This window comes from Crotalus tigris, unplaced genomic scaffold (assembly GCF_016545835.1).
Source record: "Crotalus tigris isolate CLP2741 ecotype Arizona unplaced genomic scaffold, ASM1654583v1 scf7180000024117.2648584, whole genome shotgun sequence".
Taxonomy (NCBI): Eukaryota; Metazoa; Chordata; class Lepidosauria; order Squamata; family Viperidae; genus Crotalus; species Crotalus tigris.
In genome coordinates this window covers 33,816-177,994 of record NW_024100394.1, presented here as the reverse complement: position 1 = coordinate 177,994, position 144,179 = coordinate 33,816, and the positions used below count along the sequence as shown (strand labels likewise).

The 144,179-nt window shown below is 37.3% G+C and overlaps 3 protein-coding genes across 4 annotated transcripts; 1 reads left to right on the top strand and 2 right to left on the bottom strand.

Annotated features, from left to right (window-relative positions):
- Positions 1 to 63,484: 63,484 nt before the first annotated feature.
- On the bottom strand, positions 63,485 to 98,544 carry SH3YL1 (SH3 and SYLF domain containing 1). The gene is made up of 10 exons (XM_039322592.1): positions 98,379 to 98,544; positions 86,013 to 86,123; positions 83,370 to 83,483; positions 82,846 to 82,910; positions 80,190 to 80,302; positions 77,935 to 78,063; positions 76,987 to 77,152; positions 75,723 to 75,774; positions 73,009 to 73,065; positions 63,485 to 64,422 (listed from the first exon to the last, which is right to left on the bottom strand). Coding segments are annotated over exons 1-10 (1,002 nt in total). The 5' UTR covers positions 98,380 to 98,544; the 3' UTR covers positions 63,485 to 64,228.
- Positions 98,545 to 98,741: 197 nt separating this feature from the next.
- Positions 98,742 to 111,838, top strand: ACP1 (acid phosphatase 1). Of its 2 annotated transcripts, none has more exons than XM_039322594.1 (6): positions 98,742 to 98,893; positions 106,947 to 107,020; positions 107,268 to 107,381; positions 109,108 to 109,169; positions 111,362 to 111,467; positions 111,570 to 111,838. In XM_039322594.1, the coding sequence occupies exons 1-6, from the start codon at positions 98,851 to 98,853 to the stop codon at positions 111,645 to 111,647; spliced, it is 477 nt and encodes a 158-aa protein (XP_039178528.1). In that variant the 5' UTR covers positions 98,742 to 98,850; the 3' UTR covers positions 111,648 to 111,838. The 2 variants fall into 2 exon arrangements, with proteins under 2 accessions (XP_039178528.1, XP_039178527.1); XM_039322593.1 differs by lacking the exon at positions 107,268 to 107,381 and adding an exon at positions 107,096 to 107,209 and having other exon boundaries at positions 98,745 to 98,893.
- A 1,593-nt stretch (positions 111,839 to 113,431) lies between these two features.
- Positions 113,432 to 130,036, bottom strand: ALKAL2 (ALK and LTK ligand 2). Its single transcript, XM_039322580.1, has 6 exons — positions 129,671 to 130,036; positions 127,698 to 128,016; positions 121,133 to 121,186; positions 120,957 to 121,037; positions 118,493 to 118,558; positions 113,432 to 117,518 (listed from the first exon to the last, which is right to left on the bottom strand). The coding sequence occupies exons 2-5, from the start codon at positions 127,963 to 127,965 to the stop codon at positions 118,494 to 118,496; spliced, it is 468 nt and encodes a 155-aa protein (XP_039178514.1). The 5' UTR covers positions 127,966 to 128,016; positions 129,671 to 130,036; the 3' UTR covers positions 113,432 to 117,518; position 118,493.
- Positions 130,037 to 144,179: the final 14,143 nt, after the last annotated feature.

Here is a 144,179-nt window from a genome sequence, read left to right as displayed (position 1 = left end):
AAGAAGCCCTCTATGTGCTCCCCAAAAATATTCAAACCAGTTACACTACTATTTGCTGAAAATCTACCGCTGGAGATGGAAGTGATGAAGCATCAGCCAAAGATTATTAAAAGTGCAAAGTGTAACACAACAAGCTGGGACTTGCCTATATACTCATGGGTCAATCTATTCATTTTTCAGGTTTTTCATACAAATTGTATTCCTTCAATCAGAATAAAGACAAGTGTTTTGGTCCAGAAAATGGGCAAACTATAAATCTGAGAATTTTAATATTTCAATTTTTTTTGTCTGTGAACTGTATCTGAGCTGGTGCAGCAGGATGAGATGCCATCTTTCCTTTTCAGTAGCTGAGTGTGCTTCCAATACACTTCAAATCATAAAACATCAAGATTCTTGCCGGACCTGCCACCCAGCTTCTAGCTGCAAGTCCGTGTGACTCTCCCTAATCCTCCCCCTTGATGGCTGCAGCTGATGGGGAAAGCACCAGGCTTCAAAGCTTCTCAAAGAAAATTTATATGCAGGAAGAATGACAGTTGATGGGAAAGATAGCTTTCCTTTTGACACACGGCTCAACTTTTGGGCAAAATCAGCAGACAAATGCACACAGTATGTCAGAGAGTTATATTCCCCCTGCCTATGTTCAATAGGACACACAAGATTTTTGTTACTCCAACAGGTTACTTTTGTCCCTCTTCTGTTTTTTTTACTGAAAGGAGCACTGAACACGTTTATCATGGTCCCTGCTTGTTCTCAGCGCTCCAAAGTCAGAAGTGAAGATGGTTTCAAAGTTCTCAAGAGAGATTGGGGAATAGAATTGATGTGCGGAGCTTCATCGTAATGTAAATATTCAATAGTTTGTGCCTTGGCTTGCTGGTCACATCCAATTTCACAAAACCACGGGAAATGTGTGTTTGAAAATGTGTTTTTAAAAGAATTATCATAAAAAAAACCTTGTAGTTGTTAGAATTGGAGGCTTTGCTGTAACTGAACAAAGTGCTAAATAAAATGCCAACTTGACTCCACAGCAGTTAATAAATGGTGTTACTCGATCTAAAGCAGTGGTTCTCAACCTTCCTAATGCCGCGACCCTTTAATACAGCTTCTCATGTTGTGGTGACCCCCAACCCCCCATCCAGCTGGCCGGGGAGGGGGGGCAGGAAGGTCGCTCCGCAGGTTCCGCCTAGCCTGGTTGGAGAAGCGCCATTCCTCTCCCTCTTTCCTCTCCCTCTCCCTCTTTCCTCTCTCACTTTCTCTCTTTCCTCTCTCCTCTCTTTCTCTTTCCTCTCTCTCTCTCTTCTCTCTCTCTTTCCTCCCTCTTTCTCTCTTTCCTCTCTCTTTTCCTGTTTCTCTTTCCTCTCTCTTTCTCTTTCCTCTTTCTCTCTTTCCTCTCTCTTTCTCTCTTTCCTCTCTTTCTCTTTCTCTTTCCTCTCTCTCTCTCTTCTCTCTCTCTCTTTCCTCTCTCTCCCTCTTTCCTCTCTCCCTCTTTCCTCTCTTTTTCTCTTTCCTCTCCCCCTTTCTCTCTCTTTCTCTCTTTCCTCTCTCTTTCTCTCTTTCCTCTTTCTCTTTCCTCTCTCTCTTTCTGTTTCCTCCATCTTTCTCTTTCTCTCTCTTTCCTCTCTCTCTCTTTCCTTTCTTTTCCTCTGTTTCTCTCTCTTTCCTCTCTCTCTTTCTCTCTCTCTCTTACGGCAGCATCATCGGGGGTCCCTGCTGCTCCCGGTCTGGCCGCCACCCCTGCTGGGACTCTGCATTGCCCGGCCTTGCCCTCCGCCCATCAATGGAGCCGTGGTGGGGACAGCACCCGCCCGAGCCACTTGGGGGGCAGCAGGAGGAAGAAGAGGGTGAGGAAGCAGCCGCCCCAGCCGGGACTCCGTGCTGCCCGGCCTCACCCTCCACCCATTGAAGGAGCCTGGCTGTTCCCCTCTAGGCACCCCTTTTGTCCTGGTGCCTGCCCAAGCCAGGGGGGCAGCAGGAGGAAGAAGGGGAGGAGGAAGAGGAGGGCAAGGAAGCCGCCGCCAGTGCTGGGGCCCCAGGAGGAGGCTCTCCTCTCCTACCATTGCTGCATCTCCTTCTTCATTCCTGGCAGCAGGGACTCCGGTGCCCTTCCCGGCCAGTGGGGCCAATGGTCGGGCTGGCTGGGGATTGCAGGGGCTGGTCTCCCTTGGGCCGTGGCTTGCGGGAGGGCTGGCCCATTCAGTGAAGCCTCAAGCAGGCCACTCCCAGCAGGGATCCCAGGCATCCCCGGGCAGCTCCAAGGCCACGAAGCCCTGGCCGCGCTTCTCCCAGGGGCCAATCAGGAGCCTTGCAGGAGGTAAGTTTGCCTGAGAGAGAGAGAAGGGAAGCAAAAGTGCCTCTCTGTCTCTCTCTCTCTCTCTGCAAATGGCGGAGGAGGCCATGCGGAGATGTATGCGGAGCAGTATCTCGGTTCCTAAGACCATCGGAAATATGTGTTTTCCGATGGTCTTAGGCGACCCCTGAGAAAGGGTCATTCAACCCCCAAAGGGGTTGTGACCCACAGGTTAAGAACCGCTGATCTAAAGGAACAGAACATGACCTTTGAGAAGCTCAATCTCTGTGGTTTTTTTAAGTCAACTGAGATCAAGGGGAGCCCTGAAAGGGTTTTGAATCTGTGTGTTGTCGATTACCTCACTGGAAACCTGAGCTGATCTTGCAAGAGCAATTTGAGAATTGAAAGGGCAAACTGGAGATGCTATCAAGCGACGAGGATGGATTTAAAAAAAACAGTTTGACAAGAAGGTGAAATAAAGTGAGATATAGTGAACAAACAACATGCTATGCTTTATAAACTGGATTTTGCCTGCAATGAATCTGTACAACTCAAGCCAAGATTTGATTAAGGTCTGCCTACGCATATGCATATGACATTGGAATAGCATTGTCCAGCCTGTATCCTAGCTTTCTACAACTTGGTGTCCTTGCTTTGTGTTGGATTTCAGGATTTTCCAGCCCATATGGGTTGTCTTTCAGGGTTGCATAAGCAATATCATTTTCTGCTCCCAGAGACCTTGCAGTGGATAACAGTATGGAAACAAAGAGATCAGGTGAAAGTGAGTAGGAATACGGGGCTCAAAGTTGATTACAGCTGAGAAGGAGAATTAAGATAAGTGAAAAGGCAAAAAGAGAAGATTGAGAATGTGTTTAGAGAGAGAAGTTATTGTTTTCCACTGAAGTTTTCATTCTAATCTTTTTCAGTTGCTATCTACTTATTCCTTCCCATGGAATTGCATTCTTCACCCCGACATGTTATATCATGTACTCAGCCCCTACAAAATTACCTAATTCTGTTCTTTCCTAAATAGATAACATGGTCTAAAAATGATTGCCCATAGGCAACACCTAGCAAAAATAACCCAGCATGTTATCATGACTACTAAGCTACCATTCATCATTTCATTAGAGGGATATTGAGATAATTAGAGTAGCTTGGAAAAAATCTTAAAGGGTCATGTAGTCCAACCAGCTGCTATGCTTGGATATCTAGAACTACCATTTCCCTTATAAATAATAACTACTATTATTTCCCTTCTTATGGTATGTCAGATAACTAAGGAAGGCTAACTTGATGAAGACTTACCTCTTTCATCTGTGATCCTTCTTTAGATGCCTCCACCCAAATGCGGCAAGACAGGGAGCTATAAGACAAAGATTTTTGGACCGTGATATTGTGTTTGGGGAATGTGTTCTTTCATGCATTGTGTTACAAAATGACTGTGAATTTAAAACAAGGATAAAGGCATTGTGTATATCTTGAACACCTGAGACGAAGCCCTTATTTAGCTACACTTACCATTTGAGACGTTGGGTGTCCTCAATATTTGGGGCAACCAGTGAAGAAGATGTTACATCATCTCATATAGTCATCAGGGAGAGACTGGTTGTGGGAATATTGGTTGTAGAAGTATTCTTGTAGGGAGTCTAACATTTCCTTTACTCTTTAAGTTTTTAGGCAGGAAAGTTATCTATTAAGTGACCAGGGATTGCAACTTTGTCAGGATGTTGCACTTTTCTAGATGTCCCTCAGGTATATAATTGGCTGCACTTTACTAGATGTCCCTCAGGTATACAATTGGCTGAGGTCCCAAGTAAGGATCCTTTGGGCCAAAAGCTCAAGTTTCAGGGAGTTTGCAGTGAACCATTAAATATATTTTCTTTCAAGACCTAACACCAAAAGTACTTTTATGTTCAGAAATTCTGTTAATGGTGGCATTTGCTAAGCCATTTATGACTTGTCTGATGCTTAACAAAGATCAAAGTGTTCCATGACAGTAACTGTGAGACTGGGCAGCACGTGTGAGGTTTATGTTATCCCTTTCATCTTTTCTAGAGAGCTTTTTTTTTTTAACTCAGATTTGAATATCCAATGATGCAGTTTTTAACAGTCTAGGGAATAAACCAGCTGGGTGACTTTCGGCTAGTCACTCTCTCAGCCCAACCCACCTCACAGGTTTGTTGTTGTGGGGAAAATAGAAGGAGGGAGGTGTGTTGAATATGTTTGCTTCCTCCAGCTATATGTAAAAATAATAAAGGCGAGATACAAATTAAACAAATAAGCCATTTTGAACACAAAAAGACTTCATATCTGGTTATGGCCTTTGCAGCTTGGTGGCCCAGCTAGGAAGGGAGAGGGAAACTGGCCTGCTGCTTGCGTGAGTGGAACTGTGTGCACATGTGTGCACTGGCCCTCCTCTCGCGTGGCCCGGTTCCAAATAGGCCATGGCCCGGTAGTGGGCCACAGCGCAGGGGTGTCAGGTCCACCATGCAGGTGTCCTGCAATTCTGTTGGAAGGAAGGAAGGCTTCTGGCATTGCTTGCATGTTTTCACTTTTGCTGTAACTGCTTGGGAATTCAGGGAGAGGGACTGTCTTTGCAGAAGAAGCAGACTCCTTCTCACCAGCGGTTCTAGCCTGGTTCCAAGGTCGTCATGCCCTGAGAGTGACCCGTTATCTACATACCCAGCACCCCAGTATTCTCATAACATTTCTGTGGCATCATATTGGCTGCCGGTGGTCAGGGGGGTTGGGTGTGAGGAAAAATGAGAGAATTACTTTGCACTTTGTGCGGGACTTTCAGATTCTGCCTGACATTTCTGTATTCACTATTTCTCAACAAAAGTTCTTTTGATCAATCTCAGTGGAGACAAGAGTTTTGCTTTCCTGCGGGAGCAGCTGGGGCAGATCCTTACAGGGAGCTTGGGACTCTGGCATAAAGTCCATTATATTTTTAAGGAGAGCTATAAGTCTGCAGATGTGCCCACTTAAGCAGCTGTCCTAAATAAGCCTGATTTGTTATATATAGTACATTGACCATATTTGTTTTTGTAGATCTGACTATTTTATGTGTGCTGGTTTGCTGTGTATGATTGGCTGTCATCCTATAAAATAGTTGTCTACTATAGGAAAAGATTTCACTCTGGATCTTAGACATCAGGTAAACCCACAGGTCAGTGGCAGGCCAGCAAATGCTATGTGCTGTCAGAAGTGAGTGAACTCTCTAAATGGCTTCTCTTCCAACCTCTGGAGTCCTGGGAACAGTAGTAAATATGTCAGAAAATTGGCATATATGGTTTCAGGCATTTCTTTTGTATCTGACTGTTGACAGATCCTAGTGGAAAGAAGAACAACTTTAGCGTGTCTTGTTTTTGCATTTGGTTGGTAAAAGGGCGCAGGAGATTTGTGACATTTCAGTTTACACAGGAGGCAGATAAGCAAAAACTGCAGACAAGAATAGAAAGGTTTACTGCGTATTTGATCAAAAGGAAGAACATTACTTTTGAGACATGTACAGTACTTTTTTTTTTGCCAGTACTCGAGGAGCTGAAAAAAGTGTTGACTCGTGTGCTGTAGAATTAAAGATTTTCTCAAGCATGTAAATTCAGATAACTTTCAGAATTGCTTATAAAGGACAGAACTATGTTATGATGTATGCTCAGCCATTCTGAAAAAGAGAATGCTGAAAGTGTGATTTGGCCGTGAATAGATTCAGATTAATAGGTTCAGTAACAGCAGGAGAAGACTTCATGTCTCAAATATAAATTTAGGATGCCTTTGGGAGTGAGATACATATTTTGTAAGTTACACTTTCCAGGCCTCTTTCTGTTACCATTTTAGATGAGAAAGTTGGGCATTAGCAAGTGCAGCTTGCCTACAAATCTGCAGAGTTGTGGACATTCAAGTCCCCATGGATTGGGCTTTACTTGAACCATTTGTTCTTTGGTATGAGGTCGTCTGATGACGTATTTCAACAAAAGAACTGGACATATTTGGCTACATCCAAGGAGTTTGCACTATCACTGGCAATATGATCAAAGCCACAAAGGAAGAGCATTGGCTAATCTTGAGATGGGTTGGAAAGAGCTATTGAAAAGGTTGTCAAGTTTAACAGTTGATAAAATTCTCTTTTGGTAGATGGTGTAGGGTATATGAGACACATCTCTAAAAATGAGGACAGTCCAGATGACACTTTAACAGCAAGCTTAAGTCAATGGAATGACTTGCCTCCAGAAATTGTGGGTGCTTCAACACTGGAGGTTTTTAAGAAGAGATAGGACAACCATTTGTCTGAAATGGTATAGGGCAGTGGCTCTCAACCTGTGGGTTGGGACCCCATTTGGGGTTGAACGACCATGTCACGGGGGTCGCCAAACAACGCAGTCTGCCATTTTTCCCCCTTTTCCTTAGCTGTGCTACTCCCTTTTATTCTATTGGCTTTTGAAAGCCAATAGAATAGACTCTCTTGAATAGAGTCTAATTCTATTGGCTTTCAAAAGCCAATAGGAATTGTCCAGGCTGTCTTTGCCCTGCTGAGCCCACCAAAAGTCCCATTCTGCAAACGGTGCTGCACCATTTGAGTAGTCCTCGACTTATGACCGGTTGGGGGTCGCAGCATTAAAAAGGTTGAGAACCACTGGTATAGGGTCTTCTGATTGAGGGCTGGACTAGAATACCTCCAAGGTCCCTTCCAACTCTGTTATTCTGTTATTCTATTAGGAGAATACCATACCCAAAAGTGTTCAGTGCATTTTAGGATGGTGCAGTATTTGGCACTGTACATATCCAGAGAATTACTGCTCAGAGTACATCTTAGAAATCTGTTCAAATTTGGTGTTCACATACATCACACAAAGAGACATTAGATAGATCAATTATCCAGTTTTACTTTATTTTGATTGCATTTTACAGTCAGAAATTGACATTTCAAAAGTGGGATTTGGCACATTAGTTTCAGGCATAATAATAATAGTGGCTTATAGCTATTGCTTTTATCTTTGATCAATTTTATCAATATGCACTTAATAGGATGTTGATAGTTTATTTTGTACAAAGCCTTTGTGCCAGATTCCTGCTTGCTTCCAAAGAATGTTGCCATAGTTTAGAATTATGAATTTAAGGTAGTTTACACAAAAGAGGATGAGATCTTTGCAGCAAATACATTGACCACAGCAGCAAAGAAATTATCTTCTGATAAAGGAAATGTACCATCAGCTGAAATGGCTGCTTATAGTTTATATCCTATATAGACACAGAATCAGAAGATCTCCAGTAATGCACTAGTGACAATTTTGTTAACCTTAAAACATAAATTTACAGGATGACATAGATTGTGTGAATTAGTTAAACCCACAGTGCTGCCCACAGTGGCTGGTTAAAGTTCAGTTGTGTTATGGGGGGTATAAGGTATTAGTCCCTTCAGATGTCAGGAAGAAAATGGTGCAGTTTATCCACCTGACATATTAGAGGTCGAAGGTACAGGCCACATTTGTTACATACTGGCCAGGCATAAAGAAATAGATTGAGCAATTCATTGCACGTAGTTCAAGTGTCAGCGGCTTCAGCACAGCCATGTAAGAGAACCTCTGTTTCTTCCTGAGATTCCTGAGTTGCCTCAGATGAAAGTAGCAGCTGAGATCTTTGAGATAAGATGTTCCTTTCTACTGAGAGCTGATTATTAGAATACTGGACTACGCCAGATGCTAAGTTAAAATCTTTATTTGCATGACATTGGATTCCAACTGAGTTTGTTTATGACCACGGCTCTTTGACAAGTCAAACAATGTTGGAATTTACACTCCAGTGGGGCATTTAGATAATCCATTTCTAGCCCTACTTTTCTACAGTCCAAAGAGGAAGCATAGAGAACAGTTTGGACAATTTAATTGATGCTGAAAAAGCTTATCTAAATGGATCCAATCCACATCTTGCACCCCTTTGTTGGAGGAATACACCAGTGACAGGCACCAAAGACTTTGGGAATTATTTGCTGGGCCAATAATAGTGAGGATAATGAGGATAGAATTGCATTCTAATCATTGGCAGTGATTTTCTTATCCTAAATTTTGCCTTCACAGAGATCAAAATAACAGGGAAATATGTTAATTAAGTGAAAGCTTGAAACTAGCAAGCCGCAGAATAAAAGCAATCATTCTCATAAGCCTGATTAAAAATACATATATCTTCCCACTTACTAGCTTACTTATAGAAGAAGGGGCACATACTTAACCAGTGAAACAACCTGCCTCCAGAAACGGTGAATGCTCCAACACTGGAAGTTTTTAAGAAGAGACTGGACAGCCATTTGTCTGAAATGGTATAGTGTTTCCTGCCTGAGCAGGGGGTTGGACTAGATGACCATCAAGGTCCCTTTTAACATCATCACCATCATCATCATCATCATCATCATCATCATCATCATCATCATTATTATTATTATTACTTATAGCATGGCCCTTCCCATTACTAGCATGAAAAAAGGGGACAGTCTGATTAATCCAAACTACTCTTTTGTGCAGCTGTCTGCAAAAAGACAGAGTAGATGTTAATTTTCCAGAGCTCACCATAGGCTTCCATCTTAATTGCTACATCGGAACTTGCTTCACATTCGAACCCTTCCCTCGAGTCCATGAACTCGTGGACTTCAATTCCTGCTGGCTCAGGAATTCTGGGAGTTGAAGTCCACGAGTCATAAAAGAGCCAAGGTTGCCTACCCCTGATTTAGGCCATCTTTTGAATGCACTGGAATTTAGTCCAGGTTTAATCAAGAAAGAAAATACAAGATTAACATTCTGCCGACTTTGTTCCAGGAGATTTGGAGCTTGAGGGGGAAAAAATCCTCTCTCTTGGTGGGTCTCAGGCTCCATGGTATTAGTTGTGGCCAATTATTTTATTTCCTCATCACTGAATTTCCCTACCATCATATAACAACTTTGATGTTCTGGATCATTAAAGGTGATTTTCAGGGGCATCTGATCTTATTGGATTTTACATCAGGGAAAGTCTGAATGGTTCATTTAATCATTTAAAGTTCCTCTGGTCTCTCTAACAAGAGCAAAGTGGGCCTGAAACAGTGCTTCAGAATTAAAGTCTCAGCTATTTAAATCAGGCCTTGTTAGGGGAAATCAAGTCTGGGAAACTGTTTCAGTGTAGTGATGAATTGTCCTGAATAAGAAATAAGCAGAAATAATATAGAGCAGTTTTTGAAAGTTGGCAGCTTTGAGAGGTGTAGACTTCCACTCCCAGAATTCCCCAGCATAGTCTTAAAGTCGCCAAATTTAAGAAACACTGATATAGCATGGCTTGCAGGAGGCAGGAACTAGAGAGCAGATGTCAGGTATATAAGAATGACCTTGGGAGACAAGGCAACAAAGCCTTTAAAGGGACAGCATATACTAAAGATGAATGACAGAAATGGGGATTTCCTGACAATAAGATTGGACTGAAGTGAACACACAGAGCCATGGTTTAATCATGGCTTGTTGAAACATTCTACATTTTATAGCATGCCATGAGATAGCCATGATGTACAAAGCATAATAATGAGTTCATGTAACATATTTGGGCTCAGAAGTTAAGCAAATTAGTAGTTGGATGGGAGAACTCCAAGATATACTAGGGTTGAAGGTGAAATTGGGAAATATCAAAAAATATTATAGCAATGGTAAACCACTTCTTCTCACTTGCAAAGGAAATTGTTTTTGTGATCTGTAAACTCAGAAATTGAATAAGGAGTTCAAATAAGACCTGCAATATGCCAGTAACAACTACCAGCTTTGTTGTCCTTAGGGATAAATACTTGCTTATAAGTATAGCATAGATGAAAACCTATTTTATTGTGAAGTACCAGTGGAATAGGAGTCTAAGAGTACTTGGCTCATAAGATACTTAAAAAAAATTGTCAGTGTCACAATGGAAAATGTTAAGTATTCTAGGATGAGAGAAGGCCTTAACTAATAATTATGGTGAGAAAGCTGTAAATATGATTTCTATCTCGGTTCCATAGCCTTTTGGAGCTGCAGTTTATGTTTTAGAATCATTAGGGGTTCAGCCTAAGAAACAAATACACAAACCCATAGGAAGAAACCAGCATGGTCTTTTTGGTAATTACAGCTGTTATCTCCAGAGAATGAGGTAGTTGTTGATACAAGAGCATGGCAATTCAGCTTAAATTGAGAATAGAATGTTAGCAAGAAAGAAACAGGGTGGAAACATTAAGTCCCTGGGCATACATCTATGGTGTAAATAACCAGTGGGGTTCATTTATGAATAGAGATAGATAGGTGAAAATACCTGGGAAGGGGCATTGACCCTGAGTGAGAATATATATATATAGTCAGTGTGCTGCCTTCAGAGGTAGTGAAAGATGCTGCCCATTACCAATATTAAATATTAGTATGTTATCTGATACTTTTATAAGTAGAAAAGTGGGATGCAGGTGTTCTAAGTTGTTTGCCACAAGAGAAACAAGGTTTTCAGTTGGCCCTGAAACTCTAATTAAGAAGTGGAGCAATACTAGGATGGCCAACCATACTATAAAAATATTGTATTGGTCCAGCTGAAGTGACACATTCTTATGGAATTAATTATTTGGAGATGTGACATGGTTTGGAATGAGATCAAAGGAAAAGAATTGTAAGTTAAGGTTTTGTTTTTCTTAAAAGCATGTCGGATTCATTCATTCAATTACTCAAGCCAATTCACAGGACAGCAAATAGCTGTTAGCTGTTATCAGCACACTAACTGTTGTTCTAACTGTTCATGATTAGCTTGCTGAAATCCATCAACAAGCTTAGCATAATTATGAGTTCAGGTCAAAAAGAAAATGAACAAAAATGACCACTTAAAACATTTTGTGTCATCATGCAAAAATTGCTTGCAATTCTAAATGGGAGTTATGTTTCACAGGGCTCTCCAGAGCATTCCAAAAAGATGCGTGGCACTGTATGTTAGTGCAAATGAAACAGCTTTCTTCAAAGTATTAAAGCAGCTGCCTCTTTGCAAATCTTGTGTAGCTGCTCCAGAAGCTCTCCTCACTATCTCCCTGTACAGGTACTGGTGAAGGCACAGGTAGTAATTCCAGCACAGTAACAGAGAGACTTAAGTTAACTAGATAATTGCTAGCATGAGATATGATGCATCTTTCAAGGAGAGATAAAAATATGTGTTTACCCAATTGTATGGCAAATTCAATCAGGAGACTTTAACTGAATCAGGGGGCTAGAGATAAAAAGTATGAATCTGAGAGGAGGATTCTTTTGCATTGCAGAAAAAGCAGGAATGTTATAATGGGACATATTAAATCACATACTGAAAAGTGTATACAACACTCATACATATTCTTAGATTTACTTTTATATATGCTAAAGTTCAGAATATAAAAATGAAATAATGCACCAAGCACTAAGCCAATTGTTATCTGAGTGGTTCATTTTTCATGGTATTTTGTTAAAAATTTGAGGGTCATATTATCTGTGGATGGGCTTATTTATGAGCATATACAATGATTAGAAGCTAATAAGATAGTAGGAGTTTCTAAAAACGGCCAATGTCCAACATCAAAGGAAAACGGAAGAAGCCAACATGACTGTATAAAAAATATATTAGAAAACAAGCAAAATGGAAGCTTGAAGCTGATAGAGGTTCTACTTAGAATGTGTTTCAATTAAACTGACAAGTGATTGCAGGAGAACAATTATTTTTCCTATCTTCAGAAAGGGGGTAAAAGAAGATGAAACTACACATCAATTAATCCAACAGGATATCTGGGAATATTCTAGGGAAGCTCATAAAATATCAATCTATAAGTGCATTGAAATCAGTATGGTAATTATCAGAAGTCAAGTATGCATTTAACAAGAATATATCTTTGCTAGATGCAATTTTTATCCTGTAACGTGCTTAATAAGTTAGGCCAATGCTTTAGAAGTAGTATTTGGATTTTTGCAAATGTGATGGAATGCAGGTTCCCAGGAGGAAGGCATGTATTCTAGAGGAGTCAAAGGCAACTCAGTCTGGATTTCTGTGTGAGAGAAAAAGGGTGAAGACAGCCCCTACTTAATAGTTCTCATAATATAAGGTAGTTACAAAGAGTAGAGTCCTCAGTCTGGCAAGATTTTGTCTATAGGTGTTGGAATACTACAGCAGATGACTGCAGTTTGAGGGTGAATCAGCTGTACAATGTTGCTACAAAAGCAAATAAATAAATAATGCTGCACTGACAGAAATATAATTTTCTTAGAGAAACACAGTTCAATACAACTGGTGTATTTAGTGATGTTTAGTATTTGGAATCTGCCTTTAAGAAGGATTCAGAAAACCTGGAAAAGATTCAAAGATGAGGAAGCTTCTAAGTCTGGAAATAAAGACTGGTGCAAATAGAAGAAAATAACCCTGTTCAGCCTTGAGAAGAAATGATAGCTCATTTCAAATACCTGAAAAAGGTATCACCCAGAAGGTCAGCCCTTGATCTCATTCCTTCCAGAACAGAAGATACAAAATAATGGATCTAAGTTACAGGAAAGCAATTCCTGACAGGAAACAAAAGACCATTAACAATAAGAGCAGTTTGACAGTGGAACCAATTACTGAGGATTTGATGGACTCCTTCACCAAATGTATTCAAGGAGCCTTGACCATTTCTTTTCAGGGGGATGTGGGAAGAATCCAGAGAAAGAAGTATTTTGGGGAATATTAAAAAGGCAGAATATATTTCCCCAAAGGAATAATGGAGAGGAACTTAAAAAAAGACAGAAACCAGTCCCCAGAAATCAGCCCCAGCCCCTTTCCCCCAAGTAGAAACTAGGCAGATGCCAGCTTTTAGAAATGCAAATTCAATAATCCTTTCAGAAAAATTGGAACCAGGAAGCTAGTAGCTGAAGAGATTAGAAAGACAAAGACTCCACCCAAACTCTAAGGACAGGAAACATAATAGGATTAACCCACCAATACCAAAAGGGCACACTCAGACTCAGATCAAAGTACATGACACAGGAAATACAGAGCCTCAAACAGCAACAGGAAACCACTCAAGAACCCCAGAAGATATAAAAACCCACCACTCCCAGCAATATGTGGTCAGCTGCTCCAGAGCCTCATGTCTTGTGGTTCTGTTTTTCAATAAACTCCAACCTTTTTTCTAAAGCAGTCTCCATTTTGTTTATTCCCAGCTTGGACTGGACCCTGATGAAGTTTTTCTTTCAACAGGGCCTTAGTGTGAAGTCCTGAATGGAGCATATGGTTGAATGCAATCTAAACGGCACCTTTCAATCCTTTGACTCTACAATTTTACATTGTAACTTTAAACAAAGTACAGGGGGGAGTGCGCGCGTATCTGCATACCTGTATGTATGTACCTAATTCAATACTGCCTTCATCTTCTACCTTAAAAAATAATTTACAATATTAACTATTTATATCCAGACAATTCTACATTTAATGTCTACACACTAAATCTTTATGACACGTATTAATTTATTGCCTTGTTTTTCCTGATTTAGCCGATTTTATTTTTTCATTTATTCCTTCTTTATTCTGCTTCTTATTCTGCTTTTCCTAGTTATGAAAACAAGTTATAATCATAATATATTAATGGTATGTTGACTCCTCACATATTAGCAAGCAGTACTTCATAATGTTTCATTGATGTATAAGCTGCCTAATTGCAAAATAATTCTGATACATAGAAAGTGTTTGAAGTCCAATAACAGGTCAAGCTTGTGAAAAAGGGATGTAAGAAAATGAGAGAGGGAAGGAGGAATATTCAGCTGTGGTTGGTGCAATGGTGATATAAAGGATTAATGGACTGTCTGAGGATAATCCTTCCCTTTGAATTCCTCCATTTTCTATCTCTTCTAAAACCAAATGAAAAGCAAGCAATCAGCCATCACTAGTTTGAATATGGATTGCAAACTAAACCACTTATTTGTGGTTCTCAATGCATTTAGGAGAATCATTAAAGAAAGTGTGTCAAGTTATGGAAAGCCTACTTTTTTTTTTGTTTTGAAAAACAGATAAAATAAATGAATTTGTTCCCTTAAGGAAAACATTTTCTTAATAGAGTTGAGCTCAAGAAAACATTTGTAAATGTTTTAAAGGCTTTTGGTTATTGTTCTTTTTATCTCTGTAAAGGATTTGTGCTTTCCTGTTTTAAAGAAAAAGAATAGAGAAGTTATCAACCAAAGCATCAATTCCTGGGAAGATCCTGGAAAAGATAATAATAATAATAATAAAAAGATCTGCAAACACCTAGAAAGAAGCAAGTAAAGTTATAACCCAGAAGCCAACATGGTTTTGTCAAAAACAGATCATGCCAAACAAATCTTATTTCATTCTTTGACAAAGTGACTAAATTACTGGACCAGAAAAATGCTGTGGATATAGTATACTTGGATTTCAGTAAGGTATTCAACAAAGTAGACCACAACCTACTTCTTGGTGAGCTAGAAAAATGTGGGATAGACATTGTTCTCCTAACAGTGAGAACAATAAACCAGTGGAATGGCTTGGCTTCAGAAGTTGTGGGTGTTCCATCACTGGAGGCTATTAAGAAGAGACTGGACAGACACTTGTCTGAAATGGTATAGGGTCTCTTGCTTGAGCTGGGGTTTGAACTAGAAGATCTTTCTAACTCTATTGTTCTGTATACTGTAAAATTAACTAGCTGTTTTCTAATGAAAAGGAACAAAAGGAATCTCAATGCATATTGCATAGCTTTCTAGTGATACTTTCCATCTACATTGTCAAGAAGGCACAGTTGATGGCAACATTTTTAAAGATTCTCTGGAAAATGGTTATTTGATTACATTTTTATCAGGCCCATGGAAGCTACAAGAGAAGCTCTTATATCCTGCACATTTAGACTCACAGTCTGTGACCTATGGTAAGCATGTGATATGTGCATAGTGCTGCAAAATCAGTGCTCTGAGCACATTGTATCTGACCATGTTCATTTGCCCGTAGGCCAAGAGTTAACATGCTCAAGATTTTTCTTCAGCTACATCTGCCATATGGTCATATGAAGGCTGAACAGCAGCATTCATGAAAGTTTAATGAAAAAGAGGAACTGCTTCTTAAACTGCCAATTTAGCAGTTGGCCATGTTTGCTGTATAGAAGTCCTTCTAAACTGCACAGAATACCTTTCTGCACAAAATGTCTGCTTGAGATGGGATCAAAAATTTGGAATACAAGAGAGGGAGTAAGAGTGTTTTATGTCCTCCTCTTTAATCCAAAACTCATCCCAGTTTGAAAGTTCTCCATGAAACAGATTGAAATTTACAGAGTTCAGTTATAATCTGTGATGTATGGACATTTGACCCATCGAATGAAAGAACATTCACTTTAACAAATAGAAAATAATTACATGAATCAATAGAAAGATCTAGGCTTTGTTTCATCATTGCTCAGTTTCTTCATAATTTGAGAGACTAGGAATGTATTTCATGTTCTATTTTTAAAAATGATATCTATCTAGTCTCTTCAACTGCTCATTAAATATCATAATTTGAAAGGTTACACACATTGAATCAATAAGAGTGAAAAATATCGAAATCACTACTTTCTCCTAAAAAAATAGCACGTATACATCAGTAGATTTTTAACACTATTTAGCAACGGTACTAAAAGTCCCAGTGGGAAACATCTTAAACTGGAATGCCAAATGTACTATTAATTGCCACCCTGATCTCTTTGGAGGAGAGTTCTGAAGTGAAAGAAAGACAGTTATTCTGACTTTTGACATTTTTGTATAAAAAAAATGTTGCACTCTATATAGTAAACAGTGTTTGATCGTAAGTACCAGGAGGCCTCAGAAAGTACAAATGAAAAATGATTATATTCAGAGCATAGTAGCAATAGATAATAGACCAGGGCAAAACCATATTTTTGCAATAAAGTTTATTACCAAAATACAGTCCATAATGCATTGCCTTTTCTGAATCATAATTGAAGATGATTAACATTCTAATGAAAAACCACTTCATGACTCTGCATGAGAATCAAGTGAATTGAGTAATCCACATTCCTTAAGAATGGCACTGTGTAAAGATGAAGAAATAAAAATATTTCTTGCTGCCCTGCCCAAGTTCACATTCCATACATGTTGGGGAAGAGGACTAAGTATAATCAATTGTATCCTATTTTATAGATTTATTAATTTTGTACTACTCCGTTCATTGATTTACTACATCTCATTATTTCATTACATGCATTCAAACTGATTTCTAAAATTACTTTTATCACTTTTAAAAAAGACAGTAACAGAAATACATGTTTTTACTGAAAGGGATACATTCCACCACTCTTCAAAAATATGCATGGTTCTTTTGCCTTGTTCCATAAACCAGACTACATTTTGATCATTTTACCAAAATCATACTGATGGTATACAGTATTTCCTGGGTGGCTTAACTTGGGCTAGTCCATTCATCCATCATCGGGAAGGGGAGTTTTGGCATTGAGAGGCATTGACTGAGAGCCACTCCCCAGCCTAGAGATTATGGCATTTAGGAGCAAATGTTTTCTGGGACATCTGTGGACATCTTGTTTTCTGTTTTGCAAAAGAGAATCCTTGCTAGAGGACATTTTGCTGTTTTGAATCATGTTCTAGTTAAAATGATGTTCAATAATCGCTGATGAAGAACCTCAAGGAGTGAGCAGGACCCCAGCAGCTACCCCTCAACGGTGAGATATGGATTCAGTAAAACATGAACACAATTGAGTTATTATTGTTTTCTCTATTATGATGAAACATTTTGCCTGAAATGTTATAGCATATATAAAAACTATTTTTCTTTGCCTTTATTCTGTTGCATTTTATGTTACTGTAGCTTTAAGAAAAAAAATCTGTTCTGATTTTTCCCTTGGTTTAGGAAAGGACAAGAACGTAGTCATGTGGGTTGTTTTTTTTTTTTTTTTGCTTTATGGCCACATTGCTTAGTGATGGAGTTCCTGGTTCCAATTATGGTCATGAATTCAGGAGTTAACAGAATGTAGTGTTTCCCCTTCTCTTCCTCTTATACTAATGAGAGTCAAGGCCAGACTGTGCACCTTTCCCAAGGTCATTTCTGTGTTCTTCTACAACTGCCCTCATGGCTGATCCACTAATAATGGTGCTGCCCTTAAGATTTTAAAGCAAGACAAGTGAAGAAAAGCAACTGGTGGATTGTCTAAGCTTTGTTTCTTTGCCCACAGCATTATTGCTGGGAGAAAAAAAAACAATCACTGGTCACTCTCTTAATTTTCAATAGCTCTTCTTAACATAGGGCAGGATCTAGTTGGGCTTCAGATGCGTTGCCTCACAGGATTCTGGTGGGTAGACTCTCTATTCCTGTTATCTATCAGTTTGGTAAGACTATGGGGAGGAAAAGTAACATTGCAATGGTGGGAAGAGGCTTCTTATATTCGCTTGTTTGTTATTTTGGTACCAGTGATGGCAGGATTCCTATTCTCTGGGTGATTTACGCTGAGTTCCTGGAGGGATGGAAGACTGATGACCTAGGAAAGCATGGGCTGTCTTCAACCCTGTCCCTTTCCTGTCTACTCAGGAGTGAAGCAAATCTAGCCTGATTGGTCTATGAAAAGTTCTTATACTAGACTAGAGCAATGTTTCTCAAACTTAGCAACTTTAAGATATGTGAACTTCAACTTTCAGAATTTAACATGGCTGGCTGTGGAATTCTGGGTGTTGAAGTCCACCTGTCTTAAAGTTGCCAAATTTAGGAAACACCCTACTAGAGGATGCAAGTGAAATCAGATTTTAGAGTAGCTTTGTTCTCAGGTGACCAGTAACTGCTCTGCTGTACTCTATAGGAAACCCACAATGGAACCATCATTTCAAGGCAGTTTGTTGCAGTCCAACCCAATGCATCTATTTACCTGGGAATTTGATTACACTGTAGTCAGTAGGGCTTTGGGATCCCCACAAAGTTTACTTTGCAATGCTCTTAATAAGCTTTCTTTCTAAGGAAGGTAGTTGTCTAAGTTGCAGTCTAATAAATATTTGTCTAGGAATAAAGTCATTGGAAATAAGGGAGCAGTTAATGAAATAATCATTGGAATTTTAGTGCCTATCAATCAAAAGGAGAAATATTTTATGACATACACACATGCTCACACTCAGATCAGTTTGTCAAGAGTAAAATTTATCAACAAACTTCCTCTCCGTCCTCATATCCACTGATGTTTACCTACTACAGTGAAGAATAAACTTGAAAGATGTTCAATCTCTCAAACCAAGCATGGTTTGTTGACCATTCTTCCCACTGCATTATTTCTGGCAGCCCAGGTATTTTGCCCTATTATCTTTCCTTTGGATTACTTGACTATTTTTCTGCTCCTTTCTGAGGCTTAGCAAAGATCTTTATCTCTTGAAATCCCCCCTCTCTTTCTCTCTCCCTCCCTCCCTCCCTCTCTCTCTCTCATATGCATATGCAGACATCACAGACATAGACATATATAAGATAGACAAATCTAAAGATTGTGTAATATATTTAAAGTTTAAAAATAGAAGTAAAAGAGAGGATACCAATATGTCCATTTTTTTGCCGTGCATTATAATTCACATAAAACTAAGATCTGGTTTGGTGTAGGGGTTAAGGTATCAGGTAGAAACAGGGTGATTGTGAGTTCTTGTCTCAAAGCCAGTTGGGTGATCTTGGGCCCCTCCCTCAGCCCTAGGAAGCAGGCAAGGGCATATCACGAATGAAATTTCAGAGACTAGTCCATGCAGTCACCAGGAGTCAAGACTGATTAGAAGCTATCAAACAAACAAAGAAGTTTCCATACACTCTGAGGAGTTTATCCAGAAAAGCTGAGCTCTAGACTTTCCAATTTTATTAAATAAATTGATCTCCCTTAAGCATGAGTGTGTGTGTGTGTGTGTGTGTGTGTGTGTGTGTGTGTGTATTACAGTGTTCTTCCCCAAGCTGTGACTTCCAGATGGGTTGGACTGAAAATTGCAGAAGCCCTACCAGTCCTCAGATCTCACTGGCTTCACATTCTAGAAGATGCAGTCCACCAGATCTGGAAGGTATCATATTGGAGAGGCAGACAGAGTCACTTAATGGGAGGTAAGCAAGTCCAACAACTGTCAATTGATATTGAAACTGGCAAACAGGCCAAAGATTCCATCTGCACTGGGTTCAAAAATAACTATGTGTAGGCTGAGATAATAGAGAGACTGCAGTACATTATTCTATCCCATGACTCATAAAAGCGTTAACATAAAAGCTGTACTGCCTGTTCACTCTTTGCTCTCACATCTAGCAACAGAATCAATTCATGAGCTTGCCACAAGGACATTAATTTAGTGGTGAAAATGGAGGGGGATGTAGACTCAAATAAGTTTAGAGACTTGAACTACTCCTCAGGTTAACTCCCACTCCACTTTATGCTTCAGGTCATCATCTTCTTCTTTTGTATTTCCTCTTTTATGCTTCAGGTGTCAAGGAAGATACAATAATATACAAAAACAGGTTCAGTTTTTAAAATAAACATTTGCAGATGAAAGTTATTTATGAACTGGTAAAGAGTGAAAGGAGAAGCTACTATTTATTTATATCAAATGAGTTAATAAATTTTGGCAGAGATTTGGGTATGATGATAAAGACCACATCTGTCACTGATTCTAGGATGCACTGACTAAGAAAGAGAAGAAAGATAAGGGGAGAAACAGAAAGTCTGATTTATGGTGCCCTAAAGGCTGATCAATTTATACATAAACTTCCATGAATCCCTTTCTTTTCTGAAAAAGCAAAGAATGAAATAACTCACTGTGAGATAGATCTGGTGCTTAGACACAGTTGCCAAGAGGTTTGGAAAAGTTAGACAAAGGGACAAAGACTTTGTCAACACAATTTTGTCTTTTGAAAAGTCATGAACTTAGATACTCTTCCACCTCTACCATTCAATGTCTTTTCAGAAGTTAAGGCTTGTTAAGGAGAGAAACACAAATCACACAGCTAGATGACTCAGTGCCAGAAAAAGACATTTGGACACTGAATTCCCTCCTAAAGTCAAATATTTCCAAGATGAACTTCTTAGCTTTTCACCATACTAGGATATTAGAGAAAAGACAACATCAGACAAGTACAGTAACTGGTTCAAACTATCCTCACTTCATTCAGTTTTAATCCAAACTCTAGCATTGGGCACAATTAATGAGTCACTGTTAATAAATTGCAGCAGTGAATTGCACAGCATAGAGCAAGCATTATTGAGGACCAGCATATGCAACAGATTTACTCAAGTGGTATCTAGTGGGCATCTCACATTATGAATTCAGCAGTAACTCGTGAAAATGCCCTTCAAGCTGTCATTTGCTTGGTCCCATAAGGTGCTCCAAATAAGCAGAGTATTCTAGGGACAGGTTCATTGAAAAATTACATCTCCTAATAAAGGCATACTGAGGCATGCACAATGATTACAGAGATAGTTATCTTTGTATCTGTGAAGATATAAACTTTCTGTCAGTGGTTTATCTCATGTGGCTTCATGAACTAGCCTTTGTAACTTGGATTTATATATTGCAAAATATAAATTCTCATTAAGTTGTTTCATAAGGAAAACATGAATTTTATCTTTGCTGTGGATTCTACCATTTCAGATAACATATAGATTAACTGACACCATCCACCTTTTTTTAAAAAAAATACAACTGATCAAAATCTTCTGATTCAACTCGCTCCACTCCAATAGCATGTCAAGGTATTGGGTTTCAATTTCTAGAATTACCCCCTAGAAATTGTATGCCACATTGACCAATATGAGGGAGGAAGAAAAAGATTAATTAGCAGGGATCAGATCAGAAGCAAATTTTCGAATAACCAAAGCCAAGAGAATAGTGGGAAATGGGACAGAGAGGCAGAGTTTACATTTTAAGACAGAGAGGAAATTAATCATGCAGCTTTAAAATATGGTGTGAGAGTAACCAAGCAACCGAGCCTATTTCATTATAGCACATTCATTTTGATCCTTTGTCCCTTAAAGTCTCAGAATACTGCTCTTCTTGTCTCCAAAATCCTGACATTTTCTTCTCTAATGAAACAGTCTAAACCTGCTCCCAAGGTTAATAAAGGAAAAACCATCCACTTTTACTGACAGAATAATATACTGCAATTAATAAGGCAATGAATTGGTTTTCAAAAATGTTTTGGGTCTCCTGTGTACTTTATTGTTATGTATGTTGTATCGGATTTTGAAAGAGACAATAAAAATGTTTTTAAAATATCTACTACCACTGTGAAAAATATCTGCACCATCAACAAAGGCATATAACAAAATTTCACTGTTATGGATACATGTATTTAAATTTCTCTCTTCAAGTATTGCACTTCTAATTTCTGGCAAGCTTTTTTCAGGCTGTTTTTTTCCCTTTCTCTTCAATAAAAATTGATATAAGAGCTGCTGATGAATATTGATGATAGGCAGCGTGGTTTTGTAATGTATATTTGGCCTACATTGTTCATATCAGTTGTTTTAGCTTGAAAAATCTCAGAAAGCTTGTTATTTCCAGAGACAGTTCAAATGGGGCAGCTCATCCAAATTTTGCTGTTGAAGTATGTCACATCTAAGACACTTCCAGGGCCAAAGAGCAAACCTTTAAAAATAGCCAATTATCACCTCAAAATTATGTTAATAAACTATAAATACACTGTTATTATACTTTTTAACAAACTTTGAATCAATGCTCAGTTTACTATCCTCAACAAATATTAATTACTGCATGACTATCAATCTAAAAAAAAAAAAGATTGCTATAGCAAGCCGGCAGCTCTTTAAAAATACAGGTAGTCCTCAACTTACGACCACAACTGAGCCCAACAATTTCTGTTGCTAAGTGAAACATTTGTTAAGCGAATTTTGCCCCATTTTACAATCTTTCTTGCCATTGTTGTTAAGTGGATCACTGCGGTTGTTAAATTAGTGTCATGGTTGTTAAGTGAGTCTGGTTTCCCCGTTGACTTTGCTTGTCATAAGGTCGCAAAAGGTGGTTACATGACTGCCGGGACACTGCAAGCGTCATAAATATGAGTCCATTGCCAAGTGTCCAAATTTTGATCACATGACCATGGGGATGCTTCAACGGTCGTAAGTGTGAAAAATGGTCATAAGTCATTTTTTTCAGTGATGTTGTAACTTTGAACGGTCACTAAGTGAACTGTTGTAAGTTGAGGACTATCTGTACTGCTTTGGGGGCAAATAAAATGTGCATTGCTGAGTATTCTTTTTATTTTTGCTGTTTTGTTTTTGCTTTCTAGTGACAGAAAACACAACACGAACCTGCCAAACTGTGAAAAATATTTCAGAAAAATATTCTGCAAGCCTGCAACCCAGAGCTTACTTTGAGCCAAGAAAGAAACATTATGTGATATGTCTGTCTGTCTGTCTGTCTGTCTGTCTGTCTGTCTGTCTGTCTGTCTGTCTATCTATCTATCTATCTATCTATCTATCTATCTATCTATCCCTATCATATTTGTATAGCCACCTACGCTACATGAAAGTGACTCGATTAATATAATTAATTATGTGATTAGCATCAGAATGATCTTTGAATGGAACATGCATTGAGCACATGTGTTTGTATAATCACCGGAAATTCTGTGTTTCATAGTAGTCTTCTGATTCATTTTTTTAATAGAATCAGAAGACTACAAGTGAAATGGATAAATAGCTAAAGGAATGTGAAATTATCACAAGTAAAAATGTAAAAGCCCAGGGACAGACCAATTCCTTACCTCCTGTCCCTCTCCTCCTGACCACTTAGGAAACTCTCAATAAAGCCTGAAAATCCTATAATACTGTATTTTTAGTAATACTGAAAAACCGAACTGTCATGGGAGCTTTGCAATGAGAAGTAGGTTTGCGCAGTTGTATGGGGATTGCTACCTCATTGGAAAAAGCCACCTTAGTCTGTCTCTGTCACCCTAGCTGTTACTTCAGTGAGTTAAAGGGATCTCCACACTTGGCAACTTTAAGACTTGTAGACTTCCATTCCCAGAATTCCTGAGTCAGCCATTCTGGCTGAGGAATTCTGGGAACTGAAGTCCACAAGTCTTAAAGTTGCCAAGTTTGGAGATTTCTGAACTAAAGGCCAGAATTAAGGAAATGGTGGAGGTAGGAAAGATTTGCCATTTGCAAAGACTACTTGCCAAGTCAAACTGACAACACGTGTGTGGAAGGGGGAAACAACCAATACTACAGTAGGCTCCATCTCACATTCAGAGGACTTTCCTCTCATAGTTGCTAATACAAACAGTCCTTGTCTTACAATCATTCATTTAGTTCGAAGTTACAACAACACTGAAAAAAGTGACATGATCATTTTTCACATTATGATCATTGCAGCATCCATATGGTCACATAATCAACATTTGGGCACTTGGCAACTGGCATGTATTTATGACAGTTGCATTGTTCCAGGATCATGATCGCCATTTGTAACCTTTCCAGTTGGTTTCCGACAAGCAAAGTCAATGAGAGAAGCCAGATTTACTTAATAACTGCATTATTCACTTAACAAATGCAGTGATTCATTTAACAACTATGGCAAAAAAGATCGTAAAATGGAGCATAACTCAATAATTGTCTTGCTTAGCAATGGAATTGCTGGGCTCTATAATGGTTATAAATCGAGGCTACCTGTAGCTATTTTTCTGAGGCCCTAGAGAGTATGAATTCATGCACCATTTTAGGCCAGGAGCAAGTTGATTTCATTTTAGTTTAACATATGGTCTGAAGCCAATTGAAATTTAAGGAATAAATAGATATAAGCAATATCTCAGAGTTAATGTAATATGTAAACAATGTGAATGAATGGCTCAGATTTAGAGGAATAGCTTCCAAAGTCAAATATCTTTCTATTCCATCTACCAGAGTAGTGTTGGGCCCTAATAAGTTTTGTTAATGGTGGGCCAAAATGTCTGAACACATTTATCTTTTTATTTTCACGAGAACTGAATTTTGTATAATTTCTTTCCAATTTATATATCTTTTTTCCTCCCTCACATATACATGTGTACAATAATGAAAATAGCATGTGTTGTGTATATTCTGGGAAAGTGTGTACAAATATTTTTCTTTTCTTGATTTATTTAATTACATTTGTCTAGCTGCCCAGCTCCATTAAAACTATAAATAGAATATGCTTAGTGAGGATACTTTAAAATAGTACTTTAAATTAAATTAAAATTAAACCCTTAGATATGAAAGCCAGCAGGGTGACATTGGGCCTGTCACTCTGTCTCAGCCCAACTCACCTCACACGGTTGTTGTTGTTGGAAAAATAGGAGGAATATAGAATATAGAATAGAGCTGGAAGGGACCTTGGAGGTCTTCTAGTCCAGCCTCTTGCTCAAGCAGGAGAACCTATACCATTTCAGACAAGTGACTGTCCAGTTATTTATAAAGGCAGAGAGAGAGAGAGAGAGAGAGAGAGAGAGCATATAGAATTTCATTATGAAGACTTGTTTTAGAACTGTCATAATCTGATAAATGGATGCAACCATTTTATAACCAAAAGAAAACAAATGCAAAGCAAAGGTTCTTTGTGTCTCTATGGTTTCTGTATTTTTCTCTTTGGTGCTGCCCTCTTGATTGGCAAGCACCCCAGACTGCATGTGGGAGAAAAGCCTCTGGAGGTGTTTTTTTTAAAAATGTGGATTTTTGCACTCTTCAGGTCCACATTAAAAAAAAAAAAAACATGCTTGGGCTGTTTCCCCTCTATCACCACCACCCTTTCTTTGAAAGGAATCCCCAGCGCAGTTGCAAAATCAGCTAAGAACTGGAAAAGGATAGTTTGTCTCTGGGAGGTTAGGCTGTCTTCTTGTAAAAGCAAATTTCAAAGCCATCACGTTAGGGGTGGAGAAGCCTTGATCAGCTCTGTGTGTTCCCTGACAAGAGCTGCGTGTTCTGGCAGCCTTTGTGTCTTGTATCCCCAAAGGGATTACTATTGTGTCTACATGCTTCTGTCTCGTCCTTTTTTAAGGCTAAGTAAGTTCATCATATTGCTGAAGTTTATGTAACAGCAGGTTTTCTGCAAACAGATCTGACTTGTGACATGGGGTGGTATTATCCAAGAACATCTTTCCAAAGAATCTAATTCTCTAATACAATTCTAGAACTGAGCCTAGGTGCCTTTAGTGAGGCTCATTGTTGGCAAGAGTTATGTAGATGTTCCTCGACTTACAACCATTCATTTAGTAACTGTTCTAAGTTACAACAGCACTGAAAAAAGTGACTTAAGACTAGTTTTCACGCTTATGGCCATTGCACCATCCCCATGGTCATGTGATCAAAAATCGAATGCTTGGACACAGGTTTAGATCCATGACCATTGCAGTGTCCCAGGAATCACCCTCTGATTCCTTCTGACAAGCAAAGTCAATGGAGAAGCCAGATTCACTTAACAACTGCATTATTCATTTAACAACTGCAGTGATTCACTTAACAACTATAGTGAGAAAGGTCGTAAAATGGGGTAAAAAAACTCACTGAACAGCTGTCTTGCTTAGCAACAGAAATGTTGGGCTCAATTGTGGCCATAAGTTGGGGACTACCTATACTTTCAGTATAATTAAGCAATACAGGATATCTTTTCCTGGCTCATGATGATTTTCCAAGTTCTCCTCACAAAATCAGGACATTTTACAAGCCCAATTGTAAACAATAGGCAGTTGATTATTGATCATATGATGTGGTTCCAAACTGCTGTGACATTTTTTGTGCAATTTTTGTCACTATTCAACAGAATTACATAAAGATGTCTGTAGTTTTTGTTTTAATTAGGCATTAAATAGAATGTTTCCATTGTATATATTAACATCGTAAGTGTTCTGATGTATCTATGTGAAAAGTCTGCCCTTGATTTGATTTCCCTGATGGCTACTGAAAACCATTTTGCCATGCTAAGGAAGTTATAAGATGCTGAGAACTATTCTAGTTAAGGGCACAAAGTTTTCTGAGGGAAAAAAAATGGACATTTCTTGAGAGCAATTAGGAGCAGAGAAATGCCCCAGGAGAGAGCCAAGGATCTCCTTTCTTTGCTTTTATTTGGTCTAATTTCTCCCTGATTTTCTTTGAAAAACACAGTGTCACTGCTGTTGTTATGCATTAAATTCTGGCATATACTCTTACTTTTGAGATGGAATTTATTAGTTGAGATATGGTAAATGCCAGTTTTCTGGACTGAAATGGAAAATATAATGTGTCTCTTTTAAGCAAAGCAGGATTCCCTCCAAAGCGGCTAGTCTTGGGAATGTTTTCTTTTTCTTTCTTCAGTTAACCAGAAGAAACAACCACCATTTTGTTATATACAACATGACAGCATCCTAATACATCATTTTTTTTCCAGTGCTTGGTACACCCTTCCTTCTCTAGAAGACCCCCACACCTATGACTTTTAAATTATGAGATGCCAGACCACAAGTACAGTTTGTCTTTTTTCCTGTTTGAAGTTTTTCTCTGAACATACATGGTAAAGAGGTGATAGGTTTTTCCTCTCATAGTTTGAACTATAGCCTGGAATTCCTTCAGTGAAATGAAACCAAACTGAGAGAGGACCCAGATTTGCAGAGACCTGAGGTAAAAATTATGCCTTAGGACACCCGGAAATAATCAGCAAGTGAGGACCATTGATATGAACTCAACTGAGATGGTTCTATTTGCACTGCACATTCAGAATTTTTTTTAATCTTAGAAGGAAAATGGTGCTCTCTCCAAAAATGGAGGAGGAGATGAACAACAAGAAAGTTTCCCTATCCTCTTATTGCTTTGTCCTTCTTAAAATAAACAATTGTCCTAAGGTGACAATGCATGCATTTATTCACATCACTGATCTAGTAGAAAATTGCACAGCATACGGAAAGTGAGTCTTACTTTGGACTACAAGGAATGCTGTTTGGAGAAAATTGTAGGAGAAGGAGTGGCAAAACCTGGGGGCAGAGTCAAAAGAGGAACAACCTAGAGCTCTACATAGCCACAAATTAAATCCAACTCCTCTTGAATTCTGTTGACCCTTATCTAGCTCCAAAATAGTGCTAACCATTAGTTGAGTACATTCCTGCACAGAGGCACAAGTTGTAAATCTGTTTAATTGCAACTTCAAGTGTGGTGCTGGTCTTTTGTCTCTGACAAAAAGCCAATGACTTAAGCTTTCCCCAATAATGACACTGTCTGGAGGTTATGCATATTGTTATTCAACCCATCTGGGAGAATGCTAAGTTGGTAAAAGCTGATTTGGGTTAATCATTCTACTCTGACCATTTGTTGTTGGAGAATTCCCTTCCCCTATACCAGGGGTCTCCAAACTTACCAACTTTAAGATTTGTGGACTTTAACTTCCAGAATTCCTCATTCTGGGAGTTGAAGTACAGAAGCTGCCAAGATTGGAGATTCCTGCCCTATACCAAAGAGCTTCACTGGGTCTAGAAGGCCTATTTACAGTGACCCCATATCAGCAACACTTGAATCACAAGAACTCAATATAGAAGTATTAAAGAATGGACTAACTGGTAGACAGTGAGACTAACATGTTTGGTCACTGCTAGCTTGTGGAAAACTAATGTTATTATTTCATCCTTGCTTCATAAAATAATTCTACTGTTAATCTCAACTCACAATCACCATTTGGAATCACATTCTTCATCTATGTATTAGTTTTATAATTACTTTTATTCTAGAATTTCCGAGTAAGCCAAGTAGGCAATATGTGTAGGTTATGGACAACCACTTTAATGAGATGGTTTGACCTGCAGACTCAAAGTTACTGTGTTGTTCCATCATAAGCTTGATATCTTGCTCTCCCTCAGCAATGGAGTGACTTCATCTAGCTTCTTAATTTCAATCTTTGGTGGCCCTTTAAAGACTTGTTTACCTAGCTGCACTCCCAATTTCAATTTTAACCTCAGAACATCCTGTGAAGTAAATTGTGCAGACTGGCCTAAAATCACCTAGTAAACTTTTATGGTCTAGTGTGGACTTGAATCTAATTCAATTCAATCTAGTCCTAGATTAAGTACTTAGACTATGTTGGCTCTCAAACAGATCATATGGGGCACCTGCCAAAGATTTCAGACTATGATACATTAAACACAGAGACACAAAATGATTTTATTAACTCTTTAAAGAAATGCATATATTTCCTAGGGGGTAATTTTTCCTCAGCTCCAAAGAAGTCATTTTTTTAATATAAACATGCTTGGGATTGCTTAAAAGCACCATAATAAAGGACAAGATTTGGGTGTACGCTGGGTTGGAAAAAAATCTTAAGCTTATTTTTCATTCACTATCTGATAGTCCATTTTTCAGCTATAAGAGAAGAAAGGGGTGATTTGAAAGCTGCTAATTTGCAAATGGTTCTTGAAAGGCTGAATAAATTTACATCTGGATCCTCTTCATCAAGTTAAAAAGCACCCGCCTATAGCAAACAGTCTTATTCTGTTCTTCCCCTAATGTAGCAAAGGTTTCATGCCTACGTGTAAATCTTTTTGGCTTCTGTTTTGTGCTTGTACCAGCAACATGGAATGCATGGAGATATTAACAGTTGATAATGCTTATCTCTATGCTTTGAAAAACTTAGCCTGTTGATTCCTGCACAGCAAACAGCAATTAAAAGGCATCAGCTGTTTAGGCAACTTCAACACTGCTCCCCCAATTGCTGCAGTTAGCTTGGGTAGAGTTCAGGTATTGTGTGCTGACAAACTTGCTCAGAGTTCTACCTGTGTGTATGGCATATTGTCAGTAAATAATAAAGGCCATTGTAGTTATAGGTACATGTGCCTGTTTAACCAAGCTAGCTTTAAACTCATGTCTCAAAAGTCCAAGAAAAATATAAATTCTTTTTTAGGACACCTGAAATGATATTTGGCAGAATCCATTTACTTCCTGCTGTTCTTCCTTTCTCTCTCCTCCATTTGGGTGGCCTGTTATTATAAAGCCCATCTAGCTGTGCTTGAAAATTAAACAGTTGGTTTTGTTAAATACAAAATCGTCTCCTTGGTTCTCGGAAAATCTGACAGGTGAGCAAATGCACTTATTTTCCAATAATTTTCTGTTCCAAGTAAAAGACAGAGGCACAAAGAGGTGGAAATGGGCTAAAGCCACCAGAGCCAACAACAACAACAACAACAACAACATTCGCTATTAGTCAATTGCAAAAGGCGGCCTTACTAGGAACTGCTTCCATCCTGCGACGATACCTGTAATACCATCAAACATCCACATCTGCCTATCTCAGTTCCTGGGTAAGGACTCGATAGGTAGACAAAATGCCAAATCTAGTCTGAACATCTGGCTGACTGTGCGATGATCAATAATAATAACAATAATAATAATAGTTGGAATATATTTTGTTATTATTAACTTATGGGAAAATAGTCATAAAAATATAGGCAGCATGGGTTTGAATTTCTGTTAGAGTCAGACACTTGTTCTGTATCCAAAAAGGAAGAGTTAATCTCCCTGTTAATGTTTACAAAAATATTTTAAATGTGGCTATTACTAGTTAGGGTTCCACATTGCAATGCTGAGTCATGTTTATTGAGATGTCCATTAAACCTACTAGATGCTTTTCATTTGGCATGCTTTTCAAGCCAGGTGTCACTCTAATGATATTTGGGCAGTATAATGCAGGAAAAAGGCAAAAGTCTTTTTCTTTCTATCTTAATAGCAGTTGTAAGAATTCATTCACAGATTGAAAAACATACAGTATACAGATTTTTCTGCAGATGTTATTTCTTTGGATAGTTACTTGAAGTGCCTTCACATGGTTTCCCATTAGTTTAACTACAGATGAAAATTAGTCTAATTTATTTTTTTGACATCAGCACTTGTTTCTTGTAGAGCCCTTGAAGGATGTCAAAAACAGCAGTTCTGAATGTTGCAAAATGCACACTTCCTGCTAAATTCATGATTGCTATCTTGTTATCAACATATTACTGAATTTCTACTTCACGTACAGTTCTGAATCTGGAGGCTCATCAAAGCTAAAAGGCCTCAAGGTTTCCTCTATCTTTTTTCCAAAAATCTGATTTTTTAAACATTTTCCTCAATGTGTTTAACCACAGTTCAGCAAGGAATATCTCTTTCTCTTTGCTTTTATAATATTCATATTACTGTTAAGGTTTCATCACTAATCATGAAACAAAATGTAACTTACTCCAAGATCTGAAAGAAAAATGGTTTGTGATAAATTGCATTAAGAGCAGATAAGAATCAGGCAGACCATTTTTTTCTGTCTCCAAATGCCATGCCTGGTTCTTCAAACCACTGTTTATGCTTTCATGAAAAACAAGAATTTGAACAGCAAAGAATTCCATCTTTCCACCTTTATTTAGACATATCTTCTTCATTAAAGAGAAAGCAATGTGTTTTAAATTGAAAGGGCCACAAGGAGTGAAGTTGGATCAGGAGACTATTCACTAAATATTTATTAGAACTGTGCCAAAAAAGTCTATGTACTTCAGTTTTGTTCTGGTTCATGGAAGTGAAAGAAAACAAGCAAAATGAAACATTTATTGGCTGTCAGATCTAGCCCAAGAATGATGTAAAACAATCCAGCCAAAGTTCAGTTCTTATTTGCATACACCTTATAGACAGAATCTTGCCAGACTAAATCTATACTACCCTAACCTAATGGATATACCCAGAAAATTCTAGAGAGTGTCTCTTGTTTCATCCTTCTCCTTGGAATGTGCTCCCTCCTTTCTGGGAACCTGATGTGTTATTGAAAACCATTACATCACACTTTCTATAACATGGACCCACATTTTTATCAGTTCTTCTTAAAATTCATCTTGGAACACTCTTCATAGAACAATGATCTGTTTATGACCTCATGTCAAATACTGAGGTCAAATTGTCATTCTAAGAAGAAATTAAGATGGGATATATAAGTTCTTGAACAAATTAATCCAGAATTCTCACTTGAGACACCAGGATTGAATTATTCTACTTCAGACAAATTGTGGAAAGATCTTGCTCCAGTGTTGGCAAAGTGGAAGAAAGCAGAGAGTGGATGGACTCAGTTACAGTGACAATGGGTACACTGATGGAAGACTTGAAGGATCTGATTAGAGATAGATCATCATATGAAGAAAATCTATGTGGTTGCTAAGAGTCAATGCTGACTTAATGGCAAATAATCAGTCAAGAAATCAAGGTAAGCCTTTAAGCTGTTCCAAGGATATTTAAATGTTTTATTTTGAAAGAGCAAATTAAACAATAAGTAATTCTGCCCACAACAAGAAATTATTGGGATTTGTTTTTCTTCTGAGAGACAACATGACAGTATTTGCTTTTTTATATTTTCATCCTAGTTTTTGTTGAACTAATGACTTATATAGCATAAGGAAGTGGCTTATCATTAACTTTTTCCAATATGTGTTTCTAACTTTTCATCTACAGCCTGAAATTTATGAATGGTGTCCTATTGAAGTACTACGGTAATAAGGATCAAGCTGGTTTAGCTTTTTCAATCAACCAATTCTTTGGCTTATAATTTCATACCCCTTTCCTGTATGGTTGCGTACAGCAAAAAGAATGAGTATCTATGTACCATTGTTGCAGGGTATAACTCCTTTAAAAAATGGATGAAATTATAAGCCAATGAATTTAAAGGTCTGAGGTTTAAAAAAATGGAAAGAAAATATAGTTAAAACTAATTTATATCATCTCTATTCACTATCATTCTTCATATCTTTCTACCTTTGAAACCTATCCTGCTTCTGTCATGTCCCCTTTCATACATTGCCTTTTGCTCTTTAAATTTATCATTCCTCCCTTTTTCAAGATCCCGTCATTTCCACGCAAGCACAACTTCCTTGAGCTTCCTCTCCCTATTGACTCCTTTATGTTTCTTTCATATATTTGTTTTGCAATTTGATTCGCCTTTGTTCTCTCTGGTCAAACCACTTCAACATGTTTTCTTTCCTGCTGGACACTCCCTTTATATTCCATTCATTCGATGGATTGGATAGAGTCCAATCTTTTTGAATGTCATTTTAATAAGATGGTTCTTTAAAGCTTTGGTTTTGATTGTTGTACTCTGTTATATAACACACACACACACACACACACACACACACACACACATACACACACAGGTGACTGTCCATAACAGGACTACATTGGATTCAGTTAAGCTAGGTGCCCTCCTGACAGTCTGATTTCTCATTTGCATTACCTTCTTTCAGCTTTCTCTCTCACTGACTGTTTAGTTCTTAATTTGTTTTTCTTTCCATTTCCCCCGACTGTTCTCCCTCAATATCCTCTCAAAATCATCTCAGTCTCTTCCTCCACCCTCACACCTCTGCAACAAAAACAAAAACAAAACCACACTTCATCTTGGGGACTAAAAGAATTCCTCTGCAAAGGTCAATTTATTATTAATTTATCAAACCTGCTTTACTGCAATCTATTGAAGTTTCCTGGAGGCTCATAATAAAAACGCACAGCTATGTGTACATTAATCAATATATTTCTGGCCACAGCACAGTCTTAATTAAACCTTGGGGAAACCTTTCTGGATGGTGGGAAAGGAAATCTTTTCACTCTACCAACTGACAGATTTAGGGCAGCAATGCCAAATGCAACACTTCTAATCCCATCACCCAAAAAAAGTGTAGCTATAAATCATAACAGATAGGATGGGAATTGTAGTCCAGCTCTAAACATGCCATGTCTCTGCTCTCTGGCTGGAATGGGAGACGACTGGTTTGGGCTAGGCTGTTTTATAACTCTTCATTTCAACAGCCTTTTACTCTAGTTACCAGAATTGGCAGGGAGAGCAGAAAGCTGAGACGCAGCAGGCATGTTGCAGAGATTAAGAAGGCTGCAGGAAAAAGTGCTCTGAGCAACCTCATTAGCCTCATACAGATTCTTAGCACAAGGCAGGGTCATGACTGGTAGAAGAGAAGGAACGTTGAAATGATTTGCTAAATACTCCGAATGAATTAAAAATCCATGGCTTAATCATTCAACTTCTTTTTGGAAATGTTACAAATGCTTTGGTCAGGACAACCTTGAAATGGGCTGTGAATACAGTTCAAGAAAGTCAGAGGAAGAAGAGATAATCTCCCTCCCCCCTTCAAGCAATTTTTTTTTTGAAGATATTTCCCTTATGGTAACCATTTCTGACCACAGTCATGGCAAACTAACTCTGGAACTACACCTAGTGGCCTTCTCTGTATATTGCCGTACCAGAATCACACTGCATTTTATAGTCTAATTCCAATGAAATCACACTTGATCTAAGTCCGGAAATTGATCATTTTCTTTTTCTTTTTACATATGGCATGCCAATTTAGCCTCTATAATATTCATAGCATTGTAGAAAGTATAGAAACAAAATTGAAAGCATCTTCAAGCCTGCATTCAAAACACTTAAATTTACATTTGCTTACATTTGTATAGCTACACTGATATACCTCTGACCTGAGCACTTTTTTTTTTCTTTTTATGGTGCCCTTGAGTCATGTTGAGTCCTGGTAATTGCACAGATTAACCTCTGCAGTTTTCTTTGCAAGGTTTTGGAAATGGTTTGCCATTGCTGAAACAGACTGTGACTATCCCAAGGTCACTCAGCTGGCTTCGTGCCTGAGGCGAGACTAGAACTCATGATCTAGTCTGATAGATATCAATTTCCAGACTGATACCTTAACCCCCACATCCAATTGGCTCTCTTTTGTGAGCTGAGCACCCCCCGCCCCACTAGATGTTTACAACCCCATCCAGGACAACAGAAGGCAAAAAGGATCAGTGTGTGACTTACACACATTGTACAATGTCAGAATTCTCTGAATTAAAATATGTCTCATCCCAGTATTTCTTATGTTTCTTACATGTCCACCAAAAGTGGAAAAAGGCACCTTCAGATAGTTTACATTTTCAACATATGTTTGACATACTGCACTCTATTTTTATGAATAATTCAAGATGGCATACATATTTACTATTCCTTCCTTTTCCTATTTTCTCTAAAACAACAACCCTGTAAAGTGAGTTATTCATTGTCAGTTCTATAGGCTTCAAGTCAAGAATGAATGATGGCAGAATCACCTTAGTTTCTTCGATAGCAAACTGCACCACATGTTTAAATCCCAAAGGAAGTTCATAGGTGGCCAAGAAATTATATCTATGTGTGCACATAAATTATGACTAATTACTTTGTCCAGAAAGGTATGTACACTTTAGAGATATTTTCCCCAAGTCCCTTTTATTTGTTTTTTTTGTTGTTGTTGTTTTGAATGGGAACATACAGCAAGTAAAGGACAGATCATTATAATGAAAGTACTTATTGTTAAAGGGACTGCTGGATTGCTTTCGCACTATATATTCATTACATTCCCAAAAAATTTCAAATGCAAGTAGCCCTTGACTTACAATCCTTTATTTAGCGACCAAAGTTATAACAGGACTGTAACATGTGACTTACGATTCATCCTCACATGTACGACTGTCGCAGCATCCTCCGGGTCAGATGATTTGGGCAACTGGCATGTATTTACGATGGTTGTAGCATTCCAGGGTCACCCGATCACCATTTGCAATCTTGCCAATGAGCAAAATCGATCGGGGAACCTGTGATTCAATTAATAACTGCAGTGGTTCACTTAACAACCACGGCAAAAAAAGATCATCAAATCAGTCTGGACTCACTTAGCAACTGCCTTGGTTAGCAACAGAAATTCTGGTCCAGGTTCTGGTCATAAGTCAAGGACTACCTGAAGTACCTCTCTATCAAGTGAAGCTAAAGGTAAAAGAAAAAAAAAAGGACTATGAAGCCGTTTGGTTTGATCCAGTGCAACTTTTTTGTTTTTGAGCTACATTTTAATTCTGAAGTGTACAGATGAATGACTTAGATTGTATTAAGGAAAAGAGAGATGGAAATTTTCAGAAGGTGTATGTGAGGAAGAGGCAAGTGAAGGTTGACTTATCAGGGATGGATGAATTTATATATGGTTTATTGGCTGCTCATCTTTGCACTGTATCCCATCAATCAACAGCTGTTTTTAGAGTAGTTTTAGCACAATCCTAAACAATGACACCTAGAAATAAATCCCACTGAATTCCAAGGGAACTTCAAAAGCATTGGGAAAGCATCAGAGTTCTGAGGAAGAGACGCAATGCCAAAAAGAAAAGGTTCTGGGTTAGTTGATTCTGACATTGGAGACAGGCAGGCAATAAGCCACCAATGAACTCATCCACATGACATCTTTGATGGAATAGTATGTAGAACATCACAAGTCCCATCTCTTTGTCCATCAGCACCAGATAACTCCAGAATCTTATATTGCTGCTGCTGCTGCAGCTGAAGAGAATAGAAAGCACTTGAGTGCAAAATGCTGCCTGTCCTGATAAAGATAATTGATTCGATGTGTAGTCTGACTTTCGGCTGAAAGGGCACTCCATATTGATCAATGACATTTAAATGTGTGCTAATGTTAAAGATGAGAAAGTTTGAAAACAGATCATTACATTTCATCCCCTGAATCGTAAACATAAAAGTATTTTATAAATGTAAAAAAAAAAATGGAGAAATCTGTTTCTTTTTCAAATATGGCAGATAATATTTTCTGGTCATTTTTGCAGATTGTTTCAATTAGCTACCCTGTAGCAGAAGTAACTTCATGGTAATTAATATCTCCTAACATTATCCAGGCTACTAAGAGATGGGAAGTAATCCTGCCAGCGTCATAAAATCCAGATGATAATCTTTCTTCCAACATTTGAATGCTCCCCCCCCCAACTCTTAATAAGTGGAATTCTCTGTGACAATGGTCATTCACATACTCCTGCATAATGTCTGCCCATTTCAGTATGACAAAAGAATCTGCTTATTTACCTTTCATTTCCCGAAGTTCTGAAAATGTCTGCAATTTCTACATCAAATAGTTACAGCTGCAAGACATTTCTTGTTCAAGCCCATTTCCTGATTGTGCTTTAAATGCTAAACCCCTCACCCATGCCTTTACTTTTCTTAGTCCAAGGTAAAGTTTATGTTTAAGATAACGATCATGCCTCCATTCATCAAAAAGTGACTCAGTTATGTGCAATAGATTGTAGTGATGAGATGGTGGATTTACATCTCCCACAACCTCTTTCTGTGTTTCATCTGCTCAATCATTGTGTAAACCTGAGACGATTGCTAACAAATTAATGGCTCTGAATCTAGAATAAGCAGTTGTCTTCAATAAATCAGGGCTTATCTTCTGCATCTCCTAACGTGTACCCAGATTACACTTTATCCATTCTGCAATATTTGTCATTTATACATCATGCACAAAAATGGCCTGTACTTGTCAAGAAGAGCTGTTGTTACAGATTGGGGAATAGAAAGGAAGAGGAGGAGGAAGAGGACACACCTCAGAAAAATAGGATAGTATGCAGATTTATGATCACAACCCTATGCCCTCATATTCTGGACAATTCTCAGTACATTAAATTCAACATACTCCTCAATAAATGTGCTCAGCACTACACTGCAAACGGCTGCAATCAGGATTAAAACATAATGTTTTGTTTTAGGTTTCCAATGTATGTGCAGGAATTATCTCTATACAAATTGCAGCTGTTCAACCAGGCTGTTTATGGGAACATCAGTTGGAGTAGGTCACAGTCCCATCCATTCTCCTTGGCACAGAACTCAACCTCACCCTTCATACTATGCAATACATACAGCGTTATATTAAAAAGTTGGCAACCATTACTACAATGTTTTAGTGGCCTAAACATTATTAGACAAGCTAGTGGGGAAAAAAATTACCTTAATATATGAAGAGGTTTTTTTTTAAAGAATAGCAATTGATTACAGTTTATTAAAATTGTCTCTTTATATCTCCTAGCAACAGGCTCTTTCCCAGGACATGATGCTCTGCAAAATTTTTTTGGGGGGGCAAGTCTCAGAGGGCTTGCTAAGTAATCAAACAATGAAAAGAGGTCTTGAACAGCTATGAAAGAAAACCATGTGTTTAGATAAAATCTGGGGTAGGTATAACTGTTAATAAATGTTCAAAAAATCAATATGAGAACAATGATAACATTTTATGAAAGGTTTCATTTACACTGTTTTTCTAAAAAAAAATCTTATTGAAGTGCAAAATAAAATCCAAAGCTAATGTATCTAACACTCCATGATTTTCTCTATTTGGCGGTCTCCAAGCTCAGTTCAAAGTTATTAGTACTGTAGATTCTATTTATTTACTGCTCTTCCCTTTTAAAAAATTAGGTTTGTGTTCATGTTGGGACCAGCCTTTGCAGTCTGCATATCTGATCAAATTCATCATATAAAACAGCAGAGACAAGGAAATTGCTACATGGCATAGGGCCCGGTTACTTGATGGACCGCCTGACTCCCATTGTATCTGCCTAGCCAGTTTTATCCTGCAAGTTGTGGCATTCTGAGCTCCATCAGTTAAACCAATGTTTCCCAACTTCAGTAACTTTAAGATGTATGGATGTCAATTCTCAGAATTCCCCAGTCAGCATGTTAAAAGTTGGGAAACACTGAATTACACAATGCTATTTTTGAGGACTCTGAAATGTTTGTTTTCTCTGCCATCTCTGTTTTCTATTGTTTGGGGATTTTTTTTTCCTACTGGTCCTTGTTTTAAATGTTTTAGTAATTTGTAAACCACTGTTAAGTTGGGTAGCATATAAATTTAAATTATTACTATTGTTGGTCATACAGTCAGCCAGATGTTTAGACTTGGTATGGCTTTTTATCCACCTGTCGAGTCCTTTCCAAGCACTTGGGGGAGACAGATGTTGTTGTCCAAGCTGATTTTTATAATTAACTGATGTTGATTTTTGTCTATGTCAATGGTATTCAAGTGATGCTCCAGATGTTTTAGGATTGCACCCAAGGTACCTATTAATATTGATACTTCCTTTGTTTTTTTTTTTTGCCACAGTCATTCTGTTGATTGCACAGTCAACCAAATTTTTAGACTGGCTTTTGTTATATTATTGGAAGATAAGGTGCATAGTTAGTTTGCTACTTCTTTTTCCCCCTAGCAGACCCCACAAAAGTGTCTTTTGAGGAGAGTTGTTACTGGTAGGAAATAGGTTCATTGATACTTACATGGAAATACTTCCCTGTCCTATTTTAGAATAATCACCAACCCCCCCCCATCTATTCCAATGAGGTCTCATGGGATCTAAAATATTGCTTGAGAGTGGAGAGGACTGATTTAAATCCAACACCCAAGAAGAAATACAAATGCAGTTTTAAGCTTTTGTTAACAAGTTATAACATTGATTAATAATTGCTAAACGTCTGTGAAAACATATTGATCAGAGACATAGTGAGATGTCTGTGATTTAGCCTTTTTAGCTGGAAAGCTGTTCAGTGTATTCACTTGCCTTGAAGCAGGTGATTATTATATAGTGAGTGTCTATTTCATAAGGAAATCAGATTAATTCTTCTCATCACTGTTGCAGTGAACTTTATTAAAGCTAATTAATACATGATAGAGAATTCAGTGCCTTCCATCAAGGATTTAAAACATCTGATTGTTATCTACCTATAATGTAGAAAAATACAACACATTAATCTAAAATAATTTAGATTATTTTTTTAATCTGGTCTGTGGATCACTTTCAACTATCCTATCCAGTTGCAATTTTTATTCAGTAGAATTGGTGATTGGGGGTACAGAGTAGAGCTAGGGCAGTGGTTCTCAACCTGTGGGTCGGGACCCCATTTGGGGTCAAACGACCATTTCATGGGGTTGCCAAACAACGCAGTCCACCATTTTTCCCCCTTTTCCTTAGCTGTGCTACTCCCTTTTATTCTATTGGCTTTTGAAAGCCAATAGAATATACTCTCTTGAATAGAGTCTAATTCTATTGGCTTTCAAAAGCCAAAAGGAATTGTCCAGGCTGTCTCTGCCCTGCGGAGCCCACCAAAAGCCCCATTCTGCAAATGGTGCTGCACCAGTTGAGTAGTCCTCGACTTACGACCGGTTGAGTAGTCCTCGACTTACGACCGGTTGGGGGGGTCGCGGCATTAAAACGGTTGAGAACCACTGAGCTAGGGCCTTATGAGGTGATGAAAGAGATCAAGAGGAATCAAGCCAGATCATTAGCCATGTCACCTTTCTGGAGCACCCTCTGGATCTTTCCCTGTCACCTCTGATGGCGTGGGTATTTTTTCTGATCGGAATTCCCATTGCTATGACAGATTGCTGCTCTTCCAATTTTTACTTGGCAATGGAAGAGCAAGAGATGAGATAGGGCTGATTTTATCATTTCCCATATTAGCCAATTGGAAGAAGTCCTGGCTGGCTCAAGGGAAAAGGCAAGTCATTTGTGAACTTCTTGCATTGATAATTTGTTGAGTGGAAGGTGGTGATTTTGTGGGAGGAGTCCAAGTCATCCAGGAGGCAGAACAATAGAAGAGGGCATAAGCGTACTTCTCTTTCAAGTAAAGTTCTGCTGACTTAATGGATATGAATGAGTGAATGAATGAATGATATGTACGTACATATCATAAAGGAATTTTTGGCACAACATGGAACTGACTTGTCACTATCTTCATGTGGGATTTTTAAAAAAGGTACAATATTAAAAGTACAATAATGTACAATATTAAAATATATATTAAAAATGTATCGGTAGACAGAAAAAGGAGTGCAATTTTAAACTCATTCCTGATTAGTACTAAGACAACTAATTTTACCTGAGGTTTGCCTGGATTATGTTATTGGCAATAATAAACATTTCAGATATAAAACTGTTCATTGTAATAAAACATTTTATGGACATTATAGAAAATGGATTAGCTGAAGGATAATTTCATGGCAGCTGTAATAGGCAGTACGAATAACCTTAAAGAACAGGAGGAAAAGCTGCAACCAAAGCAATGGTCAGAAAAATGAAATCTGAGTCCAGGACAGAAATGTAATAGGAGAAGCAACATGACCCGCCCAAGGAAGCCTGAGGAACTGCATTCAGACTTTCTAGTTTCTGTTACTATAAGCTTACATTAAAAATAGTATCAGCATTGCATATGGTAACTGTGGCAAGATTATTGTAGGAAAAAAGTTGGAAAAGCAATGAAATACCTACAGTGGAAGATGGGATCAATATATTAACAGAACTTGCCGAAATGGCTAAGCTGACTAGTTTGGCCTGGGGAAAAACAATAAAGACTTTTTAAAAGTACTAGAAACCTTATAGGAACTTTTTGTTGAAAGAAGAAAAATTGAATTGATGATTTTGAGACAAAGAGGTTGCAGAAAAGATTAACATGATAACTACCTGACAGAAAGAAGGGAGGAAGGCATAACTGTACACTTTTGCTTTTGCTTATTTCTTCCTTATTTTTCTCTGTTTCTCATTTTCTATCTTTGCTTTTGTTTGTTCTGTATATTTTTATTACATTGAAAATTTTTTTGTATATATAGTATTAGTATTTATAACTCTAGTTTCCTAGCCTGGTGTACTTTAAAGGACTGACAGTGACAGAAGTGCTTCCATTCAGAGAAAATTATGTAACCACCCTTTGCTAATTGCTCCTACTTCAGTCACCATTGCTTTTTCCTATACTGTTCAAGAGAGTCACCACACCTCTAGGAATAGCTTGGTGGATACCATGGAGTCTGCAAATGTGCTGTAGAATAATTGACAAACTTCAGGGAGTTTACTTGCTAAAATAGAAGTGTTGTGTTTTAATGAAAAGCCATTGTAGACTAAGGGGGCTAACCAGCCTATGTTTTGTGTTTGCTTTGGAACAAGTAGCATTCAATAGAGTTGTTATGATTCTGTGCCAGCCTGTGCTCGCAACAGCTGAGTCTGAGGAATCTGAGGAGGAGGTGGAGGAGGCATTTGAAGGGCCATCAGGGGCAGAGGGAGGCTCTGATGAATTACAGGACTCACAGTTTGATGCAGAGCCTGAGCCCTCCAGTCATGTTCCTGATGAAGCTCAGCTGTGTGAGGAGCATGAGTCAGACCCGGAAGACCCACATCTCATGGACTTGCTAATTGACACCCGCTCACATCATCAATTAGCGAGTGTAAATCAACAGCAGTCAATGCGGCACCTCCAGAGTAAAAAGAGAAGGCAATGAGAGGCAACGCCTTGGGACTGCTGAATAAAGGGAGGAGGTGTGGGTGGTGCTGGTTGCTGAAGGCAACCGTTTGCAAAGTGCTTCTTGGAATCCTGGTCTGTTCATCTTGCTTGTGACTTCTCTGTTCGTCTTGCTTGTGACTTCTCGTCTGTTTGCATCGTGTTTCCTTTGGACTTGAGTTTTGCTGTTTGTGTTTTGGACTATTTGACAGGTTTGTCAACCATATTACAAGAGTTTTGTTTTGTTGTAAAGTCTCCAGCCTATTGCATCAGCAGGGGTTTGGTCCTTGTGCCTTTAACAAGGATGGCAATAGGCTAGGATAGAACAAGAGTGGGATAAATATTTTTAATTAAATACACATAGTGCATCCTTATTGTAAACACTAGACCAGGGGTGTCAAACTCGCAACGTGTTGCGACATATTGCAACTTTTTCCCCATTGCCGGCAATGGGGTGGGTGCGGTTTTAGCATGATGCATCCGGCCCACGGGCCGGCAGTTTGACACCCCTGCACTAGAGAGACAATACATTGAAATTTATTTTTCAGGGCAAATTAAAAACATCTGTTACAGGAGTCTCTTAAAAAAAAAACACCTGACATGATCCTCCATGACAAACTCCATTCAGCCGATAGATAAATAGATAGATAGATGGATAGATAGATAGATAGATAGACAGACAGACAGACAGACAGACATTGAATGCATGCCAGAGTATATTACTGAAAATCATATATAAGAAGTATAAGTTTTGGTTATTAGCATATAGGAAAAATATGCTAATAATCTAAAGAAAAATATTTATTAAGAAAAAGAGTTTTTAATTAAATGATTTATAGAAAATTTGAAACAGTAAAAAGGTTAGCATGGATTAGATTTCAACACTTCCCTACCTTATATTGAACATTTTTTTTCTGCAATGTTTTTTTCAGTCCAACTTTTTTTTGCAGTACTTTTTTCTGTCCCACTCTTAGGCAATATAAATCTTGCTTCTGCCATAAACTGCTTAATGACATTGGATAGATTTCAGAGAATTCAATCAATGTCATTTAAATGAAATTCAATGAAACTCAAATTTATTTTTCTTTCCCAGACTTTGCCATATAAATGTTCTATAATGTCCACCTTAGTTAGACCTTGTTGCCTATTTACTAGCATGAATTACACAGAATGATTTTAGAGAGGCAACTTGTGGAACTCTTTATATTGTATACCAGGCAAATATACCATAAATAACATGTTTATATTTCTTTATTTCAAAGTTCTGTGCTTTGCTTTGCTTTGCTTTGCTCTGCTCTGCTTTGAACACCATTCCATATCACTTGGGTCACCTTCACATGAATAGTGCCATACAGACCTATAGTAAATCAACAATATGAAGTTGGTAATGAGGTTGCATTACAAATACTTAGAATCAAACTCTGCTTATTGCAAACTAATTAAAAGATTGGGTAATGTTGCTCTAGACTTAAACAAACATGATCTGTTTTCAAATAGCATTCTAGTAGGTGATATTACACATATATAATATATGGCAATGTATACACACATGGGAACATTTGTCTCTGCAAGTAAAAACTTATCACAGCAAAGAGAGAGCTAGACTACCTTTCTCCTCTACGTTCTTGTTTTCCATTCGCAAAGAATTTTTATATGGAGCCTCATTCAAAAAATAGCATTTCTATTTGCTGAGTTTGTTGTCCGAAAGGCAGGTGACAGCAAGAACCAAGGTGGCGCAGCAGTTAGAGTGCAGTACTGCAGGCCACTTTAGCTGACTGTGTTCAGCAGGTCAGCGGTTCAAATCTCACCGGCTCAAGGTTGACTCAGCCTTCCATCCTTCCGAGGTAGGTAAAATGAGGACCCAAATTGTTGGGGGCAATGTAAATATATATATATATACATTGCTTACTGGTGTACACCGCTTAGAGAGTGCTTGCACTTAAAGCGGTATATAAATCTCATAAATAAATAAATAAATAAATAAACTGTCAAGGTCTTAGGCATAGGGCTCTCCTGGGGAAGTATCAAAACCTGCAAGATAGCAGGCCCAGCATCACACTGAGGCCCTGCCTCATTTTTAGTATGCACACCACATTACAAAAGGATGGGGCTTTCATTGTGATGTTGTACCTGCCAACTGAAAGATTTGACACATATACACACAAATGCTGTGGATGGCACTGCTTTGAGGCTAAATTCGGTTTGAAGACAACATATCATACTAGAAACCTGCCCCCCCAAAACAGGAGATTGTATTGTGGTCACTGCCCCAGACTTGAGGTTTGCTCTTGGGGTGACAGGAGAAAGAGAACAGCTGTGATATATCACAATTGCAGGGGGAAGGGGAGAGGGGAGGGGAGAGAAAAACTTCTAATCCTTCTTGCATATCCACCTCTTGAAATCTCTCCCTCTTCATTATCAAGAATTGGTGGTAGGCTTTAAGGCAGGGGTCTTCAAACCTGGCCCTTTTATGACTTGTGGACTTCAACTCCCAGAATTCTTCAGCCATGCATGCTAGAATTCCTCAGCTAGCATGCATGGCTGAAGAATTCTGGGAGTTGAAGTCCACAAGTCATAAAAGGGCCAAATTTGAAAACCCCTGCTTTAAGGTAATATTTTGGCTGTGTTAGAATCTAATCTCATTGATTACCAAACTGCTCTCCTGCATGTCTAGATCTGATCTTTCATAATATGGGTGTAGTTTCAAGTCTGCCCCTTTTCACTCCGTGTGAAGCTACAGGGTGACCTTGTCTTGTTTCTCCCAGAAGAAAGCAACTGTGGTGACAACAACAACAGCAGCAGCAATGGCAAAAGCAATTTGAAAATTATCCTTGTTTTTGTTTTTGGAAAAGGCTGTAATTTCTAGAGACACAAAGGATAACAGGTGAGCATTTGGTATTATATGAAATGTAAGCTGTACCTCCAGAGCGGAGTTAACATTTCCAACAATTTAAAAAAAATTGGTCTCACATAGAATGTGGACTTTCCAGAGAAATGAAACAATAAATCTGAGATTTTGTTTAAAGAGCCATGTTAAAGGTGTCCAGAATATATCATTTTCAGCAAATTTCCAAACCAAGATATTCCCATATAATAAAAGGCCAGGCCGAGCCTGATGAATAATTCCTGAATATTGAATCATATCATTCCAGTGACTGCTAAAATACAGGTTATTGAATTTTCTTACACACCAGAGCATCTTAGATTGAAACTATATCCAGAGGTAAAGGGATGACTTTCCAGTTTTTTTTCTTCCTGTATATCTGCTATGGACATTCAGGGGATCTTCTAGAAGTATAGTAAGTGCAGCTAGAAGCACCAACTGGAAAAGCAAAACTACATTTTTTTGTCAGCAAAATTCTCAACTAGATCTACATCTTGGTCCTGACTACAAATTGAGAAAGAAGCTAAGGAACCTTTGCAACACCATTTATTTATCAGATTTTTATTGCATCTTTATTACTACATAAGTAACTCAACATACCTAATTCTTCCTCCTCCTATTTACCCCACAACAACAACCATGTGAGGTGAGTTACACTGAGAGACTGTGTGTGACTCTCAGCTGGCTCAGATGCTCAACTAGCTTTCATGCCTAAGGCAGAATAAGAACTCACAGTCTTCTGGCTTCTAGGCCAACACTTTCACCATTACACTAAACTGGCTCTCTATTATTAATGGTGTCTATCCTTTTTCTTCAATTAAAAAAAACTTTATTTGATACAAAATGCTGCCCAGCTGTCCCAATAACACCCAAATTGTCTATCCAGGGTACTAGGCCAGAGTGGCATATAAAATATGTTTTCTATTAATATTTTTAATTTCATGATTTTTTTATTATCTGCATATGAGAGTTGCGGGGTGGTGGTGGTGGTGGTGGTGGTGGTAACTACAGGTATTCTGATAATGATAAAAAGACACTGAATAAAAAGGCCTGAAATAAATCTGTAATGATTTCATGTGCAAAGCATTTGTGATATATAGTGACATCTAGGGACAAAATGGTGATGCTGCATCCTGAAACAGAACCAAACATTTTTGGATGGGGAAGAAACCACATTCCACGCCATTTTTGCCTGGGGACTGGGAAAGATCAAGATGACCCTATAGGATATATCTTCTTGCAATGCAATTTATGGGTTCAAGATGCCTATCAAAAAATCTGAAGAGTTTCCTCATGCAGGTTTTTATCGCATCAACATTATAAAATTATCATTTTACTAATCTTCCTTGTTCATAAAATTACCTTTTTTTCCACTCAGGAATCCAAAGCAACACAAATGGGATTTTCCCCTCCTATTTTTCCCTACAATAAGGTGGGCGGGGCTGAGAGAGAGTGTGACTGACCCAAATTCCCCCATTGGCTAAAGACTGATTGGAAACCGGGTCTCTCTGTTCCTTGTCAAATAAACTAACTCCATTGCCACATTGACTCTCTGTTACTCCCTCAGGAAAAATGCCTGGATGTTCCTGGGAAATCCTGTTTTATGAAAGATCCAAACAATGCCATCCTCTATCTAATTTTGTATTAAGTTTATATCACGCTTTCAGGAGCTGAAGGCAGAATACATAGCATTCCCTTCTCCAATCTCTTCCTTGAGTGAGAATGAGTGGATAGGCCCAACATCATCCAGGGAGTTTCTGTGGCTGAAAGCAGACTCCGGCTCTCCCGATGTAATGTTTATTACTGTAGAACAATCTTGGCCAAACCTGAGATAATTTCCTGCCAAAGAGTAAAGCCACAGATAGTAACTTGTGCAACATTCACCATATTCTCAGGAAGGAGAGAAGTAAATTCTCCCCCAAGTCTTCTATGTGTAAAAGAAACAACAAACCCATTTAACAAAACAGGCAATCATCCCACTGATTTAGAGAAGCGGTTGTAGAAAGAAATTGAATAAATCTCCACCCCGAAGAACTGAAAGATAATGATATTCTGAAAGAAAAGCAGTCCGGTGTTGTCAATTTTTGTAATAGAATTTCTTTTAATAAATCACGTAAAAACAGGATTCAATGGACACACTGCTTTTAGCTACCAAGAACCTGACAGAATCACTTCAACCTGAGATGGGCAGCATATAAATTTAATGAATAATTTTTTTAAAAAAATCTCATGACTCAAGGCAATATTGGATTGTCATTCCCCAGCTAATGACTCAACAAGAGCCAGGTGTGCTTCACCTGTGACACATAATGCTCTTCCTGACATTCTTTCCCCTTTTATTTGTTTCCTTAACCCTCATATGGCTGGTTCTCCTTGATTCTGCAGAATCACCTTTTCCAGTACACATGTCTCTGGAAAAAGAACATCAGTTTCACTGATGCCTTTGCCTTTCAGCTGTCACTACTATGTATAACCATGGTTGATTGCATGTCCTAAGGACATCCATAAGTAGCCACTCTATCTTGGTGTGTATTCTCATATTTTTATCCTGCTACAGTAACTTGAGAGAGTTTAGCTCACTGATTATAATACCAGGCCCATACTACTTGATTCGGTTGTAATCAATACCTTACTTTCCAAATTGAATTTGGATTCTTGCACTGACAACAAAAGTATACTTCTCAATGTCCTGCTCATCCAAATCTGTTGTGTAATTGAAAACTTCCAATATCACAGTAGAGCTATGTACAAATGTTATTTTGTGATTTTTTTTCTATTTATTTCCCCATCAAGTTTTTCATAGATTGTATCCTGCTTTCCACCATGTCATTAGAGGTTAGGTGTACAGGGCTAGAGAAACATTGACTATTTCTTTAGAAATGCAAACTGTCAAGACCTCCTGACTTGAAAATAGAATGATCACGTGCCAACTCACTAGAAATTTCAGGTCAAGAGAGAAAAAAATGATTTATCAGTAACAGCCTTTGTTGCCTTATTAACCAAACTCACAACCTCTGACAGCTTAGAAAAGTATTCAATCATTACCAAACATAGCCAAAAATCAAGTTCAAAAACATCATCAACCTTTTCCATGGTAGAGTTGGAACCTCTTCCATGGAAAGCAATAACTCCTTTTGATTACTGATGGCATGCAAAGAGAACATTCTTTTGGCAGTAAACACAATCTCTGTCTGAATCCATGACAAATGTATAATCTTTAGCACTTGCTATTAAATTTTGTAGTCCCTGATAAGAAATATATTCACTAGCCCAAGGCATCTTGCTTCCCTGAGGCAGGAACCACCACTCATATTTCAAAATATAGAATGCCATATTCTTCAGATCAGTTTCTGACATATTATTTTGGCCATTATTTTCTAATAATTACTATAACTATCTCTTATGTAAATCTTGTAACCTTTTTGCAATGCTTTCTTATCTGTATCTCCAAACAACATATCTACCACACCTTCACCAGACTTGATTCATCTGCTGAAGGATTCTTGACAACATGCTACCTATACCGATTTTTCTAAACTCTATCTTCCATTTCCCACCCACCTCTCCCCACTCCCACCCCGATAGCATTGCAATTATAACAACATATACTGGATGTGAACTGCTACATTACCCATTGGTTTTCTAAAAATTGTTTCCAACTCCTTGAAAACCACCAGTATCACTAAACCATTTGTAGCATCACAATTTTTCCACATAGGTTCTGATGGAAATTCTTTGGTACAAAAAATACAGTCAACAACACAATTTCTATTTGAGCATAATTTAGTTCTACAGCATTCAAGGCTCTAAGAGCATAATAAACAAAGATGGCCTCCTGTTTTCCTCCATTTTCTTTGCAGTGGGCAGTCACAAAGGCTGATGAGCTGCCTTGGCCACCATCCAGGACTGTTGTGGAGTGGATGGAGGCCAAACTTGTATTTAGGAGTGGAGGCTAACCTTGTATCTAGGAGTTGGAGACTTTAGGCTTTGGGAGATTCTCATTGGTGAAGCCATTGAAGATATATAATATATAAGCGTTGGAAGCTAAAACTCCAAGGGAAACTCATCTCCTCAGTTGCTGGGAGAAATGATGCCAGTTTCAGTCATAAAGGAAATATATAGGGAGAGAGAAGAATAGAGAGACAAGTTGTAACATCTGAGACCTGAGAGAGAAAGTTACAAGCTGGGAAGTTCGGAAACTCTGCCGAAAACAGTTTTTTTTTTCACCAATTCACACAAAAGGAGGATGGTTTCTATCTTGCTGCCATGACCATCATCTTACCTTTTTAGACTCCACCTTCTCCAGTCTATAGGTAGTCCTTGACTTACGATCAAAATTGAGCCCAACATTTTTGTTGCTAGGTGAGATAGATGTTAAGAGAGCTTTGCCCCATTTTATAACCATCCTTGACACAGTTGTTAAGTGAATCACTGCAGTTGTTCACTTAGTAACACAGTTATTAAGTGAATCTGGCTTTCTCATTGACTTTGCTTTTCAGAAGGTAGCAAAGATGTTCCCATGACTCTGGGACATTGCAACTATCATAAATATGAGCGAGTTGCCAAGCATCCAAATTTTGATCACATGGCCATGGGGATGCTGCAATGGTTATAAGTGTGAAAAATGGTCATAAGTCACTTTTCAGTACTGTTGTAACTTCGAACAGTCACTAAACAAATTGTAAGTCGAGGACTACCTATATAACATTTCTTTATAGGGGAGAACTGTGAAGACAGCAAATCCAGACCTCAAGAGTGTCCAGTGCTACTCCACTTACACAGGACTGTAACTGAGGCAGTTTATTAAAAGCATCCAGTAATCAAGATGGTGTGTGTCGAACCAATTATTGTGGCAAAAAAGATCTATGAGTGTTTCAATTAAAACTCCAGTGTGCCAAGCTATCATAATCAACAAAAAGAAGCAAAGATTTGCCTTTATGCCACTTCAAAAGCGAGGAGGTTTTAAACATAAAACATATCTATCTTTGTTTAGCCAACTGCTACAATGTGTTTACAACTTGACCACTAGGGTTTTTTCCCCCTCAATCTTTCCACTCATAACTCAGAGATCTAACATGCAGCTTTATTTTATTTTTTTTACACTGTTTGCTTATATCTGAAAGCAAAGTCTGTTCATCTGTGTGAAGTTGCTTTTACAATTAATCATGTATAAAAGGAGAAAAAAAAGATGGGGAGGCTGATACTTTCAGGAAGCAGGAAATAAGAGATGTGGAGAAGACAAAGGCTTCCTTTTCATTGAAACAGCTGCTTAAATTATGCATTGGTCTTCCCCAAAGTGGCCAATATTGATTAATGGGGTTGATATTATTGTTGTTATTATGGTTGGTTGCATAGTTAGCCAGATGTTTGAAGTGGATTTGGCATTTTCATCCACAGGTCAAGTCCTTCACATGAAGCTTATGTGTAGTTCACAGCTGCCAGTACTTTAGCTGGTATTGACTTTCATATACCTTGAGTCCTTCTCAAGAATCTAGGATACTGCAATGTATTGGTATAGTATAAGCTGCGGATCCAAGAGGTGTGGCCCTTTTGACAGATGGGAATTTTGTCAATGCACAATTTTTCTAAGTTACATCCACATTTTTTTGGTATGGCACTCTGTGTTGATAACTACTGAGATCACTCCAATCAGTTTATTCCAATATCTTTCCATTTCAATGTTCAGATTTTGATGTTTTATGATCTCTAGTTCTGCGCCTTCTGTTCTACTGTCTCCTAGTATTGCCACAATAATTATCCACATTTTCTTCTTTTCAACCACAATTAAGTTTGGTGTTTTATGAGACAGGTGTGTGTGTGTGTGTGTGTGTGTGTGTGTGTGTGTGCTAAGAAAAAAACTCTGAAAGAAAACATGGGAAAACATGTTCATAAGAAACACCTCACCTAGAAAACAGCATGATACTTATACATCTCAGAATATAACTATTTTCTTGTTTCTTTCAAGGTTCTCCATAAACAGAGATTACAATGTACCCTCTAAGATCTGGTTTGTTCTCCAGAATCATTTATGAAAAACATGTGGCCTCCTAATCCAGATTTCTTATTCCCCATACTTCCTACTAATATCTCCGTTGCATTCCTCTCATGATTTTCAAAGTGTTCTATTGTGCTTTGCTTGCTTGTCATAAAAGCTTGCCATGAAAAAAAAAAGTTGGGCCTACTTCTTTTCCCAGCAATATTTCTGCCAGCTAGCCTTGGTCTTCTTACTGAGTTTCTGAACATTTTATGAGTACTTGAGCTACAGTCTTGGCACTTTGAAGACATCTCCTGGAGTACATATTCCCTCTCCCTTTCCCATCCCACAGATGGATGTGGAATCGGACCCAATATGGACTAAATATCTCCCTAAACCAGGTCCCTTGAGTTAGCATAATATAAATCAACTATGGAGTCACCCTGTTATTTATTTGTTTATAACATTCCTCTTATGTTAACTTCCAAAAGTTGAGCCTATTTTTATCAGATCTAATAACAGGTCTCTCCTAATTTGAGAAATAAAAAGCCAAGTTTCTTCTGGATGAAATCCATAAGGCAGAGAGGCATTTTAGCTTCCATAGGGTAAACAGACATGTTAACTTCAATAGCACAGGCTGCCATGGCAATGTAATCTACTGTAACTCTTGAGGAAAGAAAATCTGTTTAAAGCCGAGACCCACACAAACTCAAGTCCCCTGTCCACAACTTTCTTGCCTGCTTATGAAGCCCAGCAAACCATAAGTTAAACTGACTAATTGGGAGAAAAGATGCCCCTTTATTCTTTGAACCTGGTTTCTGATGTCTTGGTTTTACCTTGGCTTTGTTGGACCCCACCCAAGCCCTCTGGATCAGAGAGGGCTTACACATATTGCAAAATAAAGTAAATGAAATTAAAGGAATGTTACGGATGTTATGACAGAAGAGAATATATATAGCTCAAGATGAACTGTGGACTCCTTAGTGGTCTCTGAGCATATTTGTTTGGTTGCAGAAATTTCATTAATTGACTGGGTAACATCGTCAGGCTAGTGACTGTGGAGGTTCGCTCCCAGTTTAAATATAGTAACTTGCTTGCCAATGCTTGTCAAGAAATCAAGGAAACCAACATTGGTAGGCAAGCTACTGTATAGAAACAGAGAGCAAACCTTACACTCACTAGCTCTGAAGACATTACCTACAGTATATCTGCAAGCAAACAATCAAGCTTAGAGCCCCAAGGACTTTCTGTACAGGTATCTTTTACTCATATATAAAATGGTAAACAACTTTTATTCATTGCAAAAAAAATCCAGTTAATTGAGAGTTTAATGTAGTCACCTTATACAGAAGAAGCCAAAGCCTCTAACGAGAATCATTTCAATGTGCTCACACACCCAGCTAGATGGCAGCATCCAGTTGACTGTGGCTAATGCTAAGCAGGATCCCAGCAAAAATGACCAAACTGTAGTCGTCTCCCCTTCACAGGATGTCTTACAATGGGAAAATGTTCCCATCATAAACTATCACTTATTGACATATCAATTTAGAGGTCGCATCAGACAGAACCAGCAACATTTCACATGGCTGACTGCCAACCAAATAAGAACTGGAATTCATTTAATTCTAAAGGTCTTGCCCCTTGCTTGAGTAGAATTTCCTATATGATCACACCAAAGACAAGTAGATTTATATTTAAAAGGACAGTAAGTTATACAATCAGTGCAAAGAATATGGAATAGCGTCAGACTATTTACAGGGGAATCAAGTTTCCTGAAAACTTCAGTAAGAGAAAAAAAAGATATAAAGAATGCTAGAGAAACAAATAGTCATGTTGTTTTACATCATGTGTCATGGTAATATAGGCTGTGTAAGTACTGATAAAGTTTCTTGGATTTATATAGGCCCAGCTAGCTAATAAAGACCACAATTTCAAGAGCACTATAATTCACATTTTATTCTATAAATCCAGTGTATCTCATGACACCATGTCCTTTGACTGCAGAAAGTAAGTAATTTTATGGAAATTGGGGGGGGGGGGGGAATCCAGTGTAGGAATTAGTGTTCCTGTTGAATAACAGTTGGATATTTGAGCTTTTTACTTTTTGGGTCAGTGTAGAAATCAGTTATACTTTCTTCCTAAATTTAGATTGTGCAAAACTTGGTGTTTTTATTTAAAGGACATGAAATTGAATGATCTCAATAATCCAGACCTGTTGCTGCTTTACCTCAATAATCCAGACCTGTTGCTGCGTCTCCCCCCCACCTGTGGATTCCTGTCATTTGACAAGAAGTCAAGTGATTAGTCCAAACAAACTGGCCTCAGTGCTAATTTGAAACATATTTCATCCAACACACAATGTGAAATACCAATATAGAGCACCCCTATTTGGTTCAGGCCTCCTATTTCTTTTCATTAGAACATGGTTGCTTATTATCCTATACAATATATAAAGTTGAGCATCTTATCCAGTTTGATATCTAAAGTTTACTTGGAAATATTTCTTTAAAAATTGGGTGGAATGAAGTCTGATTTAACTTTAGTTAGTCATGTGGGTAGTTGTGGTGCTTGTAAATGCCCTGTCTTTCACTGTGGAATCACTTTAGTAGTCCGCAAACTCCCTAGAATCCTCTAGTTCAGCTAAAAACCAAAGGAAAATATTATGAGCATGGTGACCATATTTCCTTTCAGATGTACATCTGAAAGAGGTACATAAGGAGAAAAAAATTAAGTTGTTTAGGTTAATGACTTTGCTTTATAAAGGACAATTCAATAAAAAATAGGATTTGTTTTTACAAAAATGCATATTTTAATAAAAAATATCTAAAAGCATATAACCATGAAGTTATAAAAAATCAACTGTTAAAAAGGATTCTTACAATCAAACTGCATTAAGTGGTACCATTTGTATAGTAAAAGTTAAATGGCCAAAACAAAGGACAAAAGTGAATTTTTGAAAAATAAATAAATCTAAAGGATAGCTTTCTGAAATAAAGGCCTGTCCTTTGTAATAAAAGACATATGGTCAGTGTAATTATGAGGGAATTTCTCCCATTGGGCTTTTCTTGATTGGAAAGCTAGCATATGCAGCATGGTACACCAAAAGCTATTTTAGTGTCATGGTTACAATATCATTGAACTGAATGTTGGAAGATCCAGGCCAAAGTCCCCAATTAACTATAAAGTTCACAGGATTTTAGGTCAGTGAGTCTCTCTCAGGCTACTTCACATAACTGTCAGGATAAAAGGAAAGCGATGTCCATATAGTATTATTCTAGGAGAAGAGCAGGCAGAGCTGGAATGGAGTTAAGCATGCCATCTGCTTAGAATCCTGATGTTACTACAAACTCTTCAAGATCAACCCCCTTGAATTCCATTGGCCATTATCTAGCGCCAATTTAATATAGAACTTTAGATGACTAGATTCTTGTATATAGGCTTGAGCAATAAACCTTCTGAACTGCAACTTAATGTATGCTCCCATTTGTGCCTGACAATTATTATGTCATAATAATAAAACTGCAAGCAGTTGAAAAGCCAACAGTGATCAAAAAGTGTGTAACATAAAACAGCATTACTGTATCAGCAATAGCAGCTTCCACCAATAAGGTATCAGCAATTTTGACATTTGAAACAGATTTTCAAGCATCTTGAAAATAAGGCAAAAAACCAGGAACCACTTAGCAGGAAAGAACTAAGAAATGGCAGGGCATCATTCAACACACTATGAATTCAGAACGGAATAGAAACAACACAAACTGAAGATGTGCTGCCTTATGTGTGATGGACAATTTGACAAAGCAATAACAAGGCATTGCCCATCACCAAGATTAGCCTTGGCTACTATAGAGAAATTCATTGAGACTCTGGAAAACTGATTTACACAATCTAACTCCAAACAAGAAAACATGCCTTTTATGAAAGAAAACTGTTATGTGAATGTGCTCAAAGATGAATGGTTCTCTCTCTTCTTCTTTCTGCAAACATAAGCACCAACATGATTGTTTTAAAAAATGCTTCTTTTAATTCAGGACTAGCAAATGTACCACTAATTCTTTTACTTGTGGGATTCGATGCTGACATTTTATAGAGCAATCCTATGTAGAACAGCTCAGTAAACTTATATTCGTTCTCAGACCAGCATCAGTAGCAAAGTTTAGAGAGAAAGTTTTATCATTTGTATCATTCTTGTTGTAATGTTAATCCAGTTAAATAGTTGACATTTATTCACAATACCTGAATAAACCTCTGACATTTTTTTTAAAAAACTAGATAAATGCTGTCCTAGGACTTCCCTCTCCTAAGTCTGTAGAACTTCCATGTGTAATATTATTCAAGGCAGAGTGATGTCAGAATGCCTTGACAACAAGTAAGGATATCCTTTTGTGTTCACTGGGGGTTATGCTGGGGTAAATACTGTACAGTAATCACTTTATAGGAATCTGGATGGCATCCAAAACATTGTTGGTATTGGATTTTGTCACCACATGCTGCAAAATGTATGTTTTGTTCCATTGAATCAGCAGCTGACATTTGTCTAGATGCTAAATAAACAGAATCTCAAGAGAAGCAACTAGTCATGTGACGAGAATGGGAATCTTCTACTGCAATTATTCTGGTCCTAGGTTTGCAATATCCAGCAGCTTCTTCTGGAATGCCCAGTTTCAACATGTAATTGATTAAATCAACCTTTTCTAACCTAGTATCCTTTAGATATGTTAGATTTCAACTCCCAAATAAAGATGCGGAGATCACAATTCTCTAAGATGAAGCCTAATAAATCTGGAGAACACCAGGCTTGAGAAGTTTGGTTTAAGCAGGGCCTTGGCATTTTTTCTAACAATTCCAATATTGAAAATTCATTTTGGAATAACTTATTTTTTAGGTGAAGGGAAATTGAATGGCATCTAAAAACTGCTAAGTTAATGCAGAACAATTGTATGTGGTTTCTCCCAAACCCATGTCTTATTTTGCTCTCTGCTAGAAATCCACTATTGGGAATCAGTGACCACTTTGATTGGAGAGTGTTAGGGCTTGTAGCTTTGCAGGAAAAGCTGCATCACATCATCCACAATGCAGATTGGATAGAAGGTAATTTTACAGACTAATTCAATGCAGATTGACCGATCAAATCCATCTGTTATCTGTTAACAATTAATCATCAGTTTAAACAAGCTTTGAAAACCAAGGGCAGTTTCCAGCTTTACAGAATGACCTGAAGTAGACTTTAAAGAAGCTGTTTTGGAAAGCTGTTTATTTATTTATTTTCTCTTTTTTTTTAGCACAGGGCACCTAAATACCTATGCAACGGATGTCCCTATAAATAAAAAGGAATATATAAATTATTGTGTCTTCATAGAATTTAGTATTATTGAACCAAAGTTCTTTGCTGCTTATTTCCCATCTTAGTTTCCCACAGTTATTATTTGAAAAAAAAAATTTTTCCATTCCCACGTTGTTTCTTTTTAATATAATATATTTAATTATGAAAATAAAACAAGGCCAGAAGGTTGCTTTGAGAATTATGGGTGTTTTGGACAGCTGGGGTTTGCAAGAACTGCCAATTCTCCTATTTTTTGTGGGAATGTAATAATGCTGAGATATTTGGTGAAACTAATGCTTGCGATCTTGATAAGGCACATAAGGCACTCTAGATTTTTCTAGTGGATTTCTCCATTTGCATCTCCTAAACGAGGCATGGTGAGTAGGAACAAAATTGCAAAAAGCAAATGGAAAATGTATACTTTGAATACCAGAATTGGAAGGGATCTTGCAGGTCATCTAGCCCCACCCACTGCTCAAGCTATACCTATAATATTCCAGACGAGTGGCTGTCCAGTCTCTTTTTGAAAGCTTCCAGTGATGAAGCACCCACAACTTCTAAAGGCAAGCTTTGTTCCTTTAGTTGATTGTTCTCACTGTCAGAAAATTTCTCCTTATTTCTAGGTTGAATCGCTCCTTGATCAGTTTCCATTCATTGTTCCTTGTCTGGTCTTCAGGTGCTCTGGAAAATAGGTTGACACCCTCCTCTCTGTGACAGCCCCTCAAACTGAGAAATGAAACATCTTCCACTTTTTTTGATTTCATTGATAACCCAGAGGTGAGAACTTTATAAAACCTGATATGCTGATACACTTTATAAAACTGATATGCTGAGCATAGAGTGAACTCTAGGCACTATAGTGACTGCAGCACTTAAAGCAGCAGTCATTATAGTGAATAAAAATATGTACTCTCAGAACTGTTCCAAAGATGCTTTCCCAAAAGGCAACTGGACTTTCTTGGTTTTTTTCCTTGAAAACATTTTGCTTCTCATCCAAGAAGCTTCTTCAATTTTGAAAAACATCTGAAAAAGCTTCTTGAATGAGGAGCAAAATGTTTTCAAGGAAAAAAACCAAGAAAGTCCAGTTGTCTTTGAAAAACCATCTTTGGGATAATCATAACCTAGATGATTAAGAATCTCCACAGACAGTCATCTCTGAACATTCAAACACAACTAATACTATATGATATAAGAGGAAATGTATAGTTAAGGCTTTTTGTAAGATAAACTATCACTTTCCCTGGGATCAGTGATCAGTTTCTAGTTAATATCCTCTTGCCAAGTGAAAGATATCCATCAATGGGATGAAGGGACAATTACTGGCAAAACTTCTTCATCAGAACATCTCTGCAGTAAATATGAGAGGATGCATAGCTAATATATTTCAAATTCCTAATTCCAAGTTTTATATCCTCATTAAGATTTGTGCCAATTGAAAAAAGATGCTTGTATTTATCAAAAAATTAAAAAAACAACAAAGCAATAATGGAGTAAGAGATCATGTTTTAATGCAGAGCAATGAATTTTGGGTTTTTGTCATGTATTGGAGGAGCAGCTAAAGTGTGTCGTTCTGGCATTCTCCTATTCTCTTGGTTCTTTTTCCTCTAGAGCAGTGTTGGGGAACTATTGCCTCTTTATGACTTGTGGGTTTCAACTCCCAGAATCCCTGAACCAGTCATACTGGCTCAAGAATTCTGGGAGTTGAAATCCACAAGTCATAAAAGGGCCATAATTCCCTACCTCTGCTCTAGAGCTACTATGGCCAAAATTACACTTTGATTATAGTTATAAGCAGTGGCCATCAACATTTCCTGTTTTTTCATCATATTCCTTATATTTTCTAGGCTTTACATAGGACTGTCATGGTATTTTCTTGGACCTCAGAAGAGGCATAGCCATACAATGAAGCAAAGTGACAAGAGTTTTATAATGGCAGACAATTATTTCATGTAGTACATTCTGACAGCTTCTGTGGTGCTTTTTCAATTTTCTGCACTGGTCATCCTCTTCTTGTCTCACCTCATTCCATTTTTCTCTGATTCTAGGCTAAGGTGGCCTCTACACCTTGTCTCCTTTATGCTCTGAGGAGCGGCTTGAGGGGTAGGAAACAATGAAGTTTTGGATACTCAACTTTGCAAAAGAATGTGCCACCAAATCTGTCATGGACTAGGCTAGCATTTCTCAACCTCAGCAACTTCCAAGATGGATAGACTTCAACTCCCAGAATTCCCCAGCCAGCAGTGCTTAAAGTTGTCTTAAATTACTGAAGTTGAGAAGCACTGGGCTAGGAGAATGCCAGTATCTGATTTGTCACAGGTTTAACTGGTTTTAGGAGCATGCTGGGCTAAGCTGAGCATCTTGTATCTTGCTATGGCAAGTGAAGAACGTTAAGAATACAGCATATTCCTAGGATGAAAGGACATGTAGACATCCCACAATCATTCTCATAGTCATTCTGCAATGAAAGTTGTATCCTCTTACTTAGGTAGAGTATTATACATGGCTTTATAGGTCCAGGATATGCTCCTATCATTTGTGGGCTAAATTATTTGCTTAAATAAAAACAATTACTTATAGTAAGGAATACTAATTAAATAGTAAACTTATTTATTGTCACTGTCAGTCAAAAAGCTGAATTCATACATTAGGCTTGTTTGATTTTTGGATTATCAGGTTGTATTAGCTGAGATAGCGTGAAATATGATTTATGATGTGTCTGCTGTTGCCCATATAACAAACAGCAGTTAAAGCAAATTATAACTTAATGTAATTAAAAGCGTGTTGTAATGTAATCAGAGCTTTTTCAGCTAAGTGGCTATTCTTAACTACATTTTCATGAAGGAATATTGCATTAAAGGAGAAAGATGTACAACCTACTTAACTGCAGAAACCTTCCTACCTGCAAAGAAAAGCCTAGTGTTGAACATGGTGACAAATTGTGTTTGACAGCTCTGTTTATGTTGCAAGGAATATTGAGTGCTGACAGTTGTGAGGACCACCCACAAGATTATTTACTTTCAAAGTCAACTGTGTTTAGATAATGTTTCAGCTTTTGCATCTGGCTTGCCCACAGATGCTACTTAAATACAGTATTTCAGTTAGCACAATCTACCAGGAGTCTAATCAATAACGAGTGTGTGTCAGGTTGTCAAAGCAAGCACTATTAATATCACACTCTTGAGGCTTGTATTAAATATTTTGTTCTCCTAGAGGCCAAGACAGCTTGTTAAAGAGTTCTTCTTTTGCATAATAAGGAAAAAAGCACACTTGTGGAATGGTTTATGAAGAAACAAATACAAGATAATAACACGATTACAAAGAAAAATGTTTAAATAGAAAACAAACAAAATATACTTTAAAAAATATTTAAAATGCCTCACCAGAAAGGAACAGTCAGATTTGATGTCACAAAGGGAGCACAATCAGTAACATTGCAAAGGACATCCACTTGAGGTGCCACCATAGAGAAAGCCCTTTTTTAAATATATAAGTGCATATGTTTAAAAAAATTATTAAGCATTTTACACTATAATAAAAGTATAAAATATGAAAAGTAAAATTAGAACATATAGGAAACAGGAAAAAACACCAATAAGAAAGTAGAGAAAAACTTAGAATTTTGATATCCATCCTTCTTTCCATCAAGTACCTGCTTCCTTACACTTTCTTCATACATTGGTTTTCTCCTATCAGTAAACAGAGAAGGATTTTCCTTCAAAATTTTAATATACAAGCAGGATGATGTGTGAGAAGATTCTGCTTTGGGCATTGTGGCCTCTAGGCCAATATTTTTCAACTTAGGCAACTTTAAATCGTGTGGACTTCAACTCTCAGAATTTCCCAGCCAACATGGTAAGCTTGAAAAACATTGCTTTAGCCAGTTAAGACTTTAAAATTCTAAGCCACATCCTGAATTGGGTTAGGAGCAAATAGATGTAGGAAATGACCAGGTGGAATCTGAAGGAGGGGTCAAACACATAATCAGCTCCCCGTGAATTCTGCTGATTTTTATCTAGCACCAATTTGGCTTGATTATTAGTAGATCAAATTCAGATGTATAAGCATCAGTGGTGGAATTCAAATTCAACCTATTGTCTGTGTGGGTGCCACTTCCAGAAGTCCATTCTGGTAGTGGGCAACAAAAAATTAGCTACCGATTCTGCCAAAGTGGTACGAACCAGCTGAATCCCACCACTGAAGAGCATGAAATAAACTTTTAGTGCTTTGACCGCTATTTCTATTTCTGGTTTTTTGTGCTTGATAGGAAAATATTACATAACATAACATAACATAACATAATATAACATAACATAACATAATATAACATAACATAACATAACATAACATAAATAATATATAATATAATATTACTTAATTTAATTACTTACAGTAACATAATTACTTAAGGTATGGTATGGAATTAACAGGTAATGTAACTTAAAAAAATGTTTAATTTCATTTAAGCCATTTTATTATTATAAATCGCCCAGAGTAGCCCCCTAGTGAGATGGGCGACAAATAAATTTAACAAACAAAAAACAATCAAATAAATAAATAACAATAATAAAGTAGCAACCAAATTTTGAAAAGGTTAAAAACTCCCAATCATTTAAGGTAAACACCAAATTTTACAGCTGGGGCAGTTTGCAGTGTCTAACCCTCTCTAGGGTGAAACATCTTCAAAGAAAAACAAGAAAGTCCAGTTGCCTCCTGAAAAAGCATCTTTGGATTCTCTAGGGCTTCTTACTTCTTTCGGACCAGTAATCAACAAGGTTTTTCTTTTTGGCAGTTTCAGTGAAGAAAACAAATAATTTGAAAAATAAACTCCAAACTGTGTTTAATGTTATTTTGAAGAGATCTTCTCCTAAACAGAAAAAAGCTTTGAAAACTTTAAGTTTGCTCACTGATTTCATCCAGCACATGTGGATGAATAGTTTTTAGCCTCTGAACAGAAAGTGAGATGTAAATCTAACAAATAAAATATTGATAAATCAATCAAAAGCTATGGTTCTTAAAGACTATTAAGTTTTTATGACCTTCAGATCTGAATAAGTAATTAATTAACATGTTTTCTTTTATGTTTACTGGCATCCTGTATAATATTTTAAAATGATTGGCTGTCATCCTTACCATGTTAGATGTGTAAAGTAGGTTAGTCATGATATAGGCTTGCCCCATTATTTCCATGCTTTGCTTTAATATTCATATTTTGATCAATACCTTTTAAACATCTGAACGTATTCTTGAATTATATACCCCAAACATGGAACTGTATCAGATATCAATGTTTTATCAAGCATGGTGGCAGCAAGAATTGCTCAACGTTGGAAAGTCTGCACCAAATTTGCAGTCCTGAATCATCAATATGTATTTGCTTTCTGTTATGAACTGGTTCTCTAGCACTGCAGTGGAAAAACTGATCAATACTATTCTGTGTGGTCAAGGTTGAATAAAGTCTTTAGAAACTGTGCTGAATGATTTTCTCTATATATGTGATACAGACACATGTGCGTGCACACATACACTTTTCTCTCTTTTCTGTATATTAAAGCAATAAAAATAGAAAAGAATTCTAAGATAAACAGTGCAGCATATTAAGATATTTATTTTAGTCCATATAAGTAAAAAGGTACTATAATTATTTTGTCCGACATTTCTTTTTTAATCAGAATTTGGTTCTCAGCCTTTTCAGAAAGGACTGAAAGATGATATTAAATCCAGGCTGAGCTACAAATAATGTTGTTAAAATGGTGTCCTACCAATAGCTGAAAAAAAAAAGGATACCAGCTAAATACAAAACAAATGTTACTTCATGAAAACAATGTGCTGGGAATTAAAAAGCCAGATTGGTGAACCAAAGTACAGTCCTTTGGCAAAGATGAAATATTCAGAACAGGAGAAGCTTAAAAAAATAGTTTAATTAATGGTCAGCTACACAATATACCTGATGCATCATGTTACTGCCATAATGAATGGAAATGCCATTCATTACTTTTGAGATGTGCGAGGGTTTTGTTGTTGTTAATTAATCCAAAGCCAAGGACATCAGTAGATTCACTACATTCTGTTTACAACTCCACGCAACATGTCTACTTGTGCTACGTGGACATTTGCTGGTCCAACAGTTGATGTTAATTAAAAGTCCATATACAAAGTGAGTGACCCAGAATACTTAGGTGACCCACAACCCATTTGTTGAGTTTTTTTTCATACATATTTGTCAGAATATGATAGATGACAAGCAACCAATTAAAGCCAGAATGATGGCTTTAGCTTATAACTCAAGGTGGGGAGTTAGTTTTAAAAATCTTGAAGGAAAGAAACAGATTAGGTGCTTTAATACACAAAGAATCTGCCAAAGGGAATAAGAAGCAACACGAAACAAGACACCATTTCAAAATGAACTGCATTTAGTTCTCTAAATAAATTGATCCTGAAGAATGTGCACAGGGGATTGACATGGAAATCAGTCAATTAAGCAGCATCAGCTTTCAGTATTTTGGATGAAGCATTTCTTGATCCCAATCAGACATTGTCAACTCCAGTTTGTAGCCGTTAAAAGAATATTGCAAGGATAACAGGCAATAGAAAAATTACACTTTTACCTCCCTCTCGTTTTGAGCCTGAAGAAATATTATGTACAAATGAGCACGCACAGATACACAGTTGCATAAACACAAACTTAACCTCTACACTCATATACTGCAGTTTACCCTACATGTTGCTTAAATTCACTCAGTTTTTGCAATTTTGAACTCCTCTGCTAGAAGGACACGACAAAGCTATGAGACTTACATTCTCTGCGTCCACTCCCCAGTGCACAGAACTATAAAGAATAAATGAGTTGGGCTCTTCAGGGCTCTGTTTTTTCTTCAATCTGGCTTGTATTGATATGGAATAGTGATTAAAGGACATTGGTGTGAACTGTTGTTAGTATCCTGATACAAAGAAAGAGAGGAATCTGGTGATTCTGGTGGACTGGTAAAACAGGGCAATAAAAGTTGAAACTGAAGCCTGACAAATTAGAGACACCTCTGATATCAGGAAGATTGGCTCCATTGAGTGGAACTGTCATTCTTCTAAAATAATGGTTATTTATTCTATACTTACAGAGTTAATGCTACTAGTGAAGGTACAAAGAATGCTTTTTCAAAGGAAGTGCTCTTTTTTCAATCTCTAATCATCCTTATGTAGGCAGCCCACAGTGACACTGGTAGGCTCAAGTTTGGACTCTTGCAACAAGGTTTATACGGTTTTACCTTTAAAGTTGTCTTGCTGGTTGCAGTTTATGCATTAAAGGAGACACAATCCTGACTGCATGCAGTCAAAGAGTTGCACTGGGTGCCAGAATATTACTCAGTGCTTGAACTGAAAAAGTTTGCGCATCTTAGGACCTGGATGCTGATGGATCACCTTGTCTCTTATATATTAACCATGTATTTCTTCATCTCTAGAGAAGATAGCATCTTGATGGAGACACGTCTGACAAGTAGCAAGTGGATAGAAAGCATTCACAATGCATTGATCATTGACTGTTGAAATTCCTTCCTCCAGTTCCCTTGGTGCTAGATCTTACAAGCTATACAGAAGACCTTCTTATTCACGCTTGATATCAGCTGAATCTATGCTATTGTGTCCTTTGTTCCTCTTGTCTGCTATGATTTTGCTGCTATCTTGTCTCCTGTTTTATGGCTTTAAATTAGAGTACATAATTTTGTATGCTCTTAGTCAGTTTTACATTCTTGCTTTGTATGTTAATTAAAAACAGACAACACATTTTACATGAAACAAATAATGAAGCTTGGCCTACACATCGTGAGGAACAACTAAAGGATGCGTCTTGGAGCTTAGCAGAGTTCTTATGGGAAATGCTCAGAGAAAGGCACGTGGATCGAGATCAGTGCAAATATTTGAGACTTGTCACTATATATAACAATATAAGATGATATGATTCTTCTTTTACTAATCATGATTTTATTAACTTAAATACAAGAAATACAATCATCAATTTAAACCAAATCAAAAGGAATAACATTTACATGCTTAAACACAGTACATAATATGAAAACATTCTTTTGTTCAGAAGAAATACAGAAGACCCTTGGCAAAAATAATTTAAGGTTTTATTTTGAATTAGTAATGAAACCATATTAAGCACACAATATAACAAATGCAGCACCTGCCATGCAGTTCATTCCAATTATTTCTATGCTTTGTTCAAGTCTATTATAGAAAGATATTAAAATTTATGAAAATATTATTTTTGAATTTATTTTATAAAAATGCTCGAAAAATATGGTGGAGTGATCCCATAAAACAAATCTGATCCACATAAATAGAAGAGCCCTTGTGGATCTTAGTAACAGCCTTATTTCCTCTGCCAACAATAGCATGAAACAGATCAAGGGAATTCAAGGAATCCAACAGTGTTTCCATATCCCTGTCCAACCCATCCCTAGCTTTGGAATGGAAAACTGAATACAGGAGACATAAAGTATGCAACTTTTCTCTTCTCTGCAATCTCCTTTCCAGAAGATATAGGGCTGCAGTGGAAGTTAACACCATGAAAAGAGTGCTTTAATGGATCTTTCCTACAGTAGCCCACATTCAACTGAATCAAAAAAGTATAAAATGATCAGTCTTATGTTTACTTAAGAAGAGCTTACTAATCAAAAGTATAAGGCCATCGTTAAGCAAATATTTAGTTCAGTGTTACATAATTAGCAGGAAAAATGCCAGTCCTGCCGTGCAAACTTCCTTCCCACCAATCAAATTGGGAATCTGTTTTTGTTGTGACCTTGATTTTGTCTCCGGTGTTAAAAGTCAAATCTCCTGGCTGCTGTCCTTGAAAGGGATATATCGCTGTCACAATTGTAGGATTGAACTTGGAGTTTTCTGGAAAAAAAAAGAACGAAAGTTAGCTTTGTACAAATTTAGCTCTGGCATATTTTACCGGGAATAGCTAACTTCACAGTCCAGAAACCTAAGATGCCTATGTAAACATCTGAGGAGCTGCCTAGAATGGCAAGAAATGGACAAATTCTTAATCAAGATATCACATTCGTCTTCTTTAACTTTATTTTCTTAAAAAGAGCAAATGCTTTTGAAATGGTGCAAAACAGCTAAATTGGCTAAGTTAATCTTTTATTTTTTTATTTTTCATTCTAAGATAGAATTGACAAATTGTTACTTGTTTAAGTTAAATTAACTTTAAGAAAGTGTTGGACATGAAATATGGGATGATTTTATAAAAACATTCTTGGTGGAAGGCAAAGGGAATAAACCTGCTCAAGAATACATGCTGTTTTGGAGGGGATAAAGGTACAATTGAAATATATTGCATATTGTTAGTTGTTATATGAGAAGAAATATAGGTAATAAAATGGTCTCCAGGGGTGTGGGTGCACTGTAGTATTTGTATATTTATACTGTTTTTATTTAGATTTATATGTGTTATGTTTATATTATTTGTATTTGAATAAAATAAAATTTAAAAAAAAGTGTTTGACTGGATTGCAATGGCCCTAATTCTTGAGAAAAAGATGTTCTCAGCACAACTAAACACATATTTTGAAAATATATTGAGTTAGTTACTTGCTTCTATGTAAGGAAGCAAGATTATGCAGTACAAGTTTGCTTAATCATTATGTGCATGAAGTTCTTTCAGCTGTAATTTGTAAGTGTAAAGCTTTCACAAGATGGTGCTACAGCGTTACCTTCAAAAAAAAAATCTAAATGACTGAGTCATGTTGATCCATTAATTTGGAACTTCTAAAGCAAATACACTGATTTTTATGAGTTGTTAACATTATTGCTACATTATACATTTTAGAATAGGAAAAATAGCTCAGAAACAGGTATATGTCAGCTGAAAGAAGGCCCCGCTGATCAATTTCTTGAGGTAAAGCTAAACTTGAAATTTGCTAAAGATCATTTTATTTGTACAGCTTTGATTACTGAACCTGCTTCAGATATGTTATTGTTCTCGCCTCAGTGATTCCAGAGGAAACAAGATCACAATTAACCTATCCCAGAGAGACCCAATATCACTCTGCTATATCAAATACTTCCAGCTTATTACATTTTTTGAACTGCATAACACCCCTTACTGGCTCAGATTCATACATGAGACATGCCTATATTTTACTATCTACATATTTTGCAAAATAATCAGAAAACATCTGTTATTTATCAGTGATCATGATAGCAAATGTTGGTGTGTTGTCAGATTTTGGGAACAATATTTGCTCTCCTTTTTTTTGTAGTATTTTTCAACCTTGGCAACTTTAAGATGTAGGGCAGGCATATCAAACTTGCGAGGTCATGTGACGTCGCACAACTATCGGGCCAGTTTTGCCATTGCCGGCAAGGGGGTGGGCGCGGCTTCCACATGATGCTTTTGGCCCGTGGACTGGCAGTTTGATATCCCTGATGTAGGGACTTCAAGTCCTAGAATCCCCCAGTCAGCATAGTTGGCTGGGGAATTCTGGGAGTTGCACTCCATACATTTTAAAGTTGCCAAGGTTGAGAAACACTATATTAAAACTTTACCCAGCCCTGGTCCAATATCTCCTGGGTAGTGCCACAGAACTTTTAGTCCAGCATGTCATCCTGCACATTCTCTCATACAGTTTTTAAGCCCTCTTCTACTAAGAGGTGACCTATAATAAACCAAGTATATTGACAAAGTCTAAGGCCACACTTCTCTATATTCTCATGAAGCAGACGTTGGGGAAGTTTTAAATGGCTACCCAGAATGACTGACATATCTATGACTATTAATTTGATTTAAATACAAAAATGCCATGTTTCTTTTTTGCAGTTGGTACTGAAAAATACTTGCAGCTACTGCAATAATATATCTGCCATAATCTTCAATCATACTTTTGTCAGAGTTTAATCTTAGTAGAATGCTTGGATCATCTCCCAGGGGACAATTATGTTGCAAAAGGAAACTATAGACTGAATGTTTCCCAGACTTCCAAATTCACTCCTGAAAAGTTAATATCTACCTGCTAAAATTGGCATAAAAGTAATTTTGTGGCATTGAAAGAGTAATTAATTATGAAATACTTTCACAACAAAAACAAAAACCATTTAGTTCTTGCAGCAGCTAGTATTTTTTTTTAAAAAAAATCCAAACTATCATCTAATATTCTAAATGCTAATTTTACAATTGGGCAAAGGAAAAAATTCACAATGAGCACATGCATATGTATCTACAGCAATTTGGAGACATTACTTTGATCCTTTATTTTCCTACTGCTCTGTCATAGAGAGACCCACTAGAACACGGGTATCAAACTTGACTGCATCACATGACATATCATGATGTATCACGATGTTTTTTGCCTTTGTGGAGCTGGGATGGGCGTGGCCAGCACGTAACGCATCCAGCCTGCTGGCCACCAGTTTGACACCCCTGCACTAGAACAAGCAACATCCACTTATCTAGTTTTGATTATTAAAACATACATTAATAATTGCGGCACTGCATTGTTTCCACAGTGTCTAAGCCTGCACAGGTAACATCATTAAATACAACAGAGAGTCTATGCTACATTTTGTAAAATATGTAAGATGCTTATATTCAGACAAGATACCTGAAATGATATAAGATAAAATAGAGACAATGGTAGTAAATCTGCACTTGTTTACAAATGAATGAGACATATTCATATTCAAACAGTGAAATTTTAAGAGGAGATATACAGGTCATGTATTTAATTCCCTTCCAAATTATCTTGCAAAACCCTTTATTTCAAATATTTCCACTCTAAGGTCCCAAATATTGCCCTTGGTGACTTCATATAAGGCTGGGAAAGATTCCCATCTGGAGTTCTGGAAAAACATTGTTGATCAATAGAGACAAGGTTGAACTAACTAGTTTTAATCTGGTATAATAGAGCAACTTATGTTTCACTTCTGATATTAGAGCTGAAATAGAAATAAACAAGGCAGATACATAAACAACAGATGAGGCTGCCTCCAACAACTACAAGCTGTATGAAGTTTCATAACATTTAAACTAGTTTTCCAAACTAATGGCCTTAGATATGTTAAATTACTATGACCACCATCTCCAACCAAGTAGGAAGAAGGTTATCTTAAAGGCTTGCATATCAGGCTTTGGATACTTCTACAAAAAAATTTCAATGGATCCATATTGGCCTTGGAACTGATATTTACACATACATGAATATCTTTGTACTGTAACCTTTATTACTTGCCTCAAAATTCAAGCTACTGCACTGCTGGAAGGAGAAGATTAAAGTTTTAAAGGTTTAAAGTTTTAGTGATATTTTCAATGTTTGGTTGAAATACCATTGCATACCATAAGGATTTATTTCTTTGGCAAAAACAGCAGAAGTACCAAGTTAAGCATGTTAGAAAAATACATGTTTCTAGTACCTGCCTATTATTCAGTAAGTTTAACACAGTGGCATTATCCCAAAATACACATAAAACAATTTTCTAGTCTAGCATGCACTGACCTCAGTTGCCATGTGCCTTTGCAATCTGCTGGCTCAGCAGGAGAATGGATTTTTCAAGGTTTTTTTATCCTTGCTACACTGTTTTGGGGTTTTTGGTTTTTTTTGCTCATTTCAAGAAAGTGCATGCCAAAAAAGAGGCTTCATTCAAAATGATTGCAGAATTGATCATAGCAATGTTTATTGTAGAAGAGCAGTTACAAAATAATCTTAGCAAAATTCCTGTGATTTCCTGCTTCAGGAACAGCATTAAGAGAATTTAGATTAGTTAAAACAGCAAGAGAGACACTATTAAATGCATGATTATTTTACTTGAAAATCAGCTATAAGTTCACCAGAGGATCACAAAATAGATTATGCTGTCAGAAATCTCCTTAAAGGGGAAAGGATTCATTGTTGCACATCATCAGGTTTTATAAATTTATATAGATTATACTTTTGCTTATGGATCTTCAGATATACATATCTATTGGTTACCTTGATCTGGCTTGCTATCCTTATAGTTTATAACCAACTATAGGTTATTCCCTTAAAACTATTACAAATATATTGGAACAGAGTTTATGAGCATCAGTTCTGATTATCCCGAAACAGTTTAACAGAAATATTTTACCTGCTTCAAAGAGACATACACATTCTGTTTTTATGAGAGGCAAACATTATTATTTAACTACCTTGTTCAATGATGAAAGCTGTTAAGTCTCAGATGCGGCTAAATATAGGTATAAAGGCAGAGTCTTAGCTCCTTTGGTGCTGCTAGATGTGTTAGAACTGCAGTTCTACAGTACTACCAATAGTAATATCTTATTTTCTACAAAAATCTCTCTGATTGTTTTTCCCCCCATAGATTTGACATTCAAACAACATGATATGCAAGATAATGTACAACTGTAGTGTACGAGCCACCTTCATATAAGTCTATTTTATACAAACTGTGTCTATACTTAGACACCACAATGCATACTTTATTATTTGTTATTTGGTCTGAAAAAGGCCAAAAGATTACTGGGCAAAATATTACTAATTTCTATGAATTAATATCAGGAGTATTATGCACAACAGTCTGTAAGTACATTACTGTATGATATACTGTATATTATACCATAAAAATCAACACTAGGAACAACACACTCCAGAAATTATGTGGAACTAAATGGGAAACTTCAGCTGCTACCCTCAGATCATCAGCCCTAGGGCTGGTCTTCTCCACAGCAGAATACTGTGCCCCTGTATGGCTTAAAAGCTGCCATACTAGTAAGTTAGAAGCCAGACTCAACAACAACATGAGGATTATAAGCGGATGTATTAAAACCATTCCAACTTGCTGGCTTCCTGTTGTTCTGAGCCATATAGCACCTCCAGCTTTATGAAGGCAAGATGCACTAATGAAAGAATACAGAAAAAAATATGAACAATTCACTCCTACCGATGCATTCTGACCTTCCTCATTTATCAGCAGGAAGACTCAGATCCAGGAAGCCCCTGGATTTGCACAACATCTGCCCAACAACTTTAACATCAATTCCCGATGGAATTGAATGCCAGTTATAGGAAGATATATAAATGGACCCATTAAAAAAGGTGCCAGGCTTTGAACTATTATGTCAGCAATGGACAATCCTGAATGGGATTCGCACCTCACATGGCTTCTGTCAGGACTCTCTGTATAAATGGGGCATAGTATCCTTCCCTCAGTGCAACTGCGGGGTCCCATGTCAAACTGCTGATCACATAATGCCTGGGTATAAGCTGAGAGCATATAGTGGTCCAGTATCTGATTTTAATAATTTAAACAGTGCTACACTTCGGTGGTTACATAACCTTTATTGATATATGAAAATAGATCTTTTTGATCTAGATATTTTATTGGGTTCTATTAATCTAGTTGAAATGTTAATTTATATTGCTACTCCGTTTATGATATACCTTACACTAAATAAATAAATAAATGTAACATATAAACATTTGGTATGATTACCACTACTGTACAGAATATGCTGATCTCTGATTCCAGGTGAGATAAACAAAGAGCTCAGCACCTCGGTATACATATATTAAGGTGCTTAGATATACATATTGCTTCTGGAAAAGCAACTCAACAACTAAGGAGCCCTAGTTACTATGAGTGTTGTCTTTGGATAATAAACCTGTTTTATGGAAAATTACATCTCTTCGTATGTGCCAGGTTTTAAACAAACAGGTCCTAGCTGTTAATCATACTCTGACTCTAACAAATAGCCAAACTAGAGTTATTTAAATTTTAGCATAAACATGCAAGGTCTCTACAAGTTCTTCACAGGAATAAAATGCTCACAAGGACAGTGAAGTTAAAGAACAGAAGTAAATTTATGTGTTTCTACTGAAAATAAACTAGTTCAGAAGTCAGTCCTTTGCTTTCTCTATCTAAAGGAATTAAACCCACCATTAATTGACCGAATAGTATCTAATAGGAAACATTTATATCGAAGCCCTTGGCTGCAAATATCTCATTTTATTGTGCCTTTCTTTATTGCATTTCAAAGATATTGTGGGTTTTTTTTTTACAAGCTGCTCCTCCAGCAAAAAGATTACAACTTGCCAAAGGCTCAGATTTAGTATTTTTTAACAATAAAGTATCTTTAAGGTATATATATTGTAGTTTTTTTTAGACATAATACTATTGCACACTTAACAGACTACAGTAAACATAAATTTTATATGCAATGTGAGACCAAAAAAATTCTTATGAGTTGCTATTTGCTTTATTGTGATGGTCTGGAACTGAACCCCAATATCTCCAGAGTATGCCTTAGACCAGGGGTCCCCAACCCCTGGTCCGTGGACTAGTACTGGGCTGCAGCATGCCAGCAACCAGTCCACACAAACAAGCAAAGCCCCATCTGCAGGATGCAGGCAGCACACAAAAACACGCACTTTCCAGTCTGCGGAAAAACCTCTCTCTACAGAACTGATCCCTGGCACCTGAAAGATTGCGGACCTCTGCCTTAGACAAAATGTAGAACTCTTCCAAGCTCTGAACAGGAAAGTTTCATCCAGAAGGAGCTAAAGAATTCTTTTGCAGCACTTAAAAGGCTGACAATTTTTACTATTCTGTTTAGCATTTATGTCAGCTGTTGCTGTCCTGGCAGCAACAGAGTGGGAGAACCCAAGCATAAAGTCACTTGGTTGAGCTGGGCAGCTATATAAATTAAACACTGACAGAACACATCCATGAACACCAACAGGCAGTCAAAAGGCATGGAAATTCTTTAACTTCACAACATACAGACATATGCAATCATAGTTTCAATTGGAAAAACGTGACAATCCTAGACCAGGCCAAATGCAAAAATAACAGGGAATTTCTAGAAGCCTGGCATTCTGACAAATCAGCCATCAAGAGACACATAGACATTAACAACATCTATAGACTATGCACAAGAGACAAATCAACTAGCCCCAAAGAGAAAAAGACTCCAGCACCTCCCCACCAGTAATCAGCACTCAGGTCAGCATAGATTAACTCCAAGGTCACTTTCAGACCAACAATCAAGTAAGCAATACCCCAATCAAGAAACTGCCACAGAGCCATTAGCAAACAGCCCAACCAAAGAATCCTTAAGACACCCACCCACCCACAGGCAGGCAAGACACCAGAATATCAACTGGTAGCAAACAACACTCTTTACTAGCACTGATGATGTTACCTAGTCAGGTTAATGCAAGAAAACAAACAAGCTCAGAGAGCACCAAGGACCCCTCATGTCAACCCTGAGCTACAAATATTCTCCTTCATTGGTAACTTTGTTACTTTAAGCTTCTTTTAGCCATGCACCACATCCTGAGGATCAAATCCTTCTGGAGCAGAGGAGAAAATAATAGGAGTAATGAAAAGAAATGCTAGGGAGCAGAGGTGTTGGATATGGTCCTTCAAACTAAACGCCATTTGCATGCTCCAGGATGTGGAGGACTTTGGCCAAAAGAGTTTACCAAGCAAGATTTCTAGAATCACAATAAATAAAAATATGTAAAATAAGAATTTGTTCCTTCCTAATTAATTTTTGGGTGGAGGAGAGGAAGAATGGAGGAATGCTAGGCAAAAAGTAGAAGGGGAATATAAACTCCGTAGATTTTGCTCTATTTGTTTATGCTGGTCTATGACCATAATAAAGATTTGATTTGCTCTCCACTTTCTGAAAACAGCCCTGAGCATAGTAGAAAACATACCATAATGTTTTACTTACACAGAAACATTCATTTTTGGATTTTTCCAACTTATTTTCCATTGAGCCAATAACACACACACACACGCGCGCACACACACACACACACACAACATTTGTATGTCATGCCTATACAGAATGTAATGAGCAATAGTCCATATTGAAGTTGAAAGTGGAATATGCTTGCAACTGTTTACACAACTTTCTTTTTCAACAACATTAGACAGCCTTGCTAGTCCGAGGTCCAATATTGTGGCTGTTTTGGTCATGTGAGCATAAGAACACTAAATTAGAAGTTTGAAGAACTCTGAATTATTGGTATCTGATTTTCTTTCAAAGTAACATCAAAAACTAGCACTCTATAGATAGCAGTTCTATTTGTTCTACTTGTTCTATTTTGGTAGGCCAAAACTGTTGAAATTCTAAATAACTGTAACCAATATATGTGTCTGTGCAGGTTGCCCCTTTTTAACAGTTTAATTTTCCCCTCAAATATTGTAGTCCAATCTCATTAAATTATATTTAAACTGTAGGTTGGAATAAATTTCTAAATGGGCATCTGTAGGTGGAACAAGCAAGAACTAATGACAAAACAGGCATCACAAAATTGCAAGAGAAACTGCATCTTTTTTGTATGAGTGTTGTAAGATTCTGTGGACCTGTCTGAGTTCATATGTGGAGAAGGAGACCCATATCACTGAAGCCTTCATTTACTTCTATTTAAACAATTTCCTGAGTTCCATAACTCTGGGCTGACTATTATGACTGATAATATTATAAATACTCACCTGTTGCAGTGTAGTTCTTGGGAAGCTCAGGATAAAGTCTGTTTGATGTCCTTGGAGCTATAGAACAATTCAGAACATACTATGTTAGTTAATACATTCTTTATGATAGTTACTCCCTTTCTTATAACAAAACTAAAACTACTGGCCCAAGCTAGTCAGGAAGTAGAGTATTAAGAAAACAAAGAGAGGACACTAAATACTAGCTTACCATGAGAAAGAATTCATAAAGCATCAGAAGAGAAAGCCCAGTCTTAATATGTGGTGGTGATTATTTGATACAGCACATTGTGTCCTCACAAAGCAGGAGTTTAAAAAAATTATGGGAGGAAATTGACATTTTCTTTGAAAATATGTAATATAAATAATGGAAAAATTGATGAGGGTGAAGTTGGAACATTGAATGTACCAAGAAAATCATGTCCGCCGGGTCCTCAACTAGAATAGTGTAAAAGACATAAAAAAATTTTCAGAACTGATTCAATGTATTATAGTGTTACAATTTCAGTTTGTGATTTATATTGTGTTTATCATGATCCTGATTGCGTACTCTTAATAGTAATTCCTAATTTTGTAAGTCATGTATTTTATAATTCATAGGTAATGAATGATATACTAGAAAACTGTAATCTTCATGAAACTATAAATCCCTTATTTATTTGCATTTTACTATTTACATTTTATCATTCTTTTTACATGTTTTGTCTCTGCTTCTACTGTTCCTTTAAAAATTTTAATTACAAAGTAGAAAACAGAGAGAATAAGGAAGTATTAGTATGTATGTTAAAACATCCTTAACTCTGGATGGAAAGACATTACTGAAAGAGACTTAGATTAAAATTTAAAAATCGCAAGGAATGTTCCACTGACTGATTCAAAAGGCCTCTGTTATTCTATTGCATGGATGTGGAAGATCAGTCATTACCTAAAAGATGTTTTAAACTGTTTTAAACAATCCTTGTGTTAAAGTGGTGGATTTAATTTATCTTTGTTTGACCACAAGACAAGGAAGAACACTGTCGAACAATATTGTCAACTTTTTGGAGTTGCTTCATTTATAACATAATTTTCAGGCTTGCTGCCCTGATTTTTTTCCTTGTTTAAAATACACATAACACCATTAAGAAATTTTAATTTGTTTTTAATGATGTTACGTGTATTTGCATTTTCTTTTAGTGTTATAAATGTATCTTGATTACCACTGTTTGCCTAGCAGCCCTCTGAGTTAGGACAGTCAGATATCACAAGGTCTACTGGAATTCAACTCAATAACTGAATGCAATACAATGTCACTTTGAACCAAGGCAAAAGAAGTGAAAACATTACAGTGTTCTTAAAGAATGGCAGATCAACCATGATATTTTGTCATGACAACATATGACATGATGTGTTGCTGTAAAATTGCACTTTATGACCATATTGCTTGGCAAATGAAATTGCAGTCTTAATTACCATCATAATCTGAAGACTATTTTTGCACCAAATTGGCTCTAGATGTCATTTACTGTCTCTTTTATTTGCTAAAGGTTCTTGCATTCCTTGGGCAACATTATCTTTGCTATATGGTCTAAAAGTAGCCTTAGTCACAATATATATCACTGTTTCAGACATTTAATATGCATCTATGCAGGTGAGACAGGACTCTTCGTCACATACAGAGTCAGATAACTCCAATCCATCTCTTTATGTCCAAAAGGTTTGATCATTTTAAAAACAACAGAAGTCAGAAAGAAGACTGAAAAAAGCAGAGCATTATAATTTTATTTATTTATTTATTTATGAGACTTATATACTGCTTTAAGTGCAAGCACTCTCTAAGCGGTGTACACCAGTAAGCAATGTATATATATATATATATATATATATATATATATATATATAATATATATATATATATATATATATATATATTACATTGCCCCCAACAATCTGGGTCCTCATTTTACCTACCCCAGAAGGATGGAAGGCTGAGTCAACCTTGAGCCGGTGAGATCTGAACCGCTGACCTGCTGAACACAGTCAACTAAAGTGGCCTGCAGTACTGCACTCTAACTGCTGCGCCACCTCGGCTCTTCCTATTTCCTATTTCCCCACAGCCTCTGATTAAATTTTTCTCAGAAAAAATGGAAGGCTGGCTAACTGAAACAGAGGAAATAAATTTCTCAGGACTCTTCTGTTTCTGAAGAAATTGTTAATATGTTTAGCAAGAATGTTGCACTAGATTTGATTTCTGTTTTCTATGTGGCCCCAAACCTCAAGTTTTTATTTCTCTACAAAAGCTGGGAACTATATATATCTTCAGCCATTATCTATCAATCAGTGTGGGTTCATTCTAAGGTTTTCTTTAGAATCTATTTGTGATTTGTAATTATACTAAGAACAGTTTTTCTCCAGAGACCTGCAGATCATTTTTTATTAGGAGCAGACCGGTGCTATTTAAAAGACTAGATTTCTTAATTAAGTTAACAGTTATGTGATTTGGATGGGTCTGTAGTAGAACTTCTCCATAAATGAATGTCTGCATTTTAATATTTAGAGTTAAAAGTTATTTTTAATGTTTTATAGTTTTCGTTGAAAAAAAAAAGTTTGATCTTATTCATCTCTGAGGTAATTGATCTTGCTGCCAAAAGGACAAAAAAGGGTCTGGACCTTGCAGAAAGTAGCATTATTGAAAAACAAGAAAGCATTTTTCATCAATATTTCAAATTATACATTACCTTCTGGTGGAATGTTCTGTGGTGTCCTACTTGGCTGTTGCTTCATATTATTCTGTCAGGAAAGGAAGCAGCCAAAACCTTTATTTTCCATACATAGCATAAACAATTTCCTGATACCTTATAAACATATTAGATTACAACTGTCATAATTTCCTAGCCAATATGACTGTTGGCTAAGTGTGGGAAAAAAGAAAGATATGGAATAACCTTTAGAATATGTCCACATTTTCTATGGATAATTATTTTAGTCTGTGATTAACTAATTCTGCATGAGTCTGATTTCTGACTGAAAAGGTATACTCTCACAGTTTATGGATACTGTACTGTTAAATTTGGCTCTTTCTCTGGAGGCCTGGATATTAGGAGCAGCTCTCCACCACTTAATGCTCACACATCAGCTACAACTCCTCAACTGAGATAGGTTACACTTCATTATCCATGCACTAGTACAGGCATGTCAAACTCGCAACGTCACGTGACGTCGTGCAACGTATCGGAGCTTTTTCCCCATTGCCAGCAATGGGGTGGGCGCGGTTTTCGGATGATGCATCCGGCCCGCGGGCCGGCAGTTTGACACCCCTGCACTAGTAACAAGCCTTTGAGTCCACTGTGACACATCATAACAAGGGGCTGCCCTGTTAATGCAAAACAGAGCAATCATAGCTACCAGCTAGAACTGAACAGAGAGCGCAGCATTGGAATATCTTTACGGTTTTCATGCACAATTGAAAACACTGGTCAAACAAGAGTACTTGCCTCCTATTTTCACATGTTTACTTTCTCTGGGGAATTAAGCAGAATAGACCAAGATGTCCCAAAGGTGCTTTTTTTCAAAAGGCAACTGGACTTCCCTTGTTTTTCCTTGAAGATGTTTCGCTTCTCACCCATGAAGTGAAATGTCTTCAAGGAAAAACAAAGAAAGTCCAGTTGCCTTTTGAAAAAAAGCACCTTTGGGACAACCATGACCTGGATGACTGAGAATCTTCATAGGCAATAGAAAAAGATTTGCTTCAGACTGTATCCCAAACAATTTAAAATCTCTGCTGGGGGAAGTGACAATTAAGGAAGTTTTTTTTTTGCTTTCTTTTACATTTGCAGGTATAAATCCGTAAAAGCACTTTCAAGGCTTTTTTAAAGGTACTACTGATAGGAGGTATATTTCCTTGCCCTCATTCAACTGAAACAATAAATAGTTAGAAATACAGAAAAACACTGCTATATCACAGGAAGGAACTAAGTAGGCACAAAGCAGGTGAACACAAACCTTTCTTGGTTCTTTGGCCACTGGTGCCCTACTATAGCTTCTCCCTTCCTCAACTTCATATTGCAGAGTAAAAGACTCAAGAATATCATAAAGATCTTGTGCCTGAAGAGGAGGAGAAATATCGCCAAACAGAATGGCACTGGCACGGATATCTCGGCCATAGAACCTAAAAACAAACAAAGATCCTATATATTAGTCCACAATGTTTATTTATTTTATTTTATTTAAGAAAATGTATGTGGCTGCCCAATTCACTCTCAGAGAGTCTGGACAGTTTACAAAGTTAGAGGGGGGTGGGTGGAACAATGCTTCATGTTCCTAGTAACCCGTTTCAGTTTAATGCTAACTAAATATGAAACTTGCATGTTGCAATAAGTGGGATCTGGGCTGTTGCACTGAGTGTTTGAGCAATGGCCTCTTTCAGGATGTTCCAATATCTGTGCATTCATGATCTACATTAGTTGGAGTTCCTCTCATAAATACACAAAGTCTTGGAAAAGTGTACATAAACAAAAACTTCAAACATTTATATGTGTGCCAGAGGCATACATAAAACAAGTTGCTCAGTAATTCCTTATTAGGCAACTAGGCTTTCTACAAACTATAATCCTTTAGTAATGTCTCCCAGCTAAAGCATTCCATACTGCATTTCGATTACAAACTGGTTTTCTGGGTAATAAACATCTCAAAACTGATCATCACTGTCATTTTATCAATATTCCTTGTCATAATGCAAAGCTGCTTTGAATCTATTCCAGCTCTAATCCAATTTAAAGATGCTGATGGCCGAACTTAACATTTCCTCCTGTTATTTTATATAAACCATATGCAGCATTTTCAAGAGATAATTTTTAAAAACAAAACACTTTTGTTTATATTATGGGGTTTTTTTGCACCAGAGGATGTAGATTTTGAACTAAGCACATTGGGCTATTCCTCTGAACGTACTTGCTGTTGGTTTCTTTTCGTTCAATTAAGCAAGTTCCTTCCAAAGAGACTCCTGCAAATAGTCCTCGAGATTTGCAATAGGTATACACAGCAGCAGAGCTCCGCAGTGCCACATCCCCTTCTAGATTTCTAAAAAAAGGTGGAAACATTATGATGAGGTCATATTCATATACATTTTTTACTTTGCCCAGTGCTAAAACTACCTTTCATTTTTCTCCACCTGAATCAGATTGCTGGAAAGTGACACCAATGGCAATAAACTACTGCCTCAGTAGACCTACTAGCACCTTGGTCAACCTTGGCTTCCTGATTAGCAAATGGTTGGGACACCAAAAGGAAATCTTAGCACTTCAGGCTAGATTAGGAAATTGAAAAAAACTTCTAAAAGAAGGCAACGCAAAACCACTCTCCTGTTGCTATTCTGAAATCTGCACGATCATGGCAATATATTTAGTTGGAACTGAACTCAAATTAAGGAAAGTTTATTTTTCTAGTAAACTGTTAACTGAATCTTATAATTAGATATAATGGAAGTAGCTAATTGAAAAACCCCTAGTTAAAAGCCATCATGGCACTAAAATGCTAAGTCAGTAATCCCCTGCTCTTCCAGCAATTGTTAAAAACTGAACTGTTTCAGAGAGGCTTGCCTTAAATTTACAGCTGCTTTCTTCTCATTTTCTGTGGGTTTTGATGTGATTATTGCTGCTATTGTTATTATTCAGATTAGATTTAAGCTAATGGTGGATATTTTAAAATCTCAGTGGGCAACTGAGAATCATTCTGATTGCAACAGGGCTGAAGTATGATTAATAAATAAAATGAACGTTCTCCTAATATCAACATATTTATTAAACTTTATTGAACGTTTATGCTTTTAATATTTTATAGTACACCATCCAGAGTGGTTCTTAAATATGATAAATACATAAACAAGGCTGGGGAACACACTGGTGCTGACAAAGGGCTTTCCCTCCAACTATGGAGGACTTGCGTCTTCCAGAAGGTCTGGGATGTCAGTTTCAAAGACTTGCCTGTAGGTTGTTCCCAAAAGTGCTTTCACAATTTGCCGTCATACACCATAGAAATGTTATCTACATATATCTGCAGAAAACCTGGGCAAGCCTACGAAACTTGTCAAGGAATTTTCCTCGTTGCTTCAAGAAAGGTGGCATGTGAGGCAAATATGCAAGTGTTTTGCAGAATTTTTACTACTGAAAGATTTGCCTTCAGTGAAATTCTATCTGTCATGTTATCACCACTCCAAAATAAACCTTTGCACACAAGCTACTTCCTTTTAGGTTGCTTCTTAAAATATTTTGCTGTTTTAAAACATATCACACTCCTCTATTAAAAGATATACTTCTAAAGATCGGGAAAAACCCAACAACCTTGAACTACTGAATCAGAATAGAGCTAGAAGGGACCTTGGAGGTCTTCTAGTCGAGCCCTCTGCTCAAGCAGGAGACCCTATATCATTTCAGACAAGTGACTGTTCAGGCTCTTCTTAAAAACTTCCAGTGATGAAGCACCCACAACGTCTGAAGACAAGCTGGTCCACTGGTTAATTGCCCTCACTGTTAGGAAATTTCTCCTTAATTTCAGATTGTTTTTCTCCTTGATTAGTTTCCATCCATTGTTTCTTGTCTTGCCTTCTGATGCTTTGGAAAATAAATTGACTCCCTTCTCCTTGTGGCAGCCTCTCAAATACTGCTATCACGTCCCCCCTAGTCCTTCTTTTCTCCATAGACTGGCCATTCCCAAATCCTGCAACCGTTCCTCATATGTTTTAGTCTCCAGGTCTTTAACCATCTTAGTTGCTCTTCTTTGCACTTTTCCCAAAGTCTCAACATCTTTTTTGTAACGTGGTGACCAAAACTGGATGTATTCCATATGTGGCCTCACTAAGGCTTTATAAAGTGGTGCTAATACTTCACGTGGTTTTGATTCTATGCCTCTGTTTATACAACCAAGGATTGTATTAGCTTTTTTGGCTGCCGCTGAAAAGGTTGCAACTGCCTTATTCCGTACCCTTTTGCACGCAAATGTTCTGATGTGGAGAAACATTAATTCAGGTGAACTCCCTCAGGCACTGGGAATTGGTACAAGAGCCAGGGAAGTGGTATTAATGTTTCGCCCGAATGACTCTCCAAGCATAAGATAAACAGTACATTTTTCAATTTTCAGGAAACAATTAAATAAGGAGCACAGAAAGAGTTTCAGGCACTCTGACTTTACAGGATATTAATGATACTTACCTCCCTAAAGGCCCAATTGCCACTGTGAAATTTCCTCCCAGAGTAAGATTTCCACCTTTTGCAAAAGCTTCAACTGCTCTTTCATGGTTCAATATTATTACAAGATCTGATATCTGATGGCAGCAGTTTGGGGATGGAATAGGAGAGAGAGAGAAAAGAACTGAATGTTAGTCTTTTTCCAGAACCAAGCTATGGGTTGTTCAAAAAAATCTTGGCTTAGTGCAAAGGTAAACAATAAAATGCCTGTGGTTGTTTGTCAAGATACATTATAGGCACATATAAGACTACTGTACCTACTTTTTAAAGTGTTCAGAATGTAAGAATTCATGAGATTTCAGCAATCTTGAATTAATTCTTTTGTGATTTTTGTAGTAAAATCTCATGCAACTTTGGCAATTGTGACTAATGTTCTCAATATCAATCACAATTGGGGCAATAGGTGAGGAACCTAGGCCAGACTGATCACCTCCAGCTTCGTATAATGTAGTAACAAAACCACTGTGTGTGAGAGACAGAAGGAGAGAGATTTCTTGAACTCTCTTGTCAGTGGTTTGATAATTCCCTAGAATTACTGAAGTAATTTAAGTGGCTATCATCTCATGGTAAATTAAAGGAAGACCAACCCTTTATTAGGAACTGAAATATAGACACTCATTCTGAACTTGTCTGAATGTTGTCTTTACTTGCCTTGACACAACTGGAATGGAATTAAGTGCATTTTGCAAGTACTGCCGGAGAAAAGCAGCATTTCTTTGAGTGAAAGGAAGCAATTAGGTTGACTTTGAAAATAGCAGAAAAAAAATTAGGATACAAAAATCTTGGAGGGGAAGAAAAAAGGAAGAATTATTAGGCTGAGAAGTATGCTTGCACAATCCTGCTGAAGCCCTCATTATTTATCAAACCAGAGAAATCATATACCCTATAATGATCCATGATAGATACAGGATTTGCTATGTGACTAGTTAGTTGCTGTAAAACTGTGCCACCAACCTATAAACTATATGAATGATTGAAAAGGCCACACACATCATTCCTAGTAGGATACAGCTGAAGGCTCATGTGTCAAGGGCTATTTCCCACCAAGTCAACCTGGCTAACGTGGCTCAATAATAGTAACTCTGAAAGGGATCTTGGAGTCCTAGTGGACAGACACTTAAATATGAGTCAGCAGTGTGCTGCAGCTGCCCCCAAAAAAGGCAGTGCAGTTCTAGAATGCATTAGCAGAGAGATAGAATCAAGATCACATGAAGTGTTAGTATCACTTTATAAATCACTTTATAATGCCTTGGTAAGACCACACTTGGAACATTGCATCCAGTTTTGGTTGCCATGACATAAAAAAGATGTTGAGCCTCTAGAAAGAGTGCAAAGAAGAGCAACAAAGAAGATTAGAGGGACGGAGGCCGAAACATATGAAGAATGGTTGCAGGAATTGAAAAGAAGGACTAGGTAGCAAAAGAAGGACATGATAGCAGTGTTCCAATATTTGAGGGGCTGCCACAAAGAAGAGAGGGGGATGGTGTCAATCGATTCTCCAAATTCTCCAAGGCAGGACAAGAAGCAAGGGATGGAAACTAATCAAGGGGAGAACCAACCTAGAACTAAGGAGAAATTTCCTGACAGTTAGAACAATTAATCAGTGGAACGACTTGCCTCCAGAAGTTGTAGGTGTTCCAACACTAGATGTTTTTAAGAAGAGATTGGACAAACATTTGTCTAAAATGGTATAGAGTTTCCTGGTTGAGCAGGGGGTTGGACTATAAGGTCCTATTCTGTTTATTAGAGATCCTGACATGGTTCCTCAAGTCAGAAAAACTTCTCAGCAAGAAACTTCACTTTCTAATTTTCTGATTTTACAACTCACATTGCTTTTATTTTCTTCCACAAAATAGTAATGGTGGAAGACTGGATGAATAAAGTACAGCCAGAGAAATAGCTGTGTCATCCCCACCAATTTACTTGAGTTCATTGCTTAGTTTTGATAATTGACAAGTGCAAGACAAATGTGGACAATAATGCAATTGTTTTGAATCAAACCCTCAGGATCATGTAGCCAAATGAATTAATCATCATATAGAGGTATCCCGCTACTCTTTTAATCCACAAACTTTGATACATTATTTTCTTCTTTTCATCTTGGAATATAATTCTTAAAGAAAGAATACATCTGCATAACTGGATAAATGAGTTTGCAAACTACTGTGAAGCTGTTATCCACTGTAAATATTCATTCTTCTTAAACGCAGAATAAACTCCCACGGAATTACTATTGTTGTTTTGAAAATATTAACAAATATGGAAAGAAAATGAATGTAAAAGCAAAAATATTGTATGCTCAGCTAAGATCTTATTAACACCGAGATCTAGTAACTTAAATTATCTCTGCAAAAAAGAAAAAAAATGGGATTCTAACATTATTATTGGATCATATTAAATCTAGTAAATCTAATTAAATCTAAAACTAGTTAAAATCCTCTTAGAAAACAACTGCTCCATTTCATCATAAGGGATGACTCTCACTTGGTTCACTGTTACTGTTTTACATATTGCATGACTTTTAAAACATTACCAAATATTTCAAACTGTTGTCTAATTTACTGCCCTCATCTTTTTAGTTTTGAGAACTATTCAGTGTAACATTCAACTCAATACTTACCTCAATACCAATTTCAAATCCACCACCAAGGCCAGCAATTCCTATGGCAGATGGAGCAGACCAGCCTATAAAGGTAATTTAGAGAGACATTGTGACTATGCTGACTGCTTAATTTTGATACAGTAAAAAGCAAAAGATGGCAGAAACAGTTTTCAAGAACAATGCAGTGATGTTCCAATGAGAACAAGAGAAGAAACAAAACTTATCGAAGTATAAAAAATAGCAGAAAGCAAAGTTACCTCACCAAAGCCCAAAACTCCATATCCACAAAAGAAAGAGACTGTTGTATTTCTGATAAGGACAGAGGAAAGTGAAAGTGAAAGGATCAAAGGCAACTAGTTGTGTCCAGCAAGGAACACAAATGCATTAGCTTGGCACATTATGAAAGTAAATGGACACATGGCATGCAAAGATGTAGCCATGTAGTAGATGTAACATTCTACTAATGTTCTTAAGAAGAAAGACAAGAAAGAGCAGGTACTTAAGGTTTGTCTGGTGCACTAAATTAGAAAAGAGAAATTTACCTCCATTTGGCAGACGAGCTAGTACTATCCCACTGCCTCCTCGAGCTGTTACCAAAAATCCTGCTTTGATAACAGACAAGATCGCAAGGCCTTTTGCTTTGGCAATTACATGGGCTACAAACAATACAATTAAAGATTACATTAGAGGTACTTTTAAAAAAAAACCAAACATTAGCAAATAAACTTATATAGTCAATACCTACCTGTCTTTCTAGGTGGACCAAACAGGAAATATGACCAGATGAACTAATTCTCATTATTTCTTTATGATAAGTTTACGTTAACAGAATCTTGTCAAGTCTGAAACTACTTCTCTCCCCCCCCCTCTACTTTCCCCTTTACCCAAGAAAACAGGGAGGGTCTCTTCTGAGCCTCTAGCCTAGGAGTCTTCTTTTATGACTTGTGGACTTCAACTCCCAGAATTCCTCAGCCAGCAGCCAGGGCCAAGTTTGAAGACCGCTGCTCCAGCCCTACCTACATTCCTGTTGCAGGCTTAGCTCCCTTTTACCAGACAGTTGTCCCTGCTGTGTCTCGGTGCCCTGTGTCCTAGTGTCATTCTCACATACCATTACAATGTGTTGTTATTATGCTAACAATCAGCTGCAGACTTCCTGTTAGCAGTGAAGAGACCAACCTCTTTGCTTTTTTCATTAGAAGACTGTTAGATAGTCTCCACGCCAAGGAACATGGGGTTGAACTGATTCTGAATTGAAAACAATTTAGTTCTTGTAACGGCTTTAACTCCTTTCAATCTATCTCAACAAATCTTATTAAACAGAATTCTGAAAGTGCTGTAGGCAGGGCTTTTTTCTCATAGAATGCCCAAAACAGAGTTCTGGCACCTTTTTTGGATGGAACCTTGTAGGGTAGGCAAGGCAGGTTGTATGACATGTGTGAGTTCCGGCATCTTTTTGTTTGTTTGTTTGTTTAACAAAAAAAGCACTGGCTGTAGGTATGGAGGAATTTTGGTTTAGAAAGTTACCCAAGTGCCTGAGAAAAGCTGCTTTTCTGCCAGGATCATGTGGCTGCCACAAAAACTCAGGAAAACCTGTCTTTCTTTTCAACAAAAGACAAAAAGTAGTTTCTAGTACAAAAAATTCAAGCAGAAAATGCCATGGAAGGGCAAACTCCATTTATTTTAGTTGATGGTATAAAAATATTACAATACTGCTGCTGTGTAGAGATTTCTCTCCTAGATATTTGACAGTGAAGATGCTTATAGGGAAGAGGTGAAGGCTCTGGTGGACTGGTGCAATAAAAGTAAAATTGTTTTACTTTCTAAAAATTGATAAAACAAAGGAGATCATTGTAGATTTCAGAAAGAGCCGGCATAGTCATACTCCACTCAGTATCAAGGATGCAGCTGTAGAGGTGGTCAATAGTATTAAGTATTTGGGGGTACAGATAACTAACAATCTGAATTGGTCTCTCCACATGTCATCCTTAGTGAAGCGTGCAAACCAGTGTTTGCATTTCCTGCAACAGATGAGGAAAGCACATCTTTCTCCTTCTGTCCTGGCCACTTTTTATAGAGGCACAATTGAAAACATTTTAACAAACTGCATCACTGTCTGGTTTGGTGGCAGCAGCACCTCAGATAGAAAGTCCATACAGAGAATGGTAAGGATAGCCAAGAAGATCATAGGAAGCTCGCTCCCTGGTATTCAGGATGCTGCTTATAAGCGCTATGTCCTTAGAGCTCAAAGCATTGTTAGAGATCCCACACATCCACGTTACGGTCTGTTTCTGTTGCTCCCCCCTGGGAGGAGGTTTCAAAGTATTTGTAGCAGGACTGCTTGATTCTGTAATAGCTTTGTTTCCTATGACATCTGTCTGGTAAACTCACAAGATTCGTTTTTCTTGCCATGCACATGCATACATAACCCGAACTAGACTGTTTCTCTGTGTCATATAATATATGTGGGTATATGCATAATTCTGTATTTATTTATTTATTGTCATATTTATGTACTATATATTGGAGGTGGTGACCCTTGAGAGCTGCATGCAACAAAATTTTATTTTAATGTGTGCCGACTAGTGTACATTCAAAGTGACAATAAAGTTATTATTTTATTCTACTCTATTCTACTCTATTCTACTCTACTCTATTCTATATTTGAAGACAAAATTTTGCTTCATGAATAAGAAGCAATCATTAATATTCTGAATGTCACCTGAATATTCTGTATTCAGTAGTGGTTATCTTTTAAGCTGGACTTCTAGAACACATTATTTCTAAGGACAAATGGAGTAGGAAAGGAAATGTGCATAAAATATTATTTCACAATATTATTTCAAATAATATTACATTATTAAAATCCATCTGAAAAAAAGTACAATTGCAAAAACATTAAAAAAAAAAACCTCTTGATCTAATGCCACTGCCATTGGGTACGAATTGCTATCTTAGGTTTTATAAAAAGCAGGCCTCTTAAAATGTAACCACAGGTGCTTTTTTCAGGCTCATAATCCATTTCACAATGTAAATACAGAATCCATACCTTTACATTATAATTTTTCATATAAACTCAGCAGGCAAAGACAAGGCTTCAGAGATACTTTAAAAAAGAGAGAGGAAAGCATAATTCAAGGCAAAATAAGGTTTCCATAACATATAGAAATGAAAATCTCACTCTTTACCAGGTATGAGCTTGTCAGGACCGTTTCTGGAGGTTATTTCAGTAAATTCTCTTAAAATCTTAGCTGCCTTTTTGGCTTCCGATTTCAAATTGGAAGGTATGGGATTGTTCACTGGAAGAGGAAAAAAAAAGAATATAAAAGGACATTGTAATAGTATAACATTAACAGAGAAGCCGAAGCCATCTTTCATTTTTTCTAATGGTTTATAACGCTTGATTGGATCATAATTCTCTACCTTAATCATATTCTGTGATGCCATTACAGTTTTTTTCCTCTGCATAATGGCAGACGTCAGGAGAACATTGGCCCTTCATGGGATGAGGAACTGAGTGACAGTCTCTTTCCAATCACATCTACCAATCCCATCAGGTCATCAGGGATGGATATGCTTTGCAACCTGTCAGCTAGGGAATGTTGTCTGGCTAGAAAGAAACATTTTTATGTCATGGCTTCCTCCCTTTGGAACATCATCCCTCAAAGATCAGATTAGCCCTGACTCTCAGGCCTTTGAAGTAGTTCAGAGAGGGAAGTGCTAACCATGAATATTAACAGTAAGTTTATTGTAAAGTTATAGTAACAGCATCTTGCAAGTCTGAAAGTACATCTCCCCCCTCCCACACCTTTACAGTCCAAGAAATTAGGGAGGCTCCTCTTTTTAGGGCCCTTTAACCACACCACATTGCTTCTGAAAATCCAGGCGCCATTTCTCTGATTGCTGCTAAGGTCCTCCTCCTACGTGTGTGTGTGTGTGTATGTGTATGTATGTATGTATGTATGTATGTATGTATGTATGTATATATATATATATATATATATATATATATATATATATATATATATATATTTGTTTTCTGAGGTTTTCGCGGGTATTTGTATGTAGGTCTTTGGTTGTTCGGGTTTTCTCCACGTAAAATTGGAAGTGTCTTGGCGACGTTTCGACGAAGTCCCATTCGTCATCTTCAGGCTGGTGTTTTCAGCTTCGTGCTTTGAGCAGCAATGTGTGGTCTTAGCTGTTTCTTCCTTTTAACTGCCAGTGGGGGTATGAACTGATTGGGTGGGAGCTTGGCTGTGTTCTGATTGGGTGGAGGTGTGTTCTGAATGGTTAGCTCTGATTGGCTGGGGGGTTGGCTGTGCTCTGATTGGCTGGGGGAGTGTTCTGTTTGGTTGTGCTCAGGTTAGTCTGAGTTGCAGAGGGGTTTAAGATTTTGGGCTGCCTTGCTATTTTTTGGCTTCGCGTTCGTGGTCGTGCCTCATCTTCATGGAGGGTGTCAGTTTGCTTCATGTATGGATTGGAGGGGTTTAAAGTGGCTAATGATGCAGCTGTGGTCTGGCTTCTGGTTTGTGGTCGTGCCTCATCATCGGTGTGGCTTTGGGTTTGCTTTTTGCGTGGATGTGTGGTGGTGACATCCTGTGTGGTTTTTGTGAGTGTGGGTCTGGTATCATTTTTTGTGTTAGGGAGTCGTTTGTCAATAAGGGCGGGTTTCCAAATGGCTGGTAGGCGGGAGGTATCATCTCGCTTGTTCATGCTGTGTGGGCGTTTTTCTATCTCCCATACATAAAAGGCACCACAGACAGAATCAGTAAGATCCTCCATAAGCACAACATCAAAACAGCATTCTGCACAAACAGAAAAATATCCACCATCCTTAGAAACCCCAAAGATAAAATTGAATTAGAAAATCAAGGAGTATACGAAATCCCATGCACCACTTGTCCCACCACATACATCGGACAAACCAACAGAAGAATAAGTGCACGCATTGAAGAACATAAGAACTCAGTCAAAAAAGAGGAACCAACATCTTCCCTGGTCCAACACCTTAAAGCCACAGGACATGAAATTGACTTTAAAAATACCAGAACCATTGCCAAAAGTGAACATTTTAATAATAGAATAATCAGAGAAGCCATCGAGATAGAAAAACGCCCACACAGCATGAACAAGCGAGATGATACCTCCCGCCTACCAGCCATTTGGAAACCCGCCCTTATTGACAAACGACTCCCTAACACAAAAAATGATACCAGACCCACACTCACAAAAACCACACAGGATGTCACCACCACACATCCACGCAAAAAACAAACCCAAAGCCACACCGATGATGAGGCACGACCACAAACCAGAAGCCAGACCACAGCTGCATCATTAGCCACTTTAAACCCCTCCAATCCATACATGAAGCAAACTGACACCCTCCATGAAGAGGAGGCACGACCACGAACGCGAAGCCAAAAAATAGCAAGGCAGCCCAAAATCTTAAACCCCTCTGCAACTCAGACTAACCTGAGCACAACCAAACAGAACACTCCCCCAGCCAATCAGAGCACAGCCAACCCCCCAGCCAATCAGAGCACAGCCAAGCCCCTAACCAATCAGAACACACCTCCACCCAATCAGAACACAGCCAAGCTCCCACCCAATCAGTTCATACCCCCACTGGCAGTTAAAAGGAAGAAACAGCTAAGACCACACATTGCTGCTCGAAGCACGAAGCTGAAAACACCAGCCTGAAGATGACGAATGGGACTTCGTCGAAACGTCGCCAAGACACTTCCAATTTTACGTGGGAGAAAACCCGAACAACCAAAGACCTACATATATATATGTGTATATATATAGGTTGCTAACAAAGAATAAAGAGAGAACTGGTATAGCTATTTCGAGTTCCTTTAACTCTCTTCAGTCAGACTTACTCTTCTGAGATTCGAACCTGGGCTATCTGCATGTTAGGCAGTTGTTATAACCTCTAAGCCACAGGCTCTCTCTCACTTTGTCAGCTGTATCAGGAGAGAGACAAGGGGAGGAGATTTTACCTTGAATGTGCACCCTGTTAGCCCAAATATGGGAGAAAGAAATCTTCTTTCTTTTCTTTTCTTTTGCCTGTATCAGCTCAATCTAGAGCCATCCACAAGCAGCAGTCGCCAATTGCGACATCATGACAATATATATATACGTGTATATATATATATATATATATATATATATATATATATATATATATATTAAAAATTAACATAAAAATTGAGGAACGTAGTCTCCTGGGTGTATACATATTCAAAAGATAAAAACGAGCACCAGGAGGTAAAACAATTAAATGTTTAATAAATAAATAACCTAGCTTTCGATGGCTATATTGCTGCCATCATCGTCAGGGTGTTAAAAGCCAGAGGGTGGGGGAGCTCGTTTATAAGCACAAACGCGCCTGCACACGGCTCATAGACCGTGACCCTTAAAAAAATCGAGTCAATAAGACGCTCAACACCCTGAAACGAGGTAGAAGATTAGACGACATAACCCTTTTGAGGATACGCCCTAGCGACACGGCGGCAGCTAGATTCTATGGGCTACCCAAAGTGCATAAGGAAGGGGTTCCCCTCCGCCCCATAGTATCTTTTAGGGGTACCCCCATGTCTGGTTTGGCTAAGTGGCTGAGTCTTCGTATCGGCCACTTGGTCGCTGATAGCCAGACGGTGGTAAGATCGGCAGAGGAATTCCTGGACAGGATTAGGTCCTTAAGGATAGAGGATGACGAGGTGATGGTATCTTTTGATGTCGTCTCCCTCTTCACCTCTATCCCACAGGACCTAGCCCTTGCGACCGTTAAAGATCTTTTGAGTCGCAGGGGCTTAGGACAACACCAGGATTCCCTTCGCCCGGAAGATCTTGTGGACCTTTTGGGTTTATGCCTCAAGACCTACTTCACGTTTCAGGGTAACACCTATCAACAAATAAAGGGTACTCCCATGGGGTCACCCATTTCCAGCGTTATTGCCGAGGCTGTATTGCAGTGGATAGAACAAGTAGCGATGGCTCAGTATTGTCCCAAATTCTGGGCCCGCTACGTTGATGACACCTTTGTTGTCATCAAAAAGAGTCGGAAGGCTGACTTTGTGAGCATACTTAATTCGGTGTGTGTGGACTTGCAGTTTACGGAGGAGGAGGAACATCAAGGCAGGCTGGCGTTCCTTGACGTTTTGGTCCATCGCCAGCCTGATGGGACCCTTGCTACTAGGGTCTACCGCAAGCCCACGCACACCGATAGGATTTTGCATTTTAACAGCAACCATCCGGTGGCCCACAAGGTCAGCTGTATTAGAACCCTGTTTAAAAGAGCTGACTCACACTGCAGCACGGCCAAAGCTAAGGCTGAAGAAAGGAAATACCTGTTCCACACCTGTAGACGTAATGGATACCCCAATAAATTTATCAGGCGCCACAGTGCTCTATCCAGACCTCCCCATAACCCACCTATTGGGGAGCTACTTCCACAGACTACACGTATTACTCTCCCCTATGTCAGTAATGTTTCTGAAGCCACGGCTAGGCTATTGTCACCCTATGGAATAAGGGTGGCACATAGACCAGACTGCACATTGCGTTCCTGTATCATGAGGTTGAAAGATCCACTCCCCGTTACTGAGAAATCTGGGGTGATCTATAGAATCCATTGTATAGATTGCCCAGGTAATTACGTGGGAGAAACCTCTAAAAGAGTAAGGACAAGAATACAGGAACACAAGCTGGCAATAAAAAGAGGGGAGCACTATTCACAAATCCTCACTCACATGGTAGAGCTTGGACACAAGTTTGATTTCAATGGGGTGCAGGTTATTGCTAGTGATGCCTCCAAGAGCGGCAGACTCCTCAAAGAGGCTTGGTTCTCAGACTGTAACTCTATTAATCGATGTGTGGAGTTACATCCTGCACACCAGGTCATGAAAACTTGGGAGGCACGCATTTGTTCCAGACGGAGGAAGCACCCCACTGTTTGCAATCTCAATTGTTCCAACGAAGAGATAGACAACGAGGTAAGGACGATCCTACCATCCGGAGTGCCCCCGGCTATTAGCAATTCCTGCGCGCACCCACTGATGAATGAAGAATTCGTTGACAACAGCAACCCACCCCCTAGTGCCCTGGATGCCCCGAACACTCCTTCCCTTCCCCCTCCCTCTCCTCGATATTGCGTCCGACCTACAGACTGCAACCGCCCCATTAAGGGTCCCATCACGCGTTCCCAAGTAGTACGGTGGAAACGTGAGGGCGCACGCGCGAAGATCGCAGTTGGAATTTCCTCCGAAGGGAGAGTTGAATCGGACGCCAAACTAACAGGAACGGAGATCGCAACGAACTGCTGTGCATCCCATGCACGGAAGGGCAGTGGGTTGGGGGCTATAGGGGAAGATGGGAGCACGCATGGGGTAGCATGCCCCCTGAGAGTGACACATCAGACACGGGGGAGGAAGATAGCCAGATCTGGGATTTCTTCGCAGGATCGGTCTGCAGTTACCCATGTTACTCTAGTGCGTAGTGACATGGAATGCTCGCCTCCCAGCCTAGGAGCCGCACGCAACAGAGAAGTAATCAGCTGCAAGAACTTAGAACTCAGAAATACTTCTGACATGAGTGATGAAAGGATCAATCGACCGGGCCCCATAACGAGGTCTATGAGCCGTGTGCAGGCGCGTTTGTGCTTATAAACGAGCTCCCCCACCCTCTGGCTTTTAACACCCTGACGATGATGGCAGCAATATAGCCATCGAAAGCTAGGTTATTTATTTATTAAACATTTAATTGTTTTACCTCCTGGTGCTCGTTTTTATCTTTTGATATATATATATATATATATATATATATATATATATATATATATATATATATATATATATAATAAAATATAAAAATGAACACTAGGGTAATAAAAACTAAAGAAGTTTTTAATGGGTTAAAACTATAAAAGTTTTAAAAAGCGCCAAGCTTTCGCCGTCACCTGCCGGCATCCTCAGGGCTGGCGTGCCAGAGAATGAGAAGGTCTTTTTATAGGCGTGCCGAGGTTTGCACTCGGCTCCTTGATCTTGTTATGGGGCCTGATTGGTTCAGCCGTGTGTAGTTGGCCTGCGCTTTTTTTCTCTTCTTAGTTGTATTTTTATCCTCGTCCGTCTACGGCTGAACCAATCAGGCCCCATAACAAGATCAAGGAGCCGAGTGCAAACCTCGGCACGCCTATAAAAAGACCTTCTCATTCTCTGGCACGCCAGCCCTGAGGATGCCGGCAGGTGACGGCGAAAGCTTGGCGCTTTTTAAAACTTTTATAGTTTTAACCCATTAAAAACTTCTTTAGTTTTTATTACCCTAGTGTTCATTTTTATATTTTATTATGAATATCCCTAGGGTTCACATTTTTAACCTTTTTAATCGTGAATATATATATATATATACATATTATGTATTTTTAATTTAAATACTGCCAAAATTGTATGAATCCTGGGAATTTCTAATAAAAACAAACAAAATGAAATTTAAACACAACGTTCACTTTTTATAGAAAACAAATTCAACATTAAAACATTAAAAATAAGTATTTATTTGTGTTGTATTCACACCAGGCAATATCAATTTTAAAAGCTTCACTATCTATAGTGGCTACAAGTATTATTTTGTAAGGGAATTTGCAGCCGCCTCATGTGTCAATATTGGATCAGACTGCAAATACTGTTGTGAACTACCTAGTCCTTTTTGGTGAGATAGGCTGCTACACAAGTTTGATTAATAAATAAATTATAAAAAATGGAAATAGGATAAAGGGGTGGAAATATTTCAGGAACATTTTCTTATGTCATTGTCCTTTTATTGCTCTAGGGGTATGTGTAATAGTTTACCCAGTACCAAAGGCCAGATTGAATTTACAATTAGTATTTGACATAGAGAGAGGGATCACATGGGATTAGTCACAATTTCACATACAATTCTAATTATAGTACAGGATGAATGCACTGTTTAGGAAAATATGAGATGTGAGAAACTGAGAAAGAGATGAGAGAGATAAAGGAAGGAGGAAGGGAGGAAGAGAAAGAGATGTCATTTCACAAGAATTTTTGCCCTGCATTATTCTTAATTAAACAAATACATGGTACAAGGCATGATTAGAAAAAAGCAATATACCAACAGTACTAAAAATACAAATAAAACTACTCTTACACATTGGCATCAAATCAGTTAAATTTATTTAAATAATATGTAGAAGTATCAAACTTCTGAGTGGTGTGGTGGCCTAATGGGAGTGGCATGGTGGCCTAATAGTAAAGACATTCGCCTCCCACTTGGAAGATTGAGAATTCAATCCTTGGTAGTAGCAAATATTTCTCTCCTAGGAAGCAAAGAAAAAAATATCTGCTGTGATATTGCATGGTGTCAGGAAGGACATCCAGCCAGTAAATACTCAGCTCCATCCAGTTGCTCTGACTCAACCCTGAATTAAGATTTTACAGGGTTGTAAAGAGGGAGTTAACACCTAACATCCGAGGCACCCCATGAAATACTGCAAATAATAATGTACTGTCATACAGCAAGGTCCTGGGAATTACAGTATATTACATCATTTTCCCCCATTGACCATTTGCACTACCTCCACAGAAAATGGACAGTCCATGAACCATAAATTGGGAACCATCATAGTATAAGTAGTCCTTAAGTTACAACCACTCGTTCAGCAGAGTTACAATGGCACTGAATAAATGGAACTTACAACCGATGATCGAGGTTGTGGCTGTCGCAGTGTCCCAGCAGTCATATGATTACAATTCAGGCACTTGGCAATCAGCTCACAATTATAAAGGTTGCAGTGTCCTCTGGTCATGTGTGATCACAATTTGTAACCTTCCATGCTGGTTTTCCATAAACAAAACCAATGAGAACACTGGCAGGAGGTTGCATGTTACTCACAATCCTGCAGGTTTTTTTTTTTCTCCTTAGGAGCCCCTGGGAAACATAGGGATTTTATACTCCTTAGTACATACCAACCTATAGCCTTTGGTGCCCACCCTTGGCACCTTCAGACCTGTACTCTGTAGCATTCACAGACTTGCGTGCCTGGGAGGAGCTTTTAGCACCTCTTCCCACATTGTGTTCATGGGAGATCCTTGCTTAACCACCTGTGTGATCCTTGCTTAATGACAACAGGATTGCCATCACATGATATTATACCACATTGCTTAGCAATGGAAATTCCAGCCCCAATCATCATTGTAACTCAAGGATTATTTGTAAGGAATAACTACTTCCACATTCTGACAGTTCTCTGCTGTTGTTAATAATATTAATCTCCCTTATGCAGTTGTTTTCGAAAAGATGATGGAACACCAGAAATAACAATAAACACCCTAAACTTCACCTACCATTTGCATACCTTTCTTTAACAATAGCATGCATCAACCATTTGTTGATTTAAATGTATATCCAAAGCAGCACAGCCCTTCTGCCATGTGCCTCTTTACCTACATTGTGTTGATAATCCTGTTCCCATTTGTTGTAGAAAGAAAATTCAGGAATAGTCTTAAAAACACTCATTTCTATTAGCGCATGCTTCTACTGCTTGCTTTCTATGTAATCAAAAGACCAGGTCTATTTTTAAAAATTGCAGTTCATTTATACATTGACCAACAATGAGGTGGAGGCTAGATTATTTGAGATGTTCATAAAGATGATTCATAATAAATATTGAATATTATTAGAATTTGAATGTTTACTGACTATATTAATAAAATTTATTATCCAGTCACTGCTAAGTAGTTCTGCTCTCAGAAGCTAAAGCACCTGGTTTTGTCTGTTCGATCTAACATAGTTATGATCATTCTGGGAAATTGCTATGAAGAGATAAGGATCATCTGAAATAATTGGGATATAGGATAAAAGGCTGCAGAAAATGGATAAAAATGCCCTTATTCCATAGCTACCTTACCAGTTCTTCATAGCAAGTGGCTCACCACTCCCTTATCCATTTTTTTCCTGTGTTTCAGTTTTAATTTTTACTGTGAATGTATTTATATTAATAGATTTTGTCCACAATTCTGTTTGTAATATTCTACTTCAAGCAGATCAAATAGTAGAGAAAAGGTTAAAATATTTACACAAGTATTGCACCTGTGTGAATAATCCAAGGTAAAAGGAACTAGCTGAATTGCTTTCCCTGAGCAAACTTTCAATGTGGTTCTAAAGGAAGATCTACCTTAAAACTGCTTTAACCTATTTTTTTTTTGGGGGGGGGGGGAAACAACCAGTCTAAGTAGCTGAAGAAAATCAAAAGATATTACAAGCACAACAGTATATTCAGGACTTTAACAGTCAAAATTGGAACAATTGTCCTAAAAATGTTGGTCCTAAGATTTAATTAGTAATGCAGTCACATGAAATTCAAAGTGATATGCTACTCATAGCTATCCCCTGCTAAAATTATCCATAGAATTATAAAAATTGAAGCTGCCAGCAGCTTCCAAATTAGAAAAAAAAATTACTTGAACCAAGATAATTTTTAATAGCTTCTACTAACTCAGAAAGACAGGAGGAAAAAGCCTAGAATTTAAACTCAGAAATAATAAGAGCTTTTACTTCTGTGTATACAGATGGCTCTCTGCTCGCCTGCTACAAATTAATGAAATCTTTCCATTGTAGTCATGAGTTTTCTGCTAAGAAACCAACTCCTAAACAAAGGCTAGGTATCTGGAGAACAGAGTTTTATTCTGCCTAGGGCCTGGGCCAAGGTTAATAATAATTTCAAATTAAATTCAACTTTTGAACTATCTTTAAAATTAACCTCATACAAAGACTATGGTCAAAGCATAAATGAGGTAACAATGTAGTTAAGTATTATGGAGTTGGGCCTGTCTTCTAGTGTGTGGGTAAAGAGTTATATAGCTCTTTTAATAAACAGCAGTTGCAGCTTAAATAGATAAGATACCTAGCGCCTAAATAAGTAAACAAGTTGGAAACCTTGAAAGTGTCTAAACAACATCAACCCTTTGAGTCATGTGACCATAAGGGGGGAGATTGAAGAATGGAAGAACCTGCAGCAGGGTTTTGAGTCACTTCTAAACTGCCTCTCCTAAAAAGATACATTAGGGGTTTTTTTTTCTCCTCTGCAGGAGCCCCCATCCAGATCCAGCCAATTTTTAGATGTTATCATTCTTTTGCCAGTTTTCCCCCCTATTCCTTTTAGAGACAGATAAGCAGTGTCTTGAATCCTTAATCTTTTTTCAATATTCAACTGACTGAGAAGACTAAAAATGGATATTAGAGCTCTTCCAGACCTGCTTTTTTGGCAAGGACATATGAAATCCCATCATGCCCAATTCACCTTAGTTTTGTCTATATAGCAACTTATAACGGGAAAAAGTTTATTTAAAGAACTGCATGCCATTAAAAAAAAAGCCTGTTCTTCTAGTTTCTATTAGTCTGCCCTCCATTCACCGCCTGAAACATTTAAATGAGGAAAGAAAAAGTAGAGCAAAGGGTTATTGTCTATCTGGATTTTCAAGTGTTGAGAATACTTTATCCAATTACTAACCATAAGCATTTTCAAGCTACTTCAGGGTCCAATACCACAGAAAGTAACACAACTGCCTGTATATCCCCTAACTTTACAAGTTGGGTAACTATTACAAAATGTCTTTTTCAAAGCAATTTATAGAAGTAGCAATTTATATGAACTATTTATACATACACACTTTATTATTTTTATAAATAACTCAAGACAGCAAACATATTCCTTCTTCCTATGTTCCTCACAACAATAACATTCCTGTGAGGTGGATTGGGCCGAGAGAGAAAGTAATTGGTCCAAAGTCACTCATACGGCTTTCATACCTAAAGTGGGACGAGAACTCAGTTTCCTGCTTTCTAACCTGGTGCCTTAACCATATACACAATATAATGTGATATTTCACTGTCTCTTTTCAACAGTTTTTACTGCTGATGTATTTTGAGAATTCATAGTTAATGTTATAAAACAGGAGTATCAAACTGCCAGCCCACGGGCGGATACATCATAGTGAAATTGTGCCCACCCCATTGCCGGCAATGGCAAAAAAGTCACAATACGTTGTGACACGTCACATGACATTGTGAGATTGACACCCCTGTTACAAAGTGAGAAATTTTCAGTTACTACTACTTTGGGTACTACTTTTTTCACAATTTTAGCACAAAGAAGGTACTGACCTAGATTACAGCTCAATTGTAAAATTTATTCTAGTAACTCTTGGATATTTCCAAAACTATATTTTGATTCTAAAATTCCATCCATGATTCTTCTTTTTACATATTTAGGAGATCAGTGTTAGTTCACAACATGGGTGTCAAACTTGATTGCATCATGTGATGTATCGCGACATTTTTTGCCTTTGCGGAGCCGGGGTGGGCATGGCCTGCATGTGACACATCTGGCCCGCAGGCTGCCAGTTTGACACACCTAGTTTATAATATTAGTATCTTTTCAGACTAATATGTTTTTTTAAAAAAAAAATTAGGCTGAGAAGGTGCTATAGACTCCTTCTCATTTTACATGTGTATGCCTGAAAAACTATTTGCCAAGTCTTTTTTATTCTTTTATCACATAAATTACTAGGAAAAAAATCAATCAGCCTGGGCACCCTTGAACCCCATTAATCACAACAAGAATAAACCAAACATAATTTTATCTCAGCAGGTGGCAGCACAGGGTTTGCTCTGTCTGGTTTACTCATAGCTTAAGCATGGTTGGGTGTGATTAGTATTTGGATGGGAGAGTATCAGGAAAAAACAGGGCTGTAGGTGAAACTAGGAAGTCAAAAAACAAAAACAAAACCATATTCCCCATCCTGAAATAAAGCAACAGGAAGCCACATGGAATGACTATGCATGTTCAGAGTCATGTTTGCCTCTGTACTTGAAATATATGTTTATTAGATTCTTATCCCACTTTATCATTAAAATAAAGAAGTCACATCATTAGTATAATCTCAAAGATTAAGAAGGCGATATGAAGCGTTTAGTTTTATCTGGTGTAGATCTATCTTCCTCATGCATTGATTGCCAGCCCAATACATATGCATTACAGCCAAATACAAATACAGATTTCTTACAGTTAAGGAAAGCCATAGATGGATTTATGCAACACAAGGAGGAAATGAAGGCAGATCCGAACCTTCCCGGACTAAAACGCCACCACCTTTCTCAAAATCCCAATATATGAAATCCTCTCTATGGAGATTCTCAGTCATTCATGTCATGGTTATCCCAAAGGTGCTTTTTCAGGAGGCAACTGGACTTCCAGGTTTTTCTTTGAAGACGTTTCGCTTCTTATCCAAGAAGCCTCTTCAGCTCTGACTGGATGGTGGGGAATGAAAGGATTTATATTCCTTGTAGACAGCTGGTCATTTGCAAAGAATATAAATCCTTCCATTCCCCACCATTCAGTCAGAGCTGAAGAGGCTTCTTGGCTGAAAAGCGAAACGTCTTCAAAAAAAAGAAGAAAGCCCAGTTGCCTCCTGAAAAAGCACCTTTGGGATGAAATCCTCTCCTTCGCAAATCAACCTCATCCAGATACTCACTTCTGCCGGGCGTCCGCGCACGAGCTAGAAACCCTGGTTGGAAAAGCTCCTCTTGATAAAAGCCACGCGCCCACCCACGCGAAAAAAGGAACACCGTCACATCCCTTCGCCTGGGCAAGACGGAGGCTGCTGCGGCGGCGGTTGCTCACCTGTAGCAGGTGCATCTGGGAGGGGGAGGGAAATAGCTGACTTCCCGAGTGCCTGATTTTTAAGAAGGAAAAATGAGAAAGGAAACTGCGTGGGTTGACCCACATTTTACTAATATTTGGGGCTCCTCGTTTGAAATTCTACGTCTTCCCTATCAAAAGAGGACAAACGTCACTCGTCTTGACATTTTAAATTAATATCCAGGCAATGGACGAAGACAGACCTGGCCGTTGCCGTAAAGCGACGGAAAAAGGTTTTGCGTCAGTTCGAGAACGGCTTTGTCCACTTTTGCTTTCCCTCGTTGCCTTCGGGGTTTTGAGCAATCATGGCGGCGGGGCAAGGAAAGTCTGTTTTATTCGTATGTCTGGGTGAGTGGCGGTTTTTTTTTTTTTAGGGAAAGAGAGGTGGGGTGCATCGGTTGGCAAAAAATGGGGGACATTAGCTATTAATCTTTCCCTTTATTTTGATACAGGGACTATTAAAGAGACGAGAAAGGAAAGATTGGAAATTAAAGATTTTTTAATTTACTACTTTCTCTCTTTTCCCCGTTGTTGCGGGGAAGGACTTTTATTTTTAATTGCATATATTCCTTATTTCTCATCTCTCATCTTTGCAGCTCCTTCCTTGCATTTTTCTTGAGTTGCTAGATTTCATCCTTTGCCTGCGTCTTTGGCATCAGCATTTACATGTACTGTAGCAGTAACAGCAGCAGCAGGGAGGGCTGACTCCCCGCTGCTGTTTTACTCTAAAACTCAGTTTACCGGCCCTATGATTCAAGAAGAGGGAGAATAACTGTAACGGCGGGAGGATAAACTGTTTATTTTGGTGAGCGTGCATCATTCTGCTGAGGGGAGACTCTACTTGTGACTGCATTGTTTTCCTTTGGATAGCTTCAGTGTATCTGGTGAGATCAGACTCTCAGTACATTTTTAGTCCATTAGCTTCATAATTTTATTGACTTCATATTTTTTAATCTCACCTCCCCCCCTTTCATGCTTTTTTCCAGTTAATTTGGGATGTTATGAATAATAATAAGTAATATGAAATGACTCTGTTTGCATACACTTCTCTCTACTTTTGCTATTCCAGTTTTTGAAAAGCTGGATGATGGAGTCTCTAGGCAACTATGACATGTACTGAAGTTACAGAAGTCATTCATTAATTGAAACAAGTGATTTGGATTAAAAAAAAACAGCAGATAGGATTTAATTCATAATATAAACAATTCTCTAAAAGATCAGCCCTATTTCTTGTTTGGGTTTGTATCAGTGGAGATCCTGTCATTCACAAATGAGGCACTGAGACTTGGGACAGCTGTAAATAACACAAATTGGAACTATTAAATAAGATATACAAATCAGTCTTTTAAAGAAAAATTTAAAAAATGCATAGTAGAATATGTGCTGCCTAAAAACATGTTTACTTATGCCTACAGATACCTACGATTACTTTTATAACATATATGTTACAATAAGAACCCTTAATGTGCAGATAAATTGATGGAATAAAGGTTCCTCAGTCAACGTTAATACTTTTCATTGATTCATTAATATTAGCAACCATTGAAACATGTTAGTTTAATCACATTTGCAGATGCCTCTTTGAACCCATTCTAAAGTCTCTTAAAATATAACTTCATGTACATGGAAAGGTGAAGCAGAGTGGGCAGTCATCTGCATTCTGATAATTCTTTAATCCACAACGTAGAATAATGAGCTTCTATGGGGGAAGCGCATTGGAAGACAAATGATAAAATGTGTATTATGATGTCCTCTTTCAAAAGCTATGACAAACAGCATTTACATGGTGATCTTACAGTGTGTGTCAGTATTTTGGCATGATTGTGGTTTGCTACAGCTACCATTACTCAGAATTACTTTCTGGGATTTGATTACTATAAATTTGTGATTGTTAGAATGCAGTTCCATCACTCTCAAAGCATTTACTAGTGACTATTTCAGATGCCATTCTGTTGCTTGAAATATTTATCTGCACTGTGAAGACTTTGGTAAAATGTCCTCCATTCAATTTGTTGTGTTGGTACACCATAGTTTTGGTGAGGTGTTACCCTAATCTGCAGATAATTAGATACAGTTATAATCCTATACATGTTTATTCCAAGGTTGATCAAGTTAAATTTAGTTAAACTTACTATCCGAATAGTGTGTAAAGGTTAAGGCCCCAATTTCTGTTATCTCACTGTGGGAGGAGAGCCATGAGTCATTTAATTTCTGATAATTGTATTAAAGAACACGCAAGTTTTCTATGAATATAGTCACAGCTCTGTTTAACTTCTCTTTGGATATTTGCAGAATGGAAAGTTGGTGGAATGATTTGGTTTATGTTATGTGTGATCATAGCTTATTGAATAAGCCCCAGTGGCTTATTCCATATACTAAGTAATATTTAGCAAGCCATTAAATACAAGTTGAATAATTTGTCATAAAACCAGTAAATAACTTAAAAGTTAAAAGTGCTGTGTGATCCCAATAAGTGAATTAAATTTGACCAACATTTTTTTAGTTGCAGCTATTCTCTATTAAGTACAACCAGATCTACTATTTTTAAAAGTACTGTCATAGTAATTTTATAAACACACCATGCTTTTGAAACCAGATAGTGTAAGACAGAATATAAGACAGTCCATAAAATGAATATACATTGATGCATTCATACAAGATGGTTAGCATGTATTGAGGATTCTGATGTATTAGTAAAAGGACTCTGCTTCTCAATGGTTTTTACTTGTTCCCTGCACTTGTCTCCTGCACTTGAGAATGATTGAACTAACCAAAAATTTAATATGCACATATACATCCAATTATAATTTACACACAGTCAAGAGATGGTGCATAGAATTTGAAGTTGGTTTATGATCCATAATATTAGAGGAACAACAAGCCAGAATCCTTTGGGGGTGGGATACGGGTATAATTCTGTCTTACTCAGTTTCTAATTACCTGAAACATTTCTAAATGAATGAAAGTGATTCAGCAATGTGTTTGCTGCTCCTTGCTGATAAACTACAATTCTTATCTACTCCAGCTTATCATTCTGTACAAACATGAGCTAATCAACATGTGGAGGGTGTGAGGATAGCAGTGTTACAGAAGTGTTTCTCATTTCATCTGCAAAATGTTGAAAATTATGTGTTATAGCACAATTCTTATTTGACATCAATTTCAAAATATAATATGCTGATTAAATATCACTATGCCATCTGATTTCAGCTTGTAATAGGAGCAATTATTTACATACCAAATTGTAAGTATAGTGCTTGAAGAATTATAGTACCTAATATTATCAATAAATGGCATATATTACACATATACATGGAATTGAGAAAGAGTAACAAGATTAAAGATACACACACACACACACATGTGCGCGCACACACACAAAACAGTAACTATGTAACTTCAGAATGTTACCTGAATTATTGGTACACAACTGCAGTGGAGTATTACTGTGTTTCCTCAAAAGTAAGACCTACTCTGAAAATAAGCCCTAGCTTGATTTGGGGGGCTAATATAAGCCCTACCCCAAAAATAAGCCCTAATTTGGGGGCGAGGTACAGACCTACATTTCGCAGTCAGAGGCCTTTACGGAAGGCCACTGCAGCCGAAAACTGAGCTATGGATTCAATCCATAGGTCAGTTCTGCAAGGCCTCTGCAGCTGAGAACCGAGCTATGGATTGAATCCATAGCTCAGTTCTCGGATGCAGTGGCCTTCTGAAAAGGCCTTTTGATTGCGAGGCCAGAGTTCCATTCTCAGCTGCAGAATGAAGCTGCTCTTTCAGCTGCAGAAGAAGTGGGCCGGCTTGGCGGGGCTGTCCATGCCGGAGGTGAGTGGAAAAGACACACACACACACACACACACACACACACACACACACACGAGAAAATAAGACCAGGTGCCTCTTTTGGAGGGAAAAAAAAAGACCAGGTCTTATTTTTGGGGAAACACGGTATATCAGATTTGTTCTGAGCAGCAGCCTTAGTTCATACAGCATAATAGGGCCAAACCAATATAGGCACTATCTCTGCATATTCTTAATTACTGGAGTGCAGGGTATAAATGGCAGTACTTACTTTGAAAAACATAGCAATCCCACATTCCTCAGTAAATGAAATGTATTTAATGATGGATTATAGAAATGTTTGGAATGATTCAGCAAATCATACACCATTTTTGGAGTTTAATAGATATATATAGTAGATAAACATGATCCCATTTAGTAATATATTCTGAAATAGGTTAAAAGGTTGCATGGTAGATTATCATCGGCCAAAAGAAGTTTTGTAAATCCATTGGAATTTGTACATGAGCTATCTGTTTGGATTGGTGTTTTTCAATCTTGGTAACTTTAAGACACGTAGACTTTAACTCCCAGCATGCTGGTTGGAGAATTCTAGAAGCAGATATCCACATATCTTAAGAGTTGCTAAGGTTGAGAAACATTAGTTTGAACTATCAGTTAGGACTGCCAGATCTAGAATGCAAAAATCTAGACAGCCACTAGATGGCAGAAAGTAAACGTTTATCTGTTTGCTACCAATTAATGGTTACCTTAATTGTGCAGCCCAGTTTTGGTAGCCCTTTGGACAATATTAAATAGATGTTAAGCAAACTTATAATTTGTCTGTTGAAATCATAATAGAATTGAACTGCCCAAGTAATATTAGTGTAGGCATTTAACAAATTTGTCCTAATCTAATCTGTATGACAATATTGGAACAGTGTCACAGAAAATACTTTTCACTGTTCTAGTCAGGGTGGATTTGATTTAAATCAAGTTAAATCAAGTTAAATCATGATTTAAATTACTAGTAAAAAGGCTTGATTTAAATCAACTCAGTTTAAATCATAATTTTTAAAGAGCAACTGTCATCTCTGTCCTGCAGCAGCAGTGACACAACAAGGTGAGGGACATGGCGGGCAGCAGGTGAGTGGATGTCCACTAACAGGCGCTGCCATGTTGGATCTGAAATGACAGGTGCTCTTTAAATGTATGGATTCATTCTTGCTGGTAGTTAGAATCTTTAATATTATTTGCAACAAAATGAAGCCTTCCTATTTAGAATAATAAGCTGTCAGCGATATCAGAACCGATTTTAAGTTACCGTAATAGATTAATCTCACATAGCTGGAGAACTACTCAAATTCTTTAATTAAAACACTTAGAACCTGGTACAGATGCATTTCTCTTCAAACAATCATACAGTTTGTAGTGTACATAGATTTGCAAAACAATGGGATAAAGGAATATTCCTGAACTTTGTTTTATGATTTATCTCATGTTTACTGTGAAATTGTGTGAATGCATCAATGCAGTGCATGTTATCTCAGCTTGCAGAGCTTGGAGTCATTGAATGAGTTTACCAAAAATGTAAATATTGCAGAAAATACAGCCTCGTGCTACATAACTAAGCTCCTTTTCATGCTTAATAAACTAAATTATTTTTTATTAAAAGTTTTAAAAATTTTATACAATATATATCCCAAATCCCTCCCCCTCCCCCACTTCCCAGAGCTGATTACAGGGTTACAAATAAACAATCATAATCTAACTAACATTACCCAACTATACTAACAATCAAATCCATAACATACTTTAACTCCATTTCAAGATAAATATTAACAAATTAAAAACAAAAACAATAATATAATTAAACCATAATACTAAAAATAGTATAAATTCAACCATATTAAACTATTAATAATAATCTAAAATTTACTCATAAGCTAGATAATACTTTTAGTCTCATATTTCTTCTGAATATAATCTATCCATCTTCTCCAAACCGAAATATATCTTTCTTGTGAATAATCCTTCAAATAAGCAGAGATTTTTGCCATTTCTGCTAAATTAGACACCTTAAGTATCCATTCTTCCATAGTAGGCCACAAATCTTTCTTCCAATATTGCCCCACTAATAATCTTGCAGCTGTTATAAGATTCAACATCAAATTAATTTCTTTAACATCAAAATCTACAATAACACCTAAAAAAAATAATTGTGGCGTAAACTTTATCTTTCTCTTAAAAATCTTTTGAATGTTCCACCAAATCTTAATCCAAAAAGCTTTTATATTTCTACATGTCCACCAAATATGAAAATAAGTTGCATCTAAGCTTCCACACCTCCAACATTTGGGCTGGAAATTAGGATACGTACAGGACAGCTTTTGAGGATCCAAATGCCATCTATAAAACATTTTATAAAAATTTTCTCTTAAATTTTGAGCTTGAGTAAATTTTACATTTCTAACCCAAATTGTCTCCCATGTGTCCAGTAGGATCGGCTCTTGAATATTTTGAGCCCATTTTACCATACAATCTTTAACTTAACTCCGTTTCAGAATCCAATTCTATTAAAACATTATAAATTCTCTTAATAAACTAAATTATTAATGTGTCTTAAATAGGAAACTATCTTTAGATAGACTTTTACTCCAAAAGCATTTTATTAAAATAAATTTGATAAAAATAAAAAAAACCAATTTTTTGGATTTTTTTTTAAAAAAATCATCGATTATTATCCACCATGGTTCTAGTAGCTATGATGAATTAGTTATTTGAAATTTACTGTGGCATTGTTCCATCAAGTTATTTGGTCAGAAATTCAGAAAATTCATCCTGTGTGATTTGTCCAGTGTGTTAATGTGGTTATGGGAATAGTTTTTTTTAACCTTTATTTTTCAATTCTAAAGTATATTCAGTTCCTTCACACATTATCTGTCTTCAGTTACTTCGAACAATCGTGCCTATTGTAGGAAAAGAAAGCAGCCCTACATTTACCTTGAGTTTATTTTACTTTAGCAGATTAAAAATAATATGTGGCCTTTACAAAGTCACAAATAGAATGAAACCAAAACAGTAAACTTAGTTGTATTCATCAATAATACCACTTTTAATGTGAGTTTAGGTTCTGGGACAGCCTGTTATCTATACTAATTGTCATATTGGGGTCTGGAGTCTTTGACTTACGTTGCGTCACTCAGTTCACATTAATATTTCATTAATGTGAATTTAGAAGACTGCAAATCATTTCTCGCAATAGGACAATTAAATTTATTAGAAACTTTGTCTGTCTGTAGTTTCACTGGGAATTGTCTATTGGATTTAAAACCCACCAACTGTAGGCTTGAATTTATTGCCAGTTACATTGAGATGAGTTGGTAAAACTCTAATTTGGAGGTGATGGTGTTGGCATATAAGGATGGAGAGCACCTACATCAAAAGTCTTCCTATATCTGCTGATATCCAGTAAAAGTTGTTGATGCATACAGTATACTTCTGTCATAGAAGTAGTCTGAGCATTTGTGGTAAAATAATACATTTGTACTTATTACTCCCAGACTTTGAAACAGGTTGGCTTTCTCTGGGTTATACTTGGGTGAACAAGAAAAATACTCTTATTGGGAAGTATGTTAGTTGTTAGGCTAATATATCTATTAAGCTTGGCAAGTGTTGCCTTTTTAAAATTAATGAAGTTTTTAAAAAAGAGTTTCAGTAACATTTATTTTACTCTTAACATTGGATATCATGCATAGAGAGAGAGAGAGAGACAGAGACAGTTTGGTCTAGTTAAGGCACCAGCCTAGAAACCTGGAGACTGTGAGTTCTTGACCCACCTTAGGCATGAAAGCCGCCTAGGACCAGATGACTTTGAGCCAGTCGCTCTTTTTCTCTCTCTCAGCCCAAATTACCTCACAGGATAGTTGTTGGGGGTAAGTAGGAGGAGGAAAGTGTGTTGAATATATTTACTGCCTTGAGTTATTTGTAAAAAGCATAAATGCAGTGTACAAATAAGTAAATGGAAAGGGAATATACTTTATAAATTAATTAATTATTTCCTACATTAGAAAAAGAAGACGTACCGTATTTTCCGGTGTATAAGACGACTTTCTAATCCCTGAAAATCTTCTCAAAAGTCAGGGGTTGTCTTATACGCAGGAATATACGGGTAGCTGTTCTCTGAATTTAAAACCAATCTGCCCCCTAGTGGCCAGCCTTTTTTTTTTTTTTACAGAAATAAGCACTAACAGGACAAAGCTTTCTAGCAGCAAAGGAGCTCCTATTGTGCTCATCTATAAACAGAAATTCAATATTGTACTGTATTTTCTGGCGTATAAGGTGACTTTCTAAACCCTGAAAATCTTCTCAAAAGTTGGGGGTCGTCTTATACGCCTAGTCGCCTTATATGCCGGAATATACGGTAACTGGAAAGGAAGCCAGTGGCTCTCTCCAGGCCAGGGGAGTATAGATTTGCCTTTGGCTGAAGCCAAAAGGAGACAAAGATTGCCCTTTCTTCCTCAGACCTGTCTCCATAGGTCTCATGATTACATAGATTTTTTTTTTCAGAGTAGGTGAAATTGTAATTTAGAATCATTGGACTGAATCTTTATTTCTACAGGGAATATTTGCCGGTCTCCCATAGCTGAAGCTGTTTTTAGAAAACTCGTAAAGGAGGAAAACATTGAAAACAAGGTAAACTTCATTTTAATTACTCAAGCCATTTTTCTGCTAGCATTATTTAAATAAATTGCTTTTGTTTTTCTGTAGTGGAGGATAGACAGTGCAGCAACCTCTACATATGAAATAGGAAACCCTCCAGATTACCGAGGCCAGAATTGCATGAGAAAACATGGCATAATTATGAATCATATTGCCAGGCAGGTACTGTACCCACCTATTCTTTTAAACTTGTGTCTGCCTATGTTCTTATTGTTTGCAGTGGATAATAGACAGTGGTGGTGTTTCTGACTGGAATGTGGGACGCTGTCCAGATCCAAGGGCTTTAAACTGCCTAAGAAATCATGAAATTGAAACAGCTCATAAAGCACGACAGGTAGAAGTGTGTGTGTATGTGTGTGTGCTTGGATGCATATGTTTTCAGAAAACACAGGCATATCTGTATGCCACAACATTTTTGTATTCTGTGCAAGGGTGGATAAAGCATTAAATATTGAACATCTTTTGTAAAATTGAGGTTAAGTCATAGATACTGTTAACACTGTAACTTGATTCACCTCTCTATCTGGAGTTTTGCTACAAACTCATACTGGGAATGTTATTGGCCATTGGCCATTTCCTCTGCTTAGACTTTTGGACACCTCTTTGCTTGGGTTTCCACATGCTGAAGAAGGTGGCATCCAGGACAGATTAAAAGTTAATGGTTTTTAAACATTTAATTTTAAAAATGTAAATGGGATTTTTTAAAATTAATCTCAGATTTTAAATTATATAAAATATGTAATCATGAAAAATTTATTATATTCTACTTTATACAAAGTACTTTATACAGGTAGTTCTCAACTTAGGATGGTGCTATACGACTTGTGCCTGCAGTTGCAGTGCCCTTACAGTCACATGAACAAAATTTGGGCATGGGAGTTCGTCGACAGTTATGATCATAGGGGCTCTGCAACTCCCCACAATCTCACCCCCCCATCTCAGCTGCCCACTTAGTATGCAAAGCTACTATGGCCTGGGAGCCTTGGCTGGCTATAAGGTCCACCAGCAAGTTGACAGCACCACACTTACTTTAATTGTTTCCTTCAGTGGCTGACAAGCATGCGTAGCCTATGTGAGGTATGGCCTTCCTACCGAAGCTACGTCATACCTTTCTCCAAGCAGCATTAATTGCTATAGGCAAGGGGGGTTCTCATTGGGCTAGCCAGCCCCACAGTTGCATGGCCCTCTGTGCCCCTTGTAAGACTGCAGAGCCACGTTTTGACCACTTTGTGGAAGGCCAGGACCATGGGGACTGACCTTACCTCTAGGAACAGGATGTTCCATAATACGGAGGCACTGGCAGAGAAACTTTCTTCCTAGACCCTGCCAGACGAAATTCTTTGACTGGCAGGGTCTACAGCACGATCAAATGGGATGGGCTAATGCAGTGTTTCCCAAACTTGACAATTTTAAGGCATGTGGACTTCAACTCCCAGAATTCCACAGCCAGCAATGCTGGCTGTGGAATTCTGGGAGTTGAAGTCCATATGCCTTAAAATTGTCAAGTTTGGGAAACACTGGGCTAATGTAATGGGGCGAAGCTGGTTCTGCAACAAATGTTTATTATTTATATTGTTTATTGTATAAACATTATATTGTAGCTGTTTATTAAATAGAAGAGTACATCATTGTAGCAATTTATGTAATTTGTGTAATGGCCATTATGCAAATACGTATGTCATCACACAGATGGCTTTATTTGCATATTGGTAATCTATTTGATATAAAGTCCATTATATCAAAGTCCGCTGAATTGAGGTATCACTGTAAATACCATTAAAGCAAGTTTTAAGATTCTTTTCATAAAACTCTTGTGATTAGGAACTGTATACAATTATTTGTTGGGGACATTATTTATTATATTTGCCAAAAGAACAATAGTTACCAGTTTTTATATGTTGTACTAGAATCTTTGTTTCTTTCTGACTGGCATTCTTCAGCAAACAAGAAAAACATTGCTTCTTGTTAAAATAATAATCAAGTGCATTTTTAACTATTCATAAATAATCTTATTTTTTTTCCTCTTTAGTTAAAAATGAAATCTATCTTTTGAATTTTAGATTACAAAAGATGATTTCCTGACATTTGATTATATCCTTTGCATGGATGAAAGCAATCTACAGTAAGTGTTAAAAGCTATGAATTTTGCTAATAAATGTTTGTATACCTCAGCATTCTCTCTTCTTGTCACTGAAAGGAAACCCCTGTAAAATTCAATGTTCTTCTTTCCAAATAGACTTGTGTAAGCTTATTTAAAATGTATAAAAACATTAGAATGGAACATACAGGTGTGAAAAACAGGAGCCTTTCTGTCGGTCTGAAGCACTGGCATATAGTATCTCAGCAACCACTTTTGTCTACTGTGTCTCTGATATTACCTTCATCCCACCCACAAGGATAGCTTCAAATGGTCCTCAGAATTCCAGTTTTAAGTAGTAGCATTTTCCCCATAAAGCAGGCTGCACACCTGGACAGTTTTACAGTGGGTATAGATTTAATGGCTATTTTGATGGATTCACAGTGAAGTGAAACCTAGCATATCTAGGGGCCTCTTTAGCTGGCTCAGGTCCCCCCTGTCCCCCCTAATATTTGAGCATTGTTAGATATTTTAATTTTAATTCTAACAGCAGGAAAATCCAGTTTGTTCATACGTGATCTCCCCTTTTAGCTCCTACTTCTCCAGGCAGAGGAGCCTAGATTAGTTCAAACATTAAGCTGACCCTCTCTACCTCTTTACACAGCAGCTCCCTTCTGCCATGCCTATAAGCCAGGGGTGTCAAACTCAATTTTATTGAGGGCCGCATCAGCATTGTGGTTGTCCTCGGGGGGGGGGGGCTGGGTGGGTGTGGCCAGGGTGGATGTGGCCTACTGGGTGGGCGTGGATAGAGTGGGTATGGCCTACTGGGTGGGCGTGGCCAGCTCTACATCATTCGCGTCAAGGGTGCCTGTGGGGGCCTGGGCAGGAGTGGGATAGATCTGAGGGTCTCTTGCAGAAGGGGGTGGGACCGGAGCAACCGCCAAGGCATGGTCCATTTCTTCATTCCTCACAAAGGGTGACACCTCCCCAGCATGCACCCAGGGGGTGGGGCCGATGCGGCAGGGGTTGATTCCTTGCTGTTTCCAGACGGCCTTGTGGAGCTAAGACTGAATGCGTTTCAGCATAAATGGCCACCACAAAATTGTACATTGGCTCCTGGCCGGCCAGGGCCCAGGCAGCGGGGGCTGTTTCCCTCACTGTTTCCAGGATGGCTTTGCGGGCCACATGAAACCACTTTGCGGGCTGCATCCGGCTCCTAGGCCTTGTGTTTGACATGTCTGCTATAAGCAACAACTGGTTTGACTGTCTTTCACTAGAGCTTTAAATCTGCATCCAGTAGAAGCCTGAGTTCTCTTTGAATGGATTTATGCAATACATATGCACAAAGTCAGAATGAGTTTTAACAGATCGCTAAACCCACCAGCCTAGCCATCTGTTAGAACTCACTTCCCATCCTACATGAAGGAATGATAAATGTTTTCCTCATAGCTGGTGATACTTGATGGATCAGGAAAGAAACAATGCTGGGGGAATCTCCTTGTCCCTTTCCTTAACATGCCGTGCACACAGCAAAATAAAGTCATAGCCATTTGGCAGAGTTATGCTGTGGTAGGATAGATGCAACAAATATTATGCTGGTTAAAGGACTGGTGGATAATGCTTTAAATTGACTGAGGGAAACAGTCATAACACAGTTCCATTTCCTCATCTCCAGAACTTTGATTTCAATTCCATATTTGACAGACAGATTGACATCCCTCAATTGCAGCTTCCCTGTACAATTTAAACATCTTCCTTTGCTTTAGGATTCTCTCTTTTACATCAGGCCAAAGGTTGGATCATGACTTAATTAGGGCTTGCCTACTTTATATGTTCCATTCTGACAGATATATTTTCTGGTTAATTGCAAGAGGTCAGCCATTATCTACTGGCAGGTACCTGAAGGAAAATGCAGCATTTTCACAATGAAAAATCACAATTTTTATATGTGATTTTTCATCCCATTTTATTGGCTGAGAGTAAAACTGTAAGATATTTGTTGCCTTCCCCCCCCCCAATTTTTCTTCCAAAATAAATTATTAACACATTTCCATTTCTACTTGGCAAAATGCTTGAAAGCCATGGAAAATTCCTCACTGTGGATCTCATTGTGAATAGATATCTTTGTTATCAGGGGAGTCTATTACAAGTGAAGATGCTTTTTTTATATACAGCAATACTGATGAAAAAGATATGCTCTACTTAATAATAATGAAAAGTTAACTAATCTGTTTTAGAGACTTGAGAAGAAAATGCAATCAAATTAAAAACTGCAAAGCTAAAATTGAACTCCTTGGTAGTTATGATCCAGAGAATCAGCTTATTATTGAGGATCCATATTATGTAAGTATTTTCTCATTTAATCTATTTAATTATCGTTATTTGTAAGAAAAAAAATGTAATTTAGGACTCTATGTTTTCTCTCTTTTTTCTTTCCACCTCCAGGGAAATGATGAAGATTTTGAAACTGTTTATCAGCAATGTCTCAGATGCTGTAAAGAATTTTTGGAGAAACCTCATTGATGTGGTTATGTTTCTGAACGTGAATAATTCTATGACATTAGAGCAAAATCTCAATTAACATTAAACTATGATAGTGTGCCTCTAAAATAGATACACTGGTGCATTCTTAATTTTAATTGTTGTTGTAGTACACCAAAGTATATTACTTGAGAAGATGTTTTTTCAAAATTAAATTGATCTTATCACAGTGATGGCGAATCTTTTAGAGGCCGAGTGCCCAAAAACTGGCCCCGACCCTGCTCCACCCCCCCATCTCCTGCCCTGCATGCTCGCAGGGCCACTCACCGCCTCCAGGTCACGCCCTCTGCCCACACCGTGCAGCATCAACTGTGCACGATGGGGTGTGAAGGCAGAGTCTTGTCTACACTGCCTGGCTGCCGTGTCCTTGGCTGTGCTGCTCCATGTAGGCCACGCTCAGGGGCGACTTTCCTTCTGGGGAGCTGCTGGAGAGGAGGGGGTCATGGGGGAGGCGAGGCTGTGGCAACGGCACGTGTGCCCACAGAGAGGGCTCCGAGTGCCGCCTCTGGCACCCGTGCCATAGGTTCGCCACCACTGTCTTTTATATATATTTATATATATATATATATATATATATATATATATATATATATATATATATATATATATATATATATATATATGATAAATGACTATCGTGCTGGTCATCTATATAAGAAAAAACTGTTGGTACTAAACTAATTGAAAAAAATATGTGTGATTCCATATACCTCCGACCACAATTGAGCCTGGAATTTTGGTCGTACGTTGTGGTCATTAAGTGGGTAATCACATGACCTAACTCAGTTTTTCAGCTGCATTATGGTTGTCCCAAGCATGATTGTTAAGCGACCAGGCAGGTTGTTAAACAGAGTGCAGGGTGTCTCAAGAGGTGAGGGAGTCCCTGGGGGGCTTGGCGCAGGCCATGTGCAAGTTACAGGGTTGCTGTGGCATGGCACAGATGTAGGAAAGCCAGGGAAAGAAGCTGTAGTTGGCCCTGCAGTGCAGTAGAATAGTGCAGCACACAGAAAGATCAAAACACCTGGGAAGCTTCCACAGTGGGGCGTAAAGCAGCCTGCCATCATGAAGCTCTGAATGCCTGGGAAGTTCCAATCCAGCTGCCCTCTCTGCCCTGCCCTGCCTACCCCACGGCAACTGACCTTTACCGGCCTGGATCTTTATGAAAAAGAAGAAAAATGCTAAAGGCAGCAGCTCAGCTACAGTGTCTTAAACTACCTGTTTTCCCATTATCCTGGGCAAGGCTGGAACACTGGAGCTTGCTTCATGATAAAAAAAGAGCTTGCCTCATTTTGCCAGGGCTCTGTGAAGGAAGCCTTGTTTCCCAAGGATGCGTAAAGCACCCTTAATTCTAAAAGCAAACATTTTGGCTGGCTTTAGCATTCTCCCCCCCTTTTTTTTCAGAGTCAGACTGAGCATGCCTTAAAACGTGATAGTTTTAAGAGGTTTCGGGTTGATTTTCCCGGGTTAAAACCATTGAGCTCATGTTCCCAGTGGAGATCGGCTTCAATGGAAATAGCTCCCTTTTGGGGGGGGGCTGCCTTACGCCCTTGGAGTCTCCTGGGCATTTGGAATTTCCCACGGGGCAGCTGTTTTGTGCCCCACTAGGGAGGTTCCCAGGGTGTTCAGCCCTGGGAAGGCTGACTGCTTTGTCCTGCCCCATTCCACTTCCCTGGCATTTAAAATCATAGATGGGGGCAGGGGAGAGATAGGCAAGTGGAAGGAACTTGAATTTTGATCAGGTGACTACGGGGAGGCTAGGGTGGCTCTAACTTCTGGCACAGGTCATAAGCCATTGCAGTACTAAGTCGAAGAACGCCTGTATACAACAGTTCGTTTAGTGACCGTTCAAAGTTACAACAGCATCGAAAAAAGTGACTCATGACCGTTTTTCACACTTATGGCCGTTGCAGCATCCCCATGGTCATGTGATCAAAATTGAGACGCTTGGCAACTGCAGTGATTCATTTAACAACTTTAGTAGGCAAGAAAGGTAAAATGGGCTCAATTTGGGTTCAATTGTGGTCATAAGTCGAAAACTATCTGTATTGTAGTTACATAAAAATTCTTAGATTTGTAAATATGGCACACAGGCCTGTTTCCTATTGCTGTTGTTAACTATGGTATGCTAAACATTTTTCTTTTCACATTGAAACGTTATAAATACTTCCCTCTACATTTTTATTTGTCAGTTGTTAGATGACTGAAAAATAGTATATTTTGATATCCTTTCATCACTATATGTTATACAAAATATAGATGTGGAGGTAAGCCAGAAGAAAAATAATAATGTAGGAAAGATTTTACGATATTCAGCCATATAGAATGCTGTGAATCAAATATGTGATGCACTGACAAAAGAATTTCCTGGTGGTATAATCTTTTTTAAAAGAATATGAATTGAAGTAAATCACCACTTATTTATTTTTAAACTTAAAAGAAAATTGCCTTAAAGGCCATTGACATAATGTTTGAAAAAAATATTATAGCGTTTGGAAGTAAGATAATAATAGATTATGTGTTTCAAATTCTGATCAGTTCCTTACAGCTCCAGCACCAGTAGAAATAGAATAGACTATAAGTAAACTTCCTTAATTTCCATAATATGAAAAAAACTACAAGTTTTCTGTTAGAGAATCATAACATTCTTGTTCGTTATACAAATGTAACCTTATGGAGCCTGGTATATATTTTGCGGAAGGCATAAAATGACTGAGGGAAGGATTAAAAAACTTACAGAGTTGATAGTTTTCCAGTGGAAATAAAACCATAACCCCCCCCCCTTTGCATTTTATGCCAGTTTTTACTGATTTTTCTTATGAAAAATCATTGGTTTCTTTCTTTTCTTCACCTGCTCCTTCCTGTTTTTGAAACAGTATTGTTTATGGATGCATCAAGAATAAGCCAAAGAGAAGCTGTTAGACAGAAGCAGGCAGTGAAGTCCATAGTAAGCCGGCAAAGATCTGCTTATTAAAAAGCACATGCTGAAGGATGTTGACATAAACCAATGATTCCATGCAGATACTGCATGAGTCATTTCTACTGATGATTGTCAGTATATGCAGTATAATATTGTGTGGTTAATTGTTTAAAAGATAACAGAGGGTTGTAGGTAATTGTTTGCCAAAACTTTCATCTTCTTCTCAGAGTATACTTCGTCTGCATTTTGCAATTATTCAGAGCGTTGCCAGAGAGTCGAGAATTCTTATAAACACTGAATGGGGAAGTACAAGCCAGCATTATTTTTTTCCTTTCTCTTTTAGAGTTAGGATTTGTGTGTCTTCAAGTCTTCCCAAAAGAGGAAGCCTCATAGGCCTGTAATGGACTTCGCTGCTGTTCATGTTACCTTCTGGATTTGTCATTTTTAAGCAGATGTAATTCCTATTAATAAGATGCTTTGCTCAAGTTCTATTAAAACGTACTCTAGGAACCTGTTTTGCTTTCCTTAATGTCAGGATTCATTTCAAATAAATTTACAGTCATCATAATTAACTTCCAGGCATGTGATTAGCATGTGCAAGACCAAATAAAATAGTGAAAAAGCTATTTTACTTGTAAAATTTTCATTTTATGATTTACCTAATAACTTTATAAATGTATTTTGGAAATTAGCTATGCAAAGAGATGACATATGAAACCTGGTCCTGATCATGTACAAAGTTTCTATGATAACTGTTGATTTACCACTTAAAAATAAGACTCTATATTCTTATAACATTTATTAAGGATATTAAAAACTAGTGTTTTATATATTATCCTTAACTGGACTTTTTGTTAGCAAAATATATTGTTAGCAAGGAACAATATATTTGAACAAGGTTTATCTTATTCTAATTGATAATTCTTTATCTAATTGAATACAAAGGGATTTTACAGTAAATTTGACATTTGTGTTTCATAGCCAACAAGTTTTGGTAGACTTTTTTTTTTTAACTTAGAATGATTTGATCATAACCATTTTTATTACAGTTAATGATTGGGACAAATTTCGATGGTATTTATGATTATTGCAAGCAAATTCCTCACTTTTAATATATTTAAACAAACCTGAGACTCTACTCAAATATCCTTAAATACCGATGTTTCCTCTGAACAGACTTTGAAAGTTACTATTTTCCCAAGGTCTCTGGTATTTTTTAAGCTGTCTCTCATTTGTGGGTAATTGATGCCAGCACTGAATGTTTATATACACAGAAAAACACTGTTACCTATTGATTTAATTTGAAAAAATTAAGGCTATTTTTTAAAAAAAGCTTTAATCAGTTGTAATTCTACTTGAACCTTTTATGTTTTTTTAAGGGCAGAAAATCTAAATAATTAGGAAATATAATAAAATGTTTATAGTTAATTAAAAATAAATTGATTTTAGTTGTAAAAGATATACAAAAGCTGTTTGTAGTGTGATGTAGTATTGTCCCAAATAAGACTGCTATTTTTTTTAATCATGTGGTTTCCAAGGATACTGTGGGTATAACACATCTTGATCTCAGTAAAGCATTTGACCAAGTACCATTATGGATGGTAATACCTATTAATTGACCCCAAAGTGGACCCACAGTGGGTTTAAATGAATTCTCATATAGTGATTTCTCATCAGATTGGAGAGGGATCTTGTTATTATTTTATTAGAATCTTGAGCACATACAAATACCATCCTGATGACACAACCTTAGATGTCTGAACTGAGAAAGAGTTTGGAATCAGTGGCCAAAATGCTGTCTTCCAATTCCATGATTCTATGTAGCTTGAAAGCGATGTTATCTATTTTAGAATGGAAGTAGGTGAAGCAAATTTAGAGTTAACATCTTATTAACTGGTAGGATGAGAAGGATGAAAGCATGATTGAGCAGGCAATAGCGTTTCACTCTGAAAGAGTTATTTGGCAGGTTTGAAATATGCCCTCAGTTACACCTGTGGTAATTGACTGCCATCACTGTGCAGTGCCAAGTTACATTAAAATTAATTCTTATTAGAACTATTTAAATGCATAGTGCTTATTGTCAACCCTCAAGTATTGAGAAGTATTAATAAAATGGAAGTATTGAGATCAGTTAGTACTCTTCAGATCTACTGAGTTGCAGCCTCTGAAATCTATCCAGAATATACACTGGTTAAATCTTATGGGAATAGGAATCCAGCATATGTGGAAGACCTCAGGTTGCATACCTCTGCTTCCGAAGCACAATTTCTTTCAAACTTGAATATGCAAGGAATAAACAGAATCAAATTATATACAAAACATGTTATTACATATATTTGTGAATTTACAATATGTACATATTGCACATTTAGCTGGAATGTATATTTCTATTATACAGGAAACAAGTGACTTTAGAGTGGGTGCAGAATCTAACCTAAAACATGTTCATCCCTTGCTTATGGCATGCTGTCTAGCAGACCACCACTGTAACAACTCTATGAAAAGTTTGTAATGTAACATTTTCAGTTTTTTAAGCAAGAAAGATATAAAATGATGCTTCCTCTAAAGGCAGGTTTCCTTGACAGTGGACTGTAATGTCTCTTAAGGGAAACATGTCTATACTTGAAAAGATGTTACTTGTTACTTTTTTTGGCAGTACAACACAACTGTTGTAGAGCAACTTTAAAGCATAAAACATGAACAAATAATTAACATTTTGGTAGTTTTTCACTATAAAGAATGCATCTGTAAACAGCGATGATGGGATACAAAACACATTTTTAAAGATTTATGAGAAGTAGTCCATCAATTTCCAAAAATAAATCTATGGTTCATAATGCCATATATTACAAAAATGCTAAGTTCAATTTCCCTGTCAGTTTCCAAGGCACTTCTCTTGGTTCTTTTATATATGTTTCCTTTGATAATAGTAGCATCTGAAGTAAAACAAAAGCACAAAATAAATATTTAACTCTACTTTTGCTGATATTTCACATTAATTTTCAATGAACTCTGTTAAATAATAATTCAGTTTATTTTCAGTTCTTGTTGCAATATGGGGACTAAGATAAATGAGAAAAACCTTCCATAATATAAAAATCTAAACTTGATCATCTATGTTACAAGATACAGTAAAATATTCCCAGGTTCCAGTCACCAATTTCCACCCCTGCAGTACAGTTTCTTCTTTCCAAGCTTACTAATAATACTATTTTGCACAAGGCTGATCCTGACTTATTCTGAAGCACAGCACAGATAACTTGAACATTGGAAATAAAAGAAATGGCATTAACTTACTTTTCTTTTATATGAAATAACTGATTCAAAGAAAAAAATAATTCAGTGATTCTCTTTTGGGGGCAATCATAGTTCCTGGTATTGCTATACTGTATTGCTAAGCAGGTTTAGTAATTCAAATACAAATTGCAGTTGAATAAGCAAATACATATTAATGCTGTTTCATTCTATGTGTAACAAAAGCAACAGCATTTACATACTGCATTATATCATGAATGGTGTATATATGTAAGTGGCTTCTACATGTATCTAATATTAAAATATGTCTATTATATGGACAAAAAGATATCCAGTATAAATAGAGAGAAATGGCAGTTGATTTTATTCCTGAAAAATTAGCTATGCCTATTAGCTTTGAATTTTAAAAAATACACTATCTACTAACTGCACACTATTATGAATAATTCACAGTTGTTGCCTGAGAGTCTATACTGTATTACTTTCCAGTAGGGGATATGTTTTTATTAAGGGTAAATATTTTACTAAATGAAAGGGTTTGTATCACTGTTTCAAATGAGCATATTTCAATCCAAAACATTCTGCCAGTGCTTATGAATTAGTTATTGTTATCAACATGCTGGCAGCATGCAGTTCTTCATCTCAGTAATCTTACCTTATCCTTCTGTGCACATTGGACTTACTGCCAAGCGAGTAAGGAGCCTGGCGCATCTTTTATAATCTGTGGGAAGTGTAAAAAGAGGGTTGGTTTATTACATTTTTTTAAATGTGCAATTTGTATGAGGGAATATAAATGTAACTAATTCATCTTGGAGCACTATATTGTAGATTTGAATTTGTATGCTTGAGGTAATTTTAAATACGCTACTTAGATTTTTAAGAATGGTGTGGATGGATGGATGGATGGATAGATAGATAGATAGATAGATAGATAGATAGATAGATAGATAGTTTGCCATCCTATGAAGTCTGATGTGGCATAGGATGCTGTTGGATGGATTATTTTGTCAGATTAAGATGATGGATGTTTACTAATATCCATGAAAAGATTATCCACATGCATGAGAAAAATTGGTTTGTATGTTTCTGCAGTGAACTATTTGTATAACTAATTGTCCCTATGAAGAAAATAAAAAATTCAGGTTAATCATGATGCAAATTAATCATCATCTAGCTACCCATATAATATGGGAATAAGATAACTGCTAACAGGATAGCAGTAAACAGCAGAAAGGAGGACTCGGATGCTGAAAACCTGTAGAAAAGGAGGAATACTGCTGCTTCCATGTGTAAAGATTGTCTAGATTAGAAAAGCAGTTCTCAGTCTTTTGCATCTTAAAACACACCATTCAGTCCATCAAAAGTCAAGTCCCATAATAAAACCTATTATTTCAAAAGAAGGTTTATATACGTTCAGACTTTCTGTTGCCATAAATATAGGAAGTTTTAAGGATGTAACTTTTCAGTGAATTACTCTGTGTCCCGTTAAACAATACTATTTACTTATTTATTTAGCATATTTAGGAACTGCCCATGTCCTTCATAGAGTGACTCTTAAATATTAAATTATGCAACATTGCTTGCACAGTGTCAACTTTTAAATGAAGTATATTGATGCTCATTAATTAAGTAGTTCCAGAGCATATTAGTGAAAACACTGGGAGCTAAAACGAGTAATAGAAGCAATAGCAAATCATGTAAATTCATTTTCATCTCAGGAACTAATCATAGCAAGTTTTTGTTAAAGAGCAGTTTCATATTGTATGTTTGTTCCCATGCAGATATATGCAGAAATGTGGATGCAGTAATAAAAAGAAATGTGGCTCGCCAAATCCTGCATTTAGGCTGCCATTTAGTTCTGTAATTCAGTTCCTCACGTATCATTTAAGTTCACTCTAGCAATCAGGATTGGTTTTAAATCCTGTGAAAAGCACTCTTAGTAGAAAAACCTTGCTATAGGGTAATACACTTTGCCCAGAATATAGTTTTTCTAGAATCTAATTAATTCCCAACCGCCAAGCTGATTTTAAAACATCATTTTTTTAAAATCCATAACCTTGTTGGAAAATAGGAAATATATACTTTGTTGAATTGCTAACTCTTTATTTGGGAAATCTTTGACTAGATTTGACTAAATAAATAAATTTGGTCATTGTAAGACTTAATATGGTTCCTTGGTTTTGGTTTAGACTAGTTGAACAAACAACTGTTGGTTCTTCAACTAGTCTAATAGTTGGTTCTTCAACTAGGTATTTACAGAGTTGACATAATGTGTAAGATTTTGTAGTCAGTTTGTGAATAGCAGGATAATCTCATAAGGAAAAACTACTTGCAGAAATCGTATCACCTGTTTACATCATAGAAGTAAAAATGTGCAGTTTATGTATTTATGCAAGTTCAAACTGTACTAAATGACTAAGTTCCAATGAGATTTAAAAAAAAAAAAGTATTCGTGTGTTGTAAGTATCTTCTCTGTATTTCAAGAAAAAGAATATGAACTTTTTGAATTTTCTTGATGTAATTGGCCCAAATTTTGAATTTTTATATCTAAATCCCTAAAAAAGGGTTGACAGCAAGGGGTAGTCAATCATTATCATTATCATCTAAAATGTATACATTTGCCATTTAATAATGTGGAATTTGAATTGGTTTCATTGATAGCACTTCATTTCTATTACTGGCTTTTCAGAATTCAGAGTATTTCAGCATAGTATAAGTTGTTTTTCATTTTCTTAAGAAATTATACTCTGAATAATTGCTTTTCTAGCAACCAAGATTTTTCAGCTGTGTATTCTTGCTCTAAGCGCAAAAAAATTTTAATTGGTAAATGTCTGTTATCTGATCTGATAAGAAATTCAGTTCCTGTACTGAAATCCTAAAACAAAAAGAGTTTTGGCATATAATGAAAGAACAGATTGACTGCCTGAAAAACTATGTTTTAAATGCTTGTTTATGAAATTAGAACCATTTAGATCTCCCTGAGGAATTGCAAAAGAGCACTGTTCTGTTTCATCACTGTAACTCTACAAACTCTTTAAGTGTATCATAATTATACAGAGTGATTATTCTTTAAAAAGCTATATTTATTAGTAATTTTGGTCTTGGATGATAGAACTTACATGCAGGTATGGTACAATCTCTTGTATGGTGATAAAGTCTGTGAAAGTGTTTAGTGCATTTTGGGCTAAAATAAAGGTGACCTGGAAAAGAAGAAAAACGGTGGATTAATTTAATTGATGCTATAAGAGAAAGGATTATAATTGAGGTAATGATTCAGATGTGAAATTTGACTTACCTGTTAAATGATTTAAAAATTTGTCTTTCATTCTTAAGTCTCTAGGAAATATTTCTGTTAAGGAGAATAAAGACACGTATTTAGAAGAATCAGTATTTATATTCTGAATCATAATTTCTTGGAATATACAATTTAAGGCAAAAATTAAAAATGTCTGAAAGGGCAACGATGTTTTAGAAGCACAGTACAATCTGTCTCTTTTGTTTTCCATTGATACAGTTGGAACAAAAGTCCTATATAATTAAGATATTTCCATCTAATAAGAGCAGCAAGATTTTGAGTAAAGATGACTAATATTTGGCATCACAGCTATAATCTTGCTAAAAGTTCTTGGAAATCAGTAAATTGTAATTATTTTGCTTTATTTTTGTGCTTCATAGGGACAACATTACTGAGTTAAACTGGTAGAATTAAATAATAATTAGGACTATCTCAGAGGAATTGGAATAGATAGGTACTTCATGCAATGGTTCTCTTTCTAAAAGGGTGTTTCTGGCACTAATGATACAGAAAAACACTGTCTCTGATTCTGAACAAGTATTCCCCCACTCTGAGGTAGTCCACAATTTGGACATTCTCCTAATCATACCTCTGCTTGGGGAACAGGTGATTACTGTAGTAAAAAAAGGTTTTGCCCAGTTTCATCTTGGGCAACAATCGTGAACTTTCCTGGATCAGGACCCCCTGCTCATAGATAATAATTATCTAGCCACTTCCCATTTGGACTATTGTAATATGCTTTATGTGGGATTGCCTTGAAGAGTGTCAAGAAGCTATAATTGCACTGGCCTGAGCAGTCCTGGATCTATTTTATATGTATACAAAAGGCAGTGGCTTAGGGAGTCCTGGATGTATTTTAATCTGTTCTGGTGATCTCTCTATTCTGGGATTACAAACTAAAGCAGTGGTTCTCAACCTGTGGGTCGGGACCCCATTTGGGGTCAAACAACCATTTCACGGGGGTCGCCAAACAACGCAGTCCGCCATTTCCCCCCCTTTTCCTTAGCTGTGCTACTCCCTTTTATTCTATTGGCTTTTGAAAGCCAATAGAATAGACTCTCTTGAATAGAGTCTCATTCTATTGGCTTTCAAAAGCCAATAGGAATTGTCCAGGCTGTCTCTGCCCTGCTGAGCCCGCCAAAAGTCCCATTCTGCAAACGCTGCACCAGTTGAATAGTCCTCGACTTACGACCGGTTGAGTAGTCCTCGACTTATGACCGGTTGGGGGTCACGGCATTAAAAAGTTTGAGAACCACTGAACTAAAGAGATTCCTCTGATCCCTTCAAATTCTAGCTTCTCTGTGCATTTCTATTCTTTTGGTTTGATGCTGATTTGCTGGCAAAGGTGTCATGGACCTTCTAGTTGCTTTAACTAAAGCTGCTCTGACATGAGAGGGAGAAAGGACTGTCAGCTTAAGTCTCGGCAGCTGTGAGTAATATCCAAGATCATTTATCTTAAATTATGCAACATTGCTTGCACAATGCCACCTTTTAAATGAATTTTATTGACACTCGTTAGTTAAATAGTTCCAGAGCACATCAGTGAAAAAACTGAAAGCTAAAGTGAGTAATAGAAGCAATAGCAAAACTTGTAAAATCATTTTCATCTTGGAACTAAGTATAGCATATTTTTCTTAAGGAGCAGATTTATATCATATGCTTCTACCCATGCAGATTTATGCAAAATAATGAGTGAGAAAAAGAAATGTGTCTTACTAAATACTGCATTGACAGACTATTATATTTTGGAAGAAATGAAACCATGTTGTTAAACAAAATATGGAGGTGATTGGGAAATACATATAGCTATTTTGTTATTTACTGCTGTAGTTTGCTTCCTCATAGCTTATTCAATGGATAGGAATATAACTAGCTTATTGAAATCCTCTTTAGCTTCTTATGGCCATCTCTTTGATTTAGTGTATTTATAATTTTGTCATGATGACAATTGCATTTGATCATTAATATTACCATAAATTAATGCATAAACAGCATTTCCTTTTGTAACTTTTACATTCAACTATATCTGGTCCACTGGGGAGTTTAGCTATTTCTCAAAATTTAACTTTTATTTATTTCTAAGTATAGCCCAACTCAGTTGAATTGATCTTATCATATTTTGATTTAATTCTGTCAATTGCAGCACTAAATGCTTAGATACATCTCTCAAAAATCTTGCAAAATGAAGGCAATTCAGAAAAGTTTCTTCAGAAAAGTATTTTAGAAATTGGCAAGTTTTCATTAGAACAGATAGTCCTCATCTGTATAGTCCAATTATAGTCTACATAGCAAAATTACACACTGAATTCAATCTCTTGCTTAAGCAGATTTTGCAGTTTTAAATTTGTATATTTAAAAAAATTGCTAAAATGTATGATAAAATATATATCTCAAATTTTTGGTGAATGCATCCTTGTCATTTTACGGATATTATTGAAGTGGTTTACCCTTGCCTTCTTTTGAATATGTTTTTTTCAATTTCTCTCTTTAACCAATAGTTCTAACCTTAGCGAGTAATGCTAAGGTTTCTAGCCACAGTTGACCTTGCTGGATTCTGAGTTTAGCCAAGCTGAGCTAAATGTTCACCAAATGATGAACATACGAGTTATATAAGCTTTTTAAAATACACATAACCAGTATTAGCGGAATGTATCTCTAGGATAAACAAACATCTATTAAAAGCACCACGCATGTTTCACCATACATTTTTCTTTTCCCTATAATAATTAAATTTCCTTGCACAAAAATCAAGTATACCTTAGCTTTAAACTAGATCTGCTCATTAATTTTGTTGGTATTTGAGCTTCTAGTACTGTCCCACTGCTGCCCAGAAATTGCATAACTAAAGATTTTTGTTGTTATATTTGTTCTGCTTTTAAAAGGTCAGTTTTGTTCATTTAATTGAGATAGGACTTAAGTACCAGTGGTCAATATACAATGATGGCTAGTTGTCACCAAATTAGAGAGGGGGATCTCTAAGGACATACTATCTGGAGCTTTATCAGTGGCACTTGGTGAGGTAATTGGCACTTGTGATGTCAGCTGATTTCAGCTGGACATCCGCCCTGGTCTTCAGAATTGTGCATAGTTATCTCTGTTTTCAGTGGCTAGCAAAATCAAGATAAACAATACAAAATTATTTCAGTTGAAGTCAGATATTTGGTGCACAATTCAGATTAACTGAGTTATATTTTTAATAAAAATATTCATACCTAGGCAGATAAAATGCAGCACTAAGCAACCTTAATTAATTGATCCCTGATAGACCTTCTTCCAAAGAAATACAGCATGTATTTCACTAAGATGAAAATCACATTAAACATTAATAGATTATGATAAGTACAACTGGTTTTCCCATAAGATTGTATTTTTTGTTACATTGAAAGTTCTTTCCCCCCAACAAATTACTAATACAAAATTAACTATTCTAAGAAAAACCTTTAAATCTGAGATTCTTAATTTTTTTCAATAGAATGAGATGTGTTTGCAGAAAAAAAACCCTTTTTATTTTATAGTATTTTGCATATGTGAGGAACCAAAAAGCTAAATCTATGTACCTAGTTTCTGGGCAGTCAAATATTTTTAAAGTATGTTCCATATTCACTGTTTTCTTTAGACTTAAAACCAGACAATATTCTTAACATGAAATTTAGTCCATCAGTTCTGTTGACACTTTAAGAAAAAACATGTTTGTTTCACAGATAGCAAAGCACCAGCATAAAAGTAAAATAATTTATAAACAGGGTTTAAACAAATGCAATCACTTTTAAATCTCATTGGTTTCAGTGTGGGAGGTGGGAAAAGAATTATAATTGCTTACAATTATACTTTCTATCAATAGCCTTTTTAAAAAGCACATTAGTCTCATATATGTCATATGATCCTTCCTGTGGAGAATCAGATGAGTAGAGAAGACGTTGATCTGATTTGCACATTGCACTGAACCATTTTAATAGACTATAGTTAGTTGGGCTGAAACAATATGCTAAAACAAAATCAAGCAATCACATGTTGGCTTAATGTAATAAGTTACCATACATATATTAAAAGGAAATCTTATTTTGTTCTAATAGCACAAACTTTGTGTCAGTTACAAGATTCACTTTGAGGAGATGTTAAAATTAATGAGGCTTAAAAAAGTTAAAGTACTGAACACTATGGCACATCATCTTGAAGGAATAAAAGGTGTATATATCCCATTTTCTCAAAACCATGTTTGTATGTGTTAATTGAAGAGTAATGGGAGATGACTTCCTATCTTTTTAATTTTTCCATTAATGCCAATGGGACTCTAGGATGCTAAACTTAATATAGAATAAATAAGCAGTAGAGAAGTAGAAAATATGAGATAGACTCAAAGGCAACTCAATCATCCAACAGGCTTGGATTCTTGCACAATTGCTTTTGATTCCAAGCAGACAGCAAGCAAAACACACTTAAAATATGCATATGAAGAAATGGGAATTTTACCAGATTCATTTGCTCCATGCATATAAGACTGCACCTGAACACCCAGTGAACTGGGGACTTTTAAACTAGGAATGCATTATAAATTCACACCAAAAACAACAGTTATGATGCTAATTTATTTCTGTATCATTTTCCTCCTAGATGAGCCCAGAGCAGGTCCATAAAGAATAAACATAATTTTCAATAGAGTAATAAAAATCAAGAAAAAATAATAGATGAAAAAGCTAATTTTAAGAAAGGATTCTAAAAGATGGTATACCGGAAACAGTTATCTACTCATGCCTGGATGAAGAACTATTATTTTCAACATAAAAACAAAAACAAAAAAAACCTCAGGCTAGCTATACTTTCCATAATAATGAGTATTTCTTCGGAGAAGACTTTTCCTAGCCAAACCCCAAAGGAGACCACAAGCAGAACCTCCCTTGCTGATCTTTAGTGCATGGCCTGGCAATCTTGTAACCTTTGATTCTTAAACTGCTCAGAACTTTGTAAGTTAATTGAAACACTTGTGTTGGTCCAAGAATTCACAGTCAGTGCAGCATTTTCAGGATCAATGTTATTTGATCTGATTTATCTATTCCACTTAGCAATTGAGCTGCTACATTCTAAATGTGACAGTGTCCAATGGTAGCCCTTGATGGGGTACATTATGCTTATCCCATCATGAGATTACTAGGGAATGCTTCACTGAGGCCAGACTAACTTAGACCAGATGCCTGGACAAACTTGGTCACAGGATTTCTTTGTTACTGAACTAGCTGTCCCGTTAGTTGACAGATTAGAATAAAAGAGAGACCCCCCATTGTATGCATCTGTGGGAGTGCTGGCTCATCTAGAACAGGACACTTTTAACTCCCAGATCTGAAAATCACTCATCTACAACCATTTTATTTGGTTCAGTTTATTGGACCTTATCCAATTTATCACTGCCCCTAAGCCAAGAGTCTGAACTTCAAATGATCACTAAAACTGGATGTGGTCTATGATCCAGAGTGTACATGCACATGGCATTCAGTACCCTAGCCTTGCTAAACACATCTTTGACTGCAACAGAATATGGGCCATATAAAACAAATTGGAGGGCTGCATGTGATTCATGACCCAGGAGTATGTGCTTTCTTCTCTAAGCAACTAGTATCAGTGTGATCTGATTAAGTGGGTGAAAATTGATTTCAGAATTATCAACACATTCTCTATAAATATCTGCCTGAGCACCTTAGTGGTGCCATGTTGGTGTTGAATAATCAAAAAGAGAGAATGACTCTAACCTTAAACAGAAATTTCCCTCAGCTATTCTGATGGTGGCCCTGCAAATAGGACTAGGACCCTTGAAACAGTTGAGCTGAACTGAGTTGCTTTAGCAATACCCTGCAATCGTTGTCAAAGACACAGAAAGCACATCCCTGCAATCTTTCTAAACAATCATTTATAGTGAGAATCAAGTCACATATATTCTTACTAGTTAAAGTTTCTTCATTGCCCAGAGGTCCATATTTGATGGCTTCATATTTAGAGACCATACATGATGATAGACCAAACACCCTTTTCATTTCCAGGTGCCATAACAAGGCCAGGAGTGCAACAGAACTGCCAGATATTCATCTCTTAAGTTAGACCATCTTAAATGGAATCACCCACAGCAATTTCAAATTGGAGTTGTTGTGAGTTGGGTCATTTTATAAATGAAATTTAGATATAAGTAAGTAAAGTAAATAATATAGCCATGTCTGATACGGTTTTTGGGCAGCAAGGTATGCAGTATCCTGTTCTGTCTCTGCATCCCAAATCAAGTAAAAACAGACCATAGCAACTGGAATATGTTATCTCTTTAGTCTATGCTTATGCTAAGCCAAATATCTAATTGGATAAAACTTGGTCAGACCTGGTCCTCTTATTTCCTCTAGCTTCAGAGCAGTTGAACCCATTCATCTATGCAAAAGTCAGTTAGGTTATCTTTATAAACATTTTACAGAATTCTTCAGGGGCAACTAGCAATGTGATGGCACATTTTTCTTTTTAGTAAAGTGAGCGGTGTGTGTGTGTGTGTGTGAGATCATATTAAATTGTATTTAATACAACACAATAGACTTACCAATTTTCTGTTCTTCTGAGTAAGTTCCATAGTCAGGCACTTCGCTTTGATCAAGAGGTGGGTAGTCTTGTTTGTACTGCACTCCATTCTCTTCATCCTCTTCTAGATGGTATCTTTTCAGTTCTTGAATGATCTCCATTATCAGATTTAAGAGGTTTTGTCTTTCCTTCAACCCCACACTAGATTCTGTTTTTTCTTTACAATGCCCTGCTGAAAGTATCAATGCCATCAGCCCAATCAGCACTGAAGACCTTAGAAGTTTGCACATTGCACTTGTGGGGACAACCCAGGAAAAGAGAATAAATTTCCCACTTACTTCCTGAAAGAGAGAAAATGTTTAAAAAAAAAATCAGAAAGAAGACATGAATTCTAATAGAACAATTTTCATTATATATATATGGAACAAACTACTTAGAGTTGTTGCTGCTTTCTTATTTCAGTAAAATATTCTTTAGCTAGGAAGACAATTGGACTTTAGATGCATTCGTGTAATAGTCTGACATCCTTCATACTCAAAAATATCAAGAAATGTAGTGAAATTGGTGTAGGAGAGAAGATACACTACAAAATCAGCTGGGCAAAGAATAAATGAAAAACAAAATATTAGAAAACAGCAAACTATAGCAAAGATAAAATTTATCCATTTGCTTGGCAGATCCTGAAATCCTGAATGAAATGTATGTGTTAAGCACCCTGCCTCTTAATAAAGCTAAGAGCAGATAAGAAGCTTCAACAAGGAGTAACCAAACTTTTGGGAGGGAGACAGAGAAATCAATAGCAGTGTCACCTGACTCCAGTATATGGTTTCTAAGTCACTGGAAATTTTTCCAGCCTATTCAGATTTGCTTGACTTGATCGTGTTGATTTAGTAAAAAGTTCATATAGTTTTCTACTGATGGATACAGAGGCATTGATCAAATAACAGCTTAGCTAAGTATTTAGAAATCTGCATGACAATCAGAACGGATTTATTACTCTTAATCTTGGTTTGGTAATGTTTTCACTATTTCTAATTTGTACACTGGCCTTCCATTAAAATTTTCAAAGCAGAATATCTCTGAATGATTTGCATTCTGGATTATTTTATCTGCCTCCAGTCATAGTAGATTCTACAAGGCTGCCAAATGCTATTACAAATCATCAATTTACTAAGTGATTACACACATTATACCACATGGTATGTGGTCCTTCAGTAAGCCAGTTCAGAACACTCCAAAACCTTTCAAGGAAAACTTCCGCATCATACAGCTCCAGGTCTGACCTGATCCCATTCAATGCATCAAGAGTTCAAGGCATAACATCTGAATTTAACCCACCCCATTTATCTTATCTGCTCAGACATCAACAGTATGTCAATTTGGCCTTACTCCGAGAGGTCTCCTCCTCCATATTGCTGGGGATGCTCAATGCAGCTTCATTGCATTTGGATTCCCAAAGGTAAAGGATTGCAGAAAAGAAACCACCCAACCCATCACCGTGGAGCACTTTCAATTTCCACCGGACAGGATGGATGTCAGGTTTCACAATGCTACCTAAAATGACTTAATTCGGACTAGATGTTCTGCTCTTTTCTTTCCTCGGAGTGTCTGGCTTTCATTCATAGAGCAGAATTGTCTACAACGAAGCAACACCCCCCACACACACACACCTGCCCTTGATTTCTACTGCCCCTCCTCAGAAGCGCCTTTTGTCTCTCTGGATTAACATCGGTTCAGGAGCCGAACGGATCAAAGGAAGACCTCGCAGGGCGCGCCTAGCAAGAAGGGAAGCCTTCTTGAGACAGGCTGCAAAGATTCGCTTGCGCCCGCACTCGCGGATCGCTGCAAAGAGCGCCCGGGGAACTGTTGAGAGGAGTCCACTAACTTGGCAGGAAGCGAGCGGGCGCTACCCCTGCAGCTGCCACTCCTAAGCAAGTAATTTGACAGACGCCGGCGCTAGCCGCTCGTTCGCACTTGGGCAACTGAGGAGCATACCTGTCTCCTCTGGCTCCGGTCCCTTCGACGGTCCGGATGTCCCCTTTTCTGAAGAGTGAGCCTCCTCCCGCAGCGAAAAGAGGAGCCTTTCACCTCCCCTTCTCGGCTTTCCGTCTTCTCCCAGGCGCGCCAGCCGTCTCTTCTCCTTCACCTAGTCCATGGCCGCGCTTTTTATAGGTTCACAAGGAGTTCATGAGGTGGCCGTCGCCGCCGCCGAGTCAGCTCGTGTCTATTTGCGAGTGGGTGGACGGCCGGCTCTCCGCGTCCCGCTTGGCCACCTCGCGGGCGCCGCAGCTCCCCTGTTGCCGTCACCCAAGTTCCCTCAGACTCCCCCGCCTTTGCAGCCGCGCGCTCTCCTCTTATGCTGCTCCCCCCCCCCCCAAGCAGACGTAGAAGGAGCTGTCCCGGCTCGAGCAAAGAGGAGGGGGGAGGAGGGAGGCACCCACCAAGTTTCTTTAATTAGAAAGCCAGCACTGATCATTTCCCTCACGCGCGCGCGCACTTCATCCACCCCCCTCTCCTCATCCACCCCCACCGCGGTTTCTTTCGGACGTCCAACCTCCTCCACGCTTCCCGTCTCGGGGTTGCATCTTCGGGGCATTCGGCGGTTGCCAACTGAGCACGAATTGCCAGCAAGTTTCGTGACTGGACAACGCTGGAGAGGAGAGGAGGGATGGGGTAGGAAAGGGAGGGAGCGAGGACGGGCAACGGCGATTGTCTCATTTTCCCGAGCGGGAAAAAGAAGAAGAAGCGGTGCCAGTCCCACCTTCCGGTTGAAGAGAAGAAGCTGTCCGGAATTCCCTCCCTGTTACCGGAGAAAGCTTCAGCCGGGCTCCCCCTGGGTTGCTCCCACAGCCCAGGACAAAAGTCCTGCCCTCAGACGGCCAACTTGCGTGCCCGTTCGGTTCTCACAAAACGAGGAGCGCTGCTGGACCCCAATTTGTCCACTCTCCTGTGTTTGCGGGATGAGAGTGTGCCAGGTCAAGACTTGCCCCTCTTTGGTCTCCCACTATTGAAACACACTAAAGAACTGTGGACAGTGGACTAAGTCTTTGTGATGAAAGTGTCTAATGCTTTTTTTTTTTTTAATAGCGCCCCCCCCCCAGCAAGGAATGCCACAAGTTGTGATAGCGAATTCCGCACGTTGAATTAAGTGCTCCTTGTGGGAAGAAGCTCTCTTGTTTCTAAGCCTTGAATATCCTCTCAGACTCATTAGATGGAGTGTCTACGAAGTTTAAGTGGAAATTTGTGGCTTGTTTCAATTTATTACATTGGTATCCTGCCTTTCCTACAAGCAGCTCAAGGGGGCGTACGTGGCCTTCCCTACTTTAATCCTCATACCAACTCTGTGGCTGTGCCTGCATAATATATGGTTAAGGGAACACAGTCACTAAACTACAAATTTGGCTAGCCACAGTTTTAAGCTAGCATGTTGGCCAACTTAGTCTATGAGTTTGACTTAGCAAGTAGGTCTCATGTAGGAATGTCATACTGAGTAGGAATATAAATTATTTTTTTCCACTCCTTAGTTTCTGGAGTTTGTATTATAATTGTAGCTGTTAAATTGTACATAGAGATTTAAATGCTTTAAATTTCTGATTGGCCAAGTAAAAGTACATACCAAGAGGGAGCCCTTCTTTTTTTTCCCCAGTGATCACATTTATTTATTACATCTCTATATAACTCATCTCACCTAAGTGATTCACCTAAGTGTCTAAATTTGAATATTTGAAATATATACACCAATAGTAATGTCAGGACAAAACATCAGCATCAGAAAAAAATGATACAATTAAATTCAACTGTATTAATTAAATAAGGCAAGTAGTATTTTTATCTGTCTATCTATCTATCTATCTATCTATCTATCTATCTATCTATCTATCTATCTATCTATCTTTTAAACTAAAAATGACCAAATAATTAGAATTTAATACATAGACTTTAATGGTGCACTGCAAGACCATTCAGGCTGATTTTTTTCTCATTAAAGTGGAATGGAAGGCAGGTTTTTTTTGTGATACAGTGTTCAAATTCTGGATCTCAGAGCAGTGAGAGGCATTACATTCCAAAAACAAAAGACATTTTTTGCTTGTGCTTGCTTGGAAAAATTGGCTTGGAGAATGGGAAAGAAGAGAGGGGATTAAATTCAGGAATTCATAGATATTAGAGTGGGCCTCAAATTAGAGTGGGCCTCAAATGTGACCTTTTGGATGTCTGGCAAAATCTGAGAGAAGAGTAAGAGGCAAAATTATGTTTGCTGTTATTCTACACCTGAAAAGCAATTAAATATTTTCCCCAAGCATCATCACTGGTATGTTAGGAAAATCCAATACATGTGTGTCTATCTTGTGAATTTGTTATATGTTGCTTTGGTTTTCTTTTGTACTGATTAGAAAAACTGAAAAACACCAAATCTGAAAAAAGTAGGTTCACATGGAATTCCTTAGAGAATATTCTACTTTACAGGGAATACAATTATGAAATGTTGGATTAGGACCTGGAACACCTAGGTTCAAATCTATCCCCAGACCAGAAATTCAATGGGCAACTTGGGACAATCACACAAAATTGCTTAAAGGCATATTGTGGGTAAGTTTGAACCAGGGAGTGCTATCTATGACGCTCTGAACTTTGGAGGAAAGGTCAGCTGTATGTCTCATAAAACAAATAAAGTTCAAATGTCATACACTGTATATCTTGCTTCTATGCTTATTTAAGCAATTAAGGCTGATATTTTACTACAGCCATCATGCAATCCCTGTAATTGCAATTTTTGCAATTATAACAGCAATTTCTAGAGTTTTCAAGGAGAACCCCACATAAAGCACATTGCAGTAAGCAAGACAGGGATGTAACCAAGGTATAGATAATTGTTGCCAGGTCTTGCTTAGAAAGGGCTGCAGTTGATACATATCCATAGTTATGTTAATGTGCATCACAATCACCACTTTGCTAGATCCAGTGACAACTGGAGCTCAAAGAGCACTTCCAGACTGTTATTTTGGGGGGGAATGTTACCCCATTCAAAATAGGTTTCACCTGAGTCAATCCCTCTATCTTTTCTGGATTTAATTTCAGCTGGTTTGCCCTCATCAAGCCCCTTATCAAGATTAGGCAATTTCAATAACATTTGTTGCCTCATTGGATTAGATGTAGGGGCGGTAGAGCTGGATGATATCCGTCCAGTGATGGCACTCCAAAACTCAAAATATCTTCTCACAATAGTTTTATGTAGATGTTATACAGCATATAGTACAAGATAGAACCCTCTGGAATACATTGTCAAACTATCTAGTTATCAAACAGTAATCTCCCAGTAAGTGCTCATGTCCAAATAGGAACAACAAGAACTATTGCAAAGCAATGCCTGCAAGGTCCAGTCCTAACAGGCAGCCCAGAAGAATTGCCATGGTCAGAGATAAGAAAAGCCACTTAGAAGTCCTGAACAACCAAAAGTGATGCACAGCTTATCACCTAGCCTCTAGAATAGGTTACTCACCAAGATGACCAAAGTATTCTCGTGTTTTCCTTGATGAAAATCCAGTTGAAATGGGTTTAACCAATTGAATCCAAATAAGAATAGAATAGAGTTGGAAGGGATCTTGGAGGTCTTCTAGTCCAACCCCCTGCTCAAGCAGGAGAACATCTCAGACAGGTGAATGTCTAGTCTCTTCTTAAAAATCTCCAGTGATGGAGCACCCACAATTTTTGGGAGTAAGCTGTTCCACTGGTTGATTGTCCTCACTGTCAGGAAGTTTCTCCTTAATTCCAGGTTCCTTCTCTCTTTGATCAGCTTCCAACCATTGTTTCTCGTCCTTCCCTCTGGTGCTTTGGTGAACAACCTGGCCCCCTCTGCCTTGTGGCAGCCTCTCAGATACTGGAACACTGCTATCATGTCTCCCCTATTTCTTCTTTTCTTTAGACTAGCCAAACCCAAGTCCTGTAGCCGTTCTTCGTATGTTTTAGTCTCCAGGCCTTTGATAATCTTAGTTGCTCTTCTCTGAATTTTTTCTAAACTCTCAACATCTTTTTTGTGACATGGTGACCAAAACTGGCTGCAGTATTCCAGGTGTCTTACTAGGGTTTTATAAAGCAGTACTAATACTTCGCGTGATCTTGATTCCATGCCTCTGTTTATACAACCGAGGACTGTATTAGCTTTTTTGGTTGCTGCTGCACACTGCTGGCGCATAGTCAATAAAATTTGAACTATCCATACTTATCCAGAAATTGAATGTGAAACTGGCATTTATAGTTACAGAGATCTTCCAGATACAGGGATGTTTTCTTAGTACATGTCTTATACTGAAGCTTCTTCAAGCAAGCAGGAACATATTCCATCATCAAAGAGGCATTGACTGCATCCTTTAAACATGGGTCAGTTGCAGTCTGGCCCAAAATGACAAAGGTTAGTGAAGTAGATTGCCTGTTTACATATCCTGACAATGTTATTGGAACTTGTAAGTGAAAAGTGTGAACAGGACAAATGATTGCCAAGTTTCATATACCATGTCCCAGTCTTCTACTCTTACCTACTCTTACCAAGCTTTATAGCAACACCTACTCAAGAAGTGAGCAGAAATGATGATTCATGTACAATAAGTGGTCTACAAGAGTGGTCTGTTGTATTCACATCAGAAGTGTACTATTTAAGAATTTCCCAAAAAATCATAACTCTTCTTCCATGGAACAATACTTCTATCTCATCAGCCAAATGGGAATAATATTTTTCCGCCAAGATAGTCACTATAGAAATAAATGGGCTAAAATCTGCTATAAGATTCTGTGTACTTGATATATGCAAGTGATTAATCGTAATAATAAGCAAAAGATTATTTTAAAAAATCATATTACTTAAATGAAACACATTCATTTCTTACAAAGAAATATAATATCATCAACATACCTTCTAAGCAAGATAATATACGGGACCAAATGCTACTGGAACAGGATCCAGCAGAAGAATCTTGTTTGCTCTAATGCTGTGTACATAAACCACTCCCTTTTCTGCTAATCAAGTAAATAGAAAGTTGCTGTGTATGAAATGGATAGAGGGAAGTAATTAAGATGAACTGTGATTGATGTAGATAAATAATCATATCCCTTGTAACATAACTGTTTCAGAAGCAAAACAAAAAACAAAAAACTGACCAGGTGGGTTGAACATTGTAACGAGGTAGTAACAGTAATGACACATAATGGTGATAGCTGGTATTGCTCTGGGGAAGCCTTTTGTAACCAAACAAGCATAAGACACAAAAAGAAGTATTTAATTATAAGTCTTCCTTCAAGAGCAGTGAGTCTATGAACTCTTCACTACATGCACATTTTAATTCACTCAAGCTATCTCCTGTTCATTATTAAAGTACCATTACATTTCTCTGGCTCAGAGCCACAGATTTTAGTTCATTTTGTCCTTTGAGATTTTTTACAAACACAGAGAAATGCATACTGTATTCTTATTTCAAATGTTTTTGTGTCAATTAGACCTCATACATGACTAGACCTGACTGTTTATTTAACTTCATTCTAATCTCCATCATGAAATCAAATCCATTTCCGACAAGGCATAGCAGATATTACCCTAAGAAACTGTGTATTATAAAATAATGGGTATTTCTTTTTCTTTTTTAAAAAAATATTTTTATTCATAATACAATTAAAACAAAAATGGACAAACATGACATTCCAGAATGAATTTTCCTATCAGTTTGTTTCTCATGGTAAAAAAGCTTAATACGTTGTTCTTAACCTCTTATATAAGCCTCATCCTTCTATACAATACAATTATATATACAATTATATGTACAGTTATATATATCTTTTAATTCTACCATTAACTTGAAGTCCGAGCAGTTCTCCTTAATTCATACCAATGGTAAAATTTGCCCCAGATTTCGAAGTATTCATGTTCTGTCTTGTCTTTCATAATCATTGTAAGCCTGTCCATCTCAGCACATGATAAAATTTTATGCAGGATCTCTTTTTTCGTTGGAGTTCCCTTATTCCTCCAATTTTGAGCAAAAACCAGTCTGGAAGCCATTAAAATGTGTAACATTAAATAAAGTACGCCTTTGTCATGCTTTTGCGTAGTTAAACCTAATAGAAAGAGTTCTGGTTTTGGTTCTACCACTTGCTCTAATATTTCTTCCAACCATACTTTAATCCTGTTCCAAAAAACACGAGCTCGCGTGCATTCCCACCACATATGATAGTATGTTCCACTTGTCAAATTACATTTCCAACATTTAGGGGAGACATTGGTACACATTTTAGCCAATCTTGTGGGTGGGAGATGCCATCTATAAAACATTTTGTAGAGGTTCTCTTTGTAAGAGGTGGCCAAAGTAAGCTTCTTGTTTCTTGCCCATAGTTCTTGCCAGATGTGCAGATCAAAATTAAGACCAAAGTCCTTGCTCCAATTCAATATAGTCACTTTTACTTGTTCCTCGTACATTGCCTGATCTAACAAATAGTGGTATAATTTTTTAATCATTTTATCCTCCGATCCCAATATTATTTTATCCAATTCTATTGGTTCTAATTTAATGCCTAACTCTTTTTTATCTTTCCAATATCTCCCTTGTAGTTGCAGGTATGCCCACCATTCTAATTCTATCCCTTCATCCTGGAGGGTTTTCCTGGATTTCAATTCCCCTCTTTCATCTAAGATATTTTTATATGTTATGGTCTTGTCTAATTGGGTAAATTTTGGGTGTACATATATTTCTAATGGTGAGATCCAACTAGGTACTTGGGTATAGTTTGGTTGCCAAATTTTTGTCCATACATCAATAAGAGCTTGCCTAATATAGTGTCTTCGAAAATATTTATGTACTTTATATTTATGATCCCATAATATGGCATGCCATCCTATTTGTAGGTCATGGCCCTCCAGACATAATAGTCTCCTGTTCTTTAGTAATATCCAGTCTCTTACCCATACTAATGCTGTAGCCTGGTAATATTTCTCCAAGTCTGGAAGACCAAATCCCCCCCTTTCCTTTGAGTCCTGCAATAATTTTAATTTAATCCTTGCTCTTTTTCCTTGCCAAATGAATTTACACATCATTTTATTCAAATTTTGAAAAAAATTCTTGTCTAATTTTATAGGTATACATTGGAAAAAAAATAAGATTTTTTGCAGCACATTCATTTTAATCACATTTTAATCTTTATTTATCTTTAAACCTGCTATTTCCCCATATCTATTCAGTGTTTCCATCAGTCTTGTCCCTGATTGTAGTGGTTCTTCAATTATAAAGACTAAGTCATTTGCAAAGGCTTGTATTTTAAATGTCTCTTTCTTAATCTCTAAACCTTGGATCTGTTCATCTTGCCGGATTACTCTAGTTAATACCTCAAGACATAATATAAACAACAGTGATGATAGTGGGCAACCTTGCCTCGTGCCTTTTTGAATTTGGAAACTCTCAGTCGGTTCTCCATTGATTATTACTTTGGCCACCTGCTTAGAATAAACTGATTTATTAATGGGTATTTATTAATGGGTATTTCTTCATGGGTAGCTCCTATGCTACCTATCAGAAGACTTCTTAACATTTTTTTTTAATAACAAGGAAAAGACAAAGGAAGATTGGAACATATATGTGAGTTACAAGTGAGAAATATCATCGGTTCCCACCCATCTCATTAAATTCTGAGGAGGAAACCAGGAAATTGCAAGCTAAACTTTTCATCTGGAAGGCTCTATTATTTTAATTTATATTTTATTTATTTGTATCCTGCCTTTATTATTTTTACAAATAAGATAGCAAATATATCCAACATATCTTTCTTCTCCTATTTTACAACAACAATAATCCTGTGAGGTGGGTTAGGCTGGGAGAGAGTTACTGGCCCAAGGACACCCCAGCTGACTTTCATGGTTAAGGTAGGACTAGAACTCAGGGTCTCCCAATTTCTAGCCTGGTGCCTTAATCATGGAACCAAACTGGCTCAATTGGTATTAGGGCCAATATTATTTACCTGTAGCTATACCTCTACACTAGGAAAACTTGCACTTAACAAACATAGATATCTTTCTGTTTCTCACTAGAAATTAACTCCCTCCCAGTGCCAAGACCGTTGAAGCAAATGGAGGGGGAAATGCCAATGCCATTCCATTTTATCATGTGTGACTTATTACATTTTAAGCATTGCATTCCTTCGTGTCAGAGTAAATGTCTTTTTCCCCAATCAAAAACTGTTTTTTAACTCCCAGAGTGAAGCAGTTCGTTCCATGTATGGTTTTGCTTGCTCTTGTCAGAGGAGTGTTGTACATAATTTCAATTGTACATAAAAATGCCACGTTTTCAGAACTATGTGATCAGTCTTGGGCTTCATGTGGGATAATTTTCAGCTTTCCAGCTATTAGAAAATGTGTTACCATTTTTGATACCCCAGTTGATGAATTTGCAACTAAATTTTGCACATAAGCAAATGCATTTTTCCAGCATGATTAACTGTACATATTTACACATCAACAGTATTTAAAGTTGCATTCTCAGTATTTTTGTTAAATGCATGAATTAGGACCAAAGAAGCAGGCACTTTTTATTATCTCAACTAACTTCAAAATGGAATAAAATCTAAGCTAATGTACATACATTTTCCTGTATGAATTCCCTAAAGCTAATCCCAATATTCAAAACAAATCAAAATCATTTGATTCAATTAATATATTTCAAAATACATCCTATTGGTTCTGCAAAAGAGTCTTTGGGCTTATTTTGCTCTAATATAAAATCTCATAGCAAATGGCAAAGAGCAAACATAATGTATATTATGAAAAATTGAGTGAGAAGGTGATATACTGCTCAGAGGAAGAAGGGACAATCTGATCCTTTGGAAGAAGCATTTGATCCTTTGGATCCCAAGAACTTTTGTTTTCAGGACACTTACATTTTTAACAAAACAGAAAGAAGAAAAAAGTGGGTAACAAAATATAATAAAGGCATTTCTTTTCCTAAAATATCATTTTAAACTTAGAAGAGATTGGTGGTGGAGACAGTTGGGGTCTGTAGTATTAAAATTCTTTTTGTAAAAGTTAACTGAATTTCACAAAATTACTGTCTCTAGAAATATAACATAATCATGTCACACTGTGTATTGAACTCTAAGATCTTGGGAGAATATATGTTTATTTTCTATTCATCTTAGCAGTGAGAATAGATATTTTACTGGTGACTTTTAATTCCAGTCTGTTACACAATATATCTTGATCAAGAAAATTTAATTATGCATTTTTTGAAAAGCCGTCATGAAATCAATGTTCATGTAGTTTGATTTCAATCTCTTCAACATATAGTATTATCTCAAATATCAAAAGGAAAGAGTGACAGCTCAAGCTAAGTTAAAAGATAATGAGGAAGATCCTCACTGCCATGAAATAGTTTTAAGTTTCTAGGATCAGACCAATTGCACCCAGGAGCACTGAAGGAATTTGCTAATATCACCTTGGGACCTTCCTTTATGATTTTTGAGAAATCAAAGAAGATAGGGCAAATGTTCCTTTTCTTTAAACAGAGGAGGAGGGGGAAAATAACTTAAATAATACAGACCAGTTTCTGCAAACTTATACATCTCTACAAACTATAAATCATGCCTAAAGTATTGTTCTGGTTCTGGGCATTTTGATATAATAAACTGGTGCATGTCTAGAGGAGAGCAACAAAGGTGATCAGGAATCAGGAGTTTATGAAGAGGGGTTGGAAACACTGGGTACATTGACTCTGAAGAATTATGAGGAGATGTGATAGTTGTCTTCTGATATCTGAAGGGCTCTCATTTAGAAATGTGGGAAGTCCCTCCCTCAGAGAAGGAAATATTAAAAGGGCAGAAAAAATATATTTCCCCAGGATCTTGAAGAGGCAGGTAAGCATGCCCAGTTTTCTTAACAGCCCCAAGTCTGCCTCCCCCAAGCAGAAACCAGCTCTGTAGAAATGCAGATGCAGACCATTCAGGAAAGTTGGAGCTAGAAGATTAAGAAGACAAAGACCTAAAATCTGCATACCTCACCCAAACTCTGAGAGTCATTAGCCCAGCCCCAGGGAAGCAAGATATAACCTTTGGGACATAATAAGATTAAGCCACAGATACCAAGGCCCAGAAAAGCACACTCAGACTCAGTTCAAAGTTCATGCCACAGGAACAGGAAACAACTCAAAACAAAAGGCTTCAGGGGGTATAAAAAACCCACTCCCTACATGTGTTCCCTCTCTTTTCTGCCAGAGCCATCTTTCTGTCTGGCTCTCCTCTCCAATAACTACAAACTTCTTCCCAAAGCAGTTGCCATGTTTATTCCCAGCTTGGATGAACCAGGATGAAGACTTTTCTTCCAACAGAAAACAGACCAGAATTGTTGAGAGTTGTTCCCGATATCAGGACAAAAATAAAAATACATTTAAATTGCAGGGAAGTTGGCTTTGATAATAAGAAGTATTCAACAGTAGAATAGACTCTTAGGAGTTGATGGACATTTTCTCACTCAATATAAATGGCCATCTGTTAGGTATTTTATACTGGCGGATTTCTGCACTGACAGGGCATTGAACTAAATAATCCCCCCCCAAATTTTCAAAAGTAATGTTCTATGATCTTATCATATTTTAAAAAAAAATTGATGCTGCATTTGTATTTTTTAAAATATTGGATTGCAAAACATGAGGCACAAGCAAATTTCCTGCCTCTTTCTCTGCATTACTGCATGTATGCTCACCAGAAAAAAAGATACATAATGAAGTTGAGGGGTAAACAACACTTAAGAAATCATCTCTTGCACAAATAGAAATGTGTTTTCATCAACATGAAATACTATTGGATCTCAAGTACAATTAAGCATTTGATAGAGTTGATAGTAAAAAAGCAGAATAGATACTGAAAGAAACTAATGGACGGTACAGTATTAGCAAAGTTATTATTTAATTATTCATTAAAAGTATTTACATTACTTAAATGTTCCTGAATTCCAAAGAACTCTGGGAAGCATACACCATTTTTTTTTTAAAAAAATCATCATTATTATTATCATCATCCTCATCATCTATTTTTCCACCCAATGGGGGAATTTTCAAAAGGGGCTCTCATGCAGATGTTAATAACCAACCATGTTTATAACAGAAGATGCAGGCCCTTTGACACTGAATATCTAAATTAATGCGGCTTTAAAGATAAAAAAAAGCAACATTATACACAGTGAACAATTGGAAATTAGTTCTAATCTTCTATGCAGGTATCATATGATTCAATCACCTTGCATCATTTATCAACTAGCTTCCAGTTAGTAACTTTTATCTTCAGTCAGAATTTAGACTTATGCAATAATTTTTTAGAAGGATCAATTATTTCATTATATACTAGTACTATATTATTAGATATCATGCTCAGCTGATAAATTGTAGATTCAATTAGATGAGATGCTCAATATTATCTGGAAGATTGGATGAGAAGTAATGTTGTTCTTTTTCAAAAAAGGAAAGAAGGACACCTCAGGAACTACAGACAAGATCCTAGAATGAGATTATGAACTCTCAAATAGGCATGTTACAACTAACTCGAGCCAATATGGATTTGTCACAAACAAATCATGTTACATTAATATTATCTTCTTCATTAGAATTACTAGCTTAGTTGATCTGGAAATTATTGCAATGAGCCTAAATCTCAGCAAAGCATTCAACAATAGTAAAATAGGGCTAGAAGAAACTATTTTTAGATGAATCCACAATTGGCAAAATGATTGCATCCAAAGAATGTTTGTCAATGGCTCCACCTCACATTGGAAAGAAATATCAAGCAGATGCCACAGGGCTCTGTCCCAAGCTTTGTCTGTTCAATACTTTTATTGAATGTCTTGGATTAGAGAATTGATTTATAAAATTAGCAGATAACACAAAGCTGGGAGAGTAGCCAATATGTTGGAAAGAAAGAGAGCATATACAAGATGATCTAAAGAGGCTTGAGCAATGGGATAAAAAGAATAAGATGAAATTTAACAGGCAGAAAAATAAAGTTTACCACCTTGGTAACAAAAACGTAAGGCACAAGTATCAAATGGAGGAAACACAGCTTGACTGTAAGATGAGATGAGGCGAGGTGAGGCGAGATAAGATAAGATAAGGTAAGATAAGATAACCTTTATTGTCATTTTTACTGTAGGCACAACAACACACATCAAAAATGAAATTTATTTGCCTCTCTCAAAATGAACACATACATGACACACACTTAAACATACTATATACAACATATACAACATACTGAGACAGAGATCTAGGTGTCCTTGTCAACTAGAAGTTGAACATTAACCAGCATGCCAGTGATGCAACTACCAAAATGACAATTGCTATCTTGAAGTGCATTAACCAGATCATAGAATTGAGGTCATAGGAAGTAATTGTTCTTCTGTACTTCCCTGGTTCAGGCCCCATTTGGAATACTGTGTCCAGCGCTGGACACCATATTTCAAAATGCATGGTGATGAATTGGAATTAGCTATCAAGATGGTGAAGGGTCTGGAAAGCAAACCCTTAAGGAAACTTAAAGGATCTGGTATGTTTTGCCTACAAAATTTATATTGGTAGCAATCTTCAAATTACTATCACAACATGGGGAATAATCCTATTTTGTGTTGCCCTAGAAACAACGGTGGGATTCAGCCAGTTTGCACCAGTTCGCCAGACCCAGTAGCTAATTTTTTGTTGCCCAGGCCCAGAATGGACTTCCGGAAGCGGCATCCCAGAGAACTGGTTGTTCACATACTTGAAGCCCACCACTGCTTAGAAGGCATAACCAGAACCAATGTGTTGAAACCACAAAGCAATAGATTCAAGTTAGATGTTAGGAGGAACTTCCTGACTATGTAAACGGTCAGCCATTGGAACAGACCACCACATAAAGAAGCCAGTTTTTCTCTGCTGGAAGAAAACAGAGGCTGAATAGACATGCATCAAAGATGTTTCAGTGGACCCTTTATTGAGCAGGGAGTTAGAATAGATGACTTCCTGTAGGAAGAATATGGAAAGACTTTTTGATTCAGCAGAATATGTTGATTAAAGATATTGGGCAAAAGAAGAAGGCCAAAGTGAAAATTAAGAAAATAGATGATGGGACTTATCAGAGAGAATATTTAAAAAAGAAACACCTGTTTGAATATGGTTAAAGCAATAGAAAGATTTTAGATATGAATTTTACTTTAAGAGGGAGGAGTCCCTCAAATAACATAGTACTCTCTCTTTCTTCTCTTTTCTTCTCTTATTTCTTGATATGAGTAATATAAAAGAGTTAGAACGGCTTATATATAAGGACATATTTTAGATATTTAAATGTGATTGATTTTAAGAAAATGTTTTGAATAAGAGTTAAAAAACCAGATGACTAGATTTATTAAATGGAATATTTAAAGATTAAATATATTCTTAATTATGGTAAAAAATAATGGAAAATCTTTGGAAATAAATATGTATTAGCTTAGGGGAAACATGGACTTTCAGTAGTATACTATCTTTTTATCCCTCTTTACTCTTGTTCTTTTTTTCTCTTTTTAAAGTCTTATTTATTCCTTAAGTAAGGTAAAAGTTATGGGATGGTTTACATGAGAAAAAATAGAATCAAATATCTAAATGTAATTAACTTTGAGAAAACCTTAACCAGTAAGAATGTCTTGAATATTGTGGGAAAAACTAATGTAAACAAGAACTGTAAACGGGATCTATGATGAGGCAACCAGAATGACTAGATAGAAAAGAAATATTATATTGATGTGATTATCATTTGCAGAAATATTAGAAAAAATATATATTCAATTGTTATCTATCAAAACAATAAGAATTGTATTAACTTAAGGTTGGTAAAAGAGAACATTATGGGAAGAAGAGGAAATCAAGTAAAGCTATTATGTGGATTATAGATCATAGAAACCAATTGTTAACAAATGTTTTTTAAATGTAAACCCAGACAACACATTGTTTACTGAATATTAAGGTGACCATGTTAAAAAATTAATAAAATATATTATAAAAAAAATAGAATAGATTTCCATGGTCCCTTCCAACCCTATGATTCTATGTGTTTACTATTATTGCAACACAACAAAGTCCTTGTCTTTTATCTCTTTAGATACATTTTAAAAATCCTTTGACTGGATGGAATGGTATTACTTTTTTATGGTACTTCAAGAGGAACGTGTTTCAATTTTAAAACATATCTGTAGAAGTTCACAAAAATATTGAACATAAATGGTTTTACAAATGGTAGGAAACAGGGATATCCTTTCTCACCTGTTTTGGCAATTAACGATTAGTGTCTAGCAAATTTTAATGAAAGACAATTGAACATAAAATTAACAATAGATAACAATTTGATTTTCATTTCTAATCAGTTATATTTTATTTCATAAAGTATCAGGCTTCACAGTAAATTAAAAATAAGTTAGATCTTTTCTATATATAAATGTTAGCAAAATTACAATGTAAACTACAGAGGTTTCCAGGATCATAGCTTAAAC

Coding starts and splice junctions, on each gene's coding strand:
- SH3YL1 (XM_039322592.1), bottom strand. Junction 83,484..86,012: donor TCCTGACAAGCTCATACCTG/GTAAAGAGTGAG, acceptor TATTGTTTGTAG/CCCATGTAATTGCCAAAGCA. Junction 64,423..73,008: donor CAAGAACTACACTGCAACAG/GTGAGTATTTAT, acceptor TTTTTTTTCCAG/AAAACTCCAAGTTCAATCCT.
- ACP1 (XM_039322594.1), top strand. CDS start 98,851: ATGGCGGCGGGGCAAGGAAAGTCTGTTTTATTCGTATGTCTGG. Junction 98,894..106,946: donor TGTTTTATTCGTATGTCTGG/GTGAGTGGCGGT, acceptor TTATTTCTACAG/GGAATATTTGCCGGTCTCCC. Junction 109,170..111,361: donor ATGGATGAAAGCAATCTACA/GTAAGTGTTAAA, acceptor AATCTGTTTTAG/AGACTTGAGAAGAAAATGCA.
- ALKAL2 (XM_039322580.1), bottom strand. CDS start 127,965: ATGTGCAAACTTCTAAGGTCTTCAGTGCTGATTGGGCTGATGGCATTG. Junction 121,187..127,697: donor CTCAGAAGAACAGAAAATTG/GTAAGTCTATTG, acceptor TCTCCTTAACAG/AAATATTTCCTAGAGACTTA. Junction 118,559..120,956: donor AGATTGTACCATACCTGCAT/GTAAGTTCTATC, acceptor CACTTCCCACAG/ATTATAAAAGATGCGCCAGG.